Below are 144,179 nucleotides of genomic sequence, written 5' to 3'. Positions count from 1 at the left end.
TGATACAGTATTCTGAACATTATAAATGTTGTCCAATCAATTGTCTGCAAATTAAATTGTTCATATATTGTGGGATCAATCCTTATAATGTTTTAAACAGCATAATTTAAACATGATTCTAGCCTCCATTGGCAACCAGTATAAAACTATATAAGAAGATGTCATTCTTTCTCATTTTCTTAATTTATAAATTAATTGAACAACTGAATTCTGTATTGTCTGCAAACGTTTATGCAGATACAGATAAACTACTGTATGTTATAGTCATCTAATTTGCTTAATATTAGTGCTTACACTATCAGTCTAAATTGATCTTTCTGCAAATATTTCCTAATACATCTAAGTTTTCTTGAAGCTCAAAAATCACTTATAGCAGGATAATTAATCTGAGTTTCCATAGTCAGTTTGCTGTCTAGAATAGTTCTTAAATTTTAAAGATGATTCTAACTTGTAATGAATACTATCTACTGTAAGAGTTAAACCTCCTTGTATGTCAGTGTTAGAAGTCTGACGAACTCTTCCAAGCTGGATCAAGGGAATCAGGATATTGTACCAACTTGAGACATCTAAACAATATTGCACATGGAAGAGCAAAAGTGTGATCTTAAGACAGTGGTGAGCAGTATTGGTCCTCAGGGGCTACAAACCAATCTAGTTTAAAGATGGGCCTCATGTATACAAGAGGCCGCTGAAAAGTTCTCAACCCAACCAACAAAGTTGAGGCAGTCTCCATCGAGGGCTATAGACTTAGTCCAGTGATTTTCCACTTTTTTGTTCCGTTGGAAAAATATGGACATCTGGTAACCCTAGCATTGGTTGATTAGCGATTAGTATTCCTCCTAAACCCCCCCTTAAAAAATCCCCCTTGTACTAGTTTTTCAGAAAGTAGGAGGGGCTGGGAGAAAACCGGGAAGAGGATATTGAAGGAAATACCTGCAGGTATGGGTGAAGATGGAGGAGATTAATTGTGGGGATGGGTGAGGATGGAATGGATCTTAGCAGGTATGGATTAAATTCCAGTGGGAACGGGTAAGGTTGAGTGAAATTTCTGTCCTGATACAACTCTTTACTACACTGGAGTCTCAGGCAAGAGAAGAAGAATATGTAGGGTTATGATATGGCTCCAGAAAAAAGAGGAAGGATTGAGGCATCTGGGTTTTACTTCCTTTGCTTTCAATGGAAATAAAGCCCAGATGTCTCTATATGACCTCCTTACCTCCATTGCTTTCAGCAGAAGTAAAACCCGGGTGTCTCAATCCATCCTCCTTTTTCTGGAGCCATATGGTAACCCTAAAAATATGCATCCCAAGACACTACGTTGCAGAAGTTCTCTTTTGAGCCCTAACCATCTAGGAAAGGTTCATGCTGGCAGCTATGGCATTGGGTTGGTGAAGAGCAAACATCACTGAGAGAGTGAAATGATTATGGGGGAGTGTTGGAAGAATGATTGGGGAAATTCAGTGACTGAAGGAATGTCTGAAAAACCTGTGCATCCCCAGGTTTAGGAAGGGGTGCAAAAAAAAAAAAAATCGAACTAAAGACCCAGTATAGATAACAAGTGAAGTGAAGAAGGCGATAGGTGACAAGAAAATGTCATTCCGAAAATGGAAAAAGGACCAAACTGAGGAAAACCGGAAGGAACACAAAAAACACCAGAAGGAATGTCACCGAGTGGTTAGAAAAGCAAAACGAGAATACGAACAGAGGCTATCAGGGGAAGCAAGAAACTTCAAAGCGTTCTTCAGATACGTGAAGGGGAAGCAACCAGCGAGGGAGGAGGTGAGACCGTTGGATGATGGCGACAGGAAGGGAGTGGTAAAAGAGGAAAAAGAGGTAGCAGATAAGTTAAACAGGTTCTTCTCATCGGTCTTCACGAGCGAGGACACATCCAATGTACCAAAACCCGAGGAGATCATAAGTGGGGATCAAGATGAAAAACTGGAGCAACTAGAGGTAAGCCATGAAGATGTCCTCCGACAGATCGATAGACTGAAAAGCGACAAATCACCGGGCCCGGACGGAATCCACCCAAGGGTACTAAAAGAACTGAGGAATGAAATAGCTGAAACACTCCGACAAATTTGTAATCTGTCCTTGAGGACTGGGGAGATACCGGAGGACTGGAAACTAGCAAATGTCACGCCTATCTTCAAAAAGGGATCGAGGGGTGACCTGGGAACTACAGACTGGTGAGCTTGACTTCAGTTCCGGGTAAGATGATGGAAGCACTGATAAAGGACAGCATCTGCGAACATATAGAAAGAAATGGACAACTTAAAACGAGCCAACATGGCTTCTGTAAGGGAAAATCGTGCCAAACAAACTTACTGCACTTCTTCGAAGGGATAAACAGCCAGATGGACAAAGGGGGATCCATAGACATCATTTACCTCGACTTCCAAAAGGCCTTCGACAAGGTACCCCATGAGCGGCTACTTAAGAAGCTGTGGAACCACGGGGTGGGAGGGGATGTACACAGATGGATCAGACACTGGTTGGCAGGTAGAAAACAAAGGGTTGGAGTGAAGGGCCAATACTTGGACTGGCAGAGGGTCATGAGCGGTGTCCCGCAGGGGTCAGTGCTGGGATCGCTGTTCAATATATTTATAAACGACCTGGAAACGGGAATGAAGTGTGAAGTTATAAAATTTGCAGATGACACCAAACTCTGCAGCAGTTTTAGAACCGCAGAGGAGTGCGAAGACCTGCAAAGGGATCTAAGCAAACTGGAAGAGTGGGCAAATAAATGGCAAATGCGCTTTAACATAGAGAAATGCAAGGTCATACATATAGGGAAAAGGAACCCGATGTTCTGCTACAAAATGGGGGGAACATTACTGGGAGAGAGTAAGCTTGAAAGAGACTTGGATGTACTGGTAGATACAACAATGAAATCATTGGCACAATATGCAGCGGCCTCAAAGAAAGCAAACAGAATGCTGGGCATCATTAAGAAGGGTATCACAACCAGGACGAAGGAAGTCATCATGCCGCTGTATCGAGCGATGGTGTGCCCGCATTTGGAATACTGTGTCCAGTATTGGTCGCCGTACCTCAAGAAGGACATGGCGATACTTGAGCGGGTTCAGAGAAGAGCGACGAAAATTATAAAAGGTATGGAAGGCTGTTCATACACTGACAGGCTGGACAAGCTGGGGCTCTTCTCCCTGGAGAAGCGGAGACTTAGAGGAGACATGATAGAAACTTTCAAGATTATGAACGGCATAGAGAAGGTAGACAAGGAAAGATTCTTCAGACTACGGGGAACCACAAGTACAAGGGGGCACTCGGAGAAACTGAAAGGGGGCAGGTTTAGAACTAACGCCAGGAAGTTCTTCTTCACTCAGCGGGTTGTGGACACATGGAACATGCTCCCGGAGGATGTGATCGGGCAGAGTACACTACGGGGATTCAAAGAGGGATTGGATAGATTCCTGAAGGATAGAGGGATTGAGGGGTACAGATAGAGGTAGATAAGGATATAGGGATAAATCAAGAAAACCTGACAGGTTGTGGACCTGATGGGACCGCCGCGGGTGCGGCCTTCTGAGCGTGATAGACCTCTGGTCTGACCCAGTGGAGGCAACTTCTTATGTTCTTATGTAGAGAAAAAGTGACTGAGGAGAATGGAAGAGGTTCAGGGGAGGAGCAGACAGTGAGGAAGAAGGTGGCTGAATGAAGGAACTGGAAAAGATTCTGGTGGAGCAGACATTGAATAGAGAAGGTGGCTGAGAGAGACTGAAGAGATAGGAAACAAGTGTGAGGGGCTGGTGTGGGGAAGAGTGAGAAGATTAGAGGAGAGCAGGGGAGGAGGGGAGAACACTGACAGGTAGTAGGGAGAGTATAGGTGGGGAATGAGTGAAAGATTGGAGGGTGGCAAAGAGACAATGAGTGGTAATATTGGAGTGGATGTGGAGTGAGGAAATTGGGAATGAGCAAGGGGTCTAATGGGATTTCAGCATGATCTAAATGAGAGACAGGATCAACGTCAAAGGAAATATTTAAGAGTGAATGTTCCCTCCTTCCTTCTCCTGATCCTGGGTCTCACCGTTCTCAGTTCATAGGCTAACCTCTTGTCCCCTCATTCCCATTCCCTTTTCTCCCTAAATCTCCCTCTCCTCCTCCTCCTCCTCTCTCTCTGTAATTTAATCTCCTATTCTCCTCTTCTCTGAGATCCTCCCCCCCTCCCTATCCACCAAATAATCTCATCGCTCATTCAGATCCCTCTCCTATGCTTATGTAAATTCCTTCTCTCTTCCCAATATCTCCCCAAAAGAACCAGAGTCTACATTTAGTAAAAAGTGCCACTGAACTGCTGTGGGCTAGACAGGCTAATGCATGCTATTTACTGCAAGCCCAATTTCATGCAATGACACCATCTTATAATAATGTGCATTAATGGAATTAGTGTGGATATTGGAGAAGAGCAAAGAATACCAAATAAAACCTCTATACCTTTGCTTCATCGACTAGAGCAAAGCTTTTGACTGTGTGGATCACACTGAACTATGGAGAACTCTGGTGCAAATGGAAATGCCCAAACACATAACTCAGCAGATAGAGAGCCTATATGAAAATCAAGAAGCTGCAGTAAGAACTGAATATGGCAACACTGATTGGTTTTCAGTAAAACGTGGTGTCAGGCAAGGATGCATCCTGTCACCTTATCTGTTTAACCTGTAAGGTGAAACCATCTTCAGAAAAGTAAATTTAGAAGAAGAGAGTGTCGGTTTCAAAGTTGGTGGCCGAAATATAAACAACCTGCGCTATGCAGATGATTCAACGCTCATCACCAGCAGCAAAGAAGACACGCTGTATCTACTGAGAAAAGTCAAAGCCGAAAGTCATAACCTGGGATTAGAACTGAACATAAACCAGACGATCATGAACGCAGAAAATAGTGAAGATTTTGAGCTTGAAGGTGATAGAATAGTTGTAAAGGATTTCGATTTCCTGAGCTCTTTTGTAAACAAAGAAGCAACCAGCAAGGAGGAAATACTCCACAGAACAGTTCTTGGTCACTCTTCAATGAAGACTCTTGACAAATTCAAAGGCAAGGAGGTAACACTCCAAACGAAGATCAGACTTGTCCAAGCACTCATTTTCTCAGGTTACGGATGCAAAAGCTGGACAGTACGGAAACAAGACAGAAAGAAGACTGATTCTTTTGAGCTTTGGTGCTGGAGAAGGATTTTAGGCATGCTGTGGACCGCCAGAAGAACTAACAAATTGATTCTGGAAGAGATCAAACCGGCTATGTCACTCGAAGCCCAAATGATGAAGTTATGACTGTCTTATTTTGGTCACTCCATCTCTCCAGAAGAGAGAGATCACTGGAGAAGGACATCACGCTTCGGAAGATCGAAGGAACCAGGCGAAGAGGGCGACCTGGAATCAGATGGCTGGACACGTTGAAAACAACCATGGGGATGACGCTGGAAGACCTTTCCGGATTTGCACAAAACCGATTTCTTTTTAGATCCGTAATTCATCAAGTCGCTAGGACTCAAGCACGAGATGATGGCACCCAAAAACTACCACAATGCAATAATATAGTCCCAAATAAATTAGCCAGGCATACAAGACTGTGACAAAAGAACTTTGGGACAGACGTGTCCTTCGTTCGGCAAGCGCCATCTAGGGGGCGCGCTGAATGCGCTGAATTGTCATTGCGCTCAGTTATCTTGCGCTAAATTGTCTCACGCTCAGTTGTCGCTGCACTGGATTGTCTTGCGCGGAGATATAGTTGCGCGTAATTGTTTTTAGCGCAATTGTCTGTGAGCGCCATTGTCATTGCACTGAGTTGTCTGCACATTGTCTGCGTGCGATTGTCTTGCGTGATTTTGGCCTGTCACTGGGTAAGAAAGGCTTCCAAGTTTCCAAGTTTTTTTGTTTTTTTTTAAGTTTCCAAGTTTATTATAAGATTTGATTCATCGCCTATTTCAAATTCTAAGCGATGTACAGTTAAAAATGACAGAATAGAGGGAGACAGACATGACTAACAAAAACTATTATTAAACATAATAAAATTCATTAAATACATACAAGGTCAAACATAAGCTGAGTTTAGAGAAGAAATACAATTTAGTTCCAAAAAGAAACAATTAAGGTAAATAACACATTGGGAAAGGGGAAAGACAATTCAAGGTTATCCCATGCTGACCAGATGATCCCCAGATTTTCAGTGGCAGATAACTAGATATTGCTGCTGAAAATCTAGGGAGATCACTAAAGCGCTATCCAGGGGTGGAGTCAGGGTAGATATTCAAGTAGCAATAATACTACTACTTATCATTTCTACAGTGCTGCTAGCCGTACACAGCGCTGTACATTAAAACATTCAAGAGACAGTTCCTGCTCAGCAGAGCTTACAATCTAAACAGGGCAAGTAGAGGGTTAGGGAGTTTCTCGGGAATGGTTACTTTACAGCAGTGGTCTCAAACTAGCGGTCCGGGGGCCACATGCGGCCCCCCCAGGTACTATTTTGAGGCCCTAGGTATGTTTATTGTAATCACAAAAGTAAAATAAAAGTTTCTTGATCATGTGTCTCTTTAGCTATAAATGACAATATTATTATTAAGACTTAGCCAAAAGGATAGATTTATAAACTATAAAGAGTTTTACCTCATGCAAAATTGTTATTTCTTTAATAAGACATTAACTATTTTTTTTTTTTTTGCGGCCCTCCATGTACCTACAAATTCAAAATGTGGCCCTGCAAAGGGTTTGAGTTTGAGACCACTGCTTTAGAGTGACTGGGGGTTAGGAGTTAAACGCAGCCTCAAAAAAGGTAGTCTTTTGTTCTGGATTTGAATAATGCCTGGGATGGAGCTTGACTTATTGACTCGAGGAATAGAGTTCCCAGGGAGGATTATAGGGAAACATGAAAGAAGAGAGATATAGAGGAGCTGCAGAGTGAATGCATTTGTAAGCCTGTAGGAGGAATTTGAACCTGGATAACTATCCAACTATCCACTTAGGGCTCCTTTTACTAAGGTGCGCTAGAGCTTTAACGCGTGGAATAGCTGCGTGCTACATTGCCGCGCCCGCCAGACCCTAACGGCAGCATTGAGCTGGCGTTAGTTCTAGAAGCGTAGCGTGCGGTAATTTCCTGTGTGCGCCAAAAACGCCAGCGCACCTTAGTAAAAGGAGCCCTGAATTTAGGACGTCAAAAGGGGTGCCAGCGCTGAATGCCTAGGCACAATTCAGCTAATGATTACAGTGACACGTCAAAACTGCGGAGGACAATCCCGCCTCGACATCTGAGCACAGGACATATGCAAACCGCCGCTTCTGACGCTTTGAGGCCTTCCTTTTTGTGCTCTAAGGGGGTGTGGGAGGAACCCCCCCACTACACTTAGAAGTCCTCGTGCTCCCATTGGGGGTATGCAGGGCCGGATTTTCCTATTGGCTAACTAGGCTTCAGCCTAGGGCCTCAAGATCAAGAGGGGCCTACATTCAAATTGTTAGCAAAATTAAAATTACACTATTCTAAAAACAGTGAACACTAAAACACTGAACTGAAAATAAGGAGAAATTCTATGCTTCGGGATCGGAACCGGCGCCGACTCGGCTTCTCCCTATTTTTTCTCGCCTTGGGAGGAGGATCGGGGAGGGAAAGACGTTAGTCCGGAAACAGATGGGCAAAGCCCAGCCCCGCGGGGAGAGAGGCAAAACGTGGATCCGTCAGGACAGGGTGGCCCAGACTGTCATCGGGGGTGGGGTGGGGGGTTTCAGTGGAAGGGGGATGGGAGGCAGGCAGGCTGGCATCGGAGGAGGGGGGTGGGGGGGTTTAATGGAAGGCAGGCAGGCAGGATGGCATGGGGGGGTTCAATGGAAGGGGGATGGGAGGCAGGCGGGCATTGGAGGGGGGGTGAGGTGAGGAAGGACGCACTGGGGGCACTATGGACATAGGAAGGGGCAATGTTGTGTGTTATGTTTGATTAGTTATTGTTACAAGTACTATATATGGTGCTGAGAATAAATGTCCAAATAAGTGTTCTCGACTTTTTTTTATTTATTATCCGTGTCACATTTTTTATAAAGGTTAGTACCAATAACAACATGTTTCATTTAACATATTGATATATATCATAGTAATGATGTATTTTATTATCTCTCATGTAATTTACAAACTTAAAAATGGGAGGTGAAAGGGCCTCATAAGTGGAATAGCCTAGGGCCTCTTTTCATCTAAATCCGGCCCTGGGGGTATGTGTATGTGGAAGAACCCCCCCCCCTACACTGAAAACTCCCGAAAAGCGAAAAAGGGAAGGAGAACAGGAGTTTTCAGTGTACTGCCCCCCCCAACGGGAGTGCGAGGACTTCTAAGTGTAGTTGGGGGGGGGTTCCTCCCACACCCCCCTCAGAGTGTAAAACAGAAGACCTGAAAGCAGCAGAAGAGGTGGTGTGCACTCAAATGTCAGTGTGGGATTGTCAGCGCGCTGTTGTCCACCGCGGTTTTGACGCATCACCGTCATCATTAGCTGAATTATGCCTGGGTATTCATGATGACCACTAGCTGAATATTACCCCCTTTATTTCTGCAGTGTAAAGTACAATCGGCATTGCTTAATGTGCAGATCTATTCTAATGTGTGCAAATCTACAAGAAATTGCTGCAGAATCTTAAAACATCAGTTGCAGGAAAGTAGAAGCTCAGAATACAGCTCCTAGAAACTTACAGAAGCATGCCCGTTGCACTTGGGTGACTATAACATTGTTTTCCCTAAGCGCCTTCAAAAACTGCTTGCTGGGGTTCGAAACTGAGGCAATTGCTGTTTACAGACTTTAGGCCTGAGTCATCCATTAGTCATAACCTAATAAGTTCTCTCCCACTCTGTGCTAACCACATAGACTCCAGGATTACAAAGCATGCTGGGCTCCATGAAAGAAAGAACGGAAAATGTAGCAAGAGCTGAAAATAATCCACCGATGAAAACAAAAACTGTGGATACAGATGTTCTGGAGATAATTTATTAAACACTGACATATAAAACCATGAAAATTCAATTTAAAAAGTACAATGATAAAAAATACTGTGATAAAAATCCAACCGGACCCTACACGGTCCGTGTTTCGGCGAACACGCCTTCCTCAGGGGTCCAATGGGTTGCAAACTCACATATAAAGAATTGGACTGAAAACAGTCTATTGTCTTTAAACATGTGAGCAAAGAACACCACAGATCGCAGACAAGCTGGTGTTTTTTTGCTACTTCAGCTTCTCTGCGGTGTACTTTGCTCACACGTTTAAAGATAATAGACTGTTTTCAGTCCAATTCTTTATATGTGAGGTTGCAAACCATTGGACCCCTGAGGAAGGTGTGTTTGCCAAAACACGGACCGTGTAGGGGCCGGTTGGATTTTTATCACAGTATTTTTTATCATTAAACTTTTTAATTTGAATTTTCATGGTTTTATATGTCAGTGTTTAATAAATTATCTCCAGAACATCTGTATCCACAGTTTTTGTTTTCATCGGTGGATTGTTTTCACTGTGGATCATTGGGTCTCCCCATTTTTCTTTGTTGTGCAAGAGCTGAAAATAAACAGGGGAAGTCAAATGCAATCACCAGTCCCATAAGATCTAAGGCAGTGTTTCTCGAACTGTGTGCTACGAAGAGATTCCGGGTATGCCATGAGAGATTCCAGAATTTTACTTCATTTAAAAAAATTCCCTTCATAAGTATACACTAGAATAGATGGCATGTACATCACGTATGCAAGAGTCTGTCAATGTTATGAGCCTCTGAGTGCGTAAGGATACAACTCCCAGACAAGCATCATTCTTTGACATGATTGCTCTTTGAAAACTAATGGCAAGTCATTTTAGTTTTATTTTTTATGCAGTAGTTATCCTAACTTGAGCAACAAAGCAATCAAGGCTTTGTTACCATTTTGATCTTCATATCTTTTCAAACTTGGGGGTCCTGCGGTAGGGGTTTAACACGCGTAATACCGCACGTTAAACCACCTGCCGTGCTAGCTGCTAACGCCTGCATTGAGCAGGCATTAGTTTTTTAGCTGGCCGCGGGGGTTAGCGTGTGATGAAATGTCCGACGTGCTAACTCCGCTAGCGCGGCTTGATAAAAGGACCCCTTGGATTTTCAGCTGTGTCAAAAATTAAGGCCCCTTTTTATCAAGCCGCGTTAAGGTTTTTTTTATTGCTGATTGCTGGGATAAAAGCTCCAACGCTCATAGGAATTCTATAAGCATCAGAGCTTTTACTGTGATAAAAAAACCTTAACACACAGCTTGATAAAAGTGGGCCTAAATCTAAAAAAAAGAGAACGACTGCACATGGTGGATGATGAAATGTGTGTTTGCTTGTCGACTATCGAGCCATGTTTTGAATTAATTTGCACTCAAAAACAAGCACATCCATTGCATTGATTAGCAATTCTATTCTATCTACTTTAGTTTCACTGTTGGTACAATTACCCATGCATAGCTTAAAGAATTTTAAATAAAAAAAACTCTCAAATTTAATTTTTTGTTGGTTTTGCAATTTTATAATTTCAATTATAATGTGCTGCAAAAAAACCATTTACTCCATTTAGTGAACATAACATAAGAATTGCCGCTGCTGGGTCAGACCAGTGGTCCATCGTGCCCAGCAGTCTGCACACGCGGCGGCCCCCAAGTCAAAGACCAGTGCTCTCAGCCTCACCTGCGTACGTTCCAGTTTAGCAGGAACTTGTCCAACTTTGTCTTGAATCCCTGGAGGGTGTTTTCCCCCTATAACAGACTCCGGAAGAGTGTTCTAGTTTTCTACCACTCTCGAAGAACTTCCTTAAGTTCGTACGAAATCTATACCCTTTCAACTTTAGAGAGTGCCCTCTCTAAAGTGTTGGAGCTAAAAAAGTTTGAGAGACACCGATCTAAGGGGGAAAGACACTCAAAGCCAGAAAAAGCTTCTCTCCGTTTAAATCACTTGTCTGCTAACCGCGTAAGTGCCAGGATAAAGCCTGTTCTAACTTTATCCACTTAGTTATTTGGGCATCAGTCTGAATATCGGCTAGTACTGGATAACTGCTGGTGGCTGCATATAACCCAGATATTCAGTACAAACGCCTTCACTGAATTCAGGAAGGTGTCATTTGTATTGTGTTTGGCACCCACAGTCATGTTGAAATGTTGGAACCAATGCCAGTGCCTGTATTAAGCCTGCCTTTGAATATTTGAGTTTAATTCAGCCTGCAGCTGTCAGCAGCTTTAAAACCACTGACTACCACATGCTGAATATCAGGGGGACATTTATTTGCTTTGGATGGAAAAATGACACTAGCATAGTGAGGGAAGTTGGCATCCAGGGTGGAAGCGCCCAGCATCGCTGTGCTATGTTCCCCGTATGCACTTGTCTGACTCAACATCGCTGCACCCCAGTACCTCTTCAAATCTTTGCTGGCAGCAAGCAGACTGTCATACCCTCTGCTCACGCTGGCTGAGCCTTCCTTCTGACTTCACTTCCTGGTCCTATGAACAGGAAGTGATGTCAGAGTATAATACTGGCACGAGTAATAATACCGCCACAATCTTGCAACTTCTAGGCGGTTTATGATCAAGAGTGCTGGACATTCAGCGAAATACAATAAGTAGATATTCAGAGGAAATACAGAGATCAGAGACCTCAGGAGGCAATAGTATAGAAATACAATTTGCTGAGCGAAAATGTAATATGTACATTTTAGTAGGTAATGTCCGACAGGACCTGTTGGGGATAAATAGGGTGTAGGACAGCCTGCTTGCTGCTGGTGAAGATTTGAAGAGGGGGAGAAAGAGAGAGTGCTCTTCAGAAACCCCTCCCATTGCCGGGGGGGGGGGAGGGGTGGAGAGAGGAGAGGTGCTGGTGCACTCCCCTCTTACTGTGGCAGCATGAAGGTGGTAGTTAATGCCTGGAAGTGGTGAGATAAAAACGGGGACAGAATTCACAAAGGTATGGGAAGAACACAGAGGATCTCTAATTAGAAAATGAATTGCATAAAGAACAAAACTTAAATGGTTGCATTGTAGGGATGGAACACAGCACACACACACACACATACGCAGGATAAGAGTCAGGCGGAGGCGTTGCCGTGGTAAGCTCCGAGCTCCTTTTATTATGCTTCTATGCTAATGACATCATAGTAACTCCCTTGATTACATGTCTAATGATTGGTGGATACAAAGTCACATGCATTTTACATTGTGCCACCCTCAACTCAGCACTTAGACAATACCTGTGTTTTTGCACATATTCAATGCCTGTCAGCTGATGTCCTATTCCAAAATAAGGACTAATTAAATAAGATAAGGGTTAATTTGTGACAGATAAGGGGGAGAAAGGGAATGATTCAGCATTCTGTCACAGGGGCTTAGAAATCAGTGTGCTGACCTCGCCCTGATTCAGAATGGCGTCCATTGCATGTATGTTTAATATGTTGAGTAGTGCTTAGATGGCAACTCTGTGAAGAACTAAGGGTAGGGCTGGATAGACTTGCATGGTCTATGTCATGTATATGGCAATTCAATTTAGGATGGACAGGAGAGGGCTTCAATGGAAACTCCAGCAATTTGGAATGTGAGAATACTGCTGGGCAGACTTTTATGGTCTGTGTCCAGCAAATGACAAGATGATTTGGATAGGATGGAGTGAACTTAGACAGCAACTCCAGTAGCTGGAACCTAAGGACAGTACCGGCAGTGGTTTAGTGAGGGTGAGAGGTGCCTGGGGCAGTGGTGCCCCTTTCCTGCCCTCTTCTCTGCCCCCACCCCTATTCGCTCCTTCCCCGCACCTCTTTAACGTTCCATGCTCGAGCAGCAACCCCAACGTGTTGCTCGCACCAGCGTCGGCTCATCCTATGATGTCACTTCCTAGGTGTGGGTCCAGGAAGTGATGTCAGAGGAAGAGCCGACACTAGTGCGAGCAGCAGGTTGGGGTTGCTACCCATTCTCGGAACATTAAAGAGGTGCGGGGGACTTTTCGCTTGTTTTACCCTATTTTTCTGGGGCGGAGGCCTTGCTTTCTATCTCTCAGGGCTCATAAGAGTCTAGGGCTCTGTTTGCAGTGTTTCCTAGACAATTCTGTTTAGGCCTCTCCGGTTGGGTTGAGCCTTTGCCTTTTTGCTGGTTTTTCTATATTGCTTGTTATTCAATCTTCAATTTCTTGCTTCGTTTCATGTTCCTGTACTTCTGTCCCTAGTATTGCTTTAGTGTGGCAGCTGCCCTTTCCATCTGGTCATGTTGGGGACAGTGGAACGGTAGATTCTGGGTGTTGGGTGGGATGGGTGGATCTAGGGGGGGAGTTGGGGGCTTTTGTTGTATATTTCTTGAATAGATATTGTATCTTTTTTTGGTCATGTTGTTTTTTCTCCTACTTGTTCAATAAAAATGGATTTCTCTAAAAAGAGGTGCAGAGGGAGGGAAGGGGCATACATGCGTGGTAATGGGGGGTGGGGGAAGGAGTGGGGGCAGAGAGGGGGATGGGCTGACAACACCCCCACCAAGATGGCACCCAGGGTGGGTTTACCCCCCCCCACACACACACACTTATTACACCACTGAGTACCGGGCAGACCTTTATGGTATACAGTATGTTCTAGAAATGCCAAAGAAAGAAAATTGAATCATGAATTGATAATGAGTGTGATTGCTGGGCATTCTGCATGAACTGTTCAGGTCATTTACATTACTTACATTACATTAGTGATTTCTATTCCACCAATACCTTGCGGTTCAAGGCGGATTACATAAGATTTATCCGGAGTTACAAGAATTGTAACTTTACATAAGAATTGTTATAGGAATTACATAGGAGTTATATAAGAATTGTCGGGAACTTGAGGCGATACATTTTGGGTAATTAGAAATAAGGGGTAGTGGGTGTGGTGGGTGGAGATTGGGAAGGAACTGGTTGTGTTAAATAGGTTTTATGTATTTTTTGAAGAGTAGGGTTTTAGTTTCTTTTTTGAAGGTTTTGTAGTCTGTGGTCGAGGACAGCAGATTGGTGATTTGTCTGTCTAGTTTTGCTGCTTTGGAGGCCATTAGATTGTCATATAGTTTTCTTCGTTTGACATTTTTGGTTGGTGGATGTGTGAATAGTGAGTGGGTTCTCCTGCGTCTGGTTGAGGTGGATTGAGTTAGTCGGTTGTTCCAGTAGGATGGGCTTTCTCCATTAATAGCTTTGAAAAGTAGGCAGTAGAATTTGAAGTGTATTCTTGCTTGTATTGGAAGCCAGTGTGAGTCGTGGTATGCTTCTGTGATGTGGTCATATTTTTTCAATGAGTAGATGAGTCTTAAGGCTGTATTTTGTATTGTTTGTGATTGCTTTATCATGGTCGCTGGGCAAAGGAGGTACAGTATGTTGCAGTAGTCAATTAGTCCTAGGATAAGAGATTGTACCACAAGTTGGAATTGTTTCTTGTCGAAGAATTTTCGGATTTGTCTTAAGTTTCTCATAGTTGCGAATGATGCTTTTATTACTATGCTACTATTCTAAAAAAAAACAACGTTAATTCCTTGTTTAGAAATTCTTCTGTTCAGCAATGACATAGTCAGATCTGAAGGAATTTAGATTGTGAGCTCCGACCGCCTCTTCCTGTAATAAAGTCGGGCAATACCAATCAGTAGCTAAACTAAACTAAACTAAACTAAACCTTAGGTTTGTATACCACATCTTCTCCACGATCGTAGAGCTCGGCACGATTTACAGGACTAAGATAGAATGGAACTCCAAAGGATGGTTGTGGATTAAGAGTAAAAGAGGAATAGGGGTTTTTAGAGAGGGGGGAGGTGTTACATTTTTGAGAAAAGCCAAGTTTTCAGATGTTTTCGGAAGAGTTGGAGGAAGCTCGAATTTCGGAGAGGGGATGTAAGGTTGTTCCAGAGCTCGGTGATTCTAAAGGGAGGGATATCCATAGTTTTCCAGCATGGGATATACTTTTTATAGACGGGAAGGATAGTTTTAATTTTTGGGAGGATCTGGTGGAATTGGGATTAGAGAAATTCCAAGATAGTGGAATAACGGGAGGAAGAATGCCGTGAAGGATCTTGAAAGTTAGGCAGGCACATTTGAAGTGGACCCTGGAGATTATTGGAAGCCAGTGAAGCTTGGACAGAAGTAGTGAGACGTGATCAAATTTACTTTTTGCGAAAATAAGCTTAGCCGCATCATTCGGAATCTGCTGGAGTCTGAGGAGGCTTTTCTTAGTTAGGCTTAAGTAGATAGAGTTTCAGTAGTCTAATCTGGAGAAGATGAAGGATTGTACAAGGACGGCAAAGTGTTTTTGATGAAAACATGATCTCACTTTCCTCAGCATATGAAGGCTAAAGAAGCATTTTTTTTTTACCAGGGAGTGGAGGTGGTCATTGAAGGATAGTGAGGAGTCCACGATGATGCCCAGAACTTTGCTTGAGAACTCAAGCTGTAGTGTGGGGCCGGAGGACAGTGGAATGGAGGTGGGTAAATGGTCTAATATTGGACCGAGCCAAAGTAGTTTTGTTTTGGACTCGTTTAGTTTCATTTGAACAGTGAGGGCCCAGTTTTAGAGGTTCGATATACATGAGGATATGTTCTCGGAGAGGTTAGTGAAGTTTGAGTCGGTCTCGAGGAGGACAAGGATGTCATCAGCATAAGTGTAAAGTGTTTCAAGGGGGGGATAGATGGAGGAGTTTCAGAGAGGACATATAGATATTGAAAAGAATAGGAGATAGAGGTGAACCTTGCGGGACTCCACATATCGGTTTCCAGGGGGAGGATGAGTTGCCGTTCATGTTAACGGTTTAAGAACAGGAACGTAAGAATTTTGAGAACCAGTCTAGAACTGTGGAGTTGATGCCTATCTCGGAGAGTTTGAAAACTAGAATATCATGATGGACTACGTCAAAAACAGCAGAAAGGTCAAATTGTAGAAAAACAGCGAACTTATTACAAGAATGAAGTTGTTGAACCTTAGAGATGAGTGAGGCCAATAGGGATTCAGCAAGTAGAATAGAGAATCTTTCTAAGTAGGATGAGAGTTGGGAAGATATGATAGACTCTAGCATCTTGGTTAGGAAAGGGATATTTGCTATTGGACGATAGCTGGATGGAGTGGAGGGGTCTAGATTAGATTTTTTCAGTAGTGGGGTCAAAGCAATGTGTCCCATTTCAGAAGAGAATAGGCCCGATAGAAGGGCAGAGTTTATAAGTTTGGTGAGAGATGCGATGGCCTCTGTGGGAATTTTCTCAAATAGTTAGGAGGGGAATGGGTCCAAGGTACAGTTGCAAGTTTTTAGTTTGAGGCAGAGTTTAGAGACCTGCGATTCGGAGACGAGCTCAAAGACAGTCCAAGATCTGTCAGCTGGGATGGGGTTGGAGATAGGTAGTGTAGGGATGGAATCGGTGGGCACCAGGGAGTTGTAGGAGACTGTAGGCGGGAAGGAGCATCTTAGAGAAGTAACCTTTTCATAGAAGAATTTTGCTAGAACATCAGCTGACGGAGAAGAGGGGAGCAGGATGGAGTCGTTTTTAGAGGTTAAGGAGTGCCAGATGTTAAACAATGCACTATTCTGGTTGTTGGATCTGGAGATCTTGTCTCCATAGTAGTTCTTCTTAGCTTTTTTAAATATTGTTTTGTAGAGCTTAATATTGACCCTCCAGGTCTGTCTGTCTGTAGGGGAATTAGATTTTTTCCATTTGCGCTCCAAAGCTCGACATTTCTGCTTCAGTTCTCTGTGAAATGGAAGGTACCAGGGGGCCTTACGGGGGTAGGAGATGATTTTAGTGGATAATGGAGCAAGAGAGTGGTAGGTGGATTCAGAGAGGGCGATCCAGTTGTGCCAATTGGTTTCTGAATCTGCGGGCTTGGAAACGGAGGAGAGATGTTTAAAGAAATTGGTCCAGAACAAATCGCTCGTAATTTTTTTGCGGAAGGTAATGGAGTTGGGGGAACAGGATGGGGCCCCAAAATGCAACATGAAAATGGGGAGAGAGAAAGCCCCTAAGAAGTGGTCTGACCAAGGGACGTGTTCCCAACGAGCGTCATCGGCTGAAGTTTTGTAAGAGGTAAGATCGAGGAAACTGATGAAATCTAGTGTGTGCCCTTTTTCATGGGTTGGAGAGGGAGCAGGGGGGGAATACCTAGAGAGGAGAGGAAGTTGTTAAATTCAATCGCGTCCTTGCTGGTGATGTCGTCAAGGTGGAGATTAATATCCCCAATGATCAGTAATCTTTGAAATTTAAGGAAGGCGTTTGTTATGGTCTCGAGGACTAGATCAGAGGACTTGATCCAAGGGGTAGGTGGGCGGTATAGTAGCAAGATACCCAGTGGGTGAGGGTGGAGTTAATCATTGACTGAGGCTAGCATATATTCTAGTGAGGGGTGGCTGCCCTTTTCAAGACGCTGGATGTCAAAGAAAGATTTGTAGAGTAGTGCCAGGCCGTCTCCTTTTCGGTTAGGTCTGGGTGAGAAGAGGCCTTGGTAACCGTGGGAACAGAGTTCGTTTTGTGTAAATAGGTCGTCTTTAGCAATCCATGATTCTGTGATGCACAAGAATCCAGGGTCAAAATCATCAAGAAGGTCTTTCAGAATTTGGATCTTGTTGCATGCGGATCTGACATTGCAATAAAGTGTCGGGACTGGAGTGAGAGAGTCAGAGGCATGGATGAGGAGGTTAGCAGGGGGCAGAGGTTTTAAGGCCGCATGGTTGGCTTTTCGGGTTTTTTGTTTTTTTTTTAAAGGGTGACTTCTGCGTGTTAAAGCAGCTCCTGATTGGTGTAGCCCAACTTTACTACAGGGAGAGGGGGCTGGAGCAGACCGCGAGTGATTTTCTTCATCTGCCAGCACTCCAGCTGCCCTCTCCTGCCTCCCCTGCCTTTTGACAGGCAAAAATACCACATTTACAATTTTTTTAAATTCGCAGGGGTTCCTGGGACGGAACCCCCGTGAATTTTGGGGCAGTACTGTAAACTATATAAACTGCCTTGGTTGCTCGTACCACAGAAAGGCAGTGTATCAAATGCATTATCCTCAGCCTTACAAATCTGTTCAGAGAGCTGATGAGCAATACCCATTACCATGACTGATGGCACTTTGGACCACAGAAAGGAAGAACAAGGTAGATGAAATGTTGCACAAGGTATGTTTTACATTTTACAATTCCCCTTTTTATTTCTTCCCAACACCCCATGGTGACACAATCAAAGCTGTGTCTGTGGTTTACTGAGAATTCAAATTTACATATACCATGGTAAAAGAGGAAGTCCATCAGCTTTTGTTGGTGCTTAAAGAGAGACACATTTATGAGCAGAGGTTAAGAAAATGTGTTAAGGCCCATCTTGTGGTTATTTTTTTTATTTTTATTTTTTTTACTGCAGTTAAATACAAATGTAAATTCTGCATCAGAGGAGATTTATATGCTTTCTGGCACAGAATCCATGAGAAAGATATTATAATAAATTATTGGTTGCTGTTTTCAAAGGATGTTTTCCACAGATGCAGAATTCAAACTGGCAAATAAACATAGAAACATAAAAACATCATGATGGCAGATAAAGGCCAAATGGCCCATCCCCAACAACCATTATCCCTTTCTCTCTCTGAGAGATCCCACGTACCTATCCCAGGCCCCTTTGAATTCAGACGTCTCTGTCTCCACCACCTCTTCTGGGAGACTGTTCCACGCGTCTTCCACCCTTTCTGTAAAAAAAAGTATTTCCTTAGATTACTCCTGAGCCTATCACCTCTTAACTTCATCCTATGCCCTCTCATGGCAGAGTTTCCTTTCAAATGAAAGAGACTCGACTCATGCACATTTATATTACGTAGGTATTTAAACGTCTCTTATCATATCTCCCCTCTCCCGCCTTTCCTCCAAAGTATACAGATTGAGATCTTTAAGTCTGTTCCCAGATAGTTCTGTCATTCATTGTTTTTTTAGGTTTTATTTTATTTATTTGGTTTATGTGCAGGAGAAAAGAAACCTTTCCCCTAGATATTTAAACTCTGCAGGCAGTGTTGCTAAAAAATCTCCAACCGTGCTATTTAAACCTGTATCTGGAAATTCAATGCTAGGCCATACCTGGATACATTACTAGACATCGAGGTTAGGCCCAAAATTGGATTATCTTCCTTCCACTGTACTTCTGGACTTTGGAGTCTCCCTACAAATTGAGTTCTCCTCTAAGGTATTAGGAATACTTTTCGATTCTTCCCTTACCTTTAAGGATCATGTTTTTTCAGTTTACAAATGCTGAGGAAGGTCAGATCTCTTTTCCATCAACATCATTTTTCTGTCTTGGTCCAATCAATTATACTATCTCCGTTAGATTATTGTAACGCCATTTATCTCGGCATCACAAAGAACTGCCTTCAAAGACTACAATTGATTCAGAATACCGCTGCCAAGCTGATTTACGGAAAGAGTAAATTCGATCACATGACTCCTTTGCTTTTGAATCTCCATTGGCTCCCGGTTTATCTCAGAATCCAGTTTAAATGTTTATGTATTATTTTAAAAATTTTATATGGTATTTTTGTTATGCTTGTTCCTCTTCTATGGAATGTTTATAGATTTTCATATGCGAGAGGCTCTCATCGATTTAAACTTTCTCTCCCTTCTAGGGAAGGAATTCAAGGAGTTAAGAATTTTAGTATTTCTCTGGCTATAAATTTCCCCAATAATGGAATGAACTTCCTCTAATTTTGAAGTGTCCCTGCGCCTTCCAATCTTTTCGTAAATCTTTAAAAACTTTTTTATTCGCTAAACATTTTGAAAACTAAGGGCTCCTTTTACGAAGCTGCGTTAGCGGTTTAATGCGCGTAATAGCGTGCACTAATTTGCTGACCGCGCTAGACGCTACCGCCTCCTCTTGAGCAGGCGGTAGTTTTTTGGCTAGCACGGGGGTTAGCGCATGCTAAAAAGGTGCGTGCGATAGCCGCTGACACGGCTTCGGAAAAGCAGCCCCAATTCTCTTAAATTTTAGCTTATCTTTTAACTTATTGTTAACCGCGTCGAGCTTCCTTTGGTTGAAGACCCGGTCCATAAGGTTAAGTTTTTAGTTTTAGTTTAGGTCTATAATGACTGCTAGAAGTTGTGGAGATAGAGCTGATATTCAGCACCATTACCCAGATGACTGTAGGGTGACCCCCCCTCCCCAAATGCTCCAGGTTTTGAACTGGTGCCCTCCCCCATCACTAAGCTGACCTTTCTATTGTTTGTCATCCCCCCCCTCCAAACTAATCAGGAAAATGAACTGATGGCTGAGCTGAGGTATGTGCTGCCTCCTTTCCGAGTCGTGAGTTGAGAACGGTTCTTACACTTGGGGCTCCTTTTACAAAGGCATGCTAGCGGTTTAACGCGCGTAATACCGCCAGCTGCGCTAGCCACTGCCGCCTCCTCTTGAGCAGGCGGTAGTTTTTAGGCCAGCGCGGGGGTTAGCGCATGATGAAAGGTCGCGCGCGTTAACCCCATTAGCGCGGCTTAATAAAAGGAGCCCTTGATCAATATGGTGTGTGGGGGGGGGGGGGGGAAATGACCTCTTTTGGATGTGAAGCCACTTTGGGGGCCCTTTTACTAGGCTGTGCTATAAAGTGGCCTGCACTATGACTAGCATGTGGGTCTCCAGCGGGCAGAGGCCACTTTTGCTGTTGCTGTAAAATGGCTGCATTTCCTATTTCACCCACTAGTGGCCACGCACTATTTTCCCAATTAGCACATGGCCATTAGCATGGGAGCCCTTAACGACATCTATTTTCTAGACAGTAAGGGCTCCCACTAGAGCAGGGGTCTCAAAGTCCCTCCTTGAGGGCCGCAATCCAGTCGGGTTTTCAGGATTTCCCCAATGAATATGCATGAGATCTATGTGCATGCACTGCTTTCAATGCATAGTCATTGGGGAAATCCAGAAAACCCGACTGGATTGCGGCCCTCAAGGAGGGACTTTGAGATATCTGCACTAGAGAGTTGCACGGGGACAGAAATCCCACCCATCCCCTCCTATCCCCCGCCAGGAACCTCTCCGTCCCCACCAGGATCCTCTCCGTCCCCACCCGTCCCCGCCAGGATCCTCTCTGTCCCCAGCCATCCCCGCCAGGATCCTCGCCATCCCCGCCAGGATCCTCTCCGTCCCCACCTGTCCCCGCCAGGATCCTCTCTGTCCCCACCCATCCCCACCAGGATCCTCTCCGTCCCCACCCGTCCCTGTCAGGATCCTCTCCGTCCCCACCCATCCCCGCAAGGAATTACCTCCATCCCCGCCCGTCCCCATAAAAAGCAGTAATTACATCTGACAGGATCATCAATTCCACAGTTTCTTTTGTGTTTGTGCTGCTGTTTTCCTTGTGGAATCTCTTTGGTGGAACCCTTTTTTTGTTTTCTGTTCAGGTAATTAACTTATAAACCCCCTCTTTTACTAAGGCTGACGTGTCCATTATATTATATGGACGAACCCTGCTTCCAAAGCCTTCCATCCCCGTGGGAGTCCCGTTGGCTAGAGGGGGTCCCTGTGGGAGTCCCGTGGGCCAGAGGGGAGTCCTCGTGGGAGTGCCGTGGGTTAGGAGGGATTCCCGCGGGACCCCCAGGATTCCCGCGATCCCCGTTCCTGTGCAGACCTCTAGCTCCCACCCTAATTACAGTGTGTGGTAATCAGTTAGTGTGTGATGATGCAGCTGTGCTAACTAATTATCCCTGGGCATGCCTGCTGTTTTTCCTCCAAACATGCCCCCCCCCCCCAAATAATAAAAAGTAACACCAGTCTGAAAACTACCACAGGATACCTGGCACACGCCATGGTAGTGTTTTGTTAGTACGTGGTGAGCACATGCTAGTGCTTACAACAGCTTACTAAAAGGGCAGGGCCATAGCGGGCAGTGCTGTCACACAGGGTGCAAGGAAGGTGGGAGCTCCAAAAAAATGTGTCCTGTCCATTGCCTTCCCTGCTTGGTTGTGATGCAGTGGGCAGGATAGGAGCTCTAGGGGGCATGTTGCTTATTTTTGGCTCGGGATGGTCCTGTAAAAGGGTCCCTTGCATCCTGGTCAAAACAGAGGGATTAGGTCTCCTGTAAAAGCAAATGGATACACATTGTAAGCTCCTGGTTTTTGGGAGCGTGAGGGAATAGAGGTCAGACAGGAGAAGAGGCAAAAAGATCCTGTGATGTGTCCCCTCAGTATATTTTATCATTTTGTATGAGTGATCTGCACGGGGCAGGAGCACAGGAAGATCGCTCCTGCCTCGAGAGCCCGCTAGACCACCAGGTAAGGTCCAGGATGCAGCATTTCTTTTCTCCCCCCCAAAAAAAAAATCGCGAATAACTGAATCCATGGATACTGAAACCGCAGATTCAGAGGGAGAAGTGTATTTGCATTTTTAGATATGGACATTGCAAAGGAGCAGAAAATTTTACAAAAACAGCTGAAGGCCACCTTAACATTAGCTTGCTCGCCTAGCCTCTAGCCTTTTATTTTTGAAGTCATTTACTTGGGTAACTTCAATGTGTATAAACTGCCCTCATGTGCGCTTTGAGAGATAGTGTTTGTTTGTTTGTTTTTTGTTTTTTTTTTTGGGGGGGGGGTGTGTGTAATTTAAACAGGATAAAAAATAACATGCGTAGAGTATATTTTCAAATCTATGCTAGTTAATTTCCATATATATTTTACCCAGACACACAATGAAAGGACCAAGGCCTTCAGATATTTTTCTACTCATGCCAGTCTTCACAGAAAAAGTATCTATCTATACACACCTATTTATTAAGAAAATAGATCCTTTAATAGTAGTGAAAAACATCAGCGATGACAAGGCAAACAATAAATAAAGACTGCAGTGAATACAAATATTTTACAACTTTCAAAATGTAACACAACAAAGGTGCGCCGACATTTCAGGGCAGACAATTCGGCACAAGACTCTAGTGTGCGCCGAAAAGTGGGGGGGGGGTGTGAGGGGGAACCCCCCCACACACTTTACTTCATACTGTTCGCGCTGCCGTGAGGGGTGCACATTATACAGAAAACTTAACTTTTTCCTAAAAAAATCAGGAAAAAGTTAAGTTTCCTCTATAATGGAGGGTTCCACCCCCCCCAACCGCAGCGCAAACAGTATGAAGTACCCACACCCCCCGTTGGAGCTCTTTAAAAGTAACTTTTTCAGCAGCACGCTGGAGTCTTGTGCCGAATTGTCTGAGCTGAAATGTCGGCGCGTCTTTGTCCCGCACGCTTATGACTATGAACCAACAAACTGTAAACAATAGCACCATAATACAAACTGTGAACATAATTGTAACAATGTGAGGAGAAGACTGTGACGGTGGCCTTGCCATGAACAATCGGAGATAGACGAATCTGTTGCTGGAAAAAAGCAGTGGGAGGAGTTTGTGCAGAGGTAGAGGCCTGCATTTCTTTTTGCTGGTTGCTGTGGCTCTTGAGAGCTCTTGGTTGACCTGTGGGAGCATTTTGTGAAGGCAGGCACGTTGTGCTCAGGCCTGAGGCAAAGGACACACACATGGTGGGTGTTTGAAAGTTATAGAACAAAAGGAGAGGAAACCCCTCCCCCCCCTCCACAACTGGAGAAACCTTTGGTTATGCTGAAATTGTAGTTTTTACATAATATAACTTTATTCTTCTATACCGCCCTAATCAAACAATTTCTAGGCGGTTTTAAGCATTTGGGGAGGCTCTAAATTTTTGTGAGAAGTAGTACTAAATCAGAAGTCAAGGACAGGCCTCAACGACGGGAGAAGAACACACAACGGTGGAGTCATGAGGATGAGATGTCAAGTGATCAGCCAGGGATGTATAGTTCAAAAGTCACTTTATTGATAGATATGTCCTTGTGGCATAGCTATCAATAAAGTGACTTTTGAACTATACACCCCTGGCTGATCACTTGACATCTCATCCTCACTTCTCAAAACCGCACCATTTCTCACAGAAATATAGAGCCTTTCAAAATGCTTAAAAACAGCATATATATATATATATATATCTCCTATATAATAAAACGCTAGCCGCGCATGCGCACTCAGACCTGCGTGATCTGTAATCCCTGATCCGTAGGTCCGTGGCCAGAGTGCGTATGCGGCGGCTACACAAAGCGGGAGAAACAGACTCAGGATGGGAGGATGCGCCGCAGCAAAGTGCTGCAAAAGTACTGCAGGGGAAGAGACACATAGAAGACACATAGATACATATTGCTTCTACACAAACCTCCCTCCAGCGTTGGCAGTTGCAGCACGTTAAACAGGCTGCTTCGCGACTTTCTCCTGCAGTTGAGTCCCTCTGCCGTGTCACTAATGATGTCATCAATGACGCGACAGATAGACTCAACGGCAGACGAAAGCAGCGAACCAGCCTGTTTAGCGTGCTGCGGCTGCCAACGCTGGAGGGAGGTTTGCTATTAAAGTCATCTCGCCGGGAGAGTCACAAAGTCAGCGGGGGTTGGGCTGGGAGGGGAGAGAACCGTCTGCCTCGGGTGCTTCAGGCAGCAGCAGCATTTACAATTCGCTGCTGTTGTGGCTTCAGGCCTTCCTCTCTAGCCGGTCCTGCCTACTTCATGAACATAGGACCCGCCAGAGAGGAATACCTGAAGCCAGCAACAGCAATGAATTGTGAATGCTGCTGTTGCCCGATGAAGTAGTTGAAGGAGGAAAGTGAGCACAGGGGAGAGTGGCTTGGAGAAAAGAACAGATGGCAGGGCATGGAGGGAAGGAGGAAGGTATGCCAGACCAAGGGAAAAGGAAAGAGGAGATGGAGAGAGGCCATATGGGACAGAGAGAGAGGGGGCGCACACTAGATGGAAAGAGAAGAGAGGGCAGTGAATGGAAGGGGCAACATAGAGGGTGAACAGTATTCTAGCACCCATTAATGTAACGGGCTTAATGACTAGTATATATGTATATATATAAAAACTTGATTTCAATATACTGTATATGTGTATCAGACTCAAGCCTGAATTGGTTAATGTTGTCCCTGACACAGGAGCTACGGTGCCAAAACATGTTGGATGGTTTTTGAATTCAGTTGGAAATCTGCATATATGCACCTGGGACCACTTTTGCTTGGTACTAATAAAAACACAGTTTGAAACCTATATACTGTATCTTCTTTTCTTTTTTTTTTGCTGGGTGTTTGAAAGTGCCACGCTCATGGTGTACCGTGGGCATTGCTTGAAATCTGGCTTTGCTGATTTATCTTTGTCAGTTTTTGGAGTCTTTGTCCTTGGTTTGTCATCTGCCATTATGAAAATGTAGAAAGAATTCAGGAAAGGAACGGGACAGGTGGACAGGTTGTGAGCGGATGAAAAAGACTGATGAAGGTGGCTGAGAGTTGGTTATGTGCTCAGAAAGAGTCTTCCAGATCTTCCTGAGCTCTAAGGAGCAGATCTGAGCAGGCAACCCCCCATTCCATGATATCACTTACATGTGGTTGTCTCATCCTACTTGTCCACAGAGAAACATTTTTACAATCTTCAAACTGTAGCACAACAAACTATAATCAATGACCACAGTACTGAAAACTATGAACATAACTGCAACAATGTAAACATATAACTTTTCATACAGTACAAGATAAAGCAAAGAATGGGTGTCAGGTCAAAAGCGTGCTGGGACAAAGGCGCACCCAGACAATTGAGCGCAGCGCGGAGGTGTGCGCCGCTCAAAATTCCGGTTTAAGGGCTCCGACGGAGGGGCGTGGGGGGAGAACCCCCCCACTTTACTTAATAGACATTGCACCGCATTATGGGGGCGTTGTGGGGGGCTTGGGGGGTTGTAACCCCCCACATTTTACTGAAAACTTCACTTTTTCCCTGTTTTTAGGGAAAAAGTTAAGTTTACAGTAAAATGTGGAGGGTTACAACCCCCCAAACCCCGCATAACGCCGGCGCGATATCTATTAAGTAAAGTGGGGGGGTTCCCCAACAAAACCCCCCGTCGGAGCCCCTAAAAACTGTAATTTTCTTTGGCGCGCGCCTCTGTCTTGCGCTCGGTTGTTGGCGCGCGCCTTTGTCTTTTGCGCCGTTGTCTATGAACCATAAGCTGTAACTTTACATATTTTGAAAATTAGGAACAAGCTCCATGACTACTGAAATTATGGTTCATAGACAACCCCGCGAAAGACAAAGGCACGCGCCGACAACTGAGCGCAAGATGGAGGCGCGCGCCGAAGAAAATTACAGTTTTTAGGGGCTCCGACGGGGGTTTTTGTTGGGGAGCCCCCCCAGTTTACTTAATAGAGATCGCGCCAGCGTTGTGGGGGGTTTGGGGGGTTGTAACCCTCCACATTTTTACTGTAAACTTAACTTTTTCCCTAAAAACAGGGAAAAAGTGATGTTTTCAGTAAAATGTGGGGGGTTACAACCCCCCAAACCCCCCACAACGCGGTGCGATCTCTATGAAGTAAAATGGGGGGGTTCCCCCCCATGCCCCCCTGTCAGAGCCCTAAAAACAGTAATTTTATGCGGCGCGCGCCTCCACGCTGCGCTCAATTGTCTGTGCGCGCCTTTGTCCCAGCGCGCTTTTGACCTGACACCGAAATTATATCAAGCTGGATAAGGTAATGGCGGAATAAAAATCACTAATGTAATGTAATAATTTGAAAATCGACCCCCCCCCCCCTTCGGCCCAGAAATTGTATTTCCTGTTTCTGAACTTTTTCACTTTTCTTCTACACTCTGTCTCTCCTTGATTCTCTGCTTTGTAGACAAACGTGAGCAGAAGTACCAACATCTTTTGAGGTGACTTGATACACATGCAACAAGGTACAGAGGCTGTCATTTCCTTCTTTCATTGATTTGCATAGGGGGATGTCAAAGTGTCTTCCTGACTTAGCAGTGCATTCTGAGAGACCAGAACCAGAGGTAGCATATCCTCCATCAGAGCTAGAGAATTACACAACCATGTCTAGGTGCTTCTCATAGGATGCTTCCTGTGTCCTGCATGAAAAAGAAGTAAAACTGTGTTTTGCCTGCTAGAGAATCAAATTAGTTAGGCTGGTCGGGTAAATGCTGCTGGTCTAAATAAAAGGTATGTAAAAAAAAAAAAAAAAAAATACAAAGCAAAAGAGGAAATGCACTGCAGTGGTTTAGAGAGGCCTTAAGGAACATGCTTCTCCTCTTTGCTTATTTCTGTACTAGTCTTTAAGCCCGTTACATTAACGGGTGCTAGAATAAATGTGTCTGTCTCTTTGTCTCCTTAGCCGCTGTCTGTCTTTCTTTCTCTCTCTCTCTCTCTCTCCTTGGCCGCTGTCTTTTTTTCTTTGTCTCTCTCTCTTTTGCTGCTGTCTGTCTGTCTCTCTGGCCCCCTGTCTGTCAGTAATTCTTTCTGTCTGTCTCTCCCTGGACCCCGGTCTCTCTTTCTTTCTCGCTCCTTGGCCGCTGTCTGTTTTTCTCTCTGGCCCCCTGTCTGTTTGTCATTCTTTCTTTCTGTCTGTCTCTCTCCCTGGCCCCTTGTCTGTCTTTCTTTCTGTCTATCTCTCCGTCTCTCTCCCTGGCCCCTGCCTATCTCTCTCTGGCCTCCCCGAGCAAACCAAGATTGCTGCTTGCCCCCCAGCACACCCCTCCCCCAAAGCAGCCCCTTTTCCCTCTCCCCCTCCACTTCCCTGTGCAGCAGTAGCAGTCGGACGCCTCGCAGCACCTCGGACACCCTCTTGCCATTGCTCTCGCCACCGCTCAAACAACTGCACACGCCGCACATCTAACACAGCCAGAGTCACAAATCACGCTGTCAGGGATCATGCCGTTGTAAGTGTGCATGCACACTTAGGGTTTTATTATAGGAGATACTTGGGGGGGGGGGGGCTACACTACTGGTGATGGAATAATGAACATTTCTGTAATTTAGGAAGCTGATGTGTACAATAAATAATGCTTGTTATGAATGAGAAAATCAGGGGAGACATGTTGAGAGCCTTTGTACTGTTTCCTGAAAAAAAAATGCAACAAGTAAAACGGAACTAGAGCACCTAAAATTTACTAATACTGCTTATCATTTCTATGAGTCCTATATGGGCTTTAGTGCATTGCTGTGGGAGAATTGCTACCACAGTTTTGTAAAAGGGGTCCTTAATTAGCAATGGTCACGAAAGGTCATGAGTGGTGTTCCGCAGGGCTCGGTGCTCGGGCCGCTGCTTTTTAACGTATTCATAAATGATCTAGAAACAGGGACGAAGTGTGAGATAATAAAATTTGCAGACGACATCAAACTATTTAGTGGAGCTCGGACAAAGGAGGACTGCGAAGAATTGCAAAGAGACTTGGACAAACTAGGGGAATGGGCAGAGAGATGGCAGATGAAATTCAATGTTGAGAAATGTAAAGTATTGCATGTGGGAAGCAAAAACCTGAGGTATAATTATGCGATGGGAGGGATGTTATTGAATGAGAGTACCCAAGAAAGGGACTTGGGGGTGATGGTGGACATGAAGACAGCACAGTGCGCAGCGGCTGCAAAGAGAGCGAATAGAATGCTAGGTATAATCAAGAAGGGTATTACAACCAGAACGAAAGAAGTTATCCTGCCGCTGTATCGGGCAATGGTGCGTCCACATCTTGAGTACTGCATCCAGTATTGGTCACCGTACCTTAAGAAGGATATGGCATTACTCGAGAGAGTTCAGAGGAGAGCGACAAGACTGATTAAGGGGATGGAAAGCCTTTCATATGCTGAGAGATTGGATAAACTGGGACTCTTTTCCCTGGAAAAGAGAAGATTAAGAGGGGATATGATAGAGACTTACAAGATCATGAAGGGCATAGAGAGAGTAGAGAGGGACAGATTCTTCAAACTTTCAGAAAATAAAAAAACAAGAGGGCATTCGGAAAAGTTGAAAGGGGCAGATTCAAAACAAATGCTAGGAAGTTCTTCTTTACACAACGTGTGGTGGACACTTGGAATGCAATTCCAGAGGACGTTATAGGGCAGAGTACGGTACTGGGGTTTAAGAAAGGATTGGACAAATTCCTGCTGGAAAAGGGGATAGAGGGGTATAGATAGAAATTTACTGCACAGGTCCTGGACCTGTTGGGCCGCCGCGTGAGCGGACTGCTGGGCGCGATGGACCTCAGGTCTGACCCAGCGGAGGCATTTCTTATGTTCTTATAATCCTTTTCCAGAACACCTGAGATGGGAGCCAAAGAAGATTAATTATGGCAACATATGAGCCACTACAGCTTCTTACTGTTTGCTTATTTACTGAGTGATAAAAATGACCAGAGGGGTAATAGCAGCACCTTACCAGAGGCTCCTTTTATCAAGGCGCGCTAGCAGAGTTAACGCACGCGACTTTTCATCACGCGTTAACCCCTGTGCTGGCCTAAAAAGTACTGACTGCTCAAGAGGAGGTGGTGATGGCTAGCGTTGCCGGCGGTTTAGCGCACGTAAAAACCGCCAACGCGTCTTTGTAAAAGGAGGCTCCCCAAGTGAACCGCATAGGGCATAAATATGGAGGGGTGCAAAAATTGTTCCCAGCCTACTGTCTCCTCGTTTGTAGTGGTAAAGTGGGAAGGGTGCAGGGTGTCAATGCCCAAGTTGCAACTGTTCCTTGTTATGGTCCCCTAGGTCAGTGTTTTTCAACCGCTGTTCCGCGGCACACTAGTGTGCCGCGAGATGTTGCCTGGTGTGCCGTACGGTCAGGGCCGCCATCAGGGCAGTACCACCAGTCTAGGGAGAGGGGCGGTCCGCCCCACGTGGACAGGAGAGAGCTGAACGGGGGACCCGCAGAGTTCAATACATCTCGAGCCGCGAGGCTCGTCTTCTGTTCCTGCCTGCCCTGCAGCTAACATATAGCCGATCGCAAGCGTTCCCCGATGTCAGCGCTGACGTCGGAGGGAGGGCTTAAGCAAAGCCTGCCCTCTGACGTCAGCGCTGACGTCGGAGAATACTTCCGTTCGGCTATTTGTGTGCGGCAGCGCAGGCAGGAAGCAGAAGACAAGCCTCGCGGCTTGAGCTTCGTTTTGCTGAGAAAGTTGCAAAGGTGGGCTGGGAGGCAAACACGAAACACAAAAGGGGGGAGGGAGTGCGTTTTGGACACAAGGCATGAACTTGGGAGAGAGGAAGGGAGGGAAAGAGATGCTGAGGTGGGGGAGGGAATGGGTTTTTGGACACAGAAGAAATGGACTTGGGAGAGAGGAAGGGAGGGAAAGAGATGCTGAGGTGGGGGAGGGAATGAGTGTTTGGACACAGAAGGCATGGACTTTGGAGAGAGGAAGGGAGGGAAAGAGATGGTTGTGTACACGGGGAATAGAAGAAAGGAGAATTTTTGATCATAGGGAGGGAGTGAGGTACAGATAGTGGCATACCAGGGTGGGGGGAGGGCGGTCTGCCCCACCCCGGGTTTACGTCCCAAGGGGGTGCACAGCTGGCCACCCTCCAGTGTTGTCCCTAGGCCGGCAAACTGCGGCTCTTTAGCAACTTGAGTGCCACCGCCGCCAACGGTGTTGTTGGCGGTGGCAGCATTATAAAATACTTTCTTTGTGTTTATTTGATTCCTATTCAAGAGAATTACTTTATATATAGTCAATATAGGCACAGAGTTAAATTTTTTAACATTTTCTAATGGTGGTGTGCCTCGTGATTTTTTTCATGAAACAAGTGTGCCTTTGCCCAAAAAAGGTTGAAAAACACTGCCCTAGGTCATGGTGTTAGTCTGTTGTACAATGGAGAATCTAGTTGCAACTTACAGACCAGTGTTTCTTAAACTGTTTTTTTTTTTTTTTAAAGCTTCGGCACACTAAAGGGTCCTTTTATCAAGCTGCGGTAGGGGGTTTAACGCGTGTAATACTGCGTGTTAAACCGCCTGCTATGCTAATGCCTGCATTGAGCAGGCGTTAGTTTTATAGCTGGCCATGGGGGTTAGTGCGTGATGAAATATCCAACATGCTAACCCCTCTAGTGCGGCTTGATAAAAGGACCCCTAAATGAAGCAAATGTTTTTCGTGGCACATTAAAATTGAAACTATAAAATGGCAAAACCAATAAAAAATTAAATCCGAGTGTTATTTATTTAAAGTTCTTTAAGCTATGTATATGTAGGTAATTGTAACAATGGTGAAACTAAAGTAGATAGAATAGAATTGCTAATCAATGTGATGGATGTACTTGTTTTTACACAGAAACATAGTAGATGACGGCAGATAAAGACCCGAATCCAGTCTGCTCTTCCTGATACAATTTAAATTTTTTCTTCTTGGCTATTTCTGGGCAAGAATCCAAATCTCTACCCGGTACTGTGTTTGGGTTCCAACTGCCGAAATCTACGTCAAAACCTACTCCATCCCATCTAAACCCTCCCAGGCCATCCTCCCCCAAATGGCCATATACAGACACAGACCGTTCCAAGTCTGCCCAGTACTGGCCTTAGTTCAATATTTAATATTATTTTCTGATTCTAGATCCTCTGTGTTCATCCCACGCTTCTTTGAACTCCGTCACCGTTTTCCTCTCCACCATCTCTCTCGGGAGCGCATTCCAGGCATCCACCACCCTCTCCATAAAGTAGAATTTCCTAACATTGCTCTTGAATCTACCACCTCTCAACCTCAAATTATGTCCTCTGATTTTACCATTTTCCTTTATCTGCCGTCATTTACTATGTTACTGGTTGCTGGTGAACATACACCTCCCGTTTTAATATTGGCTTGATAGGTTTGATAATTAAAGAGAAGGTCTATGGTACTTTGCATTAAGGTGGTCTGCCAGGCAGCAATGGAATGTAGTGGCTGTGTTGTGTGCACCCTCGTCTCTTGCACTTCCCTGAATTGCACTGTTGCTTGTAGAATCAAAATCAGTATTTAAAATTACATTTGTAAGCCTAAAATCGTGTGGTGGCTCCTGGAGCTTTCTCATGTCCACTTTGCGGCCTTTTGCATGGAAAAGGTTGGAGACCTCCGATATAGACTAAGAGCTGCATTTATTAAGCTGCAGTAAAGCATGACTAGTGCATGCTTACCGCAGCTTAAAATGATTTACCACATGATGCACAGAGACATACCACTGTAAATTCCAAATGTGCATGCACAAACCATGCATTAAAAATATTTTTTCAATTTTTCTGGGAGGAGGTATGTCTGGGACAGAGAATGGGTGTTTCATTTTTGAGGTAATCACTTAGTGGATCTACATTGCAATGCACTGATTAGCACAGGAGTGCAGGATTAGTGCATGAGCCCTTATTGTCTATAAAATGGATGGCAGTAAAGGCTCATGCAGTAATGACATCAAAATTTATCTCTTTTACAAATTTCTCTGACTCCATTACTGCCATGATGTACTTCTAAAACACTTCCAGGAAAAATTTGATTAATTGTACCATGTTAATGTAATTTTGAAAGTTTTTTGTAATATCGCTGTCTGTAGCATGCCCGATTGAGAGAAAAATATTTTGATTCGATTTGATTCACCCTGTTGAATCGATTTTTCGATTCGATTCACTGTTAATGACACAGCTTTTTAAGTTTAAACATTTTATTTAACCAAGGCAATATCATATCAAAAATTCCCAGCTTCCATCCCCAGCCCCCCAGACTCACCAGCCCCCCTGCCGATTCCCAGCTTCTCCATGGACAAGCAGTCTAAGTCAACCACACTTTGGTGACGTCATCCGATGCTCCCGATTCGGATTTGCTCTCCTAGAGCTCAGAGTATGGCTTTTGGGAAAGAAGCCCTCTCTGAGCATGTGCAGGTTTCCCTATATAAGGGCGTGCTAGCCCCTGTGATCCCCAGTTTATATTATCCGCCCTGCCCAACGGTCGGATCCTCACTGCTCTCCCCCCACCCCCCCAAAAAAAAATAATTGAATAAATAAATAAACAAACTAAAGCAACTCTATCCAGGAAGAAGATGAACACATCTCAGGGAGGCCCGTGGAGAGAATGAGATGCCCTTATAGGGAACACCTCAGGCTGAGCCCCAACAGCCACACCAGGCACTCCACCAGCAAGATCCAGCAATCTCAAAAAGACACTGCTTCCCCAGGGCAGCCAGTGCTCCGGGCCATTGTTAGAGGCAGAGGTTCTCTCACTCTCTCTGCCGGCTCCGCTGCCTCTCTGATGCAGCCTGTACGCCAGCATTTCAGCGGCTGAGGGTCTCCTATTCCCTCTAACCGCACCCGCAGCTTCCCTGATGCAACCAGCACTCCAGACATCAGGGACAAAGGGTCTCCCACCCCCACAATCAGCGGGCATGCTGAGCCTCAGCGGCCGAGGGTCTCCTATCCCCTCCGCCTGCTCCGCGACGACCCAGTTAGTAGCCAGCATTTAAGGCCTCAGCACCGAAGGCCTCCCACCCAGCCCCCCCAGCTGATTCTCAACTTCCATCCCCAGCCCCCCTACCGATTTCAGCTTCCATCCCCAGCCCCCAAGACTCACCAGCCCCCCTGATGATTCTCAGCTTCCATCCCTACCCCCCTGCCGATTTCAGCTTCCATCTCCAGCCCCCAAGACTCACCAGCCCCCCTGATGATTCTCAGCTTCCATCCCCAGCCCCCAAGACTCACCAGACCCCCTGCTGATTCTCAGCTTCCATCCCCGCCCCCTCCCGATTTCAGCTTTCATCCCCAGTCCCCCTGCCGATTCTCAGACCCCCCCTGCCGATTCTTAGCCCCCCCATGCCAATTTCAGCTTCTATCCCCAGGCCCCAAGACTCCCAAGCCCCCCTACCGATTTCAGCTTCCATCCCCAGGCCCCAAGACTCACCAGCCCCCCTGACGATTTCAGCTTCCATCCCCAGGGCCCAAGACTCACCAGCCCCCCTGCCGATTTCAGCTTCCATCCCCAGGCCCCAAAACTCACCAGCCCCCCTACCGATTTCAGCTTCCATCCCCAGGCCCCAAGACTCACCAGCCCCCCTGCCGATTTCAGCTTCCATCCCCAGGGCCCAAGACTCACCAGCCCCCCTGCCGATTTCAGCTTCCATCCCCAGGCCCCAAGACTCACCAGCCCCCCTGCCGATTTCAGCTTCCATCCCCAGCCCCCAAGACTCACCAGCCCCCATTCCGATTCATTTACTTACTGAACTGGATATTAAATCGCGGGGAAGAGAGAAGAAATGCGGGGAAAGAGCCAGCCAAAAATAGTATTTGCTGCTGCCAAGGTCTGCTGCACGAGGTCCGCTCGCTCGCCGATTGACTCTCCCACTCTTTTCATTTCTTCTGATGTAACTTCCGGTTTCGCAAAACTGGAAGTTACATTAGATGGGTAGAGTCCGGCGGCGTGAAATATCCTGAACTCGTCTTGCAGCAGAATCGGTAAGTCCATTTTTTAACAATAACAAACCGATTCGAATTGGTGAACTGATTCGTATCATGAATCGGGCAGCACTAGTATACAGTCAAAATTGCTGTTTGTATACAGTCTTTTCCTCTGTAAATCACTCTTAACTGTTTGTGGTATTGCGGTATATAAAAATAAAGTTATTATTATTAATGAATGGCCATTAAAAAAATGGGAAAGCAGCCATTTTCTTGCAGTGGTAAAAGGACCTCCCCAAGCAGTGGCATAGCTATGGGTGGGCACAGGCCCAACCAGCTGAGGAATCACACTGTCCTCTCCCATCTGCGGCATCCCAGCAACTGCCCTCCTCTCGGTGCCTGCAGCAACTAATTTTTGCTGCCAGTGCCAGCCCCCAAAAACTTCCCTCTGCCACATCCTACCCTCGCTGATGTTACTTTCTGTTTTCTCTCTGGCAGGATGAGGCAGAGGGAAGCCAGGGATACCAGGGAGGGATGGGTTTGAGAGCTAGGAGGGCAGATGCTGGCACCATGGAGGATAGAGAGGAGAGATTTTGGATGAATTTTGGCTTTTTAAAATATCTCTAGGAGGTGGGGTGGGGGATGTGGAAGAGCCTGTCCAAGTTAACTGTGGGCCCATTCAAAATACTGGATCAAGCTATGCCACTATTATGAATTACACCTATGTATGCACTGTAGGCTGCCTACAGCCACTTTCTTTGTCAATACAATGAAACCACTTAGCTCTGTAGTGTTTTTGGAGGGCATGTCCTGACGCCGAATGGCTTTTACCCAACACTTTGTCCGGGTTTTGAAAAGCAGTTCACGTCGGGAGGCTCCAAACTGAGACAAACAGGCTGAGGGGGGAAGGGCAGGGCTGAGCTGGGGTGTGGCATGGGCATAATGGGGTGGGGATGGGTGGAACTGGGCAGACTAGGGGGGGGCGGGTCTATGGGTCCAAATTTTACATTTGTAAAATCTGGTAACATTCACTCCCTAGAACAGGGATGGGCAACACCGGACCTTGAGGGCCAGAATCCAGTCAGTTCTTCAGGATTTCCCCAATGAATATGCATTGAAAGCAGTGAATACAAATAGATCTCTTGCATATTCATTGGGGAAATCCTGAAAACCCGACTGGATTCCGGCCCTCGAGGACCGGAGTTGCCCACCCTGCCCTAGAAAACTGCATTGCTCGTCAAAGTACTTAAGTAAAAGTAAAAATAAATGTATTTTTAATACTTAAGTAAAAGTACAATGAAGAACACATTAAAAAATTTTATTTAAGTGAAAGTAAAAATGTTATTGCCTAATCTAGGGCCCCTTTTACAAATGCACCGGAGTCCATTTAATTCCTATGGGCTTTGGTGTATTTACTGAGGCAGCATCGCTACCATGGCATTTATCTTTTCATTTTTTTATTTATTTAAGTTTTTTCAAGCACATTTCAGCACTTAAGAGACAATATGATGTATCGGGCGAATTCATTTGGCCTTCAATAGCCATCACAAATTTGTCAGCCAGGGGGATACTGAGCATTATATTATGTTACAGTTCCCCAATACTGAAGTCTCATAGATTTTACTTTTGTAGTTTTCTCGATAGGCTTTACATTTATAGTCCTTTCGAGTATTTGTGTACTTCTTTTGTATTTACTCATTCATCTTTTCCCTCTTTCTTTAATTTATGAGCAGAGGTGTCCTCCTCTCCTATTTTTGCCGATTCTTTTTGAGTTCTCTGTTTGATATACGGCAGACTTTTTGGTTTTATTTCTATACCATTGTAAAAGGGGCCCATAATACATTTTGAGCAAAAAGTGAAAGTACTGTAATGACAATGAACGGAACTGTTAATGTTTTATCCCAACAACTTTATTGCTCTACAATTCAACCCACATTGCTTTTAGTAAATCTAAATTTTGAAAATGACTGTCACTCCTGCAAGTGTGCTTCTGAATCGTTATTAAACTAGCACAACTAAAAAGGTGTTCAACAACTGCACTGGCAGAAAGGCCCCAATTCTATAAACAGCTCTTAAAACATAGGGCTCCTTTTATCAAGTCGCACTAGCGGGGTTAACGCGCATGACTTTTAATCACGCGCTAACTCCCGCGCTGGCCTAAAAACTACTGGTGCGGCTAGCGTGGCCGGTGGTTTAACGTGCACTATATGCCAGGGTTTTCTTGATCTATTACCAAAGCCTAAGGCCCTTTTCTATTAAACTCCGGTAGCAGTTTTTAGCACGGTGAGCCACGCTGAATGGCCCGTGCTGCTCCCGACGCTCATAGAATTCCTATGAGCATCGGGAGCAGCGCGTGCAATTCAGCGCGGCTCTCTGTGCTACAAACTGCTAGCGCAGTTTAATAGAAGAGGAGATTGAAACGAACAGGATCCGTTTCTTGGTCCCGAAATCGTCCTGCAAAACATTCTATCATCTATTACAGACGTCTGGAGGCAATTTCCTTAGGTAAGAAGGATTCACAGAAGGCCCAAAGAAATTACCTGTTTTATTTCCAGAATACATTCAGTTATATATCCTTTCACATGGGTCAGTGGTAACCATCACAGGAAAAGGGGGATGGACAAGAGAGGGGAGGGGGTGCGTGAGCAGGATATGTACTTCATTGTTTAAATCTTAAAGGTGTTAAGAGCTGTGGGGGGTTGAGCTTTCATGTCTCAGACAACTAACCTAGTTAACATAAATTAAATGACCTCTTCCCAAACCATTAAGAGAGTAAACAGAACATTTTGCATTTGATTACTTCCAGCATAGACAGAGACAGAAAACTTATCCTTTCCTTTCAGGGATAAGTCCAATTTAGGCATCTACATAGAAAACACATCCACTATTTGCCCAGTGTGTGATGATCTGTGGACATGCTTTACTGGATTAAGATTTAATCAAATAAAAAAATTAAAAAAAGAAAACTGAAGACCTGGTGTGGTTAAGAATATGCATGACCCCTCCAATATATGCGGTCTTTATTTTAAATTAAGGTTTTGTGATTTCTGTGTGTATTTTTCACAATTTGCATTTATTGTGCATACAAGTCGATTATGTGCATTAATTCTTATGTCTGTTTGTGCAAATGATTTGTGCACACTTTAAAAAATGTTAGCTGTACATACAGATTGCATACATGCTCATACATGAACATTCCTATGTGGATGCATTTAACCTACCCGCCTTCTGTTCTTTAGGGTTACCATATGGCTCTAGAAAAAAAGGACGGATTGAGATATCTGGGTTTTACTTCCATTGAAAGCAACTGAAGTAAAACCCGGATGTCTCAATCTGTCCTCCTTTTTTCTGGGAAAAATTGATCAATAATGATAAGGCAAACTAAGAAAAAGGCTGGATATTCCTGTTAAATATTGAATAAAAGGAGGAAAAGATCTCATGTGCTCCAGGAATTTGGGAGTTAGGAAAACTTCCTGCCCAGTTCCTACTACAAAGCTATCATTGGCCAGAAAAACTTCCAAAACTTTTATGTGAATTTTTTTATAAATCCAATACTACCGTATTTCCCTATGTATAGGCCGCCCCTTTGTATATGCCACATGAAATGCCTATTTTTGTTAAAAAAAAAAATCCTACATCAGTTGGTCAGCTGGGAAGCTCTTGATGCTAGGGGGACCAGGAAAAGGAAATTGCTATTTTTGAATACATGGGGTCCCTATTTGCAGTCTGTCTGCTCTAGTGCGCAGTTTGTTGCAAACAAATTAATAATTGCCTCCTTTTGGAGGGTGGAGCAACATGGGTGGGTGGGGGGGGGGTGTTTAGCTTTGCTTCTTTTCAGAAGGGATAGGCTTTTTGTTGTAGTTGATTTATTTGTTTCTGAATAATTGTATTGTGGCTGTTAACTTTTAATAAAAACAGATTTAAATATTAAAAAAAAAAGAATTCACATAAAAGTTTTGGAGGGTTTTCTGACCAGTGATAGCTCTGTATTAGGAACTGGGCAGGAAGTTTTCCTAACTCCCAAATTCCTGGAGCACTTGGGGTCTTTTCATCCTTTCATTCAATATTTAACAGGAATAACCAGCCTTCTCCTTTTTCTGGAATCATATGGTAGCCCTACAGCTGTGTTAGCTCTATGGTTTAAGATAGGCCCTAGTTCTCTTTTGAGACCTTTTCTATTGGTTTCAGTACTCAGTTTAGTTCAGTGGTCTCAAATTCGCAGCCAGGGGCCACATCCCGCCAGGTACTATTTTGAGGCCCTCGGTATGTTTATCATAATCACAAAAGTAAAATACGCAACTCGCTCCACTCTCTAATACGTCTGGAAATGTCTAGATAACTTCTTATGTAATCCTCCTTGAACCGCAAGGTAATGGCGGAATAGAAATCACTAATGTAATGTAATGTACAACAGTTTCTTGATCATGTGTCTCTTTAGCTATAAATTACAATATTATTATTAAGACTTAGCGAAAAGGAAAGATTTATAAACTATAAAGAGTTGTTGTTTTTTTTTTACCTCATGCAATATTGTCATTTCTTTAATAAGACATTACCTATTTTTTCCCTGAGGCCCTCCAAGTACCTACAAATCCAAAATGTGGCCCTGCAAGGGGTTCGAGTTTGAGACCACTGGTTTAGTTTCTAGGATGCTTTCAAACGATGACCCTGACAGACCCACGTGGGCAGTTGATGTTATATGGTCTACCAGGGCAATGACAGGCTCTGATCGTTCATAAAACGCTCTTTTTTACCCCCCCCCCCCCATTCCCTCATGCCAATAAGCCGCTGTTTACGGTTAAAGATCTGACTCTCTCCTTCCATCTGTTCCTCACACAGCCCCGCCGCCAGCCCCGATGCAAGACGCCTGAGTGATGGAGGCGGAGAGAACTCGCTGCACCGCCGCCTTCAGCCCCCCGCCGGCCCCGGCCGTCTACGTGCCCGTGTATCAGCTGCAGCTGCAGCCCGTCACCCTGAGCGTCGCCCTGGCGCAGCCCGGCCCGGCCCAGGCGCGCGGCGGCCGCCACCTCTGCCCGCACTGCGGCCGCGACTGCCTGAAGCCCAGCGTGCTGGAGAAACACGTGCGGTCGCACACGGGCGAGCGGCCCTTCCCGTGCGCCACCTGCCGCGTGGCCTTCAAGACCCAGAGCAACCTGTACAAGCACCGGCGCACGCAGACGCACGTGCACAACGCCCGCCTCGCGGCGCCCGGCCGGCGCGAGGAGCAGCCGGAGCGGCGCGCGGGCCGGGCCGTCGTCCGCCAGTGCGAGAGCAGCGACTCGGGCTACCTGTCGCACGCCGACAGCACCGAGCTGCAGGGCTGGGGGGGCGGCGGCGGCGGCGGCAGCCTGTCCGAGCAAAGCCCCCCCGAGGCCGAGGGCCCTGACCGGAAGAGGCTGGAGGAGCACATCGCCAAGCTCATCTCGCGCAATCAAGCGCTGGTGGATGACACGCAGCTGGACAACGTGCGCCCTCGCAAGACGGCTCTGTCCAAGCAGGGCAGCCTCGATCTGCCCATGCCCTACACCTACAAGGACTCCTTCCATTTCGACATCAAGCCCCTGGATGGCACCAGGAAAAAACCGGCTTCCCTCCTTGCAGCCAAGTCCACCTTAACCCCCCTGGGCAAAACCAAGCCCTTGTTTTTCCATTCGGTGCCCACCCAGTTTTCCACCACCATTGACTGTGTGCCTGTGGCCAGGAGCAATTCGATGCCATTATTTTTGGAGGGCACAAGGACCCTGCAAGAGAAGCTGGGGAGCCCATTCCTGACTCACAATCCCCTAAATGACAATGTTTCCAGTTTACTGCACAGCAGCGACCAAATATCCGCCCCTTCCGTTGATTTTCCTAATAGCCACCCTCGAGGGCTAGTGAGGCAGGCAGCTGTGGACGATTTGCAGCTGAGCAGTGCCAGTGATCACCCTCCCTCTGAAGAGGGCAAGAAACAGAAGGGTGAGGTGTCAATAGCCAGATGCAAAGCAGCCAGTAAAAAAAGCAGCCAAAAGAAACTCAAAATGTTTTCACAAGAAAAATGGCAAATATACGGGGATGAGACGTTCAAAAAACTGTATCAAAAAGTGACAGACAGTGAAAGTACAAAGAAGCTGAAACAGGATGAAATCTCCAGTAAAGAGCCCATAGCCTCTGTTTCTAATCATCAGAAACTGGCCCGGACTGTTGCTGTTGGCCAGTACGAAGATGGCAATGTCCCCAACAACCATGCAGTGGAAATGTCTTCTGCACTTACCAAGACAGCTCAGTCTGATGACATTTCTAGTAGCCGTCAGCCTACTCGTGGTTGCTTTACTGAACTAATGGAAACCTCTCGGCCCACAGACCCTGGAGAAAGGAGTGAGAAGAAAACCCGTTCACCCCAAGGTCAACCTGATACTAGCCAATCTTCTTCTCCGAGCAGTACTAGTTTGCAAAGGGCATCGGACCCACCAAGCACAAAGTCGTTAGATGCTGACAGAGCGTTTCTGGCCAGTGTTAATTTACAGCATGCTCATCTTGACGAACAGCCTGACCTCAACGTTCTCAATTTAAATCTATCCAATGTGGCATGCGGTCATGGAGAAAGGAACGACCAAGAAGACTGTCCCCAAGCACAGGTGGTTTTGACGCCGCATGACGGTGATAGCCATCAAAATAACGATCAGGAATCTGAAAAATTACCATCGGAGAGAAAAAAGTTGAAAGTTGAGGAGCTGCAGAGCACAGATAATCTCTCCGTCCAGTCAGGTCCCAGTAAAGAGCAGAACAGTGGAACAGATGGAATCATTCTGAAAGATGCTTATAATGACTCTCGGGCATTGACAGTAAGCGTTGAAAATGAAGGAGAGAAACCAACAGGGGCACAGACTGATGTCTATATCAGGAGCTTTGACACTGAACAAAGAGTCAAAGGTCAAAATGAGTCACTGGATAGCTGGGTAAACCTGAATCATGTTCTAGACTCAGCGGACACCGTGTTATCCACATTCTGTCCTGCTTTTCAGGGATCTGCACTACCAAAAGAGTGGGACCAGGTGTCCACAAAGCAAGGAGAGAAGTGTACTTCTTGCCGTTTAAACCATTCAGCAGAGGTTAGAAATAAGAGCCTTGCAAACTCCTCGAACTGCCCAGAAGCCCCTCTTGTAGAAAATACATTTTCTCCAAAATATCTTCTCAGATTGCCTTATGCTGATGTGCTTTCACATCCACCAGAGCAAGAAAAGGTATCGGCTGCTTCTGGTCCAGGTGTGATGACCAAAGACCTTTATAGCATCTCAAGTGCATCGGTCAGTGCTGAGCCTGAACTTGACCCTTCTTTGCAACCCCAGCCAGCGCACGAGTCAGTACTAAAGGGACTGGTAAGAGACACACATGTACAGAAGGGGCTTATGGAGCCTTCCGTACCCAGCACCATGTCCCCAAACACTATCCCCCTGCATACAGCCCATAGCTTTGATAGCAAAACCTGGAAAGAAGAAAACAAGCTCTTACAGGCGGAGAGCTGCAACAAGGAGAACAGAGAGCAAGTAAAAAGTAAAGTGGAAAATATAAAGCCAGAGGCCAGATCAACAGAAAGCAGTAGAGAAGTACTGCCCCTTTCTCCTGGTTGTAACTGCAGCTTTATAATAACTTCCAGCGATGCAGGAGAGAGTCAGCACCTTCAGAAAGCAAACAATGTGGTCATAGTAACTCCCTGCTCAAGTAAAGGCAACTCCACTGAACACAAGAAGCCCCCGGCAGTTCAGTGGCAGGCTGGAGACACATCCCCAAACAGCTTTATTCACGCTCCGCAAAGCTCGAAGCATTCCGTGTGCGAACGGAAGATGCCCGGCTATTTTAACCAATATTTTGGCAGTATTTATTGTCACACCGTCACCACTCAGCAGCGAGGTGGCAGTTCTTTGCCCAACAGGAGTTTGAATTTCCCCTTGGGCAACAGCAAGGGTTCAAACACAAAGGCCTCCTTTCCATGCTTAAACACCGAGCCTAGAATTACCTGGTGCTGTTTAACCAGGAGCCTCGCATTACCCACAGAACAGAAGGAGAAGAGCCTCTTTGCACACTGTTCGCAGGTTTGTAGGAGGAATGAGCAAACACCACTGTCTGGACCTGATACATCCGTTCTGGACCCAAAAAATGCTGGCAAAGGTGGGAATCCTGGCTTGACGACAACTGGAAATCCAAAGGTGCTGGTTTCTGCCTCAACTCTGGGACTGCAAAAAGAAAGGGTATAATAATTTTTATTTTCTTATGCGTGTGTGTTGTATGTGTGTGTGTGTGTGTGTACTATCATGCTAAATTGAAGTTGGGACATGTCTAAAGAGGGAGAGAATATGAAATTTGAATTCTGTTTAAATTAATTTACAGATAAGATAGACACTGGAAATTTGAAAGGTGCTTAGAACACATTTAATCAGAATTTGACATATGGGTACTGGTATTGGTTAATCCAAATGTGTTCAAAGCCACCGAAACTTGGGCTGTTGATTCTGGGAAGGGAGAGGACCTGTGACTGTACAGTGTTTATAAGTATGAGAAATTGTGCCCACTCCTGCTGTTTAACATAGTACAGAATATCAGAGGTTTGAATGACACGGGAAAAAAATTTGTCCTCGTCACCGCCCTGTCCCTGCGACCACCATTCCTGTCCCCGCGACCACTGTCCCTGCCCCCTCGACTACTGTCCCCGTAGCATCCATACAAACCTCAGTTCTGCAATATTTAGCTTATTCCTTCCTTATAAATCAAAGTTTCTGGCTGTTGAACTGGAGAAAGAGATGTTCAGCTGGCAGGGCTTTGTTTATAAAATTTTTATCAACACAACTAATATACTACTTTATCCTAAAGCAAAATAAAAAAAAAGAAAATAGAAATTTTTTTTTCTACCTTTGTTGTCTGGTTTCTGCTTTCCTCATCTTCTCATTCAATTCCTTCCATCCACTGTCTGTCTTCTCTTTGTCTTCCATTTACTCTGTTACTGTGCCTCTCACTTCACCCCCCCGCCCAAATTGGTCTGGCACCCATCTTCTTCCCTCCGCTCCCCCATAGTCTGGCATCTCTGTCTTCTTCCCTTCCAGTGTCTTCTCCCCACTCTGTCTTCCACATTTCCCTTCAGCGTCTGTTCCTCTACACCCCCTTCAGCGTCTATTCCATTCCTTTCCGCCATCACCTTTCCCTCTCGCCATCCCCTTCAGCGTCTGTTCCTTTCTACCACCCTTCAGCACCCCTCACGTGATCCGACCATCTCCCTCCCTCTTACCTTCGTGGCGCGTTACAATGTAATTTGTGAAAGCTGCTGAAGCCTGCGAGCTCGGTCCCCGTCCCATCCCCACATAAGACATAAGACACAAACCATCTTGCTTCTGTGTTCCTATTTTCCCCGTTTCTAATATCTCCCCGCTGTATCTGGCATTTCCCCCCATGTGTCCATATACCATCCCCATGTATGCCCCCTTTATGTCTCTGTCGCATGCACATAATTTCCCCTCTGTTTCTGTTACCTTCCTGTGTCTAGATTTCCCCTCTCTTCCTCTTCCACACCAATGTGTCTCTTCTCTCCAACTCCATCTATCTTCTTTCCCTCTTTCTCCCCCCCCCTGCTTCCAGCATCTAGCTCAGTGTTTTTCAACCTTTCTACACCTATGGACCAGCAGAAATAAAAGAATTATTCTGTGGATTGGCATTGGTCCGTGAACCAGCGGTTGAAGAACACTGGGCTAAGTGGAGGGCCAGACCCTGCCTATCTCTACCCAATCTCCACCCCCAGACACCGCCCCCATAATAGTACTAATTGCACCTTGCATGTCCCGTGCCTCATCTGGAAGCCTTCCCTCTCATGTTGCAACGTCAGAGAGAAGGCTTCTGGTTCAGGCGCAGGATGCCTGTAGGAGCCACTGCCCTTGGCTTTGTGCACTGAATCAGTTAGGAAGAGGGAGCTGGCTCGAAGATAACGCCGCATTGATCGCACCGTGGAGCGGCGGTTGAAGAACACTGTTTTGGGCCTGATGCATGTGCTGTGGACCGGCAGAAAATTTCTGTGGACCGACACTGGTCTATGGACCGGTGGTTGAAGAACACCGATCTAGCTCACCTGCCTGTCCTCCCCTCTCTTTCCTGCCTGTGGGTTTAATATTTCTCTCCCTCTTCATTTCCTTGGCCCAGCATCTCTTTCCCTTTCACTCCCTCCTTCCAAGTGTGAGGGAACATGCGCGATTACGGATCGCACGGTCCAGCAGACCCCTCTCGCCCGATCGTTGCGTCCTGCCATCTCCCTCCCTTCACTTCACCTTAGGTGCCGACTTTAATTCTTCTTCTTCTCCCAGCGGCATGCTTTCAATAAGCCGCATGTGCGCGGCTGCTTAAATTGTTGAATCTTCTCCTCTGACGCAACCAGAAACAGGAAGTTGCATCAGAGGAGAAGATTCAACAACTCAAGTAGCTGCGCGCGCGGCTTATTGAAAGCGTGCAGCTGGGAGAAGAAGAATTAAAGTTGGCACCTAAGGTGAGGTGGAGGGAGGGAGATGCGGGATGTGGCGATTGGATGGGGATGCTGGACCACGCGATCTGTGATTGCTTCACTATGGAGACAAGACCATTCACCGCTCCATGGTGACGAATAGCGAGGTGGAAGAAGGATTGAAATTGAAACACCAGGATGGTACATAGAAGTTATTGATCCAAAATCTAATGCAGCCACGTTTCGGCAGATGCCAAAAAATAGAATAAGATTTCTATGATGTTATCAGTGTCTCTTACAAAAGGAGACCAAATCTATTTGAAGGACGCACATCTGATAAGTTATTCTTATCTCTTCCTGCATAGAGAGTGCATCAGCGGTGATGGTCTAGCAATTTTCTACAGGTCTTCCTCATCAATAAATTGGATTTCTCTTGAGCATACCTTTGACAAGTTTTTACTCTGCTTGCAAGGAGTCAGACAACTTCCTTGGACTGATCGTGTCTGATTCCGTGGCATAGTAAGATGGGAGAGGGGATCCACCCCAGATGCTGTCATGGTGTGGGCACTGACACCCCTCCTCCTCTCTGCCCCCCCACCTCTTCTCACTCCTCCCCCTCGCTGCAGCCCTTCCCTTTTCCCGTATCTCTAGTTCACCACTGTGAGCAACAACCTCAGTGTGCTCCTTGTGACCGCGTCGGCTCCCGCTGACGTCCCTTCTAGGTGCCGCGCATAGGAAACAATGTCAGAGGGAGAGCCGACGCGGTCAAGAGGAGCACGCTGAAGTTGTTGCTCGCGGCGGTGAACAACTAGATGTACGGGGGAAGGGAGAGGGGCGTGTGCATGGCAGGGGGGTCGGGGAAGGAGTGGTGAGGGACGGAGATGAGGGCGGTGGAGTGGCACCTCTCACCCTCGCTAAGCCACTGGTCTGGTTTATGTAGGTTCATTTCCTATGAATCCACTGAAAGATTTCATAAATTTTAAATAAGTGCATTTTTAAAAATGTAGAATAGATGCCGTAAAATTTGTGCAGGATTGCAGCGTTCCATCAAATTTTATTGGTCTTCCATTATCTGAACAAGTTGCAAATGAGGTCATTAATATTAAAACCAGCCATCCAATTGATGGCCTAACATTACATGCCAGAATCAGATTGGTACTACTGACCTGAAAAATACTGACAGGCTAGACATGTCGGTAACTGTGTTACTGAAGGACTTTATATGCCATAACTTTTAAGAATTTCTTGTAAGTGCTACAAAAATAGCTACTGCTTTAATTCTATTTCGCACAAATTCTAGCAGAGTTTATCAAAAGATCATTTTATATCAATTAAATAGTTTCCATCTAAAAAATTTACCGTATGTTTTGCTTCGTAAGACACACTTTTTTTCCACCCAAAATTGGGTGGAAATTTCGATGCGTCTTATGAAGCGAAGGTAACTTTTTTTTTTTTAAGCACCCCCACCCACCCCACTGTACCTTTTTAAAATGTTCCACTTGTTGGCGGTACGTGGGCTGACTGCTGACCGCCCCCCGCTCACCACCACTGCTCCCTGCTGGCTGCCACTACGCTGCAACTTCAGGAAGGGAAGGGCCAGCGTGCAGTAATTGCACGTTGCTGGCCCACAAGCAAGAGAGGAGAGCAGAGGAGAGGAAGAGACCAGCGCCAGGGTTCCCGTTGTCCCGGCCAAGAGAGGAGCAGCGTCGGGCCAGGCACAGCAGGGGAAGCGGCGAGAGACGAAGCAGTAGGCTCGGGGAAGCGGCGAGAGTTCGCTCCGCCCACCCCCACCGCGTCAGAGGCTGCGCCGGACTCCCCCTTAAAAGGGGCGGAGCCAACGGCGCCCAGCCGTTCGGCGCGCGGCGAAGGTGAGCGGTAAAGGCGCTCGCCTTAGCGAGAGCGCCTTTGCGAAGGGCCTTGCAAGGGACGAGTACCTACTATCAAGAACACCGAGGAGGACTGAACGGTAAGAAAGTGACAAACACAAAAGGTAAGGAAGAGACAGACGCCAAGGGAACAAACCCACACATACAATCAAGGTGAGGTAGAGTGGAGACAGCACACACAAAAGAGACAGCAAGGCAAGCAACATAAGGAAGCAGCAGGAAAGGGACACAAGCACATACAAGGGAAGTAAGAAATGGAATCCCAAAGAAGTCAGAAGGTGAGCTTTCCGGTCTTCTGTATCGGCTGCAATATGTATGACTACCTCCCTTCAGGGATCCAGGCATACATTTGCAATCGATGCATGGAGATGGATAGCTTGAAATGTCAGGTAAGACTATTGTAAGGAACAGTGATGGAACTCGAAGACAGAATCCGAGCACAGGAGAAGATGCTAGTGGAGTACAGCCCAAATGACGAGGTCAAGGAACTAGAAATGTTCATAGAGGAAGCTCATCAGCACCACGTAGAGATCCCAGGGCTGGAAAACTGTACTCAGGAAACCGATGTGAGGAGAGAAGACACCCATGCAAACACAGAAGAAACCGAAGACGAGGTAGGAGACAACCGCACATCAGGAGGAATAGTGAGAGCACAGGAAGACATCGCCCCACCCAAAGAACAGGAAACAATTTCAAGAGTATCATTGGAGGAAGAAGACTGGCCCTACTCCAAGGACGTGGACCTACGCCCCCCAAGGAATCCCCAAATAAAGAAGATGGGGATCATCGTAGGCGACTCCATTATACGACATGTGGACAGCCACACCGCAGGAGGAAGAGAGGACAGAGTCGTCACCTGTCTGCCTGGAGCAAGAGTGAAGGATGTGACCAACAGGATCTCCAGGATCATAGATGGCGCACGGGGAGAGAACACCGCTGTGCTTATCCACGTGGGAACAAATGATGTGAGCGGGCGGAAGTATGACAGGGAAGAGCTGAAGGGCCAGCTCCGCTCACTTGGAAGAAAACTGAAGATCAGGGAGGTGAAGGTGGCCTTCTCTGAGATCCTCCCAGTACCAAGAGCGGATGGAAAGAGACAAGGGGAATTGCAAGTAATCAACGCCTGGATGAGACGATGGTGCGAAGAAGAAGGCTTCGACTTTGTGCGCAACTGGACGGCGTTCTGGGGAAAAAGCAAGTACTACAGAAGGGACGGACTACACCTCAACAAAGAAGGAGCAAGAGTTTTGGCAGGCAACATGAAGAAGGCAATCGAGAAGGCTTTAAACTGAAAGATAGGGGAAAGCCGGCAGTCGACCACCGGTCGATGGCACGGATAGCAGGATGCCCCGACGAAGAAGCCAAGGAAAACTACTCCTACACAAGAGAAGACGACCTCACGGCAAATAAGGGAGAAAAAGCAGGAAGGGACAATTCAGACACAGGAGGGGACGACCACACAGCAAACAAGGGTGATAACACAGGAGCAGTAAAGGATATCGTAATTGAAACTACAGGGACGGCCAAGAGTAGAAGGTCCAAAAAGGTAACACGTAGGGAACTTAGATGTATGTATACGAATGCTAGAAGTCTAGGTAACAAAATGGGGGAACTAGAGACAATAGCAAGACATGACATATTGGATATCATTGGCATAACAGAAACATGGTGGAATGAAGAAAACAAATGGGACACAGTACTACAGGGATACAAGCTGTATAGAAGAGATCGAGTAGGGCAGAAAGGTGGAGGTATTGCACTATATGTTAAGGAGGGAATAGATTCTGTTGAAATGGTTACAACAGAAATGAAAGAGAAGCTTGAGTCACTCTGGATCAAGATTCCTGGTCAATATGGCGCAGATACGAAAATTGGCCTTTACTATCGTCCCCCAGGACAGGCGGAGGAAATTGACTCAGAAATGATGGAGGAAATCAAACAAGAATGCAAGACAGGCAATGTAATTATATTGGGAGACTTCAATTTCCCAGGGATAGACTGGAAACTAGCAACCTCCAACTGCGGCAAGGAGGCCAAGTTCCTGGAGGTGCTAGGGGATTGCTTCCTGGAACAAATGGTAAAAGAGCCGACAAGAGGCAACGCCACCTTGGACTTGGTCCTAAATGGCCTCACGGGACCGATAACAGTAGTGGAAGTCATGGTTCCACTGGGAACGAGTGATCACAATGTAATTAACTTTAAACTTGACATCGGGAAAGGGAAACATGCCAAAACCTTAACCACCACATTGAACTTTAAAAAGGGTAAATACGATAGCATGAGAGCCATGGTAGAAAAACGACTCGAAAAGAAGGTGGACAAACTTGAAACGGTAGATCAGGCATGGTCCCTACTGAAAAATACTATCACAGAAGCACAAGATCTCTACATTCCGAGGATTTCCAAAGATCGGACATCAAAGAGCAAAAGAGAACCGGCATGGCTTACCAAACAGGTGAAGGAAGCCATAAAAGAAAAGAAGGACTCTTTCAAAAAATGGAAATACAAAAAGACAACCGAAGCCTGGAACAAACATAAAGATGATCAGAAGAAATGTCACAAGGCGGTGAGGGATGCAAAACAGGAATATGAGGAAAAAATAGCCCAGGAGGCCAAAAACTTCAAGCCCTTCTTTAGATACGTGAAAGGGAAAAAACCTGCAAAAGAGGCAGTCGGACCCTTGGACGACCAGGGAAGAAAAGGGTACATCAAGGAAGATAAACAAATCGCAGGCAAACTAAATTCCTTCTTTGCGTCCGTCTTTACGAAGGAGGACACCTCAACAATACCTGAAGCGGAGAAAGTGTTTGCAGGAGAAATAGAAGACAGCCTCACCACAGTTGAAGTGGACTTAGACCAGATATACTATCAGATCGACAAACTTAAAAGTGACAAATCCCCTGGACCGGATGGAATTCACCCGAGAGTCTTAAAGGAATTGAAGGTTGAAATCGGAGAGTTATTGCAAAAACTTGCAAACCTGACAATCAGAACTGGACAGATACCGGACGACTGGAGGATAGCGAACGTCACCCCAATTTTCAAAAAAGGATCGAGAGGGGAACTGGGCAACTATAGACCTATGAGTCTTACGTCTGTCCCCGGCAAGATGGTTGAAGCACTGATCAAGGATAGCATGGTCCGGCACTTGGACGCACACGATTTGATGAAACCCAGTCAACACGGATTCAGGAAAGGGAAATCATGTTTGACGAATTTACTCCAATTTTTTGAGACCGTGAACGAGCAAATTGATAGTGGGAAGCCGGTGGACATAATATACTTGGACTTCCAGAAAGCGTTCGACAAAGTTCCACACGAAAGACTTCTCAGGAAACTACAAAGCCATGGCATAGAGGGGGATATACAAAGATGGATAGGCAAATGGCTGGAAAACCGAAAGCAGAGAGTGGGCATAAATGGGAAGTTCTCCGACTGGGAGAAAGTGACTAGTGGTGTACCCCAGGGCTCGGTACTTGGGCCGATCCTTTTTAATATTTATATCAATGACCTGGAGGAAGGAACATCCAGTGAGATCATCAAGTTTGCAGACGATACAAAACTATGCCGGGCGATCAGATCGCAGGAGGATAGAGAGAAACTCCAGAGCGACTTGTGTCGGTTAGAAACATGGGCAGAGAAATGGCAGATGAAGTTCAATGTGGAGAAATGCAAGGTAATGCATTTAGGCAATAAGAATAAGGAATACGAGTATACAATGTCAGGTGCAACTCTGGGGAAGAGTGAACAAGAAAAGGACCTGGGTGTACTGATAGATAGGACCCTGAAGCCGTCGGCACAATGCGCGGCAGCGGCAAAGAAGGCAAATAGAATGTTGGGCATGATAAAGAAAGGAATCTCGAGTAGATCGGAGAAAGTTATAATGCCGCTTTATAGGGCAATGGTCAGACCACACTTGGAATACTGCGTCCAACATTGGTCTCCCTACCTAAAGAAGGATATAAAACTGCTGGAGAGGGTGCAGAGACGAGCAACAAAACTGGTGAAGGGTATGGAGAAACTGGAATACGAGGACAGACTTATAACACTAGGATTATTCTCCCTTGAGAAAAGGAGACTGCGTGGGGATATGATCGAGACCTTCAAAATACTGAAAGGAATCGACAAAATAGAGCAGAGAAGATTATTTACATTGTCCAATTTGACACGGACTAGAGGACATGTAATGAAGCTAAGGGGGGACAGGTTCAGGACTAATGTCAGGAAGTTCTGCTTCACTCAGAGAGTGGTTGACACCTGGAATGCCCTCCCAGATGAGATTATTGCGGAATCGACCGTCCTAGGCTTCAAGAGCAAACTAGATGCATATCTCCTTAAGAGAGGCATGTAAGGATATGGTGGACTATAAATTACGACAGGTGTACACCTGGCAGGGCCTCCGCGTGTGCGGATCGCCGGACTTGATGGACCGAAGGTCTGATCCGGAGATGGCATTTCTTATGTTCTTATGTTCTTAAGCCTTCTTCCGACGTCAGGAGAAGACTTGTGGGTCGGCGATGTGCAGTTGCTGCACGCTTTCCCTTCCCTTCCTGAAGTTGCAGCGCAGCGGCGGCGGACCCAGGCGGTGGATCCGAGAAGGAGGAATCCGTGGAGAGTAGGTGCTTCTTATGAAGCGAAAAATACAGGATATAAATTTCTCACTTGGGATTGGAGGTGAGCATATCATAACATGTTAGATGATCAGATCATAGAACTTCCTATGATCTATATTATCATTCCAGGTCTGCATCCTGATTTTGATATTGTAATCATTTAGGCTCTAACCCTCCTTTCCACCATTTAAACTGATTTTCCACAAGTGCAAAAAATATTGATTATCTATAGAAAAACTCCTTTTTTGGTGTTGTGTATACACAATCCCTTTTTTTGGTTTCATTCTTTGAAATATATCAAACAACCATGATGTTGTTTAAAAAATTCCTTTAGAAAAGAAGACTCCTGGAGAAAAGGAGACTTAGAGGGGACATGATAGAAACCTTCAAAATCCTAAAGGGCATAGAGAAATTGAATAGGGACAGATTCTTCAAACTGAGGGGAGCCACAAACACTAGGGGTCACTCGGAGAAATTGAAGGGGGACAGGTTTAGAACAAATGCTAGGAAGTTCTTTTTTACCCAGAGGGTGGTGGACACATGGAACGCGCTTCCGGAGGATGTGATAGGCCAGAAATCTGTACAGAGGTTCAAGGAGGGTTTGGATAGGTTCCTGGAGGAAAAGGGGATAGAGGGGTACAGATAGAACTTGAGGTAGGTTATAGAAGTGGTCAGAAACCACTTCACAGGTCGTGGACCTGATGGGCCGCCGCGGGAGCGGACCGCTGGGCGAGATGGACCTCTGGTCTGACCCAGTGGAGGCAACTTCTTATGTTCTTATGTAACACTTATCTTGGGGTGGAACCAGCCACCACCAACGCTGGTATGTTGGATACAAACTCCCGACGCCTGTTGGTGAGGACGTTTCAATCCTACACGGATCTTCTTCGAGGGATCTGTTAAGAGTTGCTGCCTCTCCCTATAAATTGATCAAATGAAGAGTCACGTGATGTGCTGAGCCGAGTGAGACGTGCTTCATTCGTGCTCCGGGGCCCCGAATCCCTCAACACCATCTCAACTAATCTTTGCTAGCCCTGCACTGCACTGAACCTTCGGGGTGGTGTATGGAACGTTTCCTGCAGACACCCAGCCCGGCTATGAGCACTAAATCGAGCCCTCTGTGAAAGACAGGGAGACTAGGTCGGCGCGGCCCGAGGCTAAGATGGCGGCGGGGGACTTGGGTTCCGCGCTCCCCCTGTCGGAGGCCCACATCGCGGCGCTGTCGGCTTCGGTGGTGCGAGCGCTGAACTCCAGATTTGATCTTCTCTCCAGCCAACCTACCTCCCTTGAGTCCCTCTTGGGGGAAACAACTAGACGGACCGGTGAACAGGAGCATCACGTCTCGGGGGTAGAGGACACGTGTTCCTCATCTGCGGCGGATCTGGCCTCCCTGCGTGCCCAACTCCAGAGACAGGCTGATAAAATTGAAGACCTCGAGAACCGCTCGAGGAGGGATAACATCCGTCTGGTTGGTCTGCCTGAGGCTGTTCCAGACTCTTGTCTCCTTTCATCATTGGAGTCTTGGCTTCAGTTGGCGTTGCCACTTCCAGCAGGGGTTGGGCCATTGAGGCTTGACCGCGCTCACCGCCTGGGCCGGCGCAGCGAAGACCGTGAACGAGCCCGAGTTACCATCTTTAAAGTTCATAATTCGACTGTGAAATCTGAACTCATGCGGCAGTACCGTCAGAAGCGGAATACCCTCTCTTATGAGGGTACTCCTGTGTGCCTGTTCCAGGATTATTCACCTGCCCTGCAGGAACGTCGGAGGCGCTTCTCCCGGGTGTGCTCGGCTCTCTTTGATAAAAAGCAGCAGTTCCAGCTCCTCTACCCGGCACAACTGAAGATTTGGACTCCCACCGGTTGGCAACTGTACGCTACGGCGGAGGATGCCCAGGCCTACCTGGATTCATTACCGGGAGAAGCAGGACCATCATCGGCCACCTGAGTCCTGTAGCAGAGTTGGTATACAGCGTTGATACCCCTTTGTGGAGTGAACATAAGAACATAAGAAATGCCTCCGCTGGGTCAGACCCGAGGTCCATCGCGCCCAGCAGTCCGCTCACGCGGCGGCCCAACAGGTTCAGGACCTGTGCAGTAAATTTCTATCTATACCCCTCTATCCCCTTTTCCAGCAGGAATTTGTCCAAACCTTTCTTAAACCCCAGTACTGTACTCTGCCCTATAACTTCCTCTGGAATTGTATTCCAGGTGTCCACCACCCGTTGTGTAAAGAAGAATTTCCTAGCATTAGTTTTGAATTTGCCTCCTTTCAACTTTTCCGAATGCCCTCTTGTTTTTTTATTCTCTGAAAGTTTGAAGAATCTGTCCCTCTCTACTCTCTCTATGCCCTTCATGATCTTGTAAGTCTCTATCATATCCCCTCTTAATCTTCTCTTTTCTAGGGAAAAGAGTCCCAGTTTTTCCAATCTCTCAGCATATGAAAGGCTTTCCATCCCCTTAATCAGTCGTGTTGCTCTCCTCTGAACTCTCTCGAGCAATGCCATATCCTTCTTAAGGTACGGTGACCAATACTGGATGCAGTACTCAAGATGTGGGCGCACCATTGCCCGATACAGCGGAAGGATAACTTCTTTCGTTCTGGTTTTAATACCTTTCTTGATTATACCTAGCATTCTATTTGCTCTCTTAGCGGCAGCTGCGCACTGTGCTGTCGGCTTCATTATCATGTCTACCATCACCCCCAAGTCCCTTTCTTGGGCACTCTCATTCAAAAACTTCCCTCCCATCGCATAATTATACCTCGAGTTTTTGCTTCCCACATGCAATACTTTACACTTCCCAACATTGAATTTCATCTGCCATCTCTCTGCCCATTCTCCTAGTTTGTCCAAGTCTCTTTGCAATTCTTCGCAGTCCTCCTTTGTCCGAGCTCTACTGAATAGTTTGGTGTCGTCCGCAAACTTTATTATCTCACACTTCGTCCCTGTTTCTAGATCATTTATGAATATGTTAAAAAGCAGTGGCCCGAGCACCGAGCCCTGCGGAACACCACTCGTGACCTTTCTCCAGTCTGAGTAGTGGCCCTTCACCCCTACCCTCTGTTTCCTACCTTCTAACCAGTTTCTGATCCATCTATGCACGTCTCCGTCCACCCCATGGTTCTGTGGTTTTGTTCTGTTTGGCCAGTGCTGGCTCTTTGAGCTTTTGCTCCAACTTGCTTCCTTTTTGGACCTCTAGCCTCCTGGACTTTGCTGACAATTACCTCTCACCCTGCATTTGGGCTGCTTTGTGGCCCACTCCGGCTGCATCTCTATGCTCTCACATACAATTTGTTATCATTATGTTTGCGCACCTGGATTTGATGTTTTGTAATTTTCCAGTTCCTGTTCAGGATTTTCCTGCTTATTTTCAGGATCTCTTTGTTGGTTGCAGGTGTTTCCTGGGGGGTTGCAGGGGTGTTATGGCTATGGTGGGGAGTTGGCATTCTGTCTGGCTCGAGGGTTTGTCTCCTCCCGTATGGTTGGGGTATGCTTGTGGGGGTTGTGATTCTGTTTGGGGTGTTGCATGGGTGCGTATTGCTGGGAGTGGGTGGTGGGGGGGAGTGTTTGTGTGTTTGTGACCTTGGCGTTTGCTTTTCTTTAAGCATGTGGGATTGATTGCACTATGTCTGCCTGGGTTGTATGCCGCCCTGGGAGGCCTCTTGGTGACCCCCTTTTAGGTCGGATGGCTATTGGGCTGAGTTGCTCCCCGTGTCCTGGGGTCATTTTGCTTCTTGACTTAGCTCTCATATGGCTTCTCCCGGTGTGTATGGTGGATGGCTGGGGCGATCTGATTGACTGTGGTGTGGTTGGGGGTTGAGGAATTTGGGGCCCTGATTGCGTCTTTACGTGACTCTATCTCTGTTCCACGTTTGTGGGACTGAGTTTTCCAATCTGGTTGGGTTCTTAGAGGGTTTGGTTCGGGAGGGTGGAGGGGTCTGGGAGGGGTGGGGTGGGTTGGTGGGGTGGGCTGGGAGTTGGTGGGGTGGGTTTGTGGGGGTGGGGGGTCCTCCTTCTGTATGTTTGCTTCATAATTTTGATATGTTTCATTGCTCACCTTTTTTATCCATCACTACTATCTGTAATTCCTACTGCTCTGGGGGAGGCTGGGCCCTTGGGGTAGTTTTCATCTGCTTTTTCTTTCTCTTGTATTGCTTCCTTTCTGATTTTCTGCTGTGAGTACCCCTTTTAGAATTACCTCTTGGAATGTTGGGGGGATCACGTCACCTGTCAAGAGATCTAAAATAATTGCTGCCCTACAACGCTATCGGTCCGATATTGCTTGTTTACAGGAAACTAGATTGACTGATGCAGAACATCTTAAGTTACGTCGTTCTTGAGTGGGGGAGGTGTACTTTGCTTCCTTTTCGGGCCGTCATGGGGGCATTGCTGTGTTGGTCCGCAAGTCTTCGCCGATTGGCGTCCAAGTTCTTGATAAGGTGTCTGACGGTCGATTCTTGCTGCTTCGCCTTACTTTGGTAGGTCGTTCCTATCTTTTCTTAGTGGTATATGGCCCAAACTCTGGAGAATTGGCCTTCTTACAACGGTTGCTTCACCTTCGCTCTCGTTTTCCTGATGATCCTCTACTTCTTCTGGGGGATTTTAACTTGGTTGTGAACCCTGATCAGGATAAATCCGGATCTCCTGTCTCTTCTTTGGGTTCTAAGAGTCATCTTCTTTCTGACTTTTGTGACTCTCTTTCGGTTGCGGACACGTGGCGTCTTCTACACCCTGAAGTTCGTGACTATACTCATCTTTCTCGTGCCCATGGTACTTGGTCTCGCTTGGATTATATTTTCTTGTCTTCCTCTATGTTTCCTTTCGTTCAGTCGGCCGAGATTGGACCTTTGTCTATTTCAGATCACGCCCGGATTTGGGTAGATGTTTCCTTGGATTCTACATACCTCCGAGCGTCGTCATGGCGGTTTCCCTTCTATCTTGCCCAGGATACGGAATTTCGTACCTTTTTGCAGGCCCAATGGGATGACTATTCTACGAATAATGCTTCCCACATGGACGATCCTATTTTGTTTTGGGAGGCTGGGAAGACGGTGATTCGAGGTCATATCATTTCATTTCTGTGTGCTCGTAACAAGCGTATTAACCAGGGGATCGTTACTCTGGAACGGGCCTTACGTTTGGCGAAACGGTCCTTTTCTCTCCACCCTTCTCAGGAGACTCGAGACTGTTATCTGTCTACTCAGGTGGCCCTGAACTCACTTCTCCATTCTCGTTCCCAAAAATGCAAAGCCTTTTATCAACATCGTTTTCTTCGTTACGGGAACAAACCCGGCCGCCTTATGGCTCGTTTGGTTAACGCTACGACTGGCAGGAAGCCGATTTTATCTCTGCGGAACCGAGGCGGTGGGGTGGTGTCCCAAACTTCTGAGATCTCCGGGGTCTTATTTGACTTTTTTCGTCGGTTATATGAAGCTCCGGATGACGCTTCTTTGGAGATGATGTCAGACTATCTTCACTCTTCTGGGCTGCCTCGTTTGTCGGCGGATGCGATTTCCTCTCTAAATAGTCCGTTCCGGGCGGTTGAATTGGAGTCTGCCATTAAATCGCTCCGCTCTGACCGGGCTCCGGGCCCGGTTGGGTTCTCGGGTGACTTCTATCGGCTCCTTTCTCCTACTCTTTATGGACCTTTATTGGCGTATTTTGATGCAGCTACTGTCCGTGGTTCTTTTCCGCGTTTCGCGAACGAGGCCCTTATTACCTTACTCTTGAAGCCTGGTAAGGCTGCTGATTTGCCAGAATCTTATCGCCCCATTTCATTGATAAATGTGGATCTCAAACTCTTCGCTCGTATGTTGGCTGATCGTCTTGCTCCTCATTTACCACGGCTTATACACGAGGATCAGGTAGATTTTGTTCGGGGCCGCCTGTCTGTACACAATGTCCGCAAGGTACTTCTTGCTCTTGCTCAGTGTCAATCTCGCCAAATTCCGACTCTGTTTGTTAGCCTGGATGCTTCTAAGGCGTTTGATAGCATTCACTGGTCTTTCTTGTTTCATACCTTGGAGTATGTGGGGCTCGGAGGGTTCTTTCTAGATGCTGTGCGTTCATTCTATTCCAATCCACTGGCTTCCTTGCTTGTCAATGGGACCCGTTCCGACTCTTTCCCTATTCTTCGTGGTACCCGACAGGGTTGCCCTCTTTCCCCTCTTCTGTTCCTTCTTTCTTTGGAACCGTTGTTATGCACTCTTCGGGGGTTTGCGGAGGTCAGAGGTCTCTCGGTTGGTGACTTCGAACTTAAGAGTCTGGCGTACGCGGATGACATGTTTTTAATTCTTACCCGACCTGAAGACTCTCTCCCGGCAGCTCTGGATCTCATTTCTGAATTTGGTTTTTATTCGGGGCTGTCTCTCAACTTAGATAAATCCTTGGCTTTATCTTTTCCACCAGATTTACGAACTTCGTGGAAGGGTGTTTTTTTCTCTTCGTTGGGCTGATTCTGATTTGAGGTACCTGGGGGTTAACATTCCGCTGGACTTATCTAGTTTGTACCGGCTAAATGTCACACCGTTGTTTCAGGGTTTACAGAATAGGTTGCACCTTTGGGAGACTCTTCCATTCTCGCTTTTGGGTCGAGTGCACCTGTATAACATGCTTCTGGTCCCCTGTTGGCTTTATGTTTTTCAGGTCCTTCCCCTTTATTTGACGTTTCATGACGAGCGCAGATTGGAGTGCCTGGTCCAGAAATTTCTTTGGGCTGCTAAGAGACCTCGTTTGTCTTATAAGCGGGCGGCGACCACTTAGTACAGAGGTGGCTTGGGCTTATTGAATCTCTGATATTTGACAGTTGGTTGTGGAATGCGGCATATCAATGATCTCTTTAGGGGTACTTCAGCGTTCACTCCCTCATCTCTGGAGCTTTCCTGTTTTCATTCTACTAATTTTAGTGCCTATCTTCATTCTATCCCTTCTCTTGAACCTGAGTCTCTCTCCAAGCTAGTATTACATCGACCCTTGCGGAAGGTTTGGCATTGGGTCTGTAAATTTCACACTCTTTCTCCCTCTGTCTCTCCCTTCCTGCCTATTCGTTTTAATGGTTCTTTCTTGCCTGGGATTGATGGGCCGAGTTTTGCTCGGTGGGAAACAAGGGGCATTCAATATCTATTTCACTTGGTTAATGATGATGGCACCCCTAAATCTTTTGCTCAGTTGCAAGCAGAATTTGCTCTCCCCCCTACTGACTATTTTGCTTACATGCAAATCCATCATTACATTTCTTCCTTACCTTCTAGCTCCTTGCAGGCCTCCTGTCATGAGTCTTTATCTGCGGCCTTTACCATTGGTTCTCAACAACCGGTCCCCCTCACGTTTCATCATCGCCACTTGAAAGATGAATGCCCTTTGTTTGACCATTCTCGGCTGCGAGATGCTTGGTCAGGTGATCTTGCTGTTGATTTGCCTTCTGACATACTCCTTCAGGCTGTCCGCCGACTGCCTGCTTTTCATAAATATACTACCTTTTGGGAGCAACATTTTAAATTGATTTTTTGTTTATATATCTCTCCTAAAAGGGCTTATTTGGCTCACTTCCGTCTAAACGCAGCCTGCATTTGTTGTCAGGCTCCGGAAGCAAGTTTGGGACACATGTTTTGGACTTGTCCTCAGGTACAGCTTTTTTGGACTGCTATCTTTGCTTTTGTGGAGAATCTTTGACATGTCACCATTCACAGCTTACCTTTGCTTTTGTTTGGGACTATTCCTCACTACTTCCCACGTTCCAAGGGAGTTGCAGCTTTCCTCAAGTGGTCTATTGTGATTGCTCTGAAATGCATCCTGCTGAAATGGCTTGAAGCTGAGGCTCCGGACTATTCCCTTTGGAGGAGCCGCATGATTTCTCTCTTGATGTGGGAGCGAAGGGATGTGACTAATTTATCATCTTGCCAGGGCTGCCTTTTCCAGACCACTTGGGAACCTTTCTGGACTACTTTGACCCCTCTGGCTAGTATCCGGATACTTAATTGATGCTTCTTGTTTGTACTTATCCTTTAGTTACTTTTCGTGTATAACTTGCTTTTCTGATTCTTTGCTATTTTGTGTTTGGAAGGAGGACCCAGGGGTGGGAATGGGGTGGGGGAGGGAGGTGTTTTGGTTGGGATTTGGGGGGGGAGGTTCTTTTGGGGGGCATTTCAAACTCTTTTGAGCTGGTTTTGAACTTATTGTGTTGCTCTGTTGTTTTCTTGATTGCTCAATAAAATATTGCTCAATAAAATTTGACCATAAATTGATCAAATGCAAAAAATGCTTGTCTGGGGCACCATACAAGGCACTGCTGTGAACTTCACAGAAAGGGTGCCACATAAACATCTCACCACAATTCCCTTATAGGTCATGGTGAACCCCCTCCAAACCCACTATGTGCATCTGTCTATATGGCAGTACAGTAGGGTTTTGTGGGGCTCACATATTTCACCATTGATGTAGTGGTTAGAGTGGCTTATGGGCCTGGGTCCTCCTTTCTATGGTTCACTAGCCCAACCCCCAGACTACTTAAGCCTCCTCTGTGCAGCTCTACTAGGCTTTCCTCTACCAGGTGCTGATGTTTCGGAGGCAGGTATGTATGTTTTAATTTTGAGATTTGTGGGGGTGCGGCGGGGGTCAGTAAACACGGGGATGTGTGTGGGTCTTTACTTTGTCCCTGCAGAGGTTATTTGGTCACTTTGGATACATTTTGGGCACTTATATGTATCTACATCGTCTAACTTACAACGTATAAGTTTCGCCTAGGCAGTCTCGTCAAACATTCGATTATCCCTGCAGGATGAAACGGGTCGGGCCATGGCTGTTTACAATCACTAAGATAAGTGTGGATTGTTCTACTGTTGTTGTTTGAGCATGAAGCAAGAGATTTTTGTTTTAAAATTTGCATGAAAGAGTTTGCACAATATTTTAAAAAGATAAAGAAAAAGATAATAAGAGGTTTTTTTTTAAGTCACGGTTTTTTTATTGTAAAAGTTTTACAATCAATAAAACAAAAGCATAGTAACAACAACAAACCATGTGATAGGTAAATACAGCAACAAGCATGAAAAAGATTGATATAACAATCAGAACTATATTTCTTGGAAGCAATCCAACATAGGAATGAACAAATCACATGAGTAAAACATTATCTATAGCAAAATAAAGCAAAAAGGAGGAAAGAAAAGAAGAAGATAAATGAAGAATAGAAGTAAGTTAAATAAATAATTAATAAATAAAAGACAAAGGAATGCTTAAGAGTTGGAGCTTTGGAGGTAAAGTTTGAGAGAGTTCCATTTAGCAAGAAATTGAGGGAATCTGTCGCATTTTTTTGCTAAATATGCCTCATATCTATAAGTTAAGCAGACAACATAAGAACATAAGAACATAAGCAATGCCTCTGCTGGGTCAGACCTGAGGTCCATCATGCCCAGCAGTCCGCTCACGCGGCGGCCCAACAGGTCCAGGACCTGTGCAGTAATCCTCTATTTATACCCCTCTATCCCCTTTTCCAGCAGGAAATTGTCCAATCCTTTCTTAAACCCCTGTACTGTACTCTGCCCTATTACTCCCTCTGGAAGCGCATTCCAGGTGTCCACCACTCGTTGGGTAAAGAAGAACTTCCTAGCATTCGTTTTAAATCTGTCCCCTTTCAACTTTTCCAAGTGTCCTCTTGTTCTTTTATTTTTTGAAAGTTTGAAGAATCTGTCCTTCTCTACTCTCTCTATGCCCTTCATGATCTTATAAGTCTCTATCATATCCCCTCTAAGTCTCCTCTTCTCCAGGGAAAAGAGACCCAGTTTCTCCAATCTCTCAGCGTATGAGAGGTTTTCCATCCCTTTTATCAAGCGTGTCGCTCTCCTCTGAACCCTCTCGAGTAACGCCATATCCTTCCTAAGGTACGGAGACCAATATTGGACGCAGTATTCCAGATGCGGGCGCACCATCGCCCGATACAATGGCAGGATAACTTCTTTTGTCCTTGTTGTAATACCCTTCTTGATTATGCCTAGCATTCTATTTGCTTTCTTAGCGGCTGTTGCGCACTGTGCCGTCGGCTTCATTGTCATGTCCACCATTACCCCCAAGTCCCTTTCTTGGTTGCTCTCATTCAATAATATCCCTCCCATCGTATAGTTGTACCTCGGGTTTCTGTTTCCAACATGCAATACTTTACATTTCTCAACGTTGAACTTCATCTGCCATCTCGCCGCCCATTCCCCCAATTTGTTCAAGTCCCTTTGCAATTCTTCGCATTCCTCTTTAGTCCCAGCTCCACTAAATAGTTTTGTATCGTCCGCAAATTTTATTATCTCACACTTCGTGCCTGTTTCTAGATCATTTAAGAATATATTAAATAGCAGCGGCCCGAGCACTGAGCCCTGCAGAACACCACTCGTGACCCCCATCCAGTCCGAGTAGTGGCCCTTCACCCCTACCCTCTGTTTCCTACCCGCCAACCAGTTTCTGATCCATCTATGTACGTCTCCGTCCACTCCATGGTTCTTCAGTTTCCGGAGTAGACGTTCGTGAGGCACCTTGTCAAAGGCTTTTTGGAAATCAAGGTATATGATGTCTATGGGGTCTCCTCTGTCCATCCGTTTGTTAATTCCTTCGAAGAAGTGCAATAAGTTCGTTAGGCACGATCTCCCCCTGCAGAAACCATGTTGGGTTGTTTTCAAAAGTTCGTTTCTTTCCAGATGTTCATCGATGTGTTCTTTAATCAGTGCTTCCGTCAGTTTCCCCGGAACCGAGGTCAAACTCACTGGTCTGTAATTTCCCGGGTCACCTCTTGATCCCTTTTTAAAGATGGGCGTGACATTGGCTATCTTCCAATCCTCCGGGATCATGCCTGTTTTCAAGGATAGGTTGCAAATTTGCTGCAGTAGTTCCGCTATCTCCTCCTTTAATTCCTTCAGAACCCTGGGATGGATTCCGTCCGGACCCGGGGATTTGTCAGTTTTAAGTTTTTCTATCTGCCTGTGTACATCATCAAGGCTCACTTCCATGGATGTTAATTTTTCTGCTTGATTTCCATTGAAGATTTGTTCAGGTTCCGGTATGTTGGTTGTGTCTTCGTTTGTAAATACAGACGAGAAGAACATGTTGAGTCTTTCTGCGACTTCTTTCTCCTCCTTCACCACTCCCTTCCTGTCTCCTTCGTCCAGCGGTCCTACCTCCTCCCTAGCTGGCTGTTTCCCTTTAACATATCTGAAGAACGGTTTGAAATTTCGTGCCTCCCTGGCTAGCCTCTCTTCATACTCTCTTTTGGCTTTTCGAACCACACGGTGACATTCTTTTTGATACTTCCTGTGCTCCTTCTGGTTCCCTTCAGTTTTGTCCTTTTTCCATTCCCTAAATGAATTTTTCTTATTGCCTATCGCTTCCTTCACTATTTTAGTCATCCATACTGGGTCTTTTGTTTGACCCTTTTTGCACCCCTTTCGGAATCTGGGGATGTGCAGATTTTGTGCCTCGCTCACTGTGTCTTTGAAAAAAGACCAGGCATGTTCTACTGTTTGCCATTTTTTGGAAGTGTTCCTAAGTTTCTTCCTTACCATTTCCCTCATTGCTTCATAGTTTCCTTTCCTGAAGTTGAAAGATGTCGCTATGGTTCTCTTTCCGTTCGGTATGCCTACTTCAACCTTGAACTTGATCATATTATGATCACTGTTTCCCAACGGTCCCACTACTTCCACTTCCTTTGTAGGTCCCCTTAGTCCATTTAGGATTAAATCCAGAGTGGCATTTCCTCTCGTCGGTTCTCTAACAAGCTGCTCCATGAAGCAATCTTGTATAGCCTCCAGGAATTCTGTCTCCCTAGCGCATCTTGAGCTTCCAAGACTCCAGTCTATCCCAGGATAGTTGAAGTCTCCCATAACAACTGTGTAACCGCTTTTGCATTCTCGCTTCATCTCGGCATCCATTTCTTTATCGCTATCTCCGGTTTGCCCGGGTGGACGATAGTATAGGCCCATCTTTATTTCATGCCCTTTCCTACCCGGTATTTTAACCCATAGCGATTCCAGTTTGTTGATCATCTCCGCTGTGTCCATTCTTGTCGATTGTATGCTTTCTTTTACGTATAGGGCTATTCCTCCTCCTTTCTGACTTGACCTATCCCGGCGATAGAGCTTGTACCCTGGCAGTGCTGTATCCCATTTGTTTTCCTCATTCCACCACGTTTCAGAGATTCCAATGATGTCTATGTCCTCTGCATTGGCCATGGCTTCTAGCTCCCCCATTTTGTTTCTTAAACTCCTTGCATTAGTATATATGCAGTTTAGATCCTGGCATTTTGTTGTCTTCATTTCTTTTCCCTGTGCTTCAGTCTTTGGTGTCTTCTTTTTTGCTACAATCTTTCTAACCTCCTCTTCTGGGTTAGTTGACTCCTGTAATTTGTCTCTTGTTTCTTCCCTGCCTTTTTTCCCCTCAGTATCTTCACGGGATACCTTCTTCCGAATCATCGACGCTAGGTCGACTGTCGGCTTTCCCCTTTCTCTTAGTTTAAAGCCTGTTCTATTCCTCTCTTGACGTTGTTTGCTAGAAGTCTTGTTCCCGCCGCGCTCAGGTGCAGTCCATCTCTCCTGTAGAGCTTGCTCTTGCCCCAGAACGTTGTCCAGTTTCTCACGAAGAGGAATCCTTCTTCCTCACACCATCTCCTCATCCATGCATTTATTGATTGTAGTTCTTCCTGCCTTTTCACATCTGCCCTCGGTACCGGTAGGATCTCTGAGAATACTATCTTCTGGGCCCTCATCTTCAGCTTCCTTCCCAGAATCTTGAACTGTTCTATCAGCGTGCCTCTTCTGTAGTCTCTCCTGCTGACATCATTCGTCCCAATGTGGATCATTACTGTGGTCTCTTCCGTCTCCGCTCCATCCAGGATCATCCCAATTTTGTCCACGATGTCCTTGGTTCTCGCTCCTGGGAGGCAGGTCACCAGTCGATCCTCTCTCCCTCCTGCTATGTGGCTGTCCACATGCCTTAGTATCGAGTCTCCCACCAGGATCGTTGACTTTCCCTTCTTCAATTTTCGTTTCGGTCTCAGGTCAATGTCCTCAGCGTGCTTCACTCTCTCTTCTTCTGGGCATCGACTAGCCAATTCTTCCCCTCGTGCGGTATTCTTCTGTGGGTGTCTTCTATGAGGTCACCTGCTTCTTGCTCCCCCTTCCAAGTTGGTGTTGGTGTAACTTCATCTCTCCTCTGGAGTTCGTTCTCTTCCACCCTCCTCCTGTATGCTTCCTCAATGAATTCCTCGAGTTCCCTGACTTCCTTCTCGATGTGTCTCTCACTCTTGAAGTCTTCAAATACCCTGGTAGGGTCCTCTGTGGTGTGCATTCCTTCTAGCTCCTGTATCTTGTCCTCAAGTCGCTTGACTTCTTTCCTCAAGCTTTTCAGCTCCTGACACCGACTGCATACGTATGACTGTCTCCCCGAGGGGAGGTAGTCATACATATGACAGTCCGCGCAGAACACTGGAAAGCTCATCTTCTGGTTACCTTCTGCTTCCATCGGGGTTACTACTGCCCCTAGCCTCCTGCTCTTCTCTGTCTCCCTCCTCTGCCTTAAAACAGCTTTAAAACTGCTTTTCTCCCTTTCTCCTGCTGACTCTCTTGCTTTCCTCTTTGCTTCTGCTGCTCCTCCTGCCTGATGCTATTGCACCGCGTTCGCCCTTGACAAGATTCCACCATTGTGTTACGGACACCTTAGATAGATCTTTCCAGGAGTTAAGAAGAAGTTTCAAGGCGAGAGAGATAAGAATATCAAGGTCCATTGTTATCTTAAGGTCCTTGTCAAATGGGACACCTAAGTACTTCATCCCTGTGGATATCCAAGTGAACGGATATGAGGGAAGAGTGAAGGGTGTGCAGGCATCATTGAGGGGCATGAGCTCAGTTTTGTCCCAATTGACCTTATACCCAGACATAGAAGAGAACTGAGAAATAAGATCAATGAGAGAATGCAAAGATCGTTCAGGATCAGAGAGGTAGAGGAGAATGTCATCAGCATAAACAGACCACTTAAATTCCAATTCAGCAAGAGATTCCCTTAATAGAGGTAGACAATCTGATATGAGCCAGGAGGGGTTCTAAAGCTAGATTGAACAATAAGGGGGATAAAGGACAACCTTGGCGTGTGCCTCGTTGGAGGGTAAAAGATTCAGAGAGAGCATCATTAACTACAATCTTAGCAATAGGATTGGTGTATAATAAAGAAATCATATGAATAAATTCAGCAGGAAATCCAAAGTGGCAAAGGATACAAAATAAGTATTTCCACTCCACTCTGTCAAAGGCCTTCTCAGCATCAAGAGAAGCCACTAAGAGGGGCTGGTCTCTTGACAGAGTGGAGTGGAGAATGTGACATAACAATCTAGTATTGTCTGCTCCGTAACGACCCTTTAAAAAAACCAACTTGATCTCTATGTATAAGAGAAGACAACAGATTCTATTCTATGAACTAAAATTTTTGCAAAGATCTTATAGTCCAAATTCAACAAAGAGATAGGTCTATAATTTTTAACAGATTGGATATCTCTGTTGGGCTTTGGCAAAACAATAATACTGGCTTCATGGAAGCGGGATAAACAATTAGGAGAAGCAATAATAGACCGATAATAGGACAAAAGATGTGGAGTCAGAGAGGCTGAAAAAGTTTTGAAGAATTCCGCAGGAAGGCCATCAGGTCCTGGTGCTTTTGAAGAGGCCATAGAAGAAATAGCACGTTAAATTTCATCAGTAGAGATAGGATGACGCAGAGGTTCATGTTGAGACGGGGTAATAGATGGCAAATGTGCAGATTTCAGAAATTCGGAAATCACATCTTCTGGACAGGTAGATTCTGAAGTGTACAGAGAGGCATAGAAGGAGTGAAATTCTTTGAGTATGTCAGAAGTGGTATTGTGGATTAAACCAGAGGATGACTTGATGTGAGAAATCCGATGTTTGGATCTTTGCCCTTTAAGATAAGAAGCTAGATGATGACTCGCCTTATTGGAGGTAGCATAGTAGGAGGCTGATTGGCGGAATAGTGAGAAAGAAGCAAATGAACTGAAAATCTCATTGTATTGGAACTTAAGTTGTTGTAGAGATTTATAGATAGTGGAATTAAAAAAAACATATAATTGTGACTCCAAGGCATGGATTTCCTGTTCCAGACGTCAAATGTTAGATTTCTTAGTCTTGAGTTGATAAGCTGTGTAGCTGATACATTCCCCTCTCAACCAGACTTTATAAGATTCCCATACCGTGGCAAAGTTGGATATGGAAGACTCATTCCGGGCGAAAAAGGCATCAGATTCAGCAGTGATGTGAGATAGAAACTCTTCATTACTAAGAAGCAGGTTATTCAATCTCCAAGAACGAGGTGGCTTGTCAAAGGACCAGTTGAGAGAGCAGGATATGGCAGCGTGGTCTAAAATAGAGATGTCGTGAATAGTAGTTGCGGAGGTGATATTTAAAATGTCTTTAGATGCCAGAAAATAATTAATCCTGGAATATGATTTATGGGGCGCTGAGTAAAATGTAAAGTCCTTGGTTGTAGGATGAAAAATTCTCCATATATCAGTCCATCCATATGTTTGCATCATATTGGAAAGGGTTGAACGGACCCTCAGTTTAGCAGGGCGGCAAAGGGAGGATCTATCAATGAAAGGGTCCAACGGAAAATTAAAGTCTCCAGCAATGATAGTGCGTTCCGAGAATGAGGAATGGCAAATGGTGTGAAGATCCTGAAAGAAAGAAGGATCATCCGAGTTAGGTGCATACAGGTTTAGCAGATTCAGTGGTTTGCCATCTATGACACCCTCGATATAGGACCATCTGCCCATGGGATCAAAAGAATGAGCGGTTAATTGATAGTTGAGTGATTTGCGGATGAGAGTTATAACCCCATTCTTCTTTCCCAGGGCAGGGGCGGTGTAACAGTGTTGAATCCAGCCGCCGGTGAGTTTTTGCGCTTCAGCAAGGTTTATGTGTGTCTCCTGTAAGAGACATATATCAGACCCTAGGTGTTTGAAGTATTGTAGTATTTTCTTACGTTTCATGGGGCTAGAAAGGCCCTTAACATTAAGGGATACAATCTTTAACGAAACCATGGGGTTAAGTGAACAGAGGCAGATATTGGAACTCTAAAAATGTCAGGAGTCCAATAGGAGAGAGGCGTCCAATTGAGCAGCGATGATGACTGTAATCCAGAAAAAATGGAACAATGAACAATGAGAGATAAGATTCATGAAAATGGTAAAAAGAAAACAGAAGACAATACCAGGCTCCAAAAGGGAAAAATAAAATATAAGGTGCAGCCATGGAGAACAAGAATGTGCTGCAGTGCACAAAACAGGGAATGCAGATACTATAGATGGGGACTCGTGAGGGCAAGAGGCACACAGTATGCGTGCAAAAGCTCCAGCCATCAGCCGACAGTCCAAATCAGAATGCATCCATCTTGAAGTGTAATATCAAAGTAAGCTTTAAAATTCAGGTCATGGCTCCAATATTTTCATCGAGATATTTTTGTAATTCAGCGGGATCCTCAAAATTCTTGGTGGAATTATGGTAGGTAATTCTCATTTTAGCTGGATAAAATAAGCCATATTGCGCTCCAATGGTTTTGAGCTGAGGCTGCATGGCTAAGAAAGCTTTTCTTCTTTGAGCAGTGTTCTTAGAAAGATCAGGCACAAGCAAAATTTTTTTCCCGTCTACCAAAAGAAGTTGTTTGATTTTTGCTGCTTCCAATATTTGTAAAGATACAAAAAGAGAGGCAAAAATGTCAATAAGGACTCTATGAGTGGGTCTATCAGCCAATCACTTCCAGCAAACCATACCACACTAATAACAAATGTCAATTTAGAAATAGGGATGCTCTCAGTGTGAAGTTATTAGCGACGGGAGAACAAACTCCAGCGCTTCCACTTACAAAGGCGAAGGTGAGTCACCCCGCCTGCACACCATCATCGGGCGTCCCTGGTGTGCAAAATCAATAGTGCAGAATTAATATAATAAATAAGTCACAAACTGTGAACTAGTGAAAGAGTGAACAAACTGAAAACCCACTCATAAAGTCCTCCCCAGCCTGATCCCCAAGATATAAAATGAAACCACAGCCAACTTAGCTTTTAAAACGAGCCAAATGAAGTCAATGAAAATTGCAGGAGACCAGAATAGTAATTGGATCAACCGGTTTCGGGTGGAACCCTTCATCAGGATCATATGGCTGGAGCAGAACCGGCTGGGAGGGAAGCAGGAGAGCCTGCAAAGGCAACTGAACGGGCTTAAAAGCAGATCCAAAATGACATCAAACACTTTCAACCAATAAAAATGAGAAAAGAACCAGGTTGACGGAACACAAGAGTAGACTCCATCAGGCTGTTGAGGCAGCTCCAATGGTTCCCCATTATTTACAATTGGGCCATGAGTTCCAACACTTAACATGGATGGTGTTGGAACAGATTCCTGACACCTATAGAGGGGACAGAATGACACAGCTCCAATTGAGAGAACAATATTGGATTTTCCAGCTTAGCACGGTCATTCCTGGGGGTCTCAATGAATGTATGGAGTGGAATACTATTGTTTGATCTGTTGGTGACTCCTCCCCTGTTTTTTCTTTTCTCGTTTTTATTGGTTGAAAGTGTTTGATGTCATTTTGGATCTGCTTTTAAGCCCGTTCAGTTGCCTTTGCGGGCTCTCCTGCTTCCCTCCCAGCCGGTTCTGCTCCAGCCTTATGATCCTGATGAAGGGTTCCACCCGAAACCGGTTGATCCAATGACTATTCTGGTCTCCTGCAATTTTCATTGACTTCATTTGGCTCGTTTTAAAAGCTAAGTTGGCTGTGGTTTCATTTTATATCTTGGGGATCAGGCTGGGGAGGACTTTATGAGTGGGTTTTCAGTTTGTTCACTCTTTCACTAGTTCACAGTTTGTGACTTATTTATTATATTAATTCTGCACTATTGATTTTGCACACCAGGGACGCCCGATGATGGTGTGCAGGTGGGGTGACTCACTTTCGCCTTTGTAAATGGAAGCGCTGGAGTTTGTTCTCCCGTCGCTAATAACCTCACACTGAGAGCGTCCCTATTTCTAAATTGACATTTGTTATTAGTGTGGTATGGTTTGCTGCAAGTGATTGGCTGATAGACCCACTCATAGAGTCCTTAATGACATTTTTGCCTCTCTTTTTGTATCTTTTTAAGCACCTTTTGGCAAACGTTGAGGAGTTTGCAATATTTGTAAGGCATGAGAGTATCTGAGGAGTTTCAAAACCACAGGTCTTGGAGGTTTAGATGGTAGAGGAGGGCCAGAGGGTACTCAGTGGACTCTTTCTATTTCTAGAGCTGGTGAAAATTGTATATTTAAGAGGGATGGAAGGAGAGAATGCAAATAGGAGATGATATCTTTACCCTCAGCAGACTCCGGTAAACCAATGATACGCACGTTACTTCGTCTCATACGATTAGACATATCATCCAGGTCTCTCTGCATAAGATCCATTTTGCGGAGACCACGTTGTATATCAAAGAATTGAGCGGTTAGTCGTTCTTCTGAGAGGTCCAAATGAGCTTCAAATTGTTTAAATTGGAGGGTAATATTGCTCAGCTCAGATTTTATATCAGCTGTCGCTGCCAGATTTTCGTGCATGAGACCCTGTAAAACTTGTAAATCATGATACAGGGAAGCGTCTGCCACGAGGAGCTTGGATGAGGCCTTGTCCGGGGACGGGGGCTCGTGCTTGGATCTTTTTGATGCATTTGGAGCGGCGTGAGAGCCAGACGCAGCTGCCCCGTCCGATTTGGGGGATTTCGTGGCCATCAGAGAAACGGAACAGGGATTAGCTGACCTGAATAAAGCGGTGAAGCAGGCAGGATGCCGTTAATTGTAATCGGGCTGGAGTGAGTGAGCAAGCTAAGCAGCCATCTCGAAGCCCCCATAATAAGAGGTTTTTGAGGATCAGTGATAGAAACTTGGAACCATGTAAGTCTTGATTAAGGTTCATTCCTGGTTATCAAGCAGGTTTCTGAGATCCTTTTCCTCTTATATAACCACTTATTGTACCTTGAAAGGTGGGATTGTATAGTTTGGATTTGGAGTATTCCGTAATGATTCCCCTATCATCTTCTGTTGATCAGTATTGGCCCTCTTTCTTCCCATTCCATCCAGCCTGAGCCTTCATCACTCCTTGATCCAGCATTTCCTTTTTGTGTCCACCAGTGTTACCATTCCACCTCTTTTCCAGGATCACCCTTCTGTGTGCTCTTCTCACCTATGCCCCTATTTCACTTCTTTTCCAGAATCTTCATTGTGTCGCTGTCCTTATCTTCCCCCCATGTTCACCATCTATCCTCTCAATGTCCCTATCTCCCCCCAACCCCCTTTTAGCAGCATAGTTTCTCTGTCTTTTTTACCTCCTTTTGTTCAGCAGTGCCTCCTCTCTTTGTCCCTATCGCCTCTCTCTTTTCAGCATTGCCCCATCTGTATCCCCATCAAACCTCAATTTTAGTATTATCCCCCTCTTGTGTGTCTATCTAGCCTCTTTCAGCATTGCCTCCCTCTATAAATCCATCTACTCCCCCCCCTTTTTTTCAGGATTGCTTCCTCTGTGTTCCTGTCTATCCCCCTTTCAGCATTTCCCCTCTGTATCCCTATGGCACCTTCTCTTTGTGTCACTGTTTTTCTCAATTTTCAGCTTATCCCCCCTTCCCTTGTTCCTGCACTCTGTAGCCAGTATCTTTCCATCCTCCCTCATCCCCCCAGCCCAGTATGACATCTTTCCCTCCTCTCTCTCTTTCTCTCTCCCTACCCCGTCACTCCCCAGAGAGTCCTGCATATGTCATTCTGTCCACCTGCTTCCCCCTCTCTTCCCTTGTTCCCACACCTCGTAGCCTTCCCCTAGCTGGTATGACATCTTTCCCTCTTTTATCTCTCTCTCTCTTTCTCCCCCCAAGTCCTACATCTGGCCCTCTCCCTTGCATCTGCTCCCTTCACCCGCACCACCCCTCCCCGCGGCCCTTTTTGGTGACTTGGCAGCTGCAGCAATTAAGATAGGCTGCTAGCGTCAGGGCCTTCCCTCTTGAAGTCTCGCCTGCTTTGTTTCAACTTCCTGTTTCCACATAGGCAGGACTCACCGAGGGAAGGCCCCCAAATCCAGCAGCTTGTCTTAATTGCTGCTACTGCTGAGTCGCCGAATAGGGCCAAGGTGAAGGGGGTGTTGGTGCAGGTACAAGGGAGAGGGCAAGATGAGAAGACTGCCGGAAGAGGAAGGCATTCCCGGAGCACAACGCCAACCCCGGGAACACCCAACTAATCCCCCCTTCTCCTAACCCCTCTTCCCCAAATCTCTAACCCTGCCTACCAAAAAGAAAACACCTCCCAAACTACCCAAGGTTATCGAGCATGAGATGATAGAGGACCTCCCAAAATATTCCCCCTAAACTCAGATCACCAATAGTCCAGAGCCAAAATAGGCAACTGCTCCCAACCCCTAAAAAACCCTCAAAGAACCACCCTTCCTTAGCAGACCCAGTTACCTCCAGCTCAGACTGCCAACCCTAACACCTCTTCAGTATGATGAATGAGGAAAACCCATTATAGTGCATACACAAATAGGGGCTAAAACAGCAAACTAGAAGGAGCACAAATAGAAATTTAGGCAATCATAATACAATACTCCCCTGAAATAGAAAAAATAAAGAAAATAGAAGAATGGTGCCCAATACTGCTAAAAAATAAATAAAGGATACGGCACCTGTGATCAACAAATCTATCTAATCTGCACATAAAGTAAACATATATTGAAGTGGTAATACAGAAGCCAGTTGTACCAGAGGATTTATTCCCAAACAAACCCATGCAGACATGTGCATTGGTTTTAAGTCGCAAATTATCAACATAAGGAGGGCCATTTTCAATAGTGCATCTAAGTCTGACTTTGGATGTCCTGAGAAGTGCTTCCAAAATTTGGATGCTAAAAACATCCATTTTTTTAAACTTCTAGTCCATCTTTTTTTCCCCCCCCCCAAATTGCCTATTTGGACTTCTTGGCTGTGAGGACGTTCAACCTTAAGATACCTAAATTTTGGCTATTTTTGACCACAAAAACATCCAAGCTCAATACATCCAAATTTAGACTATTTGGACGTGGGATGGGCTAGCATTGTAATGGACTGGCAACACAGACATGCCAACTGGGGCACTGCTGTGAACTTCACATAAAGGGTGCTAGAAGTACATCTCACCATAGCCCCCTTTTAATGCATGATTAGCCCTCCAAAACTTCCCCATTCAGATCTTTGTGGGGTGGGAGGGAGTTAGTGACCACTTGTGGTCACCTGGCCAGTTTGGATACCTTTTCGGCACTTAGATGCTTTTAAAACAGATCTAGCTCACAACATCTAAGTTCTGTCCAGGATGTCTTGGGAAGTGTTCAATTATCACTGCAAGATGTCGCAAGCATGCTCAAAGCTCACCAGGAACACGCCTCCAACATGTCTGTCTTGAATTTTGGACGCATGGCGGCTAGGACACCTTGCAAGTGCCGGTTTATGCCCTTGTTTGGGTGTCTGCATTTTTGAAAATGAGACCCAAGGTCCAAACCTGTAAAAATAAGATTAAAAAAAAAAAAGTTCACACAACCCATGACTAGGGTTCCAATGTTTTCAATCCACAGACACTGTGATGTTGTTGCAAACCATCCTTCATTCACTAATAGATATTTAATAAAGAAAAAATATTGCACACAGTCATTATATCGTCAGGCAAATAGCAAGAGTGTCACTAGCATATCAAGAACTTAAACCAAAAGTGGCAGAGGTAGCTTCAATACCATATTCTAAACCTTCCATTGGCTCCAGTCAATGCAGAAGCAGAATTCATTGCATCAATCTGGACAACCCAACACCCAGTCAGAAGGAAATATCTCCAAGTCATAACTGAATCCTATAATGAAGCATGAAAGCCCCCTTGTCCTTGATGACAAATGTCTCAGAAATTCTTGGGCAGCTTGCACAGTGTCAAAATATTGTTTATCCCTGGTTGAGCTGGAGCTTGGCTGGGTACCACAAGAAAAATTTAATTTCCTTTTGAAAGAGTTGTGTGCAGATGGGGGAAAATTCTCTTTGCTAAGCTGATACTTTAGCAGAATAGTCCTGAAAACACAAAATCTGTTTTCCTTGATATTCCAGATGCTTTTCCCTGCCAAAACTAATAGAATTGCAGCTTTATGTGCAAAATTTAACAGGTAAAAATAACAACCCCTGAGCACCACCATCCCAATCAGTGAACTCTCTCAATACACAAAGGCCTAGCATAGGAGGCTAGTGATAATTCCCTGGTTAGCAAACCTTAAAGAAATCCACACAGCCCCTGATCAGTTACCGATTCAGGATCGTCCACTAGGTGAAGATTGCTCCTTTCCGAGTCCGATTCTCAAGATCATTGAGTTTTCCCTCTGCTGCCTCAAGCTGTTTCTATAGTGCAGCTCTTTCTCTGCTGACCTCCAGCGCACCATTCTCCAATTTGGCCACATGGACCTGGAATGCCCCGATGTCCGTATGAAGAGAATCTATTTTTTTCTCCAAGGACTCCATCTTGTCAAATAGCAGCTGAAATATTTTAACCCAGGAATGTTCCACAAGTGCTGCAACCTCCTGTGGATCTTCTCTTGCCCAAACTGATCCAATCAAGGTCTCCTGTGAGCATGCCTCATCTGCGATCTTTGTGTCCACCTCGTTAAGGAAGCTTGGATGCCATCCAAAAAGGTAGATGCAAATGAGGAAATCTCCAAGACATCTCTCACCATCTTCCCCTCCATATTTTACTGAAAGGTTTAATTATTGCTGTCTGTGAAGAGGCTGATTGGCGATCTGGAGCTAAGGAGCCAACCTCCTGCTCATCCTCATAATTGCACCGGAAGGCCCTTCACATATTTTTTGTTCTCTGCTGATCACCCAATCTGATCTTTCTTCCTTCTGTCTGGAAAATCATCACTTGAAGTTGAATCCTTCCAAATCCAAAGCTTTGTGGATAGCAGGACATTTGCCCAGTCCAACAGTAGATCCCCTTTTATTAGAGTATATTTTGCCTTTACGCATGTCCATTGAAATACTGGGAATGACTGTACTTTTGAGCTACATCTTGCCTTTTTATTTAGTGGTTGTTTTTTTGCTCTATGCCACATTAGGTCAGTTTAACCCTATGTGGAAAAATCACCTATACACAAATTGACCCATGCTTTGGTTTTGAGAAGACTAGATTATACAAATTCTTTATACAGTATAATGGCCTTCCTAATTATTTAGTGAACAGACTCCAGATGATTCCACTTGATTCCATGTGCCTATTGTAGGAAATTTTATCCCCTAAAGTGTTTTATTCAGGTCAACCCCAGTATTTGGCCAAACTTCTGATTCCCTATTGCCCTTTGAGGTATTTGAGATCTTAAAATCAGGACGAATTAGTTATACAACCTCTGTCTGCAACTAAGTTTGACTCCACTCGGGGGGGTCTGCTTTTTAGTATATTGCTCCAGGACTATGGAATTCCCTTCCTGCCCATCGACTAAACAACAATCTTGAAACCTTTAAGAAGGGTCTAAAAAGCTGTTTTTTAACTTTAGCTTTTTCTTAATTCTTAAGGGTCCTTTTATCAAGGCGCGGTAGGCGGTTAACGCGCGGAATACCACGCGTTCAACCGCCTGCCGCGCTAGTCGCTTGACGAGGCGTTAGTTTTTTGGCTTGCCGCGGGGGTTAGCACGTGATGAAATGTCCGACACGCTAACCCCCTTAGCGCGCCTTGATAAAAGGAGCCCTTAGTGTGTTTGTTTTCAGGTTGGTTATGGTTCTCTACCCTTTTAGGTTCTATTTCTTTTAGAATTTATAAATTGTTTCTGTGATTTTATTGTTTTTTTAAATAATTAGTTAGTTTTGGGACTAAATCATTGTATTGTTAATCACTTTGTTGGATTTTTTTCTCTAATCAAGTTTCAAGTTTATTAAAATATTTGTTTGACCGCTTAATCAAATTTCTAGGCGGTTAACATAATAAAATTACATAAAACAAATTAAACAGTTACATTGAGACGTATATTAAAACAGGGAAAATAAGTGACTTACACAGACATACGGCAACAAAAGGGCAGATATAAGAACATAAGAAGTTGCCACCACTGGGTCAGAACTGAGGTCCATCGCACCCAGCGGTCCGCTCCTGCTGCGGCCCATCAGGTCTGTGACCTGTGAAGTGGTTCCTGACCATTTCTGTAACCTACCTCTACATCTATCTGATAAATAAAGCAAGCTCAAATAGAAGACCAAGATACTTCCTTTCAAAACTATATCTTTGGCAAGTTCTATTTTTTAATTTTTTGACAAATTGGTATAGAAACATAGACCATAACGGCAGAAAAGGGCTACGGCCCATCTAGTCTGCCCACACTAATGGCCCACCCCCTAACTACCTCCATGAAGAGATCCCACATGCCAATCCCATCTTTTCTTAAAATCTGGCACACTGCTGGCCTCAATTACCTGTTGTGGAAGATTATTCCAGCGATCCACCATCCTTTCGGTGAAGAAATATTTTCTGGTGTCACCATGAAATTTCCCACCCCTGATTTTCAACCCTGATTTTCAACCCTCTTGTTGCCATGGGTCCTTTAAGGAAAAAGAGATCCTCTTCCACCTCGATATTTACAACCCTGATGCAGTTAGGTTTTGGTTCAAGAAACTGCTGTGTACCATACTGTTGTGTCCATTGCCATCATTCTTCCACCTCCGTGTTGACCACTGTCGGAGGTCTGAGTCAACATTAGGATGCCGGGTGGTCAAAGAGAGGTTGAGGGATGTCTGTTTTCACACAAGAGGATCAATTATGGAATAAGTTGCTCTAGCACATGGTACTGGCTGCTAGTCTTAAGGGATTTTTTTCATTTGTTTACTAACTCAGCTGAGACAGAATGAGGGAGCTCTTGAGTTACATAATGCTGGATCGTACCCCGAGTCCCTATATTCTATATTCTCATGAGATTCTCAGAGAGGGCAGGAGCCAGAAGGCCTTGAGCATGCGCAGATGCTCGACCCTGTAGTGTCCCAATGTAGAACATCGGTGGCAGGCTCTTTCAGCACCAGCGCATGTCTGGTAAACACAGAGCCGGTCAGTGGGGGGGAGAAAGATGTGGACAGTAGCGCTAATCATCTTGGGCACCAAGGGAGGAGAGCATCGCCAGTGGCCTTGGGTATGTGTGCTGGAGTGGAGGTGCTGGTGGCCTCGGGTGGGGGGGGGCAAGTTTAGAGTAGGAGGACAGCAGCGACAGTGGTCTTCAGGGGAGCTCAAATATAAACCGAGACTCACATTTTTGACCCATTTTTTGGGCCAAAAATCTCAGTTTATATTCGAGTACTGTATATACAGTAGTTAGGCATATTTTTAATAGTAACTTTCAAGCAACCAGAAGCTACATTTATCCAGCATCTACCAATTCCCATGGGTGCTGGATAACTGAAAGTCAAACAGAATGTCATGAGCTTAGGTATAGAAGAGAGGTTAGTCAAGACATGGGCAAACTATGGCCCGCGGGCCATATCAGGCCTGTTTAATTTTTTAATCCGGCCTGCGGCCTTAGTTTGCCCATGTCTTCCTTGGCCCTTTCGCTGCCAAGCGCTGGGCGGCCCCGTTCTGCGGCAGTTTGTGTATGTGTGTGACTGAGTAAGAGAGAGGGAGGGAGTGTGCGCGAGCTGAGGAGTTCTGAGTCCTGCATACGTATGCATGCAAGAGAGAGAGAAGAGAGACTGTGCAGTTGCCCGGGCTATGGTGGGATCGCCTCACCTTAGGCTCTGGCCTTTAGGATTCAGTCTCAATGTTTTAGGCTTCGCACGTCTGCACGCTCTTTTGGGCGCGGTCAGTCACTCGCGTGCGTGCATCCCATGGGTTGGGGGGGCGGCGGCAGGGGGGAGGAAGAAGAAGAGGAGCCTCTGAGTACTGGAAGGCTGAATCTGAAGGAAAAGGAAGACATTACAGGTGAACATGAGTGACAGCCTTGGAGCCCTGATATTCCTTGTGGTGGTTGACCTGGCCATGATAAGTCTGAGCCCATGGATTGTTCAGGCATATGCTTTGAATTGTTGCCTAGTGGTTAGATTGGTAAATGTGTGGTATTGTATGTGATCACACACACATATACAAAAAGGTTGTTCCATGCTTCTAAAATGAATTTGCTACAAGATTCTATTCTAGTGCTGCAGTAATTTGTGTTAGGATACAGAATTTTCATGGCTGCCACATCCCAAGTGTTCGCATGTGCGTGTGAGAAAGGAACGGGGTATAATTGGCCTGAGGTGTTTGCTCTTAAACATATTCTTTGCTAATTCGAAATATATGCATTGTAATGCATTGAAACATGTGTTTCTAGGGATGTTGAATTAGTTGTTTTAGTTAATAATTTGTGGGCAACTTACCTGAGAATGTGTGAGAGGAAAAAAATCATCGAGCATTTTAAACGGTGAGTGGACCGGCGTGCTCCCCCGTGGGGGAGGGGGGCGTATCTTTTTCACGGGGGAGGGGGGTTGAAGAAGGGAATAATGAATCTCATCAAAAACAATAATAATAATCGTTTTTTTTTAAATCCCAAATTCCTCTTTGCCTACAGCGTTTGTAAAGTGTCGATGTGAGGCGCGGGGAGCGAGAGGGAAAGGCTTGCAGAAATGGCACCGTGGGTCGCTGTCCCTGATCGCCTGGCCCCTCTGTCAAATTTAAGAACCCATTCTGGCCCATGAGTCAAAAAGTTTGCCCATCCCTGGGTTAGTCAAAGAATATTTATTATAGCAGCCAAGGAGGTTCACCCCTTATTCAGTGCTTCCCTGACCCAGGACCTCTAGGAACTCCAACCGCAAGTGGGAAAGGGAGCATGATGAGATAAATACATTGCACATGCTCTGCTTCTGATCTCTATACTTCTCCTGCTGATTTCAGGAACTGGAAACTGGGTGAGTTGGGCCTTTGGTGAGACACAATTTGGAAATGCTTATGATCTCCTATTTATTACTGTATTGCAACTTAGTCCCAGATAAATTAGATAAACATGTATGGTCTGATCGTTCCTGTGTGCTAAAATTTCATCTGTTACATTCAGCAGGCAAATCCAGTATCTATAACTGGGTCCTTTGCTAAGGGAAGAGAAATTCCTTGTAGAAATGAAAAACTGGCAGGGAACAAAGTCAGCGGGGGTGATGACCTGCACGAAATTAAAGTCACCAAAAACCGGTGAGTGATAACATTTTTTATCATTACACCATTTAGTTAAAAAAAAATTGAAAGAATGATCTTAGACTAGGGGTCCCTTAGATTTTTCAATTGAGTAGCCATGTTGGACATTTCAAATTACTGAGAGGGCTGGATGGAGAAGAGACCCCTTTTGGAAAAGTCTGCTGAGTAGGGGGAGGGAGAGATAACATGTGGCCCTTTCAGTGAAATTTCAAATGTTGGAGAAAGCAGGAGACAGTCAGGGTTTTTTATTTTTTATTTTTTTTTAAATCTTTATTCATTTTTAAACTTATAATAAGTGTGATAACATATCCATACAAATAACCATAAATATATCACTTAATAATCATCAATGATACATATAATATTCTCTTATCTCCCCCCCTCTCCACCCTTATCTATCATATAATCAATACTTATACAACATGTAACAATAAAAATACCCTCCCACCCCATAATTGAACTTGTAAATTTAAGGGAAACAAGATTTTTCTAATCATTACAATACTTTGTTAATGGCTCCCAAATATCTTGAAATTTCCTGAAACACGCCAGATAACCCTGCCCTCAGTTTCTCTCCTAACTTGTCCAAGTAAGTGGTATATCAAATTCATTTAACATAATACTTATACTCTAATTTTTTAAATCCTGTGCAGGAGATCAAGCCTATTTTCAAAGGAAAATAAATTCTGTCAGCCATGTCGCCATTCTTGGTATGAAGTTTGTAAGTGCCAAAAGAGTGTGGAGTGTGGAGTTTTCAAAATAAAAGCTCCAACCTTGTATGTAGTACTTATCCTTGTGCCCCTGACACATTTGATCGAACTTCAGTTTCTTTGCTTATTGGAACAGTGAAGCTAGTTTTCACAGTGCCGTGTTACTCAGTCAGACATGTCAAGTTTAAGAACTCCAGCATTTCAGATGTGGTTAAACAAAGTTTTGGTCTGAGAGAGCTCTGTCCTTGTGTCGTGGCTTGTTAAGAAGCATTAATTGGCTTGTTATTCAGTTAAGGGGTGTGTGCCCAAATTTGCACGCACACATAGAGAATAACATGGGGACAAATTTTTTCCTGTCCCCGCAGGATCTCTTTATCCCCATCCTGTCCTCTATGCTTATGTCCTCTCCTGCAAGCTCTATCCTCATCTGCACAAGCCTTAAACACTTTAAAATCATAAGCGCTTGAGGCATGTGCGGTTAAGGCAGAGCTTGCAAGAATGGGACAGGGTCAGAACTCATGGGAACGGGATGGGAATATTGAGATCCCACCGGGACGGGGATAAATTTGTCCCCATGTCATTCATAGGGAGTGTGTGGTGCGGTGGTTAGAGCTACAGCCTTGGCACCCTGAGGTTGTGAGTTCAAGTTCAAATCCTGCCCTGGGCAAGTCACTTAATCCCCATTGCCCCAGGTACATTAGACAGAGTGGGAGCCCGCCGGGACAGGGAAAAATGCTTGAGTACCTGAATAATTTGTAATCCACACAGAATTGTAGGATATGTGGAATATAAATATATATATATTTTTTAAACACCATTTATAGCATTAGGGGGAAAATGTGTTATGAGGTTATGAGGTTTTCAGCCAGGTATACTTATTCCCTACATTTAATATCCTCTGTTCTTAGATACCGAGCTGAGAGTCCTGGGCCTGCTCATTTCAAGGCACATCGGCTGTGCAAACAGCAGTGGCTTCCGAGTAAGTGCAGCTTTCCAGCAATGCGATATGGGCAGAAGCAGGAAAGGCGATGCCACTTCCCAAAGTACCGAGCAACAGGTAAATTCTTTCAAGATCCTGCCTTCCTTGATGCTTGTGATTAACAACAGTTAATTTGTTGCCGAATTCCGCATAGGTCACTCAAAGTTGGGTATGCAAGTTCTAATTACCTAATTAGGTGCTAACAATTAATTCAAGGTTTCAAGGTTTTATTAAAAATTTGATTAATCACCTATTAATATTCTAGGCGACATACAATACAATTAAAATGAGAGGAGCAAAATTAAAATAATTAACAAGAACCAAAGCATGGACAAGACCAACAGATAAACAGAAAACAAGAAGGCAGAAGGTGAAATACAATATTATCAAAAAAGAAAACAGTTAAGGGCATCACAAAAGCGTAGGGTAAGGTTAGTGGAGAGCTGCCTTTTTAAAGATTGTGAAAGAGTCCTGAGTTATGGCGTAAAAGCATCTCTATAGAGGAAGCTTTATAATGCTCCTTTAAATTTATCAATGTTTGATTCCTCCCTCTAATAAGAGGGCAGGGAGTTCCAAACTTGCGGTTCTGTAACAGCAAATGAAGTGGTACGTTGCATATGAAAACTTTTGAGGATGGGAACAAAAGGTAAATTTTGAGAAGAGGATCTTGGAATTGTAGCCAGAGTGTGCGGAATCAATAGCTTATGAATAAAAGCTGGCTGTCTAGATTTAAGCACTTTGAAAGTGAGGAGGGTGATTTTGAAAGTGATACGATGTGGGATGGGAAGCCAGCGTGCGTTTTTTTAATAATGGGGTGATGTGATCATATTTTTTTTTTTGCATTGCTAATCATTTTGCTAGCGGTATTTTGAGTGAGTTGTAGCCGTCTGATTTCCTTTTGCATAATTCCTTTATAGAGGGATTTGCAATAATCAATTGTAGCAATAACTAGCAAGTGAATTAGAATATTTAGCAAAGAGGTTTCCAGGAAGCTAGAAAGAGTCGAATTTTGTAAAAGCAGTGAGAGGGAGAGTGTGGCGCAGTGGTTAAAGCTACAGCCTCAGCACCCTGAGGTTGTGGGTTCAAACCCATGCTGCTCCTTGTGACCCTGGGCAAGTCACTTACTGTAAACCCTCCATTGCCCCAAGTACATTAGGTAGATTGTGAACCTGCTGGGACAGACAGGGGAACATGCTTAAGTACTTGAATAAATTCATGTAAACCGTTCTGAGATCCCTTGGGAGAACGGTATAGAAAATTGAATAAATAAATAAATAAGTTTCTGACCACGTCATTGATTTGTTGATGATAATTGAGCTTGCTTTCAATGACCACACCCTGGATTTTTGTTGCGGATATCTTGGTGATTGGCGACCTGTCGATGCAGATTGAGGCTGACAATTGGACATGGTATGCCTTCCTTCCAGGGAAAGAGTAGGCACTTTGTTCTGGATGTGCTTAAGGACAGCATATTGTCTCCGAGCCAGTTTTTGATCTTAGTTTAGAGTTAGTGGCTTGAATTTCAGTAAGGTTTGTGGGATCTAAAGGATGAAACAGTTGAATGTCATTGGCATAGGCATAGGATGTAAAGCCTATAGATTGGCGTAATGTCAGAAGTGGGGCCAGATATATATTAAATAACAGTGGTGATAAAATTGAGCCCTGTGGAATGACGTAATTGGTAAGTACCATTAAACAATACTGTGTAAGTTCGATCTTTTTTTTTTTTTATTTATTATTTTCAACTTAAATTTCAAGTATTACACTTGTACAGAAAGCAAGAATAGGATAGATAAGCAATATAAATCTTAAATTAAACAAATATACTATTTATGCTCAAGTCCACAATTAGGATCCAAGAATTATAGAAAATTGGCGAAATTATCTAAAAAGAAAATTATAAAAGAAACTGAGAACTATAGCACTGAGATAGGGTCACAATATCCTAAATATAGGGCTCAAAGATTGTTAACATTCAGGTGAGACATAGCCACGAAATTTGTCAATTGTGATGGTTCAAAAAACACATATTTAAGAGTACGGTGATATACAATACATTTACACGGATGTCTCAAATAAAAGGTTGCCCCCAAAGATAAAACCCCAGGTTTCAAAAGAAGAAATTCACGGCGGCGCCTTTGCATCTCCCGTGCCAAATCTGGGAACATTTGTATTTTATAACCAAGAAAGCTTTTTTGTCTATTTTTAAAGAAAAGTTTTAACAACCATGTTTTATCAATTGGCAAAGCTAAAGTAATAATCATGGTGGCTGGTGATGCTAAATCCTTCTCAGATGTTTCTAAGATCTGTGATATATTTAGAAATTCTTGATCTGAAGGTTTTTCTTTTAGTTGTTGATTTTGTTCTTTATCAGGCAAATAATAAACTCGTGAAAATGGTGGTAATGAATCTTCGGGTATCTCTAAGCTCTCTACTAGATATCTCTTAAGCATATCTCTAGGTGTTACTAACTCAAGTCTTGGAAAGTTAATTAACCTTAAATTATTACTGCGTGAATTATTCTCAAGCATTTCAGTCTTCTTCCTTAGGCTAATATTGTCTTTAACTAAGGCCTCTTGAATTTGTTTCAATGATACAATTTCTTTTTCTATTTTTTGAACAGATGAGTTAGAAGTATTCGTTTCTTCTCTTAAATCCTTCAATTCCTTATCATGTTCCTTAATTTTCCCTTCAATTTGTTGAAGTGTAGGAGTAATATTTTTAACAAAACCAGCCATTAAGTCCCAGATAGAGTCTAAAGTCACTTCTGCAGGTTTAATCAATTCAGTTGAAATTTGTGTAAATGTAGAGTTCTCACCGTTCTGAAGTCCTTCGGGGGATGTCTTCAGCCCTTCCCCCTCATGTTGAGATGATATTCCCCCAGATATCTCCATGGGGGCCCTAGAAAAGTGGGCCCGAGCCTCCAAGCTCTCCAGTGGATCCTTACTTGCCTCTGGAGAGGAGAAAACCAATGAATCCGGGGTTTCCCCGCCCCTGGGAGAGCTGGTCGTCTGGGGTTGCGGGGGCGGTGCCCTAACGTCGGGGCTCAGTGTGGTGTCGGGCCCAGGAGCATCCACGTTGGTTTCGCCTCCCTGTGTTGTCAGCGGGCCGCCATCCGACATCGCTGCGACCTCCTGCATGCGCTGCAGTAAATCTTGAATATTCCCGAGACCCGGGGCTCCAGGACGCCGCGAGGCAGGAGCGGCACTCCGGCCCCGTCTCTTCGGCATCGCGGTAAGTAATTACCGTTAAGGAAATTGAAAAGGCACAATCCTGGGACACGCAGCTCAGCGCGTCCTGTCTCAGATCGCCATCTTGGATCTGCAAGTTCGATCTTTAAGATAGGAATAGAACCATTCAAGAGCATGTTCTTTGATACCTACCGCAGATAATCTGTTCAGGAGAAGTTGGTGATCTATAGTGTCAAAGGCAGCCGATAAATCTAGTGAAATAAGAATTATTGATTTGTGTTGATCAAGATAATATGAATTGAATTGGTCAAGCCAAGCAATGAATGTTCTGTGGAATGATGTTGCCGAAATCTAGTTTGGTTTGGATGAAGGATATTGGTTTTTTCGATGAAACTTAGGATTTGATTACACTATCTTCTCAGTTAGTTTAGCAAAAAAATGGCAAGTTCGCGAAGGGTCAAAAGTTGCTACAGTCCTGATTTGATGATTTGGGATTTTTAATGGTGGGATGGATGGTTGCATGTTTCCAATCCCTGGGAAAGAGTGGAATACTTAGACAAACACTTAATTGGCAGTAATTAGGAGTTACTTATGGATCGGTCCTATGTCCTATTCTATGACATGCGTACCTAAATTTCATAGTGTGCAACTCCAAAGGAAGTGTGGTCATGGGAGGGGCATGAGCAGGTCAGGGGCGTTCCCAGAATTTAGACACAATGTTATTTATTTATTTATATTATAGTTTATAGTTTATTATTTATATTCCTCCTTTATACAAGGTGGATTACAACCAAACATACACAATTTAAAAAATAACAAAACAAACATGTCAAAAAACATCAAAATTGCCAATTCATATTACTTTATTTACTTTAAATGCCACTTAAACCAAAGTGGCTCATATTAAAATGCACAAAATCATATCACAGTCAGAACTCACTTCACTAAAGCAACAATAGTCTTATCGTACCAGATATCTAATATCCAGCATAGCTTAAAAATTTCAGAGCATCACGAGCTAAAAAAAAAAAAAAGCATTGGTAAATAAATAGGTCTTCAGCACCCTTTTGAACTGTCACAAAGAGGTACAAAAATGCACTTGCCCCGGCAAGCTGTTCCAAAGCTGTGGACCTGCAATAGAAAAAGCGTGGGATAAAGTGTGTGCACAGTGAACTTAACATAGGTCCGGTACTTCCACCTGTCTGGTTGCCACAGATTGCAAACTCTGCACCAGTTTATGAAGCTGAACTAATGCTTCTAAACAAGTAGGAGATGACAAGAACAGACACTGATAAATCTGCACAACAACGTTAAATTGAATGCGAAAAGCCGCCAGTAGCCAATGAAGCTAGTACAATTTTGATTAAATGATCAAACCGACTGCTACCTAAGATTACCCTAGCTGCTGAATTGTGGACAAGCTGTAGTGCTTTCAATTTCAGTTTTCCCATCCCCAAATAGAGCATCCGCTATAATAATACCCTTAGCACGCTTTCACACTTCAAACTTGGTGGGTCCGCGATCCGTGGTGCCGTGCCCGCGCATGCGCAGTGCCTGCCTCAGCTGATTTCCTGATCTCTGACGCCAGCTGACTTCTGATTACAGTGTGCTTGCCGGCTTCCCGACCCTGTTCCTATAAAACTGGAGAGTGGGGAGGGAGGAGAAGCGAAGCTGATAAGCACAGTGTTAGAGCCCTTGGAGCATGGCTTCCTGGCTAGGGCGCCATTGGCGGAAGATGAAGCAGGGAGGGAGGCTTCAACTCGCTGCTCCTGTTTTGCTTCAGCCCTTCCTCGCTGCTGGGTCCTGCCTTCGCGGAAACACGAAGCAAGCAGGAGCAGCGAGTTGTGAATGCTGCGCTGCCGACAGCTGTGTGAGACCCGGAAGGGGGGGAAGAGAGAATGAGAAATGCTGCCAATGGCTGTGTGAGACCACAGAAGGAATGCTGTTGCAGCACCCTTTGGGGGAGACAGAGTGAAAGAAGGAGAAGGAAGACCAGGGAAGGGGGGGGAAGAAAAACGCTGCTGTTGCTTAGAAATTTGAGTAAGCGATTAATCAAATATACAATAAACTTGAAAAGGAAGGGAGAAGAGCTACTGCTGGACAGGGGGAGCAGGAAGCAAAGAAAGAAAGAAAGAAAGAATGGCCTCAGTGCCCCATTGTGCTAAAAGTTTACACATCTATTCTAGCACCCATTAATGTAACGGGCTTAAACACTAGTGTTACTACAATCCAACTTACTAAGGGCTAGATTCACAAAGCAAACCGATTGTGAACCGATCAGTTTGCGACCCCTTAGCGACCCCGGCCCGATTCACTTTCCTGTCTTCCAACCATCCTCCAATCCGCGCATGCAAATGAGGGCAAGGCCATGCAAATGTAGGCAGAGACACGATTTCCTATCCGACTGTGCTCGCAAAAAGCGACTGCTCAGGACCAGTCGCTGAAGCCCTTTGCGACTGCCCTGCCTTCTGCAGCCCTGCTCTCTGCCCAGTCAGCCCCGATCTCTTGCTGCCCCAAATGCCTCCTGCAGCCCCGAACACACCTGCCTTCCAGCCCCGAACACGTCTGCCTCCCTGCCCCAACTCTTCCACCCTTCCCCACACTGCAAGCCCGTGGTTTTAAGCCGCAGGCTTAAGCGGGTTAAAACCACGGTCTCCCAAAAGTTCCTCAATCGCCAAAAAAAAAAATCTATTGCACGCCCTGAGGTCCAGCAATAGCATTTTTGTAGGCTCTATCATTTCTAGCAAAACTGACGGAACGAATAGTATTTGAACAACTTTCTGATTTTGTAGAATCAACCAATGTTCTTCATCCAAATCAAACTGGATTTAGGAAAAATCATTCAACAGAATACTCATTGATTGGATTAACTACAAATATACATTATTATTTAGATCATCACAAGTCCATTATCCTTTTTTCGTTAGATTTGTCTGCCGCATTTGATACCGTTGATCACGAATTACTTCTCAAAAGATTGAAAGCCATTGGAATTTGCGATCAAATATTTGACTGGTTTAAATCATTTTTATTTAATCGTTCGTCGACAGTGACTTTTAATAATTCTAATTCTAAACCTTTTACTCTTAATTATGGTATCCCACAAGGATCCATTTTATCACCATTATTATTCAATATTTTCTTATCCCCCTTACTAATGTTATGTCAATCTATAGGATTTACTACTTTTAGTTACGCAGATGACATTCAAATTATTCATCCAATAGACCCAGAAAATAAAAAAGAATTACAACAAATTAATTTAAAACTAGAAAAAGTCCAACAATGGCTTACCTCTCACATGTTAGCCTTAAATATTCAAAAAACTAAAGCTTTACTATTTACTTGGAAGCAAAGAATTAATCTGTGTGCTCCTTTCATACTTGACAATACGCCTATTGAGATTGTATCATCTTTAAAAATCCTTGGTGTCATTATTGACAATAACCTTTCCTACCATGATCACATAAATAATACTGTTAGGTCATGCTTTTTTAGACTTCGTTTAATCAGATCAATCTCAAAGTTCTTAGAACCAAAATCTTTAAATATCCTACTTCACTCTTTAATCATCTCTAAACTTGATTATTGCAATTCTCTACTGCTAAATATAACTCAAAAAGAAAAGAAACGTTTACTTTTTATTCAAAACATTGCCGTTAAGCTAATTTATAAAGGTAAAAAAATATGATCACGTCACTCCCTTTCTGATTAAATCCCATTGGCTCCCCATTAATCATCGTATTACTTATAAAATCTTATTACTAACATTCAAAACTCTTGACACCAATGAACCCCAATTCATAAATAAAGTACTTATTCCATATAGTGCTTCACGTTCTCTACGATCAAACAATCATAAACTCTTAACGGTTCCCTCCTTAAAAGTTATTGGAACCCGCCGACAAGATATGTTCTCTGTATCAGCACCGCAACTTTGGAATTCATTACCTTTACAGTTAAGAAATGAAAATAACTTAAGCGATTTTAAAAAGAATTTAAAATGCTTTTTATTCAAGGATGCCTTTAACTTATAAATTATTTCTGAGCTCTCCCTCGTTCTCTTTTTTCTTTTCCATGCATCTTTTCTTAATTCCTTTTTTTCTTGATATCTTTTTCATTATTGTATAAATTTATTAGTACATTTGTTATGTAAATTTTTTTTTTTTAATTGTATTTATTGTATAAATTGTTAATTTTTAATATCGTATATGTCATTTCCTATTTTAATATTATGTTTAAATTTACATGTTACTTTTATATATTGTAATTCGCTTAGAAACAATTTAATTAAGCGATTAATCAAATATAAATAAAACTTGAAACTTGAAACTTTCTTGCGGCCCTGGCTGCGCTAAGAAGAAGAAGGAAAACAAAAACCCAATTCCGACGGCACGGAGGTCCCACACATGCTCAGACCATCTACAGATGGTCTGCGCATGCGCGGGAATTGCTATAGCGCAATCCGTGCCTGCAGATGGGGGCGTTTCTCCGACCGCCCTCATCTGCATGTTAAAATTTACTGAATTAGTCAGACCTTCCCGGATCGGGTCCGTATCAGGCCCGATGTGGCAGGCTTGTGAATCCTGCTCTAAGTACTAAAGCCTGTACCACTAATCTAAAATCAATGATGTGGAGCATAGATTTCAACCTCATCAACATTCTGAGATGTTATGGAATACCTGCATTTGCGCACCTACTGTATATTCTCAAATATAAACCTTTGACGTTAAAATGTTGAAATACAGTATTTTTACATCAACCAGACAGGACTTAAGAAAGGGTTTCCTATCATATTATAAACCATAACATTTACTTGTTTTGTTACCCTCTGATCATTCATCTCGCTCCATGTTTCTCACCCCCCCCACCTCTACCTTTTCCTTTGACATTCTAATTTTATGTTTCACATATATTCTTAATATATACATCATTTACTCATTTTTGATCTGAAGAAGAAATTATGACCTTTGAAAGCGAATAAAAAAATGTATTGTTTGTCTTATAAAAAAAGGTATTGTCCTATTTTCTTTCTTTCTGTTTATTACCTTTAAAAGTAGACTAACATGGCTACCACATCACTTCTGGCTGTGAACTCCTTCTGGAGCACTATAGAACAGTACTGCTTTGCTTGTACTGCAGAAAGGCAGACTTTCAAGTCCATGAGACCCTTTTACTTATTTGCTTTCATTACTGTTTAAGGAACTCTGGACCAGAGGTTTACACCAGAATGCCAAAGCAATCATACATTCATTTTTACTGAGCACAGCATGCCAGATATAGACCTAAGCATATTTTGGAGATGGAGCTGCAGAAGGAGACAGTGATGCCATCATGGCTGGTTATTTAGCATATTGATACTGTTTTTTTAACAGGAATGTTTTTTAAGAAGACTGTGGGGTACAGATGTAGCAAAAGGAAGTCTTCATCGGGTGTGGCCAAGATTGCCAATGCAAGAGGCCTGTGTGTTAAAGGTATGCTTTGCTTTAATGTAAAAGGGATTGATGGGGTGTGTGGGATCAGAGTGGTAAAACCAGGATCACACTGAGGTCTGTGTCAGTGGTGCGGCTGCACAAAGCGAAGGGCATAGGTGGGGGAACACCAAAATTGCTCCCCATCCATTGTCTCCTTTCCTTGACTGCGGCACAGTGAGCAGGGCAGAAGTGCCAGGGAGTGTGTCGCACAAGGGGCGATTCTGGCTTGGTATGGTTCTGGGTTTACAAGAGGATTATATTTGTTCCTGAGTTAGGAGGCCTGTGATAGGAAAAGGCCTGGGTGTGTATTTAATGCACAGCCCAATAATGAGTTTTCTTCTACTTTGCACTGTGGCTTGGCTATGTCTGTGGAAGGTCTATGCCTCACACAGCTGCTTCAAACTTATGTGCCTTCTCGTTCTTTGAGATCACAAGACAAGAGCTTTTTTTGGCTGTTCCCACTCTTCATTCTGTCACCAAAGTTGCAAATCGATCACGTATGTTCCAAGTAGCCGAACCTTTACTATGGAACTCTGTTCCAGATTCTATCTGTCTGACCTCTGATTTTTTGGCATTTTGGAAAAATTTGAAAACCTATTTTTTTTTTTAACTTGCCTTTTCAAATTTGGTTACTTTGTAATCTTGTAATTGCTTTGCTTTTTATTTTAAGGCATATGTGTAAGCTGTTTATTGTATGCTGTTATTTTAATAATTTGCTATGTTCTGTTCAATTATGTATGTAATGCTTTATTTTAATTATGTATGTATTGTTGTTATCCGCATAGATGGTTGATATGTGGGCTACAAGTGTTTTAAATAAATACATAAAATTAGGCATTCTGGAAACTGGAGTGTGTTATGCTATAAATTATTTGATTTACCGTATTTTTCACTCCATTAGACGTGCTTTTTCCCCCCAAAGTGGGTGGAAATAAGGGTGCGTCTTATGGAGCGAATGCCCAAAGCGCCCCCCCCCCCCAATTACCTTATTTTAATGCTGCCGCCCTCCCTCGCTGGACGCGGTGCCTTCCCTTGCTGAGAGCGACGCACAAGGCTGGTTGTCTGGTCCCTGCCGCTTCCCTGAGAACTGACGGCTGATGCGGCTGCCTCCTCTTCTGCTCTTTTGCGGCATAGCGGCACACCAGGCTGCCGTGAGAACTAAGTTTATTGCTTGCAGTTTCTTCAGTGCGTTTTAATAAATATTGAGCCCCAAGACGGGATGTCCCTGAAGCATTACATCCAGACAGACATTATTAGGATTAAAAACGGAGGTGAAAACTTGGGATGTGGAATTACTTTACTTTTTAGGCATTGAAACCGTGAAAAGTTCATAAAGAATGTAGCTTTCCCGACCAGTTAGATAATGTTTAATATGGGGGGGGGGGGATTATTTTTACAATTTTACTGAAGAAGATAAGAAGTTGTACCAATCAGTTCCAAACTGTGGACAAGATTTGTTTCTATTTTTAAGGTTAAAACAAATATGATGCAAAGCCTTTATGTTACTTTAAAAAATATTTTCATTAGCAAGAGAGGTAAGCGTTCTTAGAAACATTTGTTTGTAAGTAAACCAGTCTAGGAAATGGAAGGTAAACCTGATGTTTGGAAGGGTGAGATTTAAATCTGAGGCACAGATTCTAATTGTAAAACAAAAATGTTATGGAGCGAGGAATGTGTTTTTAGCTTGTTTTCAAAACCAGTGCACGCAGTTTAATGACATTTTCTTGGAACAGACTCGGTCCAGAGTTTTTCCAGCCCTGCCGTACAACAGAACATTTAAAATAATTGTTCTCCTCACGAGAAGGCTTGGTTCAGAGTAGAGAATGACACGGGGACAAATTTGTCCCTGTTCCCGCAGGAACTCAATTTCCCTGTTCCGTCCCTGTGAGTTCTGTCCCTGTCCTTGCCCCATTCTTGTAAGCTCTGCCTTAAACCACACAAACCTCAAGCACTTATGATTTTAAAGTGCTTGAGGCTTGCGCAGATGAGGACAGAGCTTGCAAGAATGGGGCAGGGACAGGAAAAGAACTTGTGGGGACAGAACGGGAAAATGAGTTCCCACAGGGACGGGGGGAAATTTTATCCCTGTGTCATTCTCTAGTTCAGAAATCTGTGTACCAATCAGGGCTGGTATTGTTAAGTAGGAAGCTGGATGTCTACTGGTCAGGGAGAAGGCATTTGTATATGTTATGTTTATCTCTGATTGTCTAAGTTCTGTCTCTGCTTCTCATCAGCCTAGACTACTGGCACTGGTTCAGGGCATAATTTTTTCTTCCAGATTGTGGGCTGAACCTGATTTCTTTCCATGGCTTGCCTTTGAATTAAAATCATTTTGATCTGCCTCTCCTGCCAGGGGAAGGAAGAAGATATATGTTCAGGATCTCGATTAATTATGTATGCTATTAACCAAATAAGGAAAATGATAAAAAAGGCAATAAATGAGCAATTTCAGAGATAAATCAAAATGCAGAAAACTGTTTTAATGTGTGGTCCTGCCTATCTGCTCTTACTTATGAGCTGAGTACACATGTCTGCAAATGTACTTGGAAATGCTGCTCTCTGATGTACCAGCAGGCTTACCGCAGCATGAGTAGCGCATGCAGAAGGTAAACCCTTATTTGCTGCGGTAAGAATACATTAATGCTTACTGCGGGTTAGTAAAAGAACTTCTGCGTGACATGGTTGGAAATTTGTTTAGATCCCTCAGGACACTAAGGGCTCCTTTTACTAGGGCTTTAACGCATGGAATAGTGCATGCTAGACCTTAACGCCAGCATTGAGCTGGTGTTAGTTCTAGAAAGCGTAGCGCATGGTAATTTCCTGCGTGCACTAAAAACGCTAGTGCACCTTAGTAAAAAGAGCTCTAAGCTATGCACTACTGCTGCCTCATGATCGGACAATGTAACCAGTGAGATCTGAGAAAAAACTACCCCAAATTCAGAACATAATTGAGACGTGTACCAAAAAGTAAAGTCATGCTCCCAGGGGTTTAACACCTGCCAAGTATCCACAGAGACTGATTGAGCTACCTGCTGTTTACTGCTATTTTCTGACTCCATCTGTCTTGCTGTGCCCGAAGCCCCCCGGTAATCTTTTTGGAGGGACGCTGTCACTGCTCTATCTCGGCCTGGACTATCTTTGGCCCCGCTCCCGGGTGACGTTACTCGGAGGTGTGAGGTGAAAAAGGCCGAGCCAGCGCCGGAGGCAATTAGTGCCTCCTTGTCATGCCGATGAAAAAGGAGCTCCTTAGGGCACTCCTTTGGGAGAACTTTGGGAGATTGTGGACTAGAGACTTTATTCTTGGGGTTTTCTTTTTTTTTTAATTCTCGTTCAAGTTTTCCCCTACGTTTTGATGGTGCTTCCTGTCTCGGAGGCTCCTGTGGCAGCAACAATGGACCTGGATTCTCCTTGAGATGAGGAAGTTTCAGCTAAAGAATCTGCGAGTTTGCCAACTACTGAATAGGAACGAAATCTCAACGGAGACATTTGGGAGGAGAGACAGCTCAGTGAGCAATTTAAAACTGTGCAAATGCAAAACTTTTCTTTGAATAAACCCCCTGAAGTTACTCTTGATGTTTTATGGGATTTAGTGGCAAGTTTGGGGAGATCTTTGTGTCCTCAAATTCAGAGTCTGGAAGGAAGATTTAAAAAAACAAGAAGATGAAGTGAAAGAATTAAGAGTTCAAATGGAATCTTAATATTTTGAGCCAATCAGGGTTTTAGGCCCCTCTCACTGCATCCAAGATGTAATGGGAGGGGGAAGGGCTGCCATTCTCAGCACGTGGCCCTGTTGGCAGGAGGGACTGGGCTTTCCTCCTGCCTATTTTGCAGCAGAAGATACGGGAGTGTCGGGTGATGTATGGGAGGGGTGTTCTATGATGCTGGGTGATGTGTGGGGGGGGTGTTCCTTGATTTTGGGTGGTGTGGGGTGATGTGGGGGACAGAAATGTTGAGGGATGGGTGATGGGGGGGCTAGAAATGTTGGGGGATTTTGAGGGGGAGGGGTGTAGGACCCCGCAGCTCTGCTGATCCTGGCAGGGGGAACCCCAATCAGCTGAGCTGTCAAGAATCTCTGATGAGGATTCCTCTACCGCGATCAGCTCATGGCAAGCCCTCAATGTGCTATTTGTGGGGGTCAGTGATCACTGGGGGAGTAAGGGGTATCATGCCTTAATCCCTCCAGTGGTCATCTAGTCAGTTTGGGCAGTTTTGGGGCTCTTAGACCAGGGGTCTCAAAGACCCTCCTTGAGGGCCGCAATCCAGTCGGGTTTTCAGGATTTCCCCAATGAATATGCATGAGATCTATGTGCATGCACTGCTTTCAATGCATATTCATTGGGGAAATCCTGAAAACCCGACTGGATTGCGGCTCTCATTGAGGGACTTTGAGATCCCTGTCTTAGACACAACTAAAACAGGCCTAACTGCCGGCGTCTAAGTTCCCTCTAAGAAAGCTTTGATTGTTATAGATCCAGGTTTAAGCCTACCCGATTCTCGCCCATAACACACCTCAAAACACGCCCCTTTGAGCTTCGGATGCACAGCAGCTTAGAACTGCTACTGCACATCCAGAAAGTTGGTTTTGATTATCAGCACTAGGACGTCCCATAACGCTCCATCGCCTCAGATTGTAAACCTTTTAGAAAAAGGGAAATACTGATTGTACCCAGTTGTGATTTGCCTTGAGCTATTAATTGAAAAGGTGAGTTGCTAGATCCCAATTTCCTACCCTACTTCCCCTCTCTTACCAGGGGACTGTGTTGGATTGTCCCTACTGAAAGAGACCTGTGATTGTTCTAGTTGTGTGTGTCCATGCCAGTGTCTGTACAGATGGAAACCACCTTTCTGGGATTCAAGGGCAAGTTGGATGCTCACCTTCTTGCAAATCACATTGCGGGATATGGGTCTTCAACAGGCAACACCTAGCTTAGCTGCCGCATGTGCGGGTCGCCGGACTAGATGGACCCAAGGTCTGATCCGGTGAAGACATTTCTTATGTTCTTATGTATTTCATTCCTTGTTTCTGAGGCCACCCCACTTGTGATTGTAACTATTAAGGGAACAGTAATCTTAACCAATTTTGTTTTATTTAAGCATTGAGGGGAAATGGAAAACACTTCTAAGCTCCCCTCTCCTTGAGTTCTGGCAAATAGCACTACAGCCTTAGCATTTAGAAAAAGGACACCCAGGTCTGTAAGACTACTAGACAAATTACCCACAAGAGGGTGATAAAGCGTCATGCATGTGAGGATTGCCATACTTCCCACTCCTTCTCCAGTCTGTTCATCAAGTAGATCCAGTTAGGATATTTCCTGGAATATGTCTGAAATACTATGAGATAGAAATTCATAGTCTAGAGGATGAAATCACACGGTTTGGATCTGGTAAAGGTTTATGCTATTATTATTTTTTTTTTTTAGTATGCTTTTATTTTTTAATTTATTTTTTTTACAGATATGTTATTGCAAAATTCATCAGTTTATTTCTCTTCGATAAAAATTGAATATGTTGTATAACAGATCCATTTAACCTTCTTTCACGATACGCTCAAATTCCTGACTTTTTGGAGGGAAAATGATGACAGAATTGGATCTGATTTTGTTAAAACAAACCCCCAACTAAAAAAATCCATTATTCCAATAAAGCCCATTTTATGACCACTAGGAATATCATATTGGCAGAAGGAATAAACTCTTACCTACAGTATATTCAGAAGAAATAATTTCCTGCTGTCCTCACTTGTCAAGTTTATCTGCGTGATAAGAGATCCTTTGAATGTTATATGATAAAACCCCTTCCAGAGCAAAACCCTCTTATGTGCTGAGTCTCAAATACCCATTTTGAAAAACTGAAAGACTGCAGCCCAAGCATATGAGTGTGGACAGTTTAAATCACAGGTTGAGGCCATTTTATCTGTTAATGTTCAGATAACACTGCTCCACACTCTTCTTAAGTCAAAATTGGACTAGTGTACTGCAATCTATGCAGTCTTTACACACACAAGAAGACTAGAAAATTTTTCAAAATACGACCCCTAGGATTGTTTGGGTGTTGAAACTTAGAGATCATCCTCCTGATATTTAAAATCATTTAACTGGTCAGAAACAGTTCCTGACTGGTTAAATGGCACTTAACTGGCTATCATTTTCCTGATGCATATTGGAGGAAATATAGGGGGGGGGGGAATTCTAAAACTGGCGCCTAAACTTTGGTGTCAGTAGGTGCCCAAGTTAATTGAAAAAACTCCATTAGAAATGGCAAAAAGGCAAGGTTGAAGCACCTACTGGCGCCTAAATAAAAGGCACCAGAATTGCGACTAGAGAGCCACTTTAGGCCGCAGAACGTCAAACTAGGCATGGCTAATGCTGGAAGTAGCATTAGGCAGGCTAAAGTGGCTACCTGGTTGCGATTCACTCCAAGATAGGTGGTTGAAATGTAGGCCCGGAAAACCATACTATATACTGTATATATAGTAGTTACATCACATGAATATTTTTCTTAAGTACGAGGGGCCACTGAAAAGTTCTCGGCCAAACCAACAAAAGTTAGGGCAGTCTCTAGCGATTTTCCACTGGAACCAAAAAAGTGGAAAATCAATGGACTAAAGGCTAGATTCACTAACCTCCTTTCCATATCCGATCCGTGGCCAATCCGTGCAGGCCTGACCAATTCACAAAAGAAAAAAATAAAAATGAGGGCGATTGGAGGAACGCCCCCCTCGAACCGCATGGATCTCTAGTGTGTGATCCTGTAGATGGTCTGAGCATTCGTCTAAGAGCTACAACTTTTTTTTTTCTTTTTTAACTTTTACTAGTCCAGTGAGCCCGTGGTTTTAACCTGCAGGTTAAAACCACGGGTTCACAGTGCGGGGAAGGGCAGGGTGGCAGGAGAGATTCGGGCGAGAGCAGGGTGGCCAGTCGGGTGGCAGGCAGGAGAGATTCGGGCTGAGAGCAGGACGGCCAGTCGGGGCCGCAGGCAGGAGAGATTTGGGCCAAGAGCAGGGTGGCCAGTTGGGGCGGCAGGCAGGAGAGATTCAGGCTGAGAGCAGGATGGCCAGTCGGGGCGGCAGGCAGAAGAGATTCGGGCCGAGAGCAGGGAGGTCAGTCGGGGCGGCAGGCAGGAGAGATTTGGGCCGAGAGCAGGGAGGTCAGTCGGGGCGGCAGGCAGGAGAGATTTGGGCCGAGAGCAGGACGGCCAGTCGGGGGGGGGGGGGGCAGACTGGAGATATTCGGGCCGAGAACAGGATGTCCAATCAGGGGGGCAGAGAGGAGCAGGAGATCGGGGCAGAGAGCAGGGCGGCAGAAGGCAGGGCAGTCGGAAAGGACCTCAGCGACTGGTCCTCAGCAGTTGCTTATTTTGAATTGGCCAGCCTAGTCGGTGTTGCTTTTTTTATTTTAGTGAATCGCTTCCTTCCTGCTTTGCATGCCGATTCCCCTCATTTGCATGCAGGGATCAGATCGGTACAAAGGTAAGTGAATCGGGTCGGAGGGAAATCGGGTCGCAAAGGGTTCGCAAACCGATCGGTACACGATCGGTTTGATTAGTGAATCTAGCCCTAAGTTTATAGCCCTCGATGGAGACTGCCTCAACATTGTTGGTTGGGCTGAGAACTTTTCAGGGGCTCCTTGAATTTCTAGCACACATGCAAGAAAAACATCCCCATGAAATGGAATTTAAGAACATAAGAACATAAGAAATGCCTCTGCTGGGTCAGACCCGAGGTCCATCGTGCCCAGCAGTCCGCTCACGCGGTGGCCCAGCAGGTCCAGGACCTGTGCAGTAATCTTCTATTTATACCCCTCTATCTTCTTTTCCAGTAGGAATTTGTCTAATCCTTTCTTGAAGCCCAGTACCGTACTCTGCCCAATCACGTCCTCTGGAAGCGCATTCCAGGTGTCCACCACACGTTGGGTAAAAAAGAACTTCCTAGTATTTGTTTTGAATCTGTCTCCTATCAACTTTTCCGAGTGCCCTCTTGTTCTTTTATTATTCGAGAGTTTGAAGAATCTGTCCCTCTCCACTCTCTCTATGCCCTTCATGATCTTATAAGTCTCTATCATATCCCCTCTAAGTCTTCTCTTCTCCAGGGAAAATAGACCCAGCTTCTCCAATCTCTCAGCATATGACAGGTTTTCCATACCTTTTATCAGACGCGTCGCTCTCCTCTGAACCCTCTCGACTAATGCCATGGAGCGATATAGAGCCATTACAGTATTCTTTGGGCTCCTTTTACAAAGCTGCGCTATCGCACGCACCGGATTAGCCGAAAATCTACCGCCTGCTCAAAAGGAGGTGGGCGCGGCTAGCGCACAGGGCAATTTAGCGCATGCTAGTCCGCGCGTTAAGCCCCTAGCGCGCCTTCGTAAAAGGAGCCCTTTGTCTTATTTTCTATCCCTTTGCTAATAATTTCTATCAATCTGTTTGATTTTTTGGCAACCTCTGCACACTGGGCAGAAGATTTCATTGTATTGTCCATGATGACACCTAGATCTTTTTGGGGGGCACTGATTCCTAAGGTGGACTTTAACATCAGAAGACTATGATTTGGATTATTTTTCCCCATGTGCATCATTTTGCATTTGTCCATATTAAATTTCATCTGCCATTTGGATACCCAGCCTTCTAATTTCCTAAGGTCTTCTTGCAATTTTTCTCAGTCTGCTTGCATTTTAACAACTTTGAATAGTTTTATGTCATCTGCAAGTTTAACTACCTCGCACCTCGATCCCATTTCTAGAGCATTTATGTGTTAAATTGCACCAGTCCAGTACAGATCCCTGGGGCATGACAGTATTCCCCCTCCTCCACTGAGAAAAATAGCCGTTTAACCCTACCTTCTGTTTTTTTATCCATTAATCAGTTCCTAGTCCACAGTAGAACTTTGCCTCCTATCCCATGGCTTTTTATTTCCTCAGAGGTCTCCCCATAATGTGCCTCCAGTCTAGACACCCACTGGAACTTAGATGTCTGCAATAAGGAGCTGGAGCCAAGTCACATGTCTACCTGCTTAATCTAGAGTTGGAGCTGTCTAAAAATATTAGCGCAATTTCATTACATGCATAAATGTACCCACCTAAAAAGCAGGGCATTCTGGGAAATGCTTCTTATGTTATGTTGCATAACCTGAATTAAAAAGATATGCTTGGGAACAACACATTTAACTTCATACCTTGTTTTTCAAGGGATAAAGTATTCCTGCGTAGCTGCTCTTTGGAAGGATGTGACATTTTCTTACAGGGAATAATGGAGGTTGTCTCTTAGAATCTGCTACAACTTCTTGTAAAGCTGACGTTACCCTATACAGCCATAGCATCTTTTTCCCTTCATTCCCACACTCTCACTCACTCATCCTCACACCTCAAATGCTTGACAGGGATACTTTCACACTTCTCTGTCTGTAATTAATCTCAGAGAGTCTTATCAGCACTCTGGGGCTGCTGCATACCTTTCTTCGTAGACAGGATTTATGCAATAGCAATGCTGGGAAATGGCTGCAAAAGTCTGACAAGTTTCAATCAGATCTTGAGAATTTTATTTTGCCTTCAGTGCAAACCTCAGGAAGGCTCACACCTATGGTAATATTTACATATTCTGAAAGGAAACCGTTGACTGTGCCAGGCAGGCAGAAACTTCCAACAGCTCCAGTTCATTATTCACAGCTCTGTCTTCCTCAGTGCCAGACTTGTGAGCTACCAGGGCAAAGTTAGGATTGCTATTTATGTGATTCTGCTTCCAGGACCACCCCAACTCTGCCCGTAGACCAGTGTTCTTCAATGCAAAGCCTGGGGGGCCAATGGTGGCCCCCATTGTCTTTCTGGGGTTTTTTTTTTTCTTCTCTGCCTCTATACTCAGGCTGAGGACAGAAAGGAGGGAAAATCCGCATGTTTGAAAGGGTGTCAGGTCAAAACCGCGGAAGACAAAGGTGTGCGCCGACCCTAAAAACTGTCATTTTTTTCGGCGCGCGCCTCCATTTTGCACTCAGTTGTCGGCGCACGCCTTTGTCTTCCGCGGTTTTGTCTATGAACCGTTTGAAAGACAAGGCATTTCTTAACAAACAAGAATGCATTTGGAATGTTTAGAACCTTGAGGATACTCCCCCCCCCCCCAGGAAGTTTGAAAGTGGGTTGATAAGGACGGATGTCATACTTGTCAGCAGTGTTGTGGTCCCACATGGGAAGATATTTGGCGGTTCTTCTTTAGCTCATTAGAATCCAAAGTTCATTAGAATCCATAAGAATAGCGTTACTGGGTCAGATCAATGGTCCATCAAGAAGTTCGTTCTCATTGTGGCCAATCCAGGTCCCTAGTACCTGACCAAAACCTAAGGAATAGCAACATTCCATTATCTCAGAGTAAGCAAGATTCCAGAACCCCAGATAGTAGCAACATTCCATGCTACCGATCCAGGGCAAGCAGTAGCTTGCCCCATGTCTTTCTCAATAACAGACTATGGACTTTTCCTCCAGGAACTTGTCCAAACCTTTCTTAAAACCAGCTATGCTATCTGCTCTTACCACAACCTCTGATAATGCGTTCCAGAGGTTAACTATTCTCTGAGTGGAAAAAAAAGTGGCCTCAGCTTAAAAAATAATGAAGACCACTGCTCTAGACTGTGCTGGCTCTGCTCAGACAGTGTTGCAGTGGTCAGAGGGGATTCTGGGATGTTTTCTTATAAAAGTGTGTGCCACACTTTGGTCCTCAAAGGACCAAAACAAAACTAGTTTGAAGATGAACCATAATGAATATTCATCCAGGGCTGTCCCAACCAAGAGGCAAGATTAGGCAGTCGTCTAGGGAAGCAGCTTCAAACTGGGCAGCAAAAAGTAGCTATAATCAAAGCAGAACGATAGTTCTGCCAGCCACACAACTCAAAGAGCCATCAATCTATACTTTCACACCCAGGGAAAGTGGGTTTACCAAATAACCTTTTTATTCAGATAAATGTCTTTAGAATTTTACTCTCTTTATGGATATACTAAATTAAGTTAAATATTTAAATATATAATATATGATGCCCAGTTGAGCATATGTACAGGATTGCTCTGTGATGCCATGACTTTGCAGTGATTTATGGTTCTTGAGTTTATTAAAATATTGGGGAGGTGGATGCTTAGCCTTGATGTTAATTGAGGAGAGCGCAAGGCTGAAGATTTGTCCAGGGCACCTGATACCCATGTACTGACTATCCCTGTATTTATCAGCAAGGTCCTGAAGGCCCAGCAGTAGGAAAGATGGAGAAGTTTCTTCAAACCTGATCCTGGGTATAGGAACCAGAGTGTAGGGAGGTGCCAGAGATCCCTTCAGTCATATCGGTTCTTCAGAGTGGGAGAGGAGGAGACACTAGGGCCTGGAAAAACAAGTGAGAAGATTGAGGGAGAGGAGAAGAATTGGTGAGAGGAGCCTGCATATATATAGACCACCATATCATTTATGATCAGAGAACAAAGGCCTACTTGAAGTTGTATCTTTCCACCAAGTTAAGAGGGTATATTCTCACACTAAAGTTTTCTTTGTGGCAGGCCTATTATTATGGAATTTTCTTCCACAAGAATGATTCTCAATTGATATTAGGGTTGTTAGATTTCCTCTTTAAAAAAAGAGGGCGCTTGGCCCGCCCCATGCCTCCAACTCCGTCCTGTTCCTCCCCCAGCCCTGCCCCCACATGAACCTCCCTGAGCTCGAAGGCTGCATTTGGAAACCATCGTACAGGTGCGGATGTTGACATAATGATGTCATAAGCATGCACACGTGTATGACATCATCATGGTGACGGCTGCTCATGTGCAAAGGCTTCCAGACGTGGCATCTGAGCTCAGGAATTCCAAAACCCGGACAAACTGTAGGGTTCTGGAAATCCCTCCGGGCGTTCAGACAGTCCTCTAAAAAGAGGACATATGGTAACCCTAAATAGCATGCAAATTATATGCACGCAGTTAGTGTTGAGAATTGGTCAGTAAAAGGCTCGAAACTCTTCTAGGACATGTCCAGCGGATCTCTCCCAACTCCCCACCTTCACAAAAAATTCCTTTTGGTTCAGTGGACCCCCAAAACTAAATTGCCTGGTGGTCCAGTAGGTCCACCAATCTGAGCCCTATCTATGTCAACAGCTAAAAACAAAACCCTAGTGGAAACTCCCTGGACTAAGTATATAGCCCTTGATGGAGACTTTTCCAACTGAAGTTAGTTGGGTTGAGAACTTCAGCACTAGAGAATGACACGGTGACAAAATTCATCACCATTCCCGTCCCCGAGGATAACCGCAGGAAACCATCTTCATGTCATTCTTTATGGAGAGAGGAAAGAATCAGAGTATAATTGGGGCACAACCACTGACCGCAAGCCTTTGCTTTGAAGAATGCTGGTGTAGAAGGACCGAGGTTGAAACAGACACTAGAAAATGACATGGGATTATTTCCCGCAGTTATCCGCGGGGACGGGAACGGTGATGAATTTTGTCACCGTGTCATTCTCTATTCAGCACCCTCTTGTACATTGGGCTGAATTTGGTCTGTTTTTTCAAGGTAATTGGGCGGGATTATAAAAAAGTATGTGGCAACACTGCTGGCAAGCCTCAGAGCAGGAGAGACCGAGCATTCCTCTTCTCAACTTCTCACAAAGGTAAGGGGGGGGGCCCCTGGGGGGCAGTTAGGGGAGGTTCATGGAAGCATCCGGTAGCAGAAGGGAGTGGGCATCCCTCCTGCCTTTTTTTTTGGGGGGGGGGGGAAGGGGGAGAGTATGATTGGGGGCACCTGGTTGGCATCCTTCCTGTCAATTTTCACTCGCAAGGGAGGGGTTCACCATGGCAGGAGGGAGTGGGAATTCCTCCTGCCGATTTTTACTGGGGAGGGTCCCGGTGCCGGTTATAAATATTAATTTCAGGGCTGAACTGTTGGTAAGATATGTAGACCAGTTGCTGAACTGTCAGGAGGGAGGGTAGGATATGATTTGAGGTTATAAAAAAGAGGACACTTGGCCCCATCCAGTTCTGCTCCCAGCCCCACCCCCTAAACCTCATCTCTTCTTCTCCGAGTTATAAATATTATATTAATTTCAGGGCTGAACTGTCAGTAAGACATGTAGACCAGTCGCTTTTTTAGGATCTCTAAAAGTGTTCACTTTATGTTGTGCATTGTTAAAGCATCAATCGCTCAGCTAGTTTACATGGCATTTCAATAATAATGACCTTTTTCGCATGGCTGGATAGGAGAATGTGATTGTCGCTAAACCAATCAAAACCGGTTTAGCGACGATCGTTAGACTTTAGTGACTTTAGTGCATCTAATGCACCAAAATCCCACCCTCTAAAAAAAACCAAAGAAACCCAAATAGTGGACGGATGGGAGCATGTGGTAAGTACATTTTGTCCCTAGTGAGCTCTGGAAGAATTAATCCCAGCTCATCAGGAATGGTCGCGTTCACTTGGTTTCAGAAACATGCTAATTTTGCAGCCTGCCAGATGCAGAATCCTGAACTTTTGACTTGCACTAATAAGCAGCTGAAATTCCTTTGAAATATGCTCTAAAATCAGTGGGAGCCAGGGCTTGGTACATTGATTTTCATATAAACGATGGGCTTTTGTGAATATGAAGATAAACTGGGGTGGAGCCAAAAGTGTCAGAGTGCCTAGTGTTTTATTAAATTGATTTATAATATTTTCTTCTTGTGTACACACAAACCCTTGAGTTTTGTAAAAAGATTAATATTGTATATTCCAGACTGGAGACAACTAAAATATATTTAGCCAACTTGTGTTTGTATTTATATAGAGAGAGACCTTACAACCAGGAAAGAAAAGTGCATTTGATCAGCAGTGGGGCAAATAGCTGGTGGTGGTGGATGATATTTATTTATTTACATACTGCTTTTAGCCTAAGTGGCATGCAAGCATTTTTCCCTATCTGTCCTGGTGGGCTCACAAGCAAAAAACAAAAGGAATTGACCCCAAAATATCCACAAGGAAGAAAATCCAGAGAAACCCCAAAAAACTCTGTGGAGTGACGATGTTCTGGACTTTATTTGAAAGTGTCAGAGTTCCAAAGGTACACTGAAATCATCCACATAAAATAATTCCATCCACATAAAAGTAAATCATCCACATAAGAGCCACATAGTCCGCTAGGGATACAGGACCCAACATGGTCTGCGTTTCGACAAAAAGTCTTCTTCAGGGGTCTGACTTCCGGCTTACCACACAATTGTTTCCCACGTACTCACCTTTATAGGACACCCAGGGACCCCTGAAGAAGACTTTTTGTCGAAGTGCGTTGGGTCCTGTATCCCTAGCGGACTAGGTCCTTTAAGGCTTTTATGTGGATGATTTACTTTTATGTGGATGGAATTATTTTATGTGGATGATTTCAGTGTACCTTTGGAACTTTCAAATAAAGTCCTGGTGGGCTCACACACTGTCTAATGTAGCTGGGGCAATGGAGGATTAAGTGACTTGCCCAGGGTGACAAGGAGCAGCATGGCATGTGAACCCACAACCTCAGGGTGCTGAGGCTGTAACTCTAACCACTGCACCACACACTCCCCTTCCTTCAATGAAGACATTTTAGGAGCTGCCATTTTTTAAGGTTTTGGTGAATGTTTCTGAAGCATAGAGAACACATAAAATACAGATGCTCGTAATCAACCATACACTCATCGACATGCTCAGAGATTCAGCACATAAATCTGCATGCATGCATTCATATGCGCGCATGCGTGTGCACATACATATACATCATGCGACTGCTGTTAGAGTTGTAGCAGCTGCTTTACTCCATTTAGCCCGTGACCATTCCCATGGCTAGGGTTACCAGATTTGGTAATGAAAAAAAGAGGACACATGGCCCCATCCAGTTCTGCTCCCAGCCCCACCCCCCAAACCACATCTTCTCCGAGTCTGGGCCGGTTCTGGAGGGCCTCCAAGCATGCACAGATGGGACACAATGACGGCACACATCTGCGCATGCTTGGAGGCTTTCTAGACGTGGCCCCGAGCTCAGGACCTTCCAAAACCCGGACAAACGTCTGGGTTTTGAGAATCTGTCCAGGCACTTGGTCTTACTTCCATTACTCACTTTTTGCTAGCAAGGATCCTCTGTGTTTAAATATAAATCCAGGATCTGTGGAATAGTCATTCAACATTTCCAGACCTGAGCTCAGTGTGGGTTACAAATCAGGTGGAGTAACAAGACTGCCTCAGAGAGCTTCCTGTCTAAAGGTCTGAATTAGAGAGTTGCGCGGGGACAGAAATCCCACCCGTCCCCGCCAGGATCCTCTCCATCCCCACCCATCCTCACAAGGAATTACCTCCATCCCCGCCTGTCCCCATAAAAAGCAGCAATTACTTTTGACCAGATCATCAATTCCACAGTTTCTTTTGTGTTTGGGCTGCTGTTTTCCTTGTAGAATCTCTTTAGTGGAATCTTTTTTTGTTTTCTGTTCAGGTAATTAACTTATAAACCCCCTCTTTTACTAAGGCTGACGTGTCCATTATATTATATGGACGAACCCTGCTTCCAAAGCCTTCCATCCCCTTGGGGTTCCCGTTGGCTAGAGGGGGTCCCCATGGGAGTCTCATAGGCCAGAGGGGGGTTCCCGTAGGAGTCCCATGGGTTAGGGGGATACCTGCAGGATTCCCACGATCCCCATTCCCATGCAGACCTCTAGTCTGAATTACTAATGTGTATTCTCACAAGTGATGCTTTGAGTTAGTATATAAGTCCCGCTGACAATTATGGGGTTTGAATTAAATAAAGTTTGTTACAAATAGTTTGTATCTCAGGCAGTGGAGGGTGAAATAACTTGCCAAAGGTCAAACACAAGAAGCATCATTGCAAGAAATAAAATTTAAACATTTGCCTCCCTGGTTCTGATCCAGCTACTCTAACCATTCGGCTATTTCTCTCCATCTCTTTTTCAGTTTCTAACAGTCATTTAGGAATCCACCACTGTAAAAAATTATTTCTTGATTTGTTGGAGCTTCCTATCACACCCTCTAGTCCTAAAATTTCTATTTCTTGATGTTAAGAGTTTTCTATTATTTCATCTATTTCTAGGATTTCTATGTCTTGATTTGTTGGAGGTCTTTATTACGGCCCCCTAAACCTAGACTTTTTATTTCTTGATTTATTAGAGCTTTCTATCATTTTTCTAGTTCTAGAATTTCAATGTTTTAATTTGTTGGGGATTCTTATTATACTCCCTAGTCTATGAATTTCTATTCCTTGATTTGTTGGACGTCTTTATTACACACCCCTAGTCCTAGAATTTTTGTTTCTTGATTTGTTGGAGCTTCCTATCATAACCCTAGTTCTAGAATTTCTATTATTGACTTGTTGGAGCTTCCTATTACACCCTCTAGTCCTAGAATTTCTATTTCTTGATGTTAAGAGTTTTCTTAATTGCCAATTATCAAAAATTGTTTGTGCAAAATTATAGAATTAAAGGGTATGTGTCTCTCCCAGGGTTAGATGCACTAAACATGGTTGCTATGACCCTGCAAGTCACTGTTGGCCAATTTTTTAACCAATTATGAAATAGCGATCGATGTTCCAACAAATTTGCATGCAAATGATTTGCGCAGAGGTTCGCCTAAATCCCATCTGATTGGTCGCTATGAGAGCGACTTAGACACGTGCAGAATAGTCCAGTTGACCCAGCCACATTGTACGCATGTGCCAAGATTTACTACATCAGTCATAGGCATGAGAGGTAGCAGCAGACTGCACAAATGTGGGAATTAAATGAGGGTTGTGCTTTATCAAAAAAAAGTTTTGGCCCCCCCAGCTCGTACATATTTTATCATGAGGAATGAAAATTTTCACCTTCTCTTCATTTGCCCCCATCTTTTTGCCGCCCTCTCATATACTTTATACTGTTGATTGGCACGCATAAGACACGCCTTCAACACACGTGCTCCCAATACGCCTTCAACACATGTGGTCATAATGCGCCTTCAAACCACATGCTTACAACGCGCATATAACACATGAATATGTCTCTTCCCCTATTGTAAGACACAGAAGCGCCTGGTCTTGTCGCTTTTTTCCGGTCACTAGAAGTGATCGCTGTTTTTTGTGCATGGCCAAATGATGTTAGAGCATCGATTGGTCTGCTAGTTTGCATGGCGTTTTAATATTAACATTAATATTTGCATGGCAGAGTCAGAGAATGAGCGAACGTTCGTGAAACCACACTGTTTTGTGCATCGGGTCAGCAAATTCAGTCAGTTGCTAAACTGGTCAAACTGGTTTAGCGACGATCGTTAAGACGATTGGAGACTTTAGTGTATCTAGCCCCCAGACTTTATGTCACTGCTTATCCTGTCTCCCCCCACCCCACTACCATTTCTACATTTCATTCTAGAAAAAGCAGCTTGTGTGAGCTTTGATGGAGACTCCAGTAGATGGAACCTAAGCACACTACCGGGCAGGGCTCTGGCCCAGAAATATCCAGAAATATCTAAGAAAAAGGTCCATTTAAACTAAGTAATTAATTTATGGAGCAAGTATGGTTGGGCAGACTGGATGGACCATTCGGGTCTTTATCAGTCGTCATTTGTTGCTATGGGCTCCTTTTACTAAGCTGCGATAGCAGTTTTAGCGCATGCAGAATTGCCACGCGTGCTAGACGCTAATGCCAGCGTTGAGCTGTCGTTAGTTCATGGCGCATAGTGCGGGGGGGGGAGGGGGAAGCACGCGCTAATCTGCAGCATGCACTAAAAACGCTAGCGCAGCTTAGTAAAAGGAGCCCTATGTTTTATAGCCAGTTAAAAAGTACATTACTGCACAAAAACATTCTTTGTTTTAAAATGCCTGGTAATATTTTAAATCCTATAATTAATTGTTGCAGTTCAAAACGTTTAGATCTGATTGATCCATCGGTAAGAATAATTTTTCTTAGGTTCTGAAAGGAGTCCCAGCAGGGAGACATCTGTCAGAGGGCAGTGCTGAGCCATTAGTTGCTTTTGTTGTTTCAGTTGTGTCTCTTGCTGTGACCTGAAACCTCTCTGCCCTCTCCAGGCAACATCCTGCCCAGCAGAAGAGAGCTTTTTCTCTGCTGCTGGGCAGCATGTTTTCTTAGTCACCTTGGCCGTATTGGATGGTCGTATTGGAGGCCTAGTCCAATGTGACCATTCAGAGTTGTTAAAATTGCAGATGACCATTCAAAGTATTCAAAGTTGTTTTTTTAAAAAAATATTTTATTATTTTATTTAGTTACAATAGTGTAATACATTTGATTGCAAGTAACAATATACAAAAAATACACTATCTCAAACAATAATATTACAAAATCATAGCTATACCCAACCCCTTTCCATCAATTATTAATATTGACAATATTAAACATTTTAAATATGAAGAATAAATATCCATATATATCTTTATCATTCCCAACCCCACCTCCATCCCAACCCAGATGTGTAATGAAAGAAACTCAGAAGGTATTATATAACCTTTTAATGTGAATCAGCAAATAAAGCCAATGGACTCCATATTTTGTTAAATAAAACACTAAACATTCTGCGTTAGTTGTTGAAATGTATGCAGACTGAGCAAAATTGCAGGAAGACCATAGGAAATTAGAAGACTGGGTACCCAAATGACAGATGAAATTTAATAGGGACAAATGCAAAATGATGCACGTTGGGAAAATAATCCAAAGTTCCTGGACCGGTTTAAGATATTTGTCTGCATTGGACAGATACATTTTTAGCAGACTGGACCATTTGGAATTGTGCTGGGGTGTAACAGTTTGTTCTGTTTTACATGTAATAGCTTTTTGTTATAATTTTTTTTATTTAGTAAGAAACAAAGGAAAGGTAGCGGTTTAATGCACAACCACCAGATCCTCCCACAAATTAAAACTATCCTTCCCCTCGCTAAAAGGCATTTCCCACACAGGAAAGCTAGGGACCTCTCTCCACTTCAAAATCACTGAGCTCTGGAACAACCTTACCTCCCCTCTTCGGAACTTGAGCTCTCTCCAAGTTTTCCGCAAACATCTGAAAACCTGGCTTTTCTCAAAAAATGTAAGTCTCCCTCCAACTTAGGAATCAAGGAAACTCTTATATCTTGGCATCCCAAGTCCTCTAAATTTTCTTCACACTTCTACCTCTAACCCTCTGTTGTAGTTCCTTCCTATTTCTCCTACTGTAAACCGCGTCGAGCTCTACGAATGTGGAGATGATGCGGTATACAAACCTAAGGATTAGATTAGATTAGATACCACACGTTAAACCGCCTGCCGCGCTAGTACCTAACGCCTCCATTGACGAGGCGTTAGGATTTTAGGCAGCCGCAGGGGTTAGCGCGTAATGAAATGTCTGACGCACTAACCCCCGTAGCGCACCTTGATAAAAAGGAGCCCTTAATTGAAATTTATTTAAAGCAGAATATCGTTAGTAATAAGATTGGATTTTGACATTGATGTTCCAGTAGGCCTGGAAGTTGGAAATCGTACGTTGCCAATTTCTTCTGAAGTCCCTCATAAGAGGAGAGTGTGGTGCAGTGGTTAGAGCTACAGGCAGCCTCAGCACCCCGAGGTTGTGGGTTCAAACCCCACACTGTTCCTTGTGACCCTGGGCAAGTCACTTAGGGGTCCTTTTATCAAGGCGCGGTAGGGGTTTAATGCACGGAATACCGCACGTTAAACTGCCTGCTGCGCGCCTCCATTGACCAGGCGTTAGTTTTTTTGCTTGCCGCGGGGGTTAGCGCGTGATGAAATGTCCGACGCGCTAACCCCGCTAGCGCGGCTTGATAAAAGGACCCCCTAAAGTTTGACTGCAGCTTACATTATAAGCCATAGGTAGGTCTTTCAGGAAGTAAAGAAATTCTTTTTTGTTAAGACTACTTCAAAGGCTGAAATATTCTATAGATTTCAGCAATTTCAGAACTATGTTACATCAATTAGTATAAGCCTGAATTGATTATTACAACTGATTTTTCAAGACTTAGTAGAGCTGTGTACCACCAGAACATTATTCCACTTTATAATGACATTCTATGAAAAGAAATGGGAAAAACAGCCCAAGGACCCCGGGAGTTTGTGCTTCTCTTTTTTTTTTTTTTTTTTTGCTATATTGGAACATGTGCTAAAACTTATCTTTAAACTTAAGCAACCAAGTGTCGATTGTTGATGTTGGCTTCAGTCACTTTATTAACATAAAATTTTCCTGTGCCTTAGGGCTTTGATTTTCTTCCTGCCTTTATCTTGATGTAACCTTTCACCTTCCTGCTGTGTCTTGGTCATCTTAGCTTCTGAGCATTGACATGCTAACTGTTGGGCCTATTCACCCTGCTGTAAAAGGGTCACAGACTGGGCCGTTTTTCTAGTAGACACCTCTGACACTTGAATAAGAAGTGCAATCTTGGATAACCACATATTTAGACAAGTTTACACATCGAGTATTTGACTTTTCTCATCTTTGAGTCCCCTTCCCGCTGTCTACGCTGTGGGAGGCCACCTTAGGCTTTGAAGAAGGCCTATCATAACAAACCACAAGTGTGGCCATTCCAAGTCTAAAATCACTTTATATTAGAGGAAAACTGAATCAATTCCAGACACTCATTTGGAATTTTCAAGTTGCAGCCCCTACTTGCCATATATGAGTTTTGGAAATTAATTTTTATCAATTAAATTGCAGAATTGTTGGACTATTTTTTTTAATGAACTGCATGCACTTCAAGTCATCTCTTAAATAGACAGCTTAATAGTTCCCCTAAGACATGGGGGAAAAGTTTCTAGTAGGTAGTTTTGTACAAAAGGAAGCAGCTGTATTTACATTACATTACTTTAGAGATTTCTATTCTGCCATTACCTTGTGGTTCAAGGCGGATTACAAAAGAAATAAAAAACGGAGGGTTACAATGGAAGAACATTTGTTCTTTCTGGAGAGGTAAAGAGTAGGTTATGTAGTTTCTATGTGGCGGGAAGAGGGAGGGGGGAAAGGACGATAAGTTTGAAGTTAGGGTTGTTTCAGGAATTTCTTGAAGAATGTAGTTTTTATTTCTTTTCTGAAGTTATGGCTGTTTCAGTAATTTCTTGAAGTTTTTATTTCTTTTCTGAACGTCTTGTAGTCTGGTATCATTATCAGTAGATTGGAGATTTGGTTATCTAGTTTAGCTGCTTGAGTGGCCAGGAGGCCATCGTATAGTTTTTTCCGTTTTACTTCTTTGATCGAAGGGTGTGTGAATGGGGTGTGTGTTTTTCTATGTCTGATTGAGGTGGTTTGGATGAGGCGGTTCTTCAGGTAGGTTGGGCTGTCTCTGTTTAAGGCTTTAAATAACACAGTAGAATTTAAATAGTATTCTTTCTTGGATTGGTAGCCAATGTGAGTTGATGTATGCTTTTGTAAGATGGTTGTGTTTTCTCAATGAGTAGATGAGTCTCAGAGCTTAATGAAAATAATTCTGTCATTTGGGATTTAATTGGGAATCAAGTTTCAAGTTTATTAAAAAAAAAAAAATTAAAACCGCTTAATCAATACACATAGAAAGTAATATTTATTATTTGGAGTTGCATAGGTCCTTCTGTTCCCCTCTGAATCTATGCAACAAGAAAGGATGTCACTGTTGCACTAGGTTACTTCTAGAGCTGCCCGATTCAGGAAAGAAAATTTCGATTCGATTCAATTTTCATGCCCAATTGTTTGTTTGTTTGTTTTTTTTTCAAACATCCTGGTGGGTTTGTTTTATAGTAACCACACTGGCACTGTGGGGTGAGGGGGGAAGGGTCAGGCGAATCGGGAAGCCATTTTTTGTTTTGTTTTGTTTTGAACTGATTCGAATCGATTCACCCGAAGTGAATCGGTGAACCGATTTGAATCGTGAATCGGGCAGCACTAGTTACTTCCCTATGAGGAAAGGCTAAAGTGGCTTGGAGAAGAGACGACTCAGGGGAGATATGATAGAGGTGTATAAAATACTGAGTGAAGTGGAAATGGTACATGTGAATCGCTTGTTCACTCTTTCCGAAAATACTAGGACTAGGGGGCATGTGATGAAGCTACTAATTAGTAGATTTAAAACAAAACGGAGAAGATATTTCTTCACACAATGTGTAATTAAACTCTGGAATTCGTTGCCGGAGAATATGGTGAAATCAGTTAGCTTAGCGGGGTTTTAAAAAGGTTTGGACAATTTCCTAAAGGAAAAGTCCATAGGCCATTATTGAGATGGCTTGGGGAAATCTACTGCTTATTCCTAGAATAAGCAGCATAAAATCTATTTTACTAGGGATCTAGCTGGGTACTTGGGGCCTGGGTTAGCCACTGTTAGAAACAGGGTACTGTTCTTGATGGACCTTCGGTCTGTCCCTGTATGGCTATTCTTATGTTCTACTAAACATGATCATAGACTGAAATAGTGAAATAGTTCTGCATCAGTTAGTGAAGGTAGGGTTTGTGCTGTCCCCATTTTCTATCCTCATCATTCATAAAGATCAGACCTTGTCAGGAATGCATCAACACATTGGATGCATGAGAAATTTCAGAATCTAGCATTGATTGGATTATTTAGAATTTAGTAACCTCTTGAAGAGTCTTAAGAGAGAATATTAAAAATAAATAAAAATCCATTTGATGTGCTGATTGATTTCACCAAGAATTGAAGCCCTACGTAAAAACATAGAAACATGATGGCAGATAAAGACCAAATGACCCATTTAGTCTGTCCATCTGCAGTAACCGTTATCTCTTCCTCTTCCTATTGACTAAGGCTCTTTACACCTGCATTGTGATGTCATAGAACTTTAGTAATATAGAAACATGATGGCAGATAAAGGCCAAATGGCCCATCCAGTCTGCCCATTCGCAGTAACCATTATCTCTTCCTCTCTCAAAGAGATCCCACGTGCCTATTCCACGCTTTCTTGAATTCAGACACAGACTCTGTCTCCACCACCTCTTCCGGGAGACTGTTCCACACATCTATCACCCTCTCTGTAAAACTCCGTCCCCGTTTTCCTCTATACCCTGGTGATTAGCCCGATGAGGCAGTCAGAAGATTTGAAATCCAGATTTCTAGTTCTCCGAGGCAAAGAATCTCCCAGTGAGCTGTTTTCACTAAGCAAATCGATCGTGTACTGATCGGTGTGCGACCCCTTTGCGACCCGATTTCCCTCCAACACGATTCACTAACCTCTGTCCCAATCATCCTCAGATCCCCGCATGCATATGAGGGAGAACAACATTCAAATGTAGACAGGCAGCGATTCACTAAAAAAAAAACTACAACACCGACTGGGCTGGCCGATCAACAAACAAGCGACTGCTGGGGACCAGTCGTTCACATTGTTTCTGACTGTTTTCCTGCTCTCTGCCCCGACTCTCCAGCTCTGTCTTGCCCTGACTTTCCAGCTCTGTCTTGCTCTGACTTTCCAGCTTTCTCTGCCCCCAAATTTCCAGCTCTCTCTGCCCCAACTTTCCAGCTCTCTGCCCCGAGCGCTGCCCTGCTTCTGCCCCGGCCTTCCCCCGCAGTGCGAGCCCGTGGTTTTAACCCACAGGTTTAAAGCGGGTTAAAACCATGGGCTCGCTAAAAAGTTAAAAGTAAATTTTTTTTAAAAAAGGTCACTGCTCTTCAACGCTTGTGCAGACCATCTACAGATGGTCTGCGCATGCTGGGGATCACTATAGAGCGATCCGGGCAGTCGGTTGGGGGCGTGATTCCAATCGCCCTCATTTGCATGAGGGTGATTCATGAATCAGCCCCCTAGACATGGATCAGATCGGATCGCTCACGGATCGGATCCGATCCTTGCCCTTAGTGAACCTGGGCCTAAGCCTCTGAAACTTTGAGGCTTCCTACAAAGTCCTGACGGGTGAATGGAAATAACCCACTGGTCCCTGAAAAAAGTGTGGATTTACAAGAAAGAAGATTAGCAAAGGTAAGAACCTAATCTTTCGTAGTCACTATTCTGTGTTGCACGCTCAAATTCTAGAGCATGCAACTTTATGAAGGGAGAGGGGGGCGTGGGCAGGTGGGGGGCATATCAGGCAGTTATGCACAAATATTACAGAATACTATTATTTATGTGCTTAACTGGCTACAGTTAGGTGCAACTGGCCTTTGAGCTAGTGTAAGTGCAAATGTGGACTTACGTTAGCATTCTCCAATAGCAGTTCCATGTGGAATTGCTTTAATAGAATTTGCACTTAGTGCATCTCATTCCAGCACCTACATTTCAGCGCTATTTTTTGAATTTACCCCTAAGGTCATAATAAACATCAATGGGATTTGAACCCTGGCTTCCTTAGTTCTCAGTCTGTTGTGCTATCCAGTATAAGAAGGTCATAGCCCAGTATCATGCTTCCAGTGGTGGCCAGTAGTGCTGCCCGATTCACGATTCAAATCAATTCACCGATTCGAATCAGGTGAATCGATTCAATTTCCCAAAAAATCGGCCTCCCGATTCAATAATTGACCCTTCCCCTGTACCTTCCAAAAGCAGGAGCTGCAGTGCTGCCTCTTGCTGGCCATCCCGCTGCCGCTCCTGCTTGAGGGGGAAGAGTCAATCAGAAAGGCCTCCCCCAGCTTCCCCGCTCTTACCTCCTTAAGGCAGCTTGCAGGCTCATTGGTGTTATAGTGATCCCTGCAGCTGCCCGTCGTCCTCAGCGGCATGTTCTCTCTGCTACGTCCTGCCCCTACTCTGACGTCAGGGACAGGATCACTGCAGAGAGAACCTTAGTAAGAACTGCAGCAGAACGGGACTTGGGAGTGATCATTAGTGAAGACATGAAGACTGCCAATCAAGTGGAGAAAGCTTCATCCAAGGCTAGACAAATGATGGGTTGTATCCGAAGTAGTTTTGTCAACCGGAAGCCCGAAGTTATAATGCCGTTGTACAGATCCATGGTGAGACCTCATCTAGAATATTGTGTACAATTCTGGAGACGACATTATCAAAAAGATGTGCAGAGAATTGAGTCGGTTCAGCAAATGGCCACCAGGATGGTCTCGGGACTCAAGGATCTCCTGTATGAGGAACGGCTGGGTAGGTTGCAGCTATACTCACTCGAGGAACATAGAGAGATGGGGGACATGATTGAGACGTTCAAATATGTCACGGGTCGTATTGAGGTAGAAGAGGATATTCAGACGTTCATATATTGAAGGGCATTAACGTAGAACAAAATCTTTTCCAGAGAAAGAAAAATGGTAAAACCAGAGGACATAATTTGAGGTTGAGGGGTGGTAGATTCAGGGGCAATGTTAGGAAATTCTACTTTATGGAGAGGGTAGTGGATGCCTGGAATGCGCTCCCGAGAGAGGTGGTGGAGAGTAAAACTGTGACTGAGTTCAAAGAAGCGTGGGATGAACACAGAGGATTTAGAATCAGAAAATAATATTAAATATTGAACTAAGGCCAGTACTGGGCAGACTTGCACGGTCTGTGTCTGTATATGGCCGTTTGGTGGAGGATGGGCTGGGGAGGGCTTCAATGGCTGGGAGGGTGTAGATGGGCTGGAGTAAATCTTAACAGAGATTTCGGCAGTTGGAACCAAAGCACAGTTCAGGGTAAAGCTTTGGATTCTTGCCCAGAAATAGCTAAGAAGAAAAAATTAAAAATTTAAATTGAATCAGGTTGGGCAGACTGGATGGACCATTCGGGTCTTTATCTGTCGTCATCTACTATGTTACTATGTTACTATCTTCTTTCTTAAAGGACCTACGGCGACAAGAGGGCATCCGTTGAAACTCAGGGGTGGGAGATTTCATGGTGACACCAGGAAGTATTTCTTCACCGAAAGGGTGGTTGATCATTGGAATAGTCTTCCACTGCAGGTAATTGAGGCCAGCAGCGTGCTGGATTTTAAGAGAAAATGGGATAAGCATGTGGGATCACTTCAAGGAAGAAATTAGGGGGTGGGTCATTAGAGTGGGCATACTTGTTGGGCCGTGGCCCTTTTCTGCCGTCATCTTCTATGTTTCTATGTTTCAATTTGAAATTTGTATTCTGGACCGCGAACGTGAGCAAAGATTTAACAGAGAGAGGAAAAGTATTTTTTGTTTGTTTATTTTGTTTACACCACAGGACCAGTGTGGGTAGGAGCGGGCAAAGGGGGTGAAGAGGCTATAAAATAAACCCACCAGGATGTTTGGAAAAAAACACCCAATTGGGCAGGAAAATCGAATCGAATCGAAATTTTTTTTCCTGAGTCGGACAGCACTAGTGGCCAGTGTAATAGCTGACAAGATCCTGAAAAGTGGCAGGATGCTGTGCTGCTATGCCAGAGTAAATGTATTCATGCAGTGCTCTGGTTACGCTGCTCCAGTTGTAAGATGCAAGTCATCTTGTGTAAGATTTGTCACACCTGTAAAGGAATTTACATGGTAAGCTGGGCAACTGATATGGATCATATTAAATAACTGAAACATTATATGAATACTCTTAAACTTACAAAAAAAAAAAAAATCTAGCCCAAGCAAGACAAAATTCCTCCAAAATGTAACAAAACACCTTTGGTTGAGTACCTCTGCTGTCATCTGAAATCTGTTATTTTTTTATTTTTTTTTTTTGCAGAGACTGCTCCAGGCCTGCAGACAGAGACCTGTAATGCAGTCTGCTGTGGTGATGACCTTAATCCTGTGGCCCGGGAGGGTGAAAGTCACTCAGGAACATTATTTTCATGTTCATCAAATTCAGATCACTCCAGAGAAAAAGAAGATGTAAATGCTCAAGTAAGTGATGTCATCTCGGCCCTCCTCCTTCAGAACTCTTTCCATGCTAAAGGTCATTATCCCAGGACAAGCAGGCAGGTATTCTCACATATGGGTGACGTCATCGATGGAGCCCGGATACGGACATCTCACAAGCAGACTTGCTTGAAGAAACTCGAAGTTTCGAGTCGCCCGCACCGCGCACGCGCGAGTGCCTTCCTGCCCAGCACAGGACGCGTCTCCTCAGTTCTCAGTTTTCCGCAGAGCCTAGAAGTCCGTCTTTGACTCTCTGCATTTAACTTCGTTCCTTTGTGCCTTCTCTCAACCGCGGTTTGTTTGTTTTTCCTCATGAATCGCTGTTTTTAGTTTATTTCTTTTATTTTAGTTAAAAAAATAAATAAATACATTTTTTTTTCTTCTTCCGTTCGTTTTCCGGGACAGACCACTCGGCCGTAGCCCGAGGGCTTCAATTTTGTAGCGGCTATTTTTCCTTCTATGTCCTGGCCTGCCACGGGCTTCAAGAGGTGTAGCAAGTGTCAGCGTGCAATCTCTCTTATGGACCCTTACGGACACTGCCTCAAGTGCTGTGGCCGAAACATCATCCTAGGTTGTGCCTGCCTTGCCAAACACTTCAGCCTCGTGCTTTTAAGCGTCATTGCATTTTGGTGGACAAGCTCTTCGAGATGGAGTCTTCTACAGATCCCTTGACTTCGAAGGCGTCTTCGGCCTCGTCTCCCACCGAGGCTCCTGCACGTACTGCTTCCACCTCAAGCCTCATCAGACCTTCATCGTTTGCAGCGGCTCTTGCTTCAACGTCATCTGCTGTATCTTTCCTCAGGTCAGATAGCTCAGCAGTCGGTTCCGCCAGTGGTGATTAAAGTGTCTAAGACTCCCAGGTCGAAGCACACTCACACTACCTCGAAGGAACCTCCAGCCAAAGCAGGTGGTCTGGTTTCAGACGCGGATCCATCATTGCCGGCTTCTTTCCAGACCATGTTAGAGAAGCAGTTTATTCAGTTCCTTACTAACTTGGGACCCAAATTGCTTCTTCTTATCCAGCCTGGGCATTCAGGAGACTCCCGCGAGGTCGAGCCGTTTCCTTTGCCCCAGTCTGAACTTATACACTCTTTGCAGGGAGCAAAGTCTCTGGTCTGGCATCCAAGCACGTAAAGCAAGGAGCAGATTCTTTGCGAGTGCCTCGATGAGAATCCTCACACTCTATACAAGGAGCAGAGTCTTTGAGAGTGCATCGAGGTTCCTCCACCAAGCCTCTGCAGCTTCACTCTACAGCTTCTAGTCTTATTCATACATTGGCATCGGCTGCCCACGTCTCCGAGGCAAAGTCTCCTCGATCCTCGAGATCTGGTTCCAGACACAGTTCTCACCGACATTCGAGGCCCTCATCGAGGCATCCTTCCAGGCATAGTTCTTCGTCTCACGACACCATCATCCTCGAAGCCTCGATCTACTCCAACTTCGACCAGACCACCGACTCCTCGTTCGAGGTCTCCAATGCCGGACCTCGAGGATGTCCCGGTCTCGATTGCCTCGTCCAAGTCACCAGGTTCATTTGATGCCTTTTTCCCTGCCGAAGCTTCATCTTCGACACAGGCTGCCTCGACGTCCTCGAGTCCTTCTCGAGGCAAAGCATTGGCAGATCAGCTATCTTTCTCGTCTTTCCTCCGACAGATGGCTGTAAACTTTGATATTCAATTGGATACTGGCTCCAAATTTTCTAAAGAGTATCTTGAAGTCATGCATCTTCCTCAACCTCTGGCAGAGTCTCTTAAGCTTCCATTTCATAAGCTTTTGAATCAGACTTTTGGTCGTTGCATGGAAACACCTTTTTCCATACCGGCTGTTCCAGGAAAATTGGACTCTAGGTATAAGACTGTGCATCGCAAAGGGTTTGATAACTCTCAGTTATCTCATCAATCCCTGCTCGTCGAGTCCTTCTTGAAAAGGTCCCATCCTTCCAAGGTTTACGCCACTGTCCCTCCTGGAAGGGAAGGGAAAACTATGGACAAATTCAGATGTCGCATCTACCAGAATGTTATGATGTCCTCTAAAGTCCTCAATTATAATTTTCAATTCATCACTTACTTTGAATTCCTTATTTCTCTTCTACCAAAGTTTTTGAATTATTTGGATACCCAAATGCATTTTGAGTTTCAGGAAGTCATTGCTTCTTTATCTCAATTACGTCTGCATCTCCTCCATCTTATGCCTTCGAGTTATCTGCCCAAGCGGCTGCTTGCTCTGTAGGTATGCATCGTCTTGCCTGGCTTCGTACCATTGACATGGACTCTAACCTTCAAGACCACTTGGCTAACATTCCTTGTGAGGGCAACGACCTCTTTGATGAATCCATCAAGGCAGCCACCATGAAATTATCTGGCCATGAGAAATCATTTGCTTCTGTAGTCAGACCTAAGCCAAAGCCAGCTCCTGCTAAGCCTGCACGCCCTGCTCTTATCATCCAAAGGCGTTTTGCTCCAAAGCCGGCTCCTTATACTCATCCTCCTCTGAAAAAACAGCAACCTCAGAAGCAACAGAAACCCCAACCTTCTGCTGCACCTAAGGCTTCTCAGCCTTTTTGACTGTTTACAACAAAGCATAACCTCCACCGTTCTGTCTCTGTCTCCTTTTCCCTCTATAGGAGGTCGTCTCCATCATTTTTACAACTGATGGACGATAATTACATCCGACCTCTGGGTGCTTACCATCATCAGGGAAGGATACTCTCTTCATTTCACTCAGGTTCCACCAGAGCTTCCTCCAAGAGAGTATCCTTCCAATCCATCTCATACCGCCCTTCTTCTTCAGGAAGCTCAAGCTCTGCTTTCTCTCCATGCCATCGAATCAGTTCCCTTGGAACAGCAGAACAGGGGTTTTTACTCCCATTACTTCCTTGTTCTGAAGAAGACGGGCGATCTGCGGCCCATTCTGGATCTCAGGGCTCTCAACAAATTTCTAGTCAAAGAAAAGTTTTGAATGTTGTCCCTGGCATCTCTTTATCCCTTTCTCGAGCAGAACGACTGGTTATGCTCTCTGGATCTCAAGGAGGCCTACAATCATATCCCCATTCATCCAGCCTCCCGTCAATACCTCAGATTTCGGGTGGGGAATCTGCATTATCAATACAGAGTACTACCCTTCGGCTTGGCCTCGTCTCCCAGAGTGTTCACCAAGTGCCTGGTAGTGGTAGCAGCAGCTCTCCGAAACCATGGTCTTCAGGTATTTCCCTACTTCGACGACTGGCTCATCAAAGATTTCACATCTCAAGGGGTTATTGTAGCGACCCAATGGACTACCTGATTCCTACAAAGTTTGGGATTCGAAATCAACTTTCCCAAATCTCAACTTCAGCCCTCACAGAATTCATTGGAGCTGTTCTGGACACTGTCCAACTCAGAGCATTCCTTCCACATCAACGTCTGGAAGCTCTTCTTCAACTCTGTCATACAGTGTCTTCCCGCTCTTCCATCTCAGTGAGACACATGATGGTACTTCTGGGTCACATGGCCTCCACAGTACACGTAACTCCTTTTGCCAGACTTCACCTCAGAATTCCTCAGTTGGACCCTGGCATCTCAATGGATGAAAGTTTGCGACCCTCCTTCTCGACACATTTCAGTCACTCCTTCCTTGAAGAAGTCTCTCCGTTGGTGGATGCTCTCTTCCAATCTTTTCAGAGGCTTACTTTTTCAAACGCCCCCTCATCAGAAGGTCCTCACGACAGATTCTTCAACCTATACTTGGGGCGCTCATCTCGATGGTCTCCGTACTCAAGGCCTCTGGACCAGTACGGATCGTCAAATGTCATATCAATCAGTTGGAACTAAGAGCGATCCTCAAAGCTCTTCATGCTTTTCAACATCTACTTCACGACACAGTAGTCCTCGTTCGGAAGGACAATCAAGTCATGTCAACAAACAGGGAGGGACAGGGTCTGCCTCCCTTTGTCAAGAAGCTCAGGAGGTTTGGGACTGGGCATTCCGCCACATCTTCATCAAAGCTGTCTACATTCAAGGGGCAAAGAATTGCTTGGCGGACAACTTGAGTCGTCTACTGCAATCTCACGAATGGACTCTCCATTCCTCTCCTCTTCATCACATTTTCTCACAGTGGGGAACACCACTGATAGACCTCTTTGCAGCTTCCCACAACTACAAACTGCCTCAGTTCTGCTCCAGGATATACTCTTCTCATCGCCTCGAGGCAGATGCTTTTCTTCTGGAATGGACGAATCTTTTCCTCTACGCATTTCCTCCATTCCCTCTCATTCTCAAGACTCTGGTCAAATTGAAGAATGATCATGCCACCATGATTCTAATCGCTCCTCGGTGGCCGAGACAACCCTGGTACTCCCTTCTACTTCAACTCAGCAGCAGGGAACCATACCTTCTACCAGTTTTTCCTTCTGTGCTTACACAGAGTCAAGGATCTCTACTTCATCCCAACCTGCAGTCTCTATACCTGACAGCTTGGTACCTCTCAACATAACCCCTCTTCAGTTTTCTCAATCTGTAAGAGATGTTTTAGAAGCTTCTAGGAAGACAATGCTATCACCAAAAATGGACTAGATTTTCTACGTGGTGTTTTTCTCATCATAAGGAGCCTCAGCATTCCTTCTTATCTTCTGTTTTGGACTACCTTTTGCACTTATCCAATTCTGGCCTCAAGTCTACATCTATCTGAGTCCATCTCAGTACAATTGCGGCTTTCCATCAGCCTATTGAAGGGAAACCCCTCTCTGCTCATCCGGTGGTTTCCAGATTCATGAAAGGACTTTTCAATGTCAAACCTCCTCTCAAACCGCCTCCGGTGGTTTGGGACCTCAATGTTGTCCTTATTCAACTCATGCAGCCTCCATTTGAACCAATTGATAAGGCTCATCTGAACTATCTCACTTGGAAAGTAGTGTTTCTCATTGCCCTCACTTCTGCTCGACGAGTCAGTTAGCTGCAAGCTTTAGTTGCTGACCCACCATTCATGGTGTTCCATCATGACAAAGTGGTTCTTCGTACTCATCCGAAATTCCTCCCTAAAGTGGTCTCGGAATTTCATCTCAACCAATCCATCGTTCTTCCAGTGTTTTTTCCAAGGCCTCACTCTAACCCTAGAGAATCAGCTCTGGACTGTAAACGTGCTTTGGCCTTCTACTTGGAACGCACCAAACCACACAAAACTGCTCCTCAACTTTTTGTTTCCTTCGATCCAAATAAGTTGGGACATCCTATTTCTAAGCGTACCATCTCCAATTGGATGGCAGCTTGTATCTCATTCTGCTATGCCCAGGCTGGATTACCCCTTTACAGTAAAGTCACAGCCCATAAAGTCAGAGCAATGGCAGCTTCAATAGCTTTCCTCAGATCTACGCCTATTGAGGAAATTTGTAAGGCTGCTACTTGGTCCTCGGTTCATACCTTCACTTCTCACTATTGTCTGGATACTTTCTCCAGACGGGATGGATAATTTGGCCAAACAGTATTACAAAATTTATTCTCCTAAATTGCCAACACTCCCACCATCCCATTCTGGTTAGCTTGGAGGTCACCCATATGTGAGAATACCTGTCTGCTTGTCCTGGGATAAAGCACAGTTACTTACCGTAACAGGTGTTATCCAGGGACAGCAGGCAGCTATTCTCACAACCCACCCACCTCCCCTGGTTGGCTTCTCTGCTAGCTATCTGAATTGAGGAGACGTGCCCTGTGCTGGGCGGGAAGGTACTCGCGCATGCGCAGTGCGGGCGACTCGAAACTTCGAGTTTCTTCAAGCAAGTCTGCTTGTGAGGCGTCTGCATCCGGGCTCCGTCGATGACGTCACCCATATGTGAGAAAAGCTGCCTGTTGTCCCTGGATAACACCAGGTAAGTAACTGTGCTTAATTCAGAATGAACCTTAACATCCAGATACTGTGCTTGTTTCATCCTTCCTGATTCCAGTGTGTTGCTGGTATATCCATCATTCAGCTTCTCATGAAAGATACCAGCATGTACCTGTAAAAGTGCCAGCAGGACATCTAAGTGCTTTTCTGTAATGGCATATGTAAGTAGGGCTGTGGTTTATTGACTTATATCTCACTTTGTACAAAGCGGGTTCCAACTGGTACATACATAGTTAAAACAACTTCACATACAATACAGACAAATCAAACAATCAAAACCTATCAGTGACCAGCGCTTACAATTGTCATAAAGTCTTAATGCCCCCCTCCTGGACCTGTTGCAGGTCTCTACCAGGCCTGCCATAAGACCTGGTTGGTGGTCCAGTGGTGGACTGAGACAGGAGGGATCCCTCCTGCCTCCTGTCCGGGTCAACTGTTACAACTTTTACCTCTCCTGCATATCTTTAAAATCCTCAGTGGTCCAGCGGTGAACCGGAACTGGAGCAGTCTTCCTGTGCTCTTGCCCCATGCAGAGCTGCTAGTGAATGGCTGCCGAGGATTTTAAAGATATGCCCGGGAGTAAAAGTTGTAACAGTCAGCAGGAGGGATCCCGCCCGTCCTGGCCCACCAGGTCTTACAGCAGGCCCAGTGAAAGCCTGCAAGTGCAAAGTGATGCATGTGGGAAAGAGGAACCCGAACTATAGCTATGTGATGCAAGGTTCCACATTAGGAGTCACTGCCCAGGAAAAGGATCTAGGTGTCATTGTTGAGGATACGTTAAAATCCTCAGCTCAATGTGCAGCGGAGGCTAAGAAAACAAATAGAATGTTAGGAATTATCAGGAAAGGAATGGAAAGCAAAGATGAAAATGTTATAATGCCCTATGATAAGGCCACACCTCGAATACTGTGTTCCATGTCTGGGTCACTATATCAAAAAAGATATAGTGGAATTATAGTTTTGGTCCCCATATTTTATGATGCTTATCCTAAGAATAAGCATTGGATTTGTCCGAGCTATCTCAATAATGGCCTATAGATTTCCCTTTTAGGAATTTATCCAACCCTTTTTTAAACCGCACAGAGCTGATTTCACCACATTTTCCAGCAACGAATTCCAGAATTTAATCACACGTTGTGTGAAGAAATATTTTCTCCAGTTTGTTTTAAAGCTACTACTTAGTAGCTTCACTGCATGTCCTCTAGTCCTAGTATTTTTGGAAAGAGTAAACAAGCGATTCACATCTACCCTTTCCACTCCACTTAGTATTTTATAAACCTCTTATCATATCACCCCTGAGCCGTCTCTTCTCCAAGCTGAAGAGCCCTAGATGGTTTAGCCTTTCCTCATAGGAAGTAGTCCCATCCCTTTTATCATTTTCATTGCCTTTCAGAGAAAGGACATGCAGTGAAGCTACTAAGTAGTAGCTTTAAAACAAACTGGAGAAAATATTTCTTCACACAACGTGTGATTAAATTCTGGAATTCGTTGCTGGAAAATGTGGTGAAATCAGCTCTGTGCGGTTTAAAAAAGGTTTGGATAAATTCCTAAAAGGGAAATCTATAGGCCATTATTGAGATAGCTCGGACAAACCCAATGCTTATTCTTAGGATAAGCATCATAAAATATGGGGACCAAAACTATGCCAGGATACACCTGGCGGGGCCTCCGCGTGTGCGGATCGTCGGACTTGATGGACCTAGGGTCTGTTCCGGGGATGGCGCTTCTTATGTTCTTAAATCTGTTTTATTATTTGGAATCTAACTAGGTACTTGGGACCTGGGTTGGCCACTATTGGAAACAGGATACTGAGCTTGATGAACCTTCAGTCTGTCCCAACATGGCAATTCTTATGTTCTTATGTTAAATTGAGATTGTATTACAAATATAATCAGAAGCCAAAGTTTAAAATGGACTCTTGCCTTAAAAAGGAGCCAGCGCAGATCACGTGATGCACTGAGTTGAGGCAGACACGCGCTGCCTGAGCTCCCGGGCCCCGAGTCCCGAATCGCAAAGAGTAGAGAAGCACGATCCATAGATTTCTCTTCTAAAATCAAAATGCTCATCACAGTTTAAAGTTGCTGTATTTGTGAATCATGTAGATCCAACTAAACAATATTGCAGTAGTCCAATGACTTCATAGTAGTTGCTAATAATACTATTTGTAGTTGGAAAATGGTTTAATTCTCCGCATAAGCTTTCATTTGGAAATAGCTTTTCTAGTGATTCCACTTATATGATTCTCCATGTTCAAATTAGAATCTAATGTTAGGGCTCCTTTTACAAAAATGCGTTAGGGCTTTAACGTGCGGAATAGTGCGCGTGCTAGCCGCTACCACCTCCTCTTGAACAGGTGGTAGTTTTTCGGCTAGCACGCGCTAATCTGGTGTGTGCCCTAAAAACACTAGCGCACCTTCGTAAAAGGAGCCCTTAATGTCTGACTGTTTTTTTTTAAACTCTTTTTATTCATAAGGAGAACCTAATTCAACCACCACACTCAGTTCAATGAAGAAAAGGATTGCAGCCAACTGTTTTGCTTGTCCTAACTTTGCCTATGCATCTGCCTATTTTGTAGGAAGCTAAATGTAATTGCTCAGTCAGCTATCAAAGGAGGGGGCAGTTTAAGGGCTCCTTTGACAAAGCCGCGCCAGGGCCTTAACGCGCGGAATAGCGCGCACTAAATTGCCACACGCGCTAGCCGCTACCGCCTCCTTTTGAGCAGGCAGTAGATTTCCGGCTAGCACACGCTAATCCGGTGCGTGCGTTAAAACTGCTAGCGCGTCGTCGTAAAAGGAGCCCTAAGGGGTCCTTTTATCAAGCCGCACTAGCGGGGTTAGCCCGTCGGACATTTCATTACGCGCTAACCCCTGAGGCCGGCTAAAAAACTAATGCCAGCTCAATGCAGGCGCTAGCGGCTAGCGCGGCAGGCGGTTTAACGAGCGTTAAACCCCTACCGTAGCTTGATAAAAGGACCCCTAAGTGTATAACTCCCAAAGCCAGACTCTTAAACCATTTAGAAATAGAAACTACACTTCTCCCTCCGGATTTGCGGGGGATAGAGGCAGAGCCAGACCGCAAATGGTGAATATCTTCTGGTCTGGCTCTGACCCACCCCCGCCTCCCTCCTGCCATCCCCCCGGGCATCCCGGCCTTACCTGGTGGTCTAGCGGGCCCCGTGCAGCTCGTCAATAGGAAATAGCTGCCGTGAGTTCCCGTAGTCTCTCGAGACTATGACGGGAACACCCCACAGCCATTTCCTATTGGTGATCTACACGGGGCAGGAATGTAGGAAGATCGCTCCTGTCCCGAAAGCCCGCTAGACCACCAGGTAAGGCCGGGACACCGGGGGGAAGGCTAAACTGTGTGGGGGGGGTTCTTTTTTCCCCCCTCCACCAAAAATTGTGAATATGTGAAATCGCGATTGCCGAAACCGCAAATGGGGAGGGGGAAGTGTAAACTAAACCTTAGGCCTATATACCGCAGCTTCTCTATAAAAATAGAGCTCGGCACGGTTTACAGAAAATAGAAAGAATAAATACAATAGGAATTAGGGATAATATAGAAGGAAGCGAAGTTTGCAATTTTGAAAAAAGCCAAATTATCAAAATGTTTTCGGAATAATTGGAGAGAGCCTAGATCACACAACTGGACAGGGAAATTATTCCAGAGCTCAGTAATTCTGAAAAGAAGAGACTTTCCTAGTTTGCCAGTATAGGTAACACCTTTCAGCGTAGGAAAAGATAATATGAGTTTTTGAGTAGATCTGGTAATCTCAGATCTTGTAGAATTCTAAGATAGAGGAAGGAAGGAAGGAAGGAAGAAAAGATGCCATCAAGATCTTAAATGTAAAAGCAGGCACATTTAGGGCTCCTTTTACTAAGCCGCATTAGAGCTTTAACGCTCGGAATAGCGCGCGCTAGAACTTAACGCCAGCATTGAGCTGGCGTTAGTTCTAGAAGCATAGCGTGCGGTAATTTCCTGTGTGCGCTAAAAACGCTAGCGCACCTTAGTAAAAAGTAGACTCTAGAAATAATTGAGGGCCAATGAAGTTTTAGCAAAAGCGGGGAAACATGATAGAATAACTTTTTGCAAAGATCAACCTAGCCGCAGTATTCTGGATCAGCTGAAGTCTTTGAAGACCTTTCTTAGGCTTAAAAAAGACCACGTTACAATAATCCTATCCAACCTTGAAAGAATGATTGATTGAACAAGAACAGCAAAATGTTGTTGATGGAAGCAGGATCTCACTTTTCTCAACATATGGTGACTAAAAAAAAAACATTTTTTCACCAGAGAATTAAGATGGACATTAAAAGAAAGTGTTGAATCTATGATGACACCTTGGGCCTTATGCTCACTGTGGGCGCAATATCTCTTCACTAACACAAGTGGGGCAGGTGTAATCACATTGCTTTCTCACTGAACCAGATCCTCACTGGCATTTACGGTACACCACAGAAGACAATGACGCGCCGACATTTGAGCAAAGGAGAAATGCGTACTGCTGCTTCCTCCACTTTGAGGCCTTCAGTTTTATGCTCTGAGGGGGTGTGGGGGGGAGTAACCCCCTGACTACCCTTGAAGTCCTCACACTCCCGTTGGGGGTGGTGGGAAACACCCCCCCCCCCAGTACACTGAAAACTCCCATTCTCCTTTCAGTTTTTGCTCTTCGGGAATTTTCAATGTAGTGGGGAGAGGGTTCCCCCCACCATGCGCGAGGACTTCTAAGTATAGTGGGGGTTTCCATCCACGCCCCCCCTTAGAGCTCAAAAGGGAAGGCCTCAAAGTGGCAGAAGTGGCGGCACACATTTCTCCTGCGCTCTAATGTCAGATTGTCGGCGTGCCGTTGTCTTCCGTGTTATTGACACATCACCGGCATTTACATATGATCATTATTACATTGTTTGATTGAATTTCACTTTGTTGTTTCCACTGTGACATCTCTAGGATAATGCTAGCTCCTTTGATGAAGGCGTGATCGCAGATCTGACTCCTCAGATACCTGCTTCATCGTCGCCACAAGCACCGGCCTCCCTCGCCAGTGCCTCCTTCACTCAGGCAGCATCAGTACTGCAAGCCAGCGTGATTTCAGACATCTGCAGCGCCGCTGCTGTGCCTTCTGCATTCCAGAAGTTACTTACAGCCGAATCCAAGCAAAGCACTCAGTCTGACCTTATGAATTTGTCTTTCTGGCCTTCCTACCCAGAGCATAAAGAGACAGGCAGAACCCAGCCGCTGCAAGTCCTTCCCTCAGCGATGATAGACCTGGTCTCGTCAGAATCAAAAGTAATAAATAAAATGGGAATTGTTAAGATGGAGTCACAAGGGCAAAGCTTAGCTGCACTTAACCCATTGCAGTCAACCATGGACAGGAAAGATGAAGTGACTGAGAGATGCATGACTGTACAGCAGGGCCCATTGGCTGAAAAGATGCATCCTAAAACCTCTCTGGAAGATTGCTGTTCAGTTAGCTTACACAGTGCTAACGACTTACCAAGCAGAGGCTTTATGCCCTACACTTCCCAAGTTTCCACAGAAATATCTAGTATCTCCCTGGTATCCAACAGAACCAGACAACAACCTGAAACTACACTGACCACTTTAAAAGCACAGATGTCATCCTTCAGTCTCACGAAGACCATTGCCAGCTCTGAAAAGCCTTCAAAAACATCGAAGAAGCGCAGCTTGGAGCTGATGAGGAATCAGACCCGTGTGGAATATGAAGACTCAAGCAGTGATGATGAAGGCAGGCTGGTTATAGAAATATAAGCAACAGCTACACTGTTGGATACCGTGAGATATGCACATTGAAAATCGTTCTCTCTCTGACCACGCAAGTGTCTTCCTTGTGACAGGCTGCTGCCATATTAATCTGAGACCTTCCAGCTCATTGAAGAAATCAGAAAATGCTGAGTCACATTATCAGGAAAACTATTAAAAGAAATCCAGATCCTAACATATAACAGAGGAGCATTTTTGAAAGAACATCCAAGTCTGTCTCACAGCCATTTTCAAACAGGAAAAACATTGGGATTTTCTTTTTTAAGAATATATGAGAAGGACATTCTTTTCCTGAAAACATCCAAAATGAAGAGCCATTTTTCAAAATGAACTGTCCAAAAAATGAACACCAAAAAAATCAGGCACAAAAACGCCTGTCTGGCAACCTTTGTACGAAACTGGCCATTCGGATGTCTCCGCAGAGCACAGGAGCTGCCTAGTGGTCAGTGCCCTAGTGGATTTTAAACAACAAGACCCAATATAAATCCCACCTTAATTCCTTTAGATTGTGAGCCTAATGGTACACGACTACAGTACTTGCAGATGTCTTATAAATTCAGCTACAGTAGGTATTTCTGTGTTCTAGGAGGGCTCACATACTTGTACAGAAATAAAAGAGTTAAAGTGGGAGTTATACCTGGGTCTTGTTCAAAGTCTACTGCATTGACCGCTAGGCTACTCCTTATACTTGCTTGCTGTTTTATTAGGAATGGTCATAATATCTGAAGTTGTAATAGAGCCCGGTATCCACTGCCACTTTCACTTCTTGGGGGGAGGGGTAGGAGTTGGTAAGCACTGGGAGATTAAGGAGGGGGGGGATCATGCTTTCATCCGTCCAGTGGTAACTGCACAATCAAAGCACCGACATTTGACACCCCTGCTGTAGGGCTCACAATTTTAAAAAAAGAGTTGTAGCCTGTGGTTCTCATTCCACTGCTCTAACCATTAAGCTATCCCTGTGCTCTATATGGACATCTAATCTAATTCTTAGTTTTATATACCGAATCATCTCCTATAAATAGGAGCTCGATTCGGTTTACATAATTAGATCACAAAGAAAGATCCATCAACATTCATTGGAGCTATTGCCTAAAAAGAGATGAAACGTAGCGGGGTTTAAGGTTTTGCGAAAGATCTGAAGAGATAAACATGATCTAATGTGAGGAGGTGGTCCATTCCATATTGCAGTTAGTAAGCATGGAAAGGAGTGTGAAATTTTACTAATGGAATAAGAGAGCTTATTCATACGAGTTGTTCTCGTGCCTGAACATCTCATGGTGTTTAAAGATAAAGGCATCAGAGGAACAAATAGTCCACATAAAATTTTAAAAACTATACAGCAGCGGTCTCAAACACGCGGCCTGCGGGCCGCATGTGGCTCTCCAGGTTTTATTTGCAGCCCACGGTCTGGAGGTCATCATTCTCTTCCTTTTGGAGCAGCAGACGGCTCGTTCGCTCAAAGCCGCGGGTTGGCAGCTCCTTGCGCTATCCACTCCTGCATCAGAAGCCTCTCTGATGTCACAACATCAGAGAGGCTTCAGACGCAGGCACGGATCTCGCAAGGAGCTGCCACCCGCGGCTTTGAACGAACGAGCCGGCCAGACACGCTGCTGCTCCAGTGGCGTACCAAAGGGGGGGGGGTCCACTGTTCTCTTCCCTGCAGGGCCAACCAACTCTGGCGGCCCGACGTCAATTCTGACATCGAGAGGACGTTCTGGCTAGCCAATCGCTGCCTGGCTGCCCGGAACGTCCTTTCCGACGTTAGAATTGACATCAGGCAGCGAGAGTTGGTCGGCCCCGTGCAGAAGAGAAGCAGGGAGATGGCTTGTTCCCGATAGCGGCAGCAGCAGCAGCAGCCTATTCCGCGGCGGCGGTGGCATGGGGGAGGGAGGGACGGAAGGAAGAAAGAAATAAAGAAGGTGGGGTGGGGACAGGGAGCCAGAAAAAAAAGCAAAAAATGGGGCACAGAGGAAGGAAGAAAGAAGGAGGGGGGACAGGGAACCAGAAACAAAGCAAAAAATGGGGCATGGAATCAGAGAAAGACAGACAGAGAAAGAAAGAAAGAAAGAAAAAGTTGGGGGAGGGAATGAGGTCTGGAGGAGAGGAAGCATACAGGAGGCTGAAAGAAGGGAAGAAGTATTGGATGCACTGATGAAATTACCAAACAAAGGTAGGAAAATGATTTTATTTTCAATTTAGTGATTGAAATGTGCCAGTTTTGAAAAAGAAAAGATATTGAACTTTAAATGTGAGTGCTGCAGAAAAAAATAGAGTACTTGGAGGGCCGCAGAAAAAATAGTTAATGTCTTATTAAAGAAACTAGTCATTAAGCCCGTTACATTAACGGATGCTAGAATATGTCTATCTGTCTTTCTTTCTTTCTTTCTGTGTCTCTCCCTGCCCCTGTCTCTTTCTTCGTCTCTCTCCCTCCCACTGTCTGTCTTTCTTTCTGTCTGTCTCTCTCCCTGGCCCCCTTTGTCTGTCTGTGTTTCTTTCTTTCTGTCTCTCTTCCTGCCTGCTGTCTTTCTGTGTGTCTGTTTTTCATTCTCGTGCGCTGCCTGCCTATCTTTCTGTCTCTCTCCATGGCCCCCTTTTGTCTCCCCCCAAAGCAAACCAAGATTGCTCCCTGACCCCCTTTCCCCCCTCCCCCACTTCCCTGTGCAGCAACAGCAGCATTCCCCCCTTCTCTGTGTAGCAGCAACAGCATTCCCCCTTCCCTGTACAGCAGCATTCCCCCACACTTCCCTGTACAGCAGCAGCATTCCCTCCTTCCCTGTGCAGCAGCATTTCCCTTTTCCCTGTGTAGCAGCAGCATTCCCCCCACTTCCCTGTGCAGCAGCAGCATTCCCCCCTTCCCTGTGCACCCACCCCTTGCCTGCTCCCCCTGGTTCCCTTCCTTTTCCCTCCCCCCGTCCAGCAGCATTCCTTTCCTGCTCCCCCTGTGCATATGACCCACAGAAATCTACTTGCCTCACAGAAAAGCGCTGCACCGCGCTGTTGCTGGCCTCGGTGTCTTCTCTACACTGCGGCCAACCCTAGCGGAAACAGGAAGTTGTGAGAGGACGGGCCGCAGTGGAGAGAAGATTGTGAGGCCAGTGGCAGCACAGCAGCAGCGCTTTTCAGTTAAAAGCTGTGAGCAGGCGAGAAGGAGTAGGAGGAAAAATAGATGCCGGCAGGGGGGTTTGGAGGTCAGGGCGCGTGCGGCAAGCTGCCGCTCGCGCCTGAAGATTTTAAAAGAGCGCTTGGCGTTGGGGCGTGTGCGGCAAGCCGCCGCTCGCGCCTGAAGATTTTAAAAGAGCGCTTGGCGTTGGGGCGTGTGCGGCAAGCCGCCGCTCGCGCCTGAAGATTTTATGGTAATTGTCGGATGGCTCGGTGTGGTCCCTATGCAGCAGGAGCTGAAAGCAGCGCTGGGGGCTTGTGAGAGGAGCCGCCGCTGCTGGCGACCAAGGTAGGTTCTGGGAAGAAGGCTGGGGACTTGCGCATGCGCACTCCTGCGACCACAGACCTACAGCGCACGGAACACGCAAATAGGAGTGCGCATGCGCGAGTTAGCCTTTTATTATATAAGATGACAATTTTGCATGAGGTAAAACTCTTTATAGTTTATATATCTTTCCTTTTAACTGTTAAAGAAAAGTTTTATAAACTATAAAGAGTTTTACCTCATGCAAAATTGTCATTTCTTTAATAAGGCATTAACTATTTTTTTCTGAGCCCCTCCAAGTACCTACAAATCCAAAATGTGGCCCCGCAAAGGGTTTGAGTTTGAGACCACTGCTATACAGGTACATTTAAATTGAACTGATACCTTCCCCCCCCCAAAAAAAAAAAAAGTGTTCCCTGCTCCTTTGCTTGAGGCAAACATGGGCATGTATTTGAATGTAGTTTCCTCGGCAGAGGTGACACGTGATCAAATTTTTTTCTTTCCAAAAATCAGTCTGGCTGCAGCATTTTGAATCAATTGCAGCCATTTTATAAAACAGACGTTCCTAGGCTGCTGCCCAGGCATCACGCCCCTTGTTTTCCCCATTCATAATCTGGATATTTAGTTTGTAAAATACTAGATGTTTCCAGAACATGCATGTCCATCTCACATGAATTTTAGAACAGGCTGAATCCTTTTCTAAAATACATGTGAGATGGCTGCCCATTTGTGATACACGGACTTGGGTGTCCATATTCTGAGTGGAACGTACTTTCTAAAATGCTGCTCCACGTGTCAAAGAGGCAAAAGGGTAATTTTATAACAGGGCACTGAGGTGGGAAAGGCACTTAGAAACATATCGTACGCCAGTTTTATAAAAGCAACTTGCTTTTATGAAAGTAAACTTGCTTTTATGGGAAAGTAGCACAAGCTTACCCTTGCTTTCAAGGCATCTGTAATTATGTCCGTTTTTGTGTTGCTTAGTACAGGTGCACATCTGTGCATTTTGTAAAAAATGCTTCACCTGTTCTTTGACCCTGGGAACACCTAAACGTTTATTGCATAAAAGCAGGAACTGTGTTTCTGTGTGCACACCTTTTGCACACACATGCCATGGCTAATTTTATATCAACCCGCTTGAGCGTGTAAAACACTGTTCTGTATGCTCATGTCCTTTATGAAATTGCCCCCCCCCTTCCTCAAGTTATCTCTGCTGCTGCGATGAGCTGAAATTTTGCCGAAGTTACATGTTGACAAATACTTGAAGCTTTGTTGTAGGAAAGTGGCTCAAGCATGCACTGTTTTGTGCTTTGTGCTGGGTCAAGAATCGTTCTCTTTCACTGCTGTTAAAGTTTGTTGACTGGTTGTGTGACTATTAGCTCCTTTGCAGGAGACGGAAACAGCTCAGACACATTTTTTCCTAGTTTTTCAGGCTGTGCCCTTGGCTGTTAGAATAAGAGCACTGCTTACGGATTTACTTGTCTGATTGTATCAATTCATTTCCAGCCCTGTAGCCTTTAGATTAATATGTGCAGTGTTGAGCCATTCTGAATAACATGTAATTATGTCATTTGGATCTACATGATTTTTAGTGTTCTTGCAGTGAAGTGCTTTTCTCCAGATGCTGCGCAATTGCACATTTCAGGATTGCTGTCAGAATGGGGCACTGCATTTATTTTGAATTAATGATTTGCTTTGTGAGGGTGACTGTAATTTAGCCACAGTGGCGTACCTAGTATATTTGATGCCCAGGGCCAATCATTTTTTAACACCCCCTCCTACATATAAAATAATTATTTTAGTAATAATCTACAAGTCACACATCAAGGGTGCACCTAGGAAATAGAATCTTAAACATTGCAATGAGCACTAGATCATCAATACACCCATTGTAAAACTAAACAAGCCAGATTAGTACAGATCGATCCTGCACAGTCAGTGCTAACAGAAAATCATGTCTTTTTCATGCATATTGAACACAGATACACCCTCGCCCAGTATGGAATAACTAATTACAAACTAAAAATAGAAATACAGTGGTACCATGGATTACGAGCATAATCCGTTCCAGGAGCATGCTCGTAATCCAAAATGCTCGTTTATCAAAGCGAGTTTCCCCATAGGAAATAATGGAAACTCGCTTTGATAGGTTCCCACCCTCCACCCCCCCCCCCCCGAGGCCAGCAGTACTGCTCCCCCCCCCACGAGAATAGGCATTGCTCCCCCCCGAAGGCCCCCCCTGTGAACCGGCACCCTCCCCCCCGCGATCCGGCACCCCCCCCGCCGCCATCGGGCACCCCCCCTCGCCACCATCGGGCACCCCCCTCGCCGTGACCTGAGGTCCCCCAACCCACCTGAACCCTCTTCTTACTTTGATGTAGCCTCCGCACCTGCACCAGCATGTCCTGTGCTGTGCTGTGCCGGTGCCCGAAAATTTGCCTCCGGTGCTGGGCCTTGAGCATGCGCACATGCTCAAGGCCCAGCACCGGAGGCAGATTTTCGGACACCGGCACAGCACAGCACAGGACATGCTGGTGCAGGTGCGGAGGCTACATCAAAGTAAGAAGAGGGTTCGGGTGGGTTGGGGGGGACCTCAGGTCGCAGCAGGGGGGTGCCCGATGGCGGCGGGGTGTGTGTGCCGAATTGCGGGAGGGAGGGTGCCGGTTCGCAGGGGAGCGCTCGCAAATCGAGGCGCGCTCGGTTTACGAGGCACCAAGTTTGCAAATGTTTTGCTCGTCTTGCAAAACACTCGCAAACCGGTGCACTCGTAAACCGAGGTACCACTGTATATAGACAAAAATTAAACTGAACCGCCAAGAAGCCAGACTCTGCATACAATGCAACACCACAGAAACAGTGACACATGTCCCCTAATATTGTGCAAAATATAAAGAAAGCAGATGTAAATGTGAAAAAACTGATAAATAATTACTACTTTACAAGTTAATAAATAGAAATAAAACAAAAAAATGGAAAATAGGAAAATACTATTTTATTAGACAAATACATTTTATTTATTTTATTATTTATTTATTTATCATTATTTCAACAAAATAAACTTATTGAAAAAACAAAAGTTTTCCCAATCTACAATATCAAAATAAAATAAAATACTCATTCAGATTTTAAGTAGATATAAATTTTTGAATAGTCCACATTAAAGAGAGAAACAATTCACATCAACAATTGGATAATTGGATAATTTAAAATTAACAGAGATCAAATTAGTAGCTCGTCTACATTTTAAATCAGACCAATAAATTGGAGTCAATTGGAACTCTGCATTGTCACTCCCTTCCCTTCCAAGAAAAACTGCAATTGGGAAAGTTCATAAAAAACATAAGTATTCTGATCCAAGTAAATTACACATTTACAAGGATAACACAGTTGAAATTTTGCTCCCAAAGTTTTAACATGTTCTTTCAATTCTAGGAATCTTTTCCTTCTTGAGACATCTGAAAATATAGAAATCTTGCCATCCATAAAGGAGACTTCTTTCAACCTAAAAAATAGGCAAAGAAGCGCTTCCTTATCTTGTAGAAATACAAATATCACTAGAAGTGTTCTTCTTCTGAAGTTTCCGAAATTCTAGATAAATTCATGGAGGTTAAGTCCACATTATGAGCAACTTCTGAAGATGAAGGTTTTTTTTACAGAAACAGGTATAAAGTATATTTTATGTAGAGGAGGAAGCCCATCTTCGGGGTATTTGAAGACTTCTTTCAAAAATTTGTAAAACAATTCTTTTGGGGACATTGTGAGTGTTTTGGGGAAATTCAAAATTCTTAAATTCAACTGTTGAGTATAGTTCTCCATATTTTCCATTTTCCTCAAAAGCACCAATTTGTCCTGGGTAATTAAAGTATAAGAAGACTGAACTCCTTGAACAGATTGTTCTAAGGATTTAACTTTCTTCCCTTGGGCTTTTAAATCCTCTTCAGACTTTTGCATATTCACATTTTGATTTTGAACAAGTGGTAAGATTCCTAGGCATATCTTATGGAGGGAGTCCAGTGCAGTCCAGATTGATTCCAAAGTAATTTCAGCAGGTTTCTCAAGGGGTTGAAGAGTTGGTAATTCCCCCTGTACTGCTGGAATTGCTGTAGCCTCCTTCGGTAAAGATAATCCGACCGTAAAGTCCTGAGGAGCCAGCAAGCCCGATAGCTCCATAGAAAGCATAGCTCCCGCTGTCTGCGTTGCAGCTAGCCTTCCCCTTTCACCCGGCTGCGAAGGAGGCGCTTCCAATCCCGCGGGACTGAGTGAAATCTCACTCTCCAATGCTGACACTTTCCTTACGTTCGGCTCTGCGAGAACGCCCCGAGGCGAAGACACAAAGAAGCCGGTGATTGCTCCCTGCTGCGGAAAGGTAGGCTCCGGCAGTCAAGCTATTACCGCTCTACCTCTTCTTTTAGGCATAGCGATAATTTAGCTCAAAAGAGCAAGAGAATACAAGTACTGAACAGGAGCTGCAGTCACCGCGTCTTACTACTGAGACACCATCTTGTTTCGATAAATACATTTTCAATTAGCTTTCAGAGGCCAAAACCTCCTTCTTCAGGTCAGTACAGTATACTACTATTACGGTATCCTGTCCTGACTTGAGTAAGGGGATTTTGGTGTCTGAAAGCTAGTAAAAAATATATTAAAATTAGTTTAATAAAAATATTATCTTATTTCCATTTTCTATTTATAAATGTTTATCAATACAGCTACAATACTACTTTATTCTAAAGCATTAAAAAAATATTTTTTCTACCTGTTGTCATCTCCGATTTCTGCTTTCCTCATCTTTTCTCTCTTCTTTCCATCTAGCGTCTGCCCTCTTTCTTTGCGTCTTTCATCTACTGTCCATCCTCTTTTTCTGCCCCTTCCACCCAGTGTGTGCCTTCTCCCCTTCCATATGGCATCTTCCCTTTTTCTATGCCCCTTCCATAAACTATCTACTCAGCTTGTGCCCCTTCTCTCCTTTATACATGTTTTATTTCAGCTTCCTCCTCCATTTTTCTCTCTCCTCTGTCTCCACTCTGCTTCCCATGCTCTGGCATCTTTCTCTTCTCCTTTCTTTTTTTCTACCCCACCCCATGATCTGGCATCTCTGTCCATTTCCCTTCCATCCCCCCAAGCCCTGGCATCTCTCTCCTCTTCTTCCCTTCTATTCCATCTCTCCCTCCTTATCCTTCCATGGTCTGGCATCTCTCCTCTCCCTTCCCTAGTCTTCATTTTGCCTACCTCCCCTGAATTGGGTGCAGCATTATTGTTAACCCCCCTCCCCCCGTGATGGGTATCTCTCTCTGGGGGCCTTCTCTCCGTCCCCCCACCCCACCCCGAAACTTGCCTTTAATCATCGGCAGTGGTAGACTTCACAACTCACGCTCTGGTCAGTGTGAGGTCTTCCTCTCTGCTTGTCCCATGTACTCCTGCTTCCACGAAGGCAGGACCCAACAGAGACAAAGGCCTGATGCCAGCCAGAGCAGTGAATTGTGAAGGCTGTTGCTGCTGCAAAAGAAAATGGTTCCCAGACCACAGGGGGCCCAGGGCAGCTGCCCTGTTTGTCCCCCCCTAATACTGGCCCTGAGAGCACACCCTATGGTCTACATGCGGGGTGGACCGTCTCCCTTAGTATACCACTGTTTAGCCATGACTGGGAATAAATGTCTCTACTCTTGGAAAAGCTGTGATGGAACTATAGGTTTCCAAGGTGTGGGGGTAAGAAGCTGGCTCCCCATTTTGCCAATCCGCTGACCTAGTCCCAACTGCTTGCAGGGCCCTGTGGACCTGTTTAGAGTTACCATATGGCTCTAGAAAAAGGAGGACAGATTGAGACATCTGGGTTTTACTTCCATTGAAAGCAATTTTCAAAAACAGTGGAGTACTTAAACACTTAGGAACCTGCATTTTCAGCTGAAAAGTTATACAAATTGTAGGCCTGCAGTTCATTTTCCTCTGTTAAATGCCCAGCTTTGCATAGGTTGATTAAGCAAGTAGGAGTCAGAATGCCCAGGTCAAGATATGCCCAATTCCCCAAGTATTTTGCAGAAGATTCACTAGACACAAAGAGGCGAGAAGTGGCCTTGTGGTAGAGCTGCTACCTCAGTACCCTGAGATTGTGGGATCAATCCCAGCATTGCTCTCTGTGATCCTGGGCAAGTCACTTAATCCTCCATTGCCCCAGGTGCAAAATAATTTCCTGTATACAGTGGTGCCTCGCACAGCGAACGCTGCACACAACGAACTTCATTTCATGATTCATACAACGAACTTCGTTTCACACAACGAAGTCGCCCGAGCTTCCACGATCGCTGCCGATGTATTGCATCCTTCCGCGCAGGCACTGCAGGCAGTCGTTAGTCACTGCGCTTAACGCGTTTCACATAACGAACTTTTCGCATAACAAACTTGCTCCTGGAACGAATTAAGTTCGTTGTGTGAGGCACCACTGTATATGTAAACCACTTTGAATGTGTAACCACAAAAAGGCAGTATATAAGTCCCACCCCCCTTTCCCCCACTTTTGTAAAATACATCTAACCATTTGGGAAATATATGTGGACGTGCCAGCAAGAGCAGCTGTTTCAGGAAGGAACATCCAGTGAACATAATCTAATCTTGGAAGCTAAGAAGTGCTGGCCTTGTTAATACTTGGATGGGAAACCGCAACACACTCAAAAAGAGCATAAGTGCCAGATTTTACCAAAATGGATGTCCAAGAAGAGCTCATTAAAGAATTGTGCAACAAAACTCTTTTTATTAGAAAAAATTTCAGGGGTGGTTTTAAGCACAATTATCCCCTCTGTCAGTCATGCAATCCCCAAAGTCCTAATGAGCAGCTAGCTGACATGCAGTGTCGGAACAAGTACAGTATGAATGCTGACTCGTATTATATACTAGACCAGTGTCCTGCAGACTTTCTTGAGCTGCGACACTAAAGGTAGTGACCAAAGCTCGAGGCACACGGAAGTGCACGGGCATCGCCATGATGGCATGACATTATCATGTCGACGTCCAAGCATGCGTAAAGGCCCTTCAGATGGGCACCAGTGGGGGGTGCCAGCAGGGGAGAGGGCTGGAGATGCGCTGGTTGATTGCCTACAGGACGTGCCTCTCACCTCAAGAGGCATGTCCCGTAGTCAGTCAGCCAGTGCCTCTCCTCCTCCCCGGTGTGCCGCGGCACATCTGAAATCTCAGGAGCCACACTAGTGTGTCGCAGCACACAGTTTGAGATACACTGTACTAGACGCATATTTTCATTGCAAAATAGGAAATGACATGCATAATTGCCCAGACTGTACCCACTACACACCCCTTTCAAACATGCTTTGTACATATAAATGTAAGTAGAGTTTTTTTAAAAAAAATCCATAACCCTGCTATATGGACATGCACATGCTAAACAAGCTGCCTAAATGATCTCAGGCTTCTAAGTAGGTGCCTAATACTGACAATCAACTCTAAGCACCTAGCTTTTCTCTGCCCCTGTAGCCACCCTCATTTTAGGCCTCCCAAAGTTAGGCTCCTCAACTGTATAAGTGTCTCTGAACACTGCTGGGATGCTAGGCCAGCATCAACTGCAGCAGTCTAGTAGGACAGAGATAGGCAATTCCGGTCCTCGAGAGCCAGGTCAGGTTTTCAGGATATCCACAATAAATATGCATGAGATAGATTTGCATCTCAAGGAGGCAGTGCATGCAAATCCATCTCATACATATTCATTGTGGATATCCTGAAAACATGACCTGGCTCCGGCTCTCGAGGACCAGAATTGCCTACCTCTGTAGTAGGAGATTGCTGCCTTGAGATCCCTGTGTGATATGTAGTGAGCATTAACCAGTTTAGAAGAGCTCCGCCTGCACCTAAAGTGTGGTTGCTCAGTTAAATTGTTGGGATTTTAGAATGCGTTTGTAGACGCTTTTCTCTAGATACAGGCCTTGACAAAGAGAGAACTATCCATCGTATGAATAACCAGGAACCTTTATTTTTCCAGTACACTCCTGCTCCATCAAAACAGTGTTGGGTGCCATCGACTCGTGTTTGAGTCCTAGCGATTTGATGAATTACAGATCTAAAAATAATTCAGTTTTGTGCTAGTCCGGTAAGGTCCTCCAGTGCCAAAACCGAGTAGATATAATGAAACCCTTTTGAAGACCTGGAGAGAGACATGAAGATCTTTCATTTGTACAAGACTGTTAACGAGACAGTACAAACTCTGGGCCATAAAACTGTTCAATGTAATGAGCAACTAACTGACATTAAAGAATGCTTGTTAAATGAAGTAGCGTTTTGACAGATAATGATCAGAAAGCCCATCTAGCATCTGTCCATATTCTTTAGCTGTCTTAAAACTGTGGACCTAACTTGACTCTACTTATTTCACACGTTCTTCAGTCCCAACACCATTTTGCCTCCAACACTTCTGTAGACTTTTGAGCAGTGTACCAAGTTGTGATTATTTTACAAAATACACATATTTCTGTAAATATTCTAAGACTTTATTTTTATATGTAGCACCCTATGCAGTTATTAAACTTCTTCCCCATAGATACAAAATTGGAGAAACCCTTTAATACACTATGGCAGGGGTCTCCAAAGTCCCTTCTTGAGGGCCGAATCCAGTCGGGTTTTCAGGATTTCCCCAATGACTATGCATTGAAAGCAGTGCATGCGCGCAGATCTCAAGCATATTCATTGGGGAAATCCTGAAAACCCGACTGGATTCGGCCCTCAAGGAGGGACTTTGGAGACCCCCGCACTATGGCCTCCTTTTACTAAGCTGCGATAGCGGTTTTAGCGCGTGCACTAGACGCTACCGTCAGCATTGAGCAGGTGTTAATTATAGCTGCGCAGCGCGGGTTTAGTACGCGCGGCAATTCTGCGTGCGCTAAAAACGCTATTGCAGCTTAGTAAAAGGAGCCCTAAGCCCTTAATATATTAAAATTCCAGTTGGTATTATGTGTCACCCAAGATCACTTAAAGATGAAAGAGTAGCTTTAAATGATATTTAGAAGTGGTAGGTGGCTCAGTATACTCATGTTTTATTGAGAATAGGCAAGCCTCGGAAATGTAGTGTAATTCCAGTAGGGTGTTCTCCTTCAGTGGGATTGAAGTGCTCTGGAAACAAAGTCACTGCTGATCTCGAATGGGCTTGTGGTATGTGGGTCAAGGCCACTTCCTGAGTCTACGCCACTCTTTTCAATGCACCTCATTCCCTCCCCCCCCCCCCCAAGTGATACCCACAGCCATATTCTGGTGTACTGTATAAATATGAAGTTTACTTGCACTGTTGTAGAATTTTTACTTGCCTATAGGTATGACATTTGTATATTTTGGAATCTTGTATGCAGAATTTTATGGCTTAATTTTGATGTGATATTCATAACTTTTATTGTAGTTTGGAAATTAAAAAAATAAAAATATTCCCATTTGTATGTTACTGCATGTGTATGTTTGTTTCAGTAGGTAGAAGTGTGTGTGTGTGTAGGGGGGGTGTTTGTGCAAGAAAAATAGCTTGCTGTGGCTCAGTACAGGCAGTCCCTGGGTTAAGCACAAGTTTCATTTTTAAAATCATTCTTAAGTCGAATTTGTATGCATCTCAGATCCTGTACAGTAAACAGTCTATAAAAAACATTAAACGTTAAAGAAACAGTCCTCAAAATAAAGTATTGTAGTTTAAACAGAAAGAAAAGATAGGTTTACACTTACTTTCATTTTTCATCTGTTCCACTGTTCCCTCTCCACATCCAGCATTTCTCCCTCTCATCTCTCTCTTTCTCATGTATCTGTACATCACGCCCTCCACCATATCTAATATCTTTCTCTCCCTCCCTATGCCCAACAATTCTCTTTTTTCATTTCCCCGTGTACACCATCTCTCCCTCTCACTCAGACACACTGCCCAACAATTCTCCCTTTCTATTCCTTCCTCCACATCTACATCTCTTTCTTTCCCTCACTCCCTTTATTTTTCCATCCTATGTCCCAAGTCCATGATCCCCTCCCTCCATCTCTCTTTCCTTCTTACTCAGACATCTATGCCCAACAATTCTCCCTTTCCATTCCCTCCCCACCTCAGCATCTCTCCCTCACTCCCTTCATTCTTCCATCCTATGTCCCAAGTTCATGCTCCCCTCCCTCCCTCCATTCTGTGTCCCAAGTTCATGCTCCCTCCTTCCATTCTTTGTCCAAAGTTTGTGTTCCCTCCCTTTCTTCTGCTTCCTCCTTCCTGTGCCAACGCGTTCCTCTTCCTCCCTTCTGTGTCCCAATGCACACCTTGTTCTTTTCTCTCTCTGTTCTGTGTTCCAAATTCATGCCTCCCTCCTGCGAGTATTTACTTCCTCTGGCTAGCCAGCTCCCTCCTCCCAGCTGCATTTCTCTTCACAAAGCTGCGGCCGCGGTTCCTATACGCGGCCCACAGCTGATCTGGAAGCCTTCCCTCTGACTAGATTAAAAATGACAATTCTCCCTTCTCATCCCTGAAACCTCATTTAAAACATCCTCCATGTACCTGGAATCCTGAATCTTTTTTGTACTTACAACTGCAAATCATTTAATTTAGATGACAGAAATGAAGTTGCAGTTTACTGCCTATACCAGTGAACTGTTTCTTAAATTCAGGCGCACTGAGATGATATTACTCATAATTAAATCTTTACAGCATTGTATAGGAAACAAATGTGAATCCCTTCAGTAAGTTCTTCTCACATTTGCCTACATTACTTGCCTATCTTATGCCATCATTCCTAAAATTGGATTAAAATCCTGTGCACTTAGACCAAGGATATAAAAAATATACAGAGCCTTAAGCATAGGATAAAACAGAGGTCTCAAACTCCCTCCTTGAGGGCCGCAATCCAGTCGGGTTTTCAGGATTTCCCCAATGAATATGCATGAGATCTATTTGCATGCACTGCTTTCAATGCATATTCATTGGGGAAATCCTGAAAACCTGACTAGATTGCGGCCCTCAAGGAGGGACTTTGAGATCCCTGGGATAAAAGATGCATTATTTACACTAATAATAATAATAACTTTATTCTTATATACCGCCATAACCAAAAGTTCTAGGCAGTTTACACTAAAAAGAGCTGACATAATGAAAGAAAATAACAGCAATTAGTAGACTTTTAAAAGCTGAAATAGTAGGCAAGACATAGCATACTCTGGTAAAACATTTTTTCATTCTGTGATTGACAGATTAGAATGTGCCCTTAGGACTGAGTATGGATACAGTTTCATGTATGTGAAACCTCAGCTTTATCAAAAAGGATCTAAGAGAAGTGCAACAGTAACCAGTCCCACTGATCTCTCCATCCCTGCCCAGGGCATTTCTGTAGCATCTTCCACAAAATGCACATTCCACTTCAAGAAAGTGTTTGCACAAATACAAAAGATGCCTAGTGAAAAGTTTCCTATGGAGAGGTCCACTGTATAATGAAGGGGGAGGGGTGTTCAAGAAATTCCCAACACCATTCCATATCCTGAGCTTCTGATTGTCAGAATTCTATCTTCCAGTCCTTTTTTCTCTTTTTTATTGCCCACCTTCTCTTCCTTCTGACCAATGAAACTGTTGCCTACAGACTATTTCTAAAGCCACCATTAAATATCCTAACCTGCTAAACCGTGGGGGAGTTCAATGTCCATGCTGAAGTCTCATTCCAAAACATCTAGCTTTCTCTCAAGGGTATCTGATCTCAGCCTAATCCAATGGATCTCCTTTCCTACCCACCAGGCTGGCCATACCATAGACTTAATCATGGCACATACAGCTTCTGGGCTTCAATTCCGTATGCCGTTGTTCAACTATATCAGTTTCCTGGTCTGATTATTTTTTGGTTTGTGCGACTTTTGAATACTCACTATCACATCACATCACAGACTTAACCACTCAAAATTCTAGACGATCTTATCACGTAGACTTTGAAAGAATTCCGAAACCACCATCTTTTTTTGCTTTCTGATTTTAGTTTTAAAAAATCCCTTGAAGATCAGGTATAGGTTTGAAATGACATAATTTCAACAATGTTGAATACTTTTTCAATTCCTTCTTCCAAGTCTGAGCTGAGAGCCTTCAGCCAACCATGGTATCATGGAGAACCTCAGTTGCTCAACCGGCAGCTCCGACAGGCAGAGCAGGCTTAAAGGAAGCACCGTTCTTTATCTGCTCGGCAACTTTATTAGACCCAATGGCACTAGTATAATAGCTATCTGAAGTAGGCCAAAAGGTGTTACTTTACTAGTTGTATAGGTAACTCTTTAAAACCTTCTACAGACCTTCTCTCTTTATATTGGTCCCTCATCTGACATTCAACATCAACTACCAACTCTTTAATGCTTTCAGCTGAGGTTCTCACAGATTACTTTGTCTCTAAGATTAAACAACTACAGCTCCTTTTTTTCTTGGACAGCTTATCTCTCTGGACCACCTGTGCGCCCCCAAATTCTTATTGCTGGCCCTTCTGATTGTCTGCAGAGTCAATCTCTCTAGAAAATTAGGTCTGTGCTGGTACACCTAGTCAGAGTGATTTTGATGTCCAAACGCAATGAATGAAGCTTATGCTTACTACCTGTTATCTTGACCCAATTCCCTCATTTTTACTAAAGAATCCACACTGTGGTTTAGTCCCATTTATCCTACTCATGGGTGTTGTTCCTCCACAATGGAAACAGGCTATTCTGCATCTAATTTTAAAATCACCATCGTCAAATTGATCCCTGCCCAACCTTTACAGACCCTTTACAGATCTGTGCTGTGTTTCGAAAAAACAGTTTACTCGCAGCTTAGCCAATATGTTGAAAGAACTCTGGCACTGCATCCTCGACAGTCAGCCTTTTGTCTTCACTGTACTACAGAAACAATTATTACATTAGTGTTGAGTGAAGTCCAAATCCATCTGGAACGTAGCATTATTGTTCTGTCCACAATCTTCAATCTGATCAATCACACCATGCTTCTAACTCGTCTTTCTGATCTGGGGATTACTGGTAAGTGGTTTAGATCCTTTCTTCATGATAGATCATGTAGGGTTCAAACATCTTCATCATCTTTCACTTCTATAAAGAGCGCTTTGGGATGAGCACTCTTTAAAGAATTGGATTTTGGAATTCCAGATCATTACATGCAACTTTTCAAACCACACCTGACCCACCCATGCCACTACCATGGCTATGCCCTCTTTTGGGTTGCATGCTGTGAGATTTGGGTACCACCTGTTGTAGAACAGTGTACAGCCAGATGCGTGTGCAAATTTTGATTGGCGCCAATTAATACCAATAATGGATTTTTAGCATCAAATGATTGTTAATAGCTCGTTAAATTATTAATTTGTGTGTGCATCTCAGGACTGCGCCCAAATTTGTATAAACTTCTGAATGAGAAAATATCTGATTAAACAAATACCTAATGTTTATGATGATTTTTTAAATAGACATCCATCTTAGCAGTAGGCCAGCTGTTGTGGTAGGAATCTGATAGTAACATAGTAGATGATGGCAGATAAAGACCCGAATGGTCCATCCAGTCTGCCCAACCTGATTCAATTTAAATTTTTTTTTTTTTCTTCTTCTTAGCTATTTCTGGGCGAGAATCCAAAGCTTTACCCGGTACTGTGCTTGGGTTCCAACTGCCAAAATCTCTGTTAAGACTTACTCCAGCCCATCTACACCCTCCCAGCCATTGAAGCCCTCCCCTGCCCATCCTCCTCCAAACGACCATACATAGACGCAGACCGTACAAGTCTGCCCAGTAACTGGCCTAGTTCAATC

The 144,179-nt window shown here is 44.5% G+C and overlaps 1 protein-coding gene across 3 annotated transcripts; it reads left to right on the top strand.

Annotated features, from left to right (window-relative positions):
* Positions 1-38,981: 38,981 nt before the first annotated feature.
* ZNF831 (zinc finger protein 831) lies at positions 38,982-128,415 on the top strand. 3 transcript variants are annotated; one of them, XM_033962673.1, is made up of 6 exons: positions 38,982-42,363; positions 78,195-78,322; positions 79,944-80,092; positions 88,581-88,679; positions 115,191-115,348; positions 126,167-128,415. In XM_033962673.1, exons 1-6 carry the CDS (start codon positions 39,013-39,015, stop codon positions 126,986-126,988), a joined length of 4,707 nt encoding a protein of 1,568 aa, XP_033818564.1. In that variant the 5' UTR covers positions 38,982-39,012; the 3' UTR covers positions 126,989-128,415. The 3 variants fall into 3 exon arrangements, with proteins under 3 accessions (XP_033818564.1, XP_033818563.1, XP_033818565.1); XM_033962672.1 differs by having other exon boundaries at positions 78,192-78,322; XM_033962674.1 differs by lacking the exons at positions 115,191-115,348; positions 126,167-128,415 and adding an exon at positions 90,958-91,127 and having other exon boundaries at positions 78,192-78,322.
* Positions 128,416-144,179: the final 15,764 nt, after the last annotated feature.

This window comes from Geotrypetes seraphini, chromosome 11 (assembly GCF_902459505.1).
Source record: "Geotrypetes seraphini chromosome 11, aGeoSer1.1, whole genome shotgun sequence".
Classification (NCBI taxonomy): domain Eukaryota; kingdom Metazoa; phylum Chordata; class Amphibia; order Gymnophiona; family Dermophiidae; genus Geotrypetes; species Geotrypetes seraphini.
Note: the sequence above shows the minus strand (reverse complement) of the source record. Positions and strands in the feature narration are given on the sequence as shown.

Coding starts and splice junctions, on each gene's coding strand:
- ZNF831 (XM_033962672.1), top strand. CDS start 39,013: ATGGAGGCGGAGAGAACTCGCTGCACCGCCGCCTTCAGCCCCCCGCCG. Junction 42,364..78,191: donor TGGGACTGCAAAAAGAAAGG/GTATAATAATTT, acceptor TGTTACATTCAG/CAGGCAAATCCAGTATCTAT. Junction 88,680..115,190: donor AAGAGGCCTGTGTGTTAAAG/GTATGCTTTGCT, acceptor TTTTTTTTGCAG/AGACTGCTCCAGGCCTGCAG.